The sequence below is a fragment of the Scyliorhinus torazame genome, chromosome 10 (genome assembly GCF_047496885.1).
Source record: "Scyliorhinus torazame isolate Kashiwa2021f chromosome 10, sScyTor2.1, whole genome shotgun sequence".
NCBI lineage: Eukaryota > Metazoa > Chordata > Chondrichthyes > Carcharhiniformes > Scyliorhinidae > Scyliorhinus > Scyliorhinus torazame.
This window is the reverse complement of record NC_092716.1, coordinates 168,544,129-168,688,307: the sequence shown is the minus strand read 5'-3', so window position 1 is coordinate 168,688,307 and position 144,179 is coordinate 168,544,129. Positions and strand designations below refer to the sequence as shown.

Genomic DNA, 144,179 nt, shown 5'->3' with positions numbered 1-144,179 from the left:
GAGGGTGCTTTGGGGCGATCTGTGTACAAATACTTGTTATCTTTTTGTGTGTGGACATTCTGACTCATACAGGGTGGTCGGTTCCTCTCCATTCTGAACGCCCTTTGTCTTGCCATATTCCTTCACTTAATAGTGCCATTAAACACTACTGCCTCAAAACGGTTCTTTATGGAGAGAAAATTACACTTAAGTGGGGCTGAATCAATGCGGACAGGAAGGGTTTCTGCAGCTTTGTTTTCTGTCTGTATGTCGGCGCTCACACTCAACCTGATATTTTGTGTTCCAGAATAAAGAGGTTGGTCTTCGCAGTTCACTGTGAAAGGGCAAACCTTCCTGTGACAATTTTGCATTTTGCTCTTGTGACTCACAACGTAAAGCAATTGGATAAATTTACAACATTTAAAATCTATCGTGGTCAATAAACTATTAAAATCGCTCCCTATTTGCGACCAGTTTTAACTTCACAGGGTTAGAACAAAGAAGGCAAGCCATTATTAAACACCAGGACCTAGAACAGCAGGTTATCTTTTAATGTTTACCCTTGTTGACTTTCTTATGCAGAATGGGGTATATAAATTAAAAAGGTGGGTGGTTAATATCACATTTACACTGCTTAATAAATGTTAGATGCGAGTATAATTAATATTACTGAAGGCATGTAAAAGCTAGCAAACTAGAAATGCGAAGATAATATTATGTACTGTGTACATGTTATGTATATACCTGATTCTCTGGTAAGATTTCTAAGTTTGGTAGTGAGCGGAATGTGCCGCGAGCTTCCCGACGCTCGGCCCACCGTGCTCGGCAACGCTATTCAAGGTTAATTGATCCACTGAAGATCGCTATTCAAGGTTAATTGATCCACAGGCTTATCGCCCCGAATGAAGGATCGTGAACTGATTCGTCAGTACGGCACCTGCCAACCCCCCGCTAACAACATCAAGCAGCACTTAAACAGCACTTGCTCAACCATCCCCAGCCAGCTAGCAAATGGCACCCAGGAGACTGACCCCATGATTTGGGGGTGCAGATCTGGGGAGGCTCCTGGATGCAGTGGAGGCCAGGAGAGATGTCCTGGTCTCCCAAGGGTGCAGGAGAGTCAGCCATAGGGCAGCCAGTGCTGCCTGGGACCAGCTGGCGGCGATTGTGAGCTCCAGGAATGTGACCAGGAGGACTGGCCTCCAGTGCAGGAAAAAGGTCAATGTCCTACTCCCGGCAGCATGGGTGAGTAAACACCAATGCACACCGCCCCACCGACCACTCCCCTTCACCCCCCACCCCCACCCCCTCCCACCCCGAGACCTCTCTGCCCTAATGGGAGCATCTACCCGCAACTCTCCATGCAACCCCCAAACTTCCCTCCCCCCCCCCAACTCCCTCCAACCACTGTGGACCATGCGTGTGGCTAATGATGCCCTCTCTGTGTCTCCTCAGGAAAAGCTCCCCACAATCGCTGGGAGCGGGCCCAGACTGGCGGTCGGGTGCCGGACATCAGAATCCTCACCACCTTCAAGGAGCGGGCCCTGGAGGTGACTGGTGAGGAACCACAGTTCTCCACCCAGAGGACCTGTTAAATGTGAGTAGTGATTGCCTTACTGACTGACCCATTCCTCCCTCTGACTACATGTCAATTCTCTGGCAGATCCTCCAGCCGATGCCGCTGGCCCATCCTGGGTGGCCCCCTCTCCAGCCTCCCATGAGACCACTTTGGAGGAGAGCTCCGAGGATGCCACTATAATAGTCATGTCATAGCTGTCATCACCACCCTCCACCAGCTCAAATACACGTACCTTGGTAGGAAATGCAATTGGTCAGGCTTCTGGGGCACAATCTGGTGAACACCACACTGCAGCTGAGGCAGGAACCCCCAGGTGAAACAGCAGTCGGAGATGTGCTGAATCTCAGGACCCAGCTGAGTCCCAGCCTGATGCTGGGAGAGCTGATCCCTGTGGAAGAGGTCATCCTGTGGGAGATGATAGGGTGCAGCTGGGACATTCAGAGGGAGATGTCAGCATCACTCCAGCAGATCCATAGCCGCTTGGATGAGTCCCAGAGGCTACGGGCACTGAAGCTGTCGCCGGCAATGCGTGGCACCGAGGCCAACGCTGCTATGGTGGCGACTGCAGTGGAGAGCCTGGTGCAAAAAGTTGGGACCATTAGTAAAAGTGCCCCAGGCACCGCACAGTCGGTGATGCCATGGCTGACGGATTCGGCAGAATGTCCAACTCGCTGGGGGATGTGACCCAGTACCAGGCTGACCTTGATAAAGTTCTGCGGGACTTCTCTTTGAAGTTTTAGTGTGAGTCATCCTGAAGTCTGTATAAAAGACAGACAGAAAGCACACTCAGTAAGCGGTGCGCAGGTCAAAGAGACACAGCCTGAGTGTGTAAGACACACCCAGAGTGGGAATTTGAAACTTGGTAATTTGGTGCAGTGAGGTAACCAGGAAAGGTAAGTAGTTAATCTAATTCTGCTGTTTTTCAGTTAAAAGTGCAGTGTAGATTAGTGTCTGATTGGCTGAAGCTGCCCCCACCCTAATTGCTGAGAGGCAGTTATCCGGCAGTCACCTGAGGCCTGTTTAAGGGCACAAAGGTACACATTGTATTCTTCTCTTTGAAGTTTAAGTAGTGTGAGTCATCCTGAAGTCTGTATAAAAAACAGACAGAAAGCACACTCAGTAAGCGTTGCGCAGGTCAAAGAGACACAGCCTGAGTGAGTGAGACACATCCAGAGTGGAAATTTTAAACTTGGTAATTTGGTGCAGAGTGGGAGAAGGTACTTTTTCCCTACTGTTTTGTTCTCTCTCTTTCTTCGGGCCTAGTTTCGGGAGCCGTTCGGAGGAGGAGGAGCAGTCTCTGTGAGTATAAAAACCTAACGGTAACTTCCTGTTTTCCACTTTTTTTTTCCAAAAGTGACGTCAAAGGGAAGCTGTGATCTGATTGGTTGATAGCAAATCTGCCCCAAATTTTAAAAAAACACAGCTAAACTCGTAAACTTAAATTAAACTAATTAATTAATTAGAGATGGCTGGTCAGGTGATGTGCTTGAGCTGCTTGATGTGGGAGCTGGCAGATTCCATTGCGAGCTGCAGCGACCACATCTGCAGTAAGTATTGGCTGCTCGAAGAGCTCCGGCTCAGAGTTGATGAGCTGGAGTCTGAGCTTCAAGCACTGAGGCACATCCAGGAGGGGGAGACTTACCTGGACACTGTGTTTCAGGAGGCAGTCACACCTGTCAGAGTAAGTAGTTTAAATCCTGCCAGTGGCCAGGGACAGCAGACTGTGACTGCAAGTCAGGCAGGTAAAGGGAACCAGCAGTCAGGAACTCAGGAGCCTCAGCCCTTGACCCTGTCCAACAGGTACGAGGCACTTGCTCCCTGTGTGGATGGCGAACAGGGCTGCAGGAAGGATGAGTCAGCTGACCAAGGCACCATGGTTCAGCAGGCCATTCAAGGGGAGGGAGTAAATAGGCAAGTTGTAGTTGTAGGGGATTCTATTATCAGGGGGATATATAGTATCCTTTGTGAGCAGGGTAAAGAGTCCCGCATGGTATGTTGCCTGCCCGGTGCTAGGGTGCGGGACATCTCTGACCGGCTTGAAAGGATACTGGAGAGGGAGGGGGAGGATCCAGTTGTTGTGTTCCATGTCGGTACCAACAACATAGGCAAGTCTAGGAAAGAGGACCTGTTTAGAGATTATAAAGAGCTAGGATTCAAATTAAAAAACAGATCCTCAAGGGTCATAATCTCCGGATTACTGCCCGAGCCATGTGCAAATTGGCATAGGGAGGCAAGGATAAGGGAAGTTAACACGTGGCTGAAAGAGTGGTGTGGTAAAGAGGGGTTCCTTTTCATGGGACACTGGCATCAGTTTTGGGACAGGGGGGACCTATACTGTTGGGATGGTCGCCACCTGAACCGAGCTGGGACCAGTGTTCTGGCAAAAAGAGTAAATAGGGTGGTCAATAGGACTTTAAACTAGAGATTGGAGTGGAAGGGAAAGCCAGGGAACCAAGAGGTGAAGTAATCAGTGGGAAGCGTAGCTGCTTAGGAATACAAAAATGCACGAAAAGACAGAACTAAGGAGAGGTTACGATAGTCCCCATCCCACAAAATATGACACAGTGTATGGAAAAGCTCAGTAAACCAAGGTCCACCACACTAAGAAAACAAAAAGGGACGGTCAACAGAGAATTAAAGGTGCTATATTTAAATGCGCGCAGTGTACGGAACAAGGTAGATGAGCTTGTGGCCCAGATTGTGACTGCAGGTATGATGTGGTAGGCATCACAGAGACATGGTTGCAGGGGGTTCAGGACTGGCATTTAAACATCCAGGGATTCACAACCTATCGAAAAGACAGAGAGGTGGGCAGATGGGGCGGGGTTGCCTTGTTAATTAGGAATGAAATTAAATCAATAGCACTAAACGACATAGGGTCAGATGATGTGGAGTCTGTGTGGGTAGAGTTGAGGAACCACAGAGACAAAAAAAACATAATGGGAGTTATGTACAGGCCTCCTAACAGTGGTCAGGACCAGGGGCGCAAAAAGCACCACAAAATAGAAAGGGCATGTCAGAAAGGCAAGGTCACAGTGATCATGGGGGACTTCAATATGCATGTGGACTGGGTAAATAATGTTGCCAGTGGACCCAAAGAAAGGGAATTCATTGAATGTTTACAGGAGGGCTTTTTGGAACAGCTTGTGATGGAGCCCACGAGGGAACAGGCCATTCTGGACTTAGTGTTATGTAATGAGCCAGACTTGATAAAAGATCTTAAAGTAAGGGAACACTTAGGAGGCAGTGATCATAATATGGTAGAATTCAATCTCCAATTTGAAAGAAAGAAGGTAGAATCAGATGCAAAGGTGTTACAGTTAAATAAAGGTAACTACAGGGGCATGAGGGAGGAACTGACGAAAATCGACTGGGAGCAGAGCCTAGTGGGAAAGACAGTAGAACAGCAATGGCAGGAGTTTCTGGGAGTAATTGAGGACACAGTACAGAGGTTTATCCCGAAGAAAAGAAAGGTTATCAGAGGGGGGATTAGGCAGCCATGGCTGACAAAGGAAGTCAGGGAATGCATCAAAGCAAAAGAGAAAGCCTATAATGTGGCAAAGAGTAGTGGGAAGTCAGAAGATTGGGAAGGCTACAAAAACAAACAGAGGATAACAAAGAGAGAAATAAGGAAAGAGAGGATCAACTATGAAGGTAGGCTAGCCAGTAACATTAGGAATGATAGTAAAAGTTTCTTTAAATACATTAAAAACAAACGGGAGGCAAAAGTTGACATTGGGCCTCTCCAAAATGACGCTGGTAATTTTGTGATGGGAGACAAGGAAATAGCTGAGGAACTAAATAAGTACTTTGCATCAGTCTTCACAGTAGAAGACATGAGTAATATCCCAACAATTCAGGAGAGTCAGGGGGCAGAGTTGAATATGGCAGCCATCACAAAGGAGAAAGTGCTAGAGAAACTAAGAGGTCTAAAAATTGATAAATCTCCGGGCCCAGATGGGCTACATCCTAGAGTTCGAAAGGAGATAGCTGAAGAAATAGTGGAGGCGTTAGTTATGACCTTTCAAAAGTCACTGGAGTCAGGGAAAGTCCCAGAGGATTGGAAAATCGCTGTTGTAACCCCCCTGTTCAAGAAGGGAACAAGAAAAACGATGGAAAATTATAGGCCAATTAGCCTAACCTCGGTTGTTGGCAAGGATGAGATTTCTAATTTCTTGGAAGTGCAGGGTCGGATTAGGACAAGTCAGCATGGATTTAGTAAGGGGAGGTTGTGCCTGACAAACCTGTTAGAGTTCTTTGAAGAGATAACAAATAGGTTAGACCAAGGAAAGCCAATGGATGTTATCTATCTTGACTTCCAAAAGGCCTTTGATAAGGTGCCTCACGGGAGACTGCTGAGTAAAATAAGGGCCCATGGTATTCGAGGTAAGGTACTAACATGGATTGACGATTGGCTGTCAGGCAGAAGGCAGAGAGTTGGGATAAAAGGTTCTTTTTCGGAATGGCAACCGGTGACGAGTGGTGACACGCAGGGTTCAGTGTTGGGGCCACAGCTGTTCTCTTTATATATTAACGATCTAGATGACGGGACTGGGGGCATTCTGGCTAAGTTTGCCGATGATACAAAGATAGGTGGAGGGGCAGGTAGTATTGAGGAGGTGGGGAGGCTGCAGAAAGATTTCAACAGTTTAGGAGAGTGGTCCAAGAAATGGCTGATGAAATTCAATGTGGACAAGTGCGAGGTCTTGCACTTTGGTAAAAAGAATAGAGGCATGGACTATTTTCTAAACGGTGACAAAATTCATAATGCTGAAGTGCAAAGGGACTTGGAGGTCCTAGTCCAGGATTCTCTCAAGGTAAACTTGCAGGTTGAGTCCATAATTAAGAAAGCAAATGCAATGTTGTCATTTATCTCAAGAGGCTTGGAATATAAAAGCAGGGATGTACTTCTGAAGCTTTATAAAGCACTAGTTAGGCCCCATTTAGAATACTGTGAGCAATTCTGGGCCCCACACCTCAGGAAGGACATACTGGCACTGGAGCGGGTCCAGCGGAGATTCACACGGATGATCCCAGGAATGGTAGGCCTAAAATACGATGACCATCTAAGGATCCTGGGATTATATTCATTGGAGTTTAGGAGGTTGAGGGGAGATCTAATAGAAACTTACAAGATAATGAATGGCTTAGATAGGGTGGACGTAGGGAAGTTGTTTCCATTAGCAGGAGAGACTAAGACCCGGGGGCACAGCCTTAGAATAAAAGGGAGTCCCTTTAGAACAGAGATGAGGAGAAATTTCTTCAGCCAGAGAGTGGTGGGTCTGTGGAATTAATTGCCACAGAGGGCGGTGGAGGCCGGGACGTTGACTGTCTTTAAGACAGAAGTTGATAAATTCTTGATTTCTCGAGGAATTAAGGGCTATGGAGAGAGAGCGGGTAAATGGAGTTGAAATCAGCCATGATTGAATGGTGGAGTGGACTCGATGGGCCGAATGGCCTTACTTCCGCTCCTATGTCTTATGGTCTTATGATCTTTATGTCCCACTCTCAGATGGGCATGGCCGAGGTACAATGGAGCTTGTCCCAGTCACAGGTGGGCATTGCCGAGGCGCTGCAGAGTATGGCCTAGTCACTGAGGAGCATCGCCGAGAGCGTCGGCACAATGGTGCAGACCATGGGAAACCGCCAGGGGTGGCAAAGCCAGGTGAAGCAGGTGCAGCTGAGGCCCGAACTAGCTACCCCCCGACCCAAGGTGAACCCGAGGGCTCTGTCCATGGAGTGGTGACGGTGAACATAAGAACATAAGAACTAGAAGCAGGAGTAGGCCATCTGGCCCCTCGAGCCTGCTCCACCATTCAATGAGATCATGGCTGATCTTTTGTGGACTCAGCTCCACTTTCCGGCCCGAACACCATAACCCTTAATCCCTTTATTCTTCAAAAAACTATCTATCTTTATCTTAAAAACATTTAATGAAGGAGCCTCTACTGCTTCACTGGGCAAGGGATTCCATAGATTCACAACCCTTTGGGTGAAGAAGTTCCTCCCAATCTCAGTCCTAAATCTACTTCCACTTATTTTGAGGCTATGCCCCCTAGTTCTGCTTTCACCCGCCAGTGGAAACAATCTGCCCGCATCTATCCTATCTATTCCCTTGATAATTTTATATGTTGATAATTCTCACGGTCCTCACCTGTGAGGACATGCCTCATTTCCATCAGTCACTGGCATGTTATTTGTGTCTTCCACTATGAAGATCGACCCAAAAAACCTGTTCAGTTCCTCAGCCATTTCCTCATCTCCCATTATTAAATCTCCCTTCTCATCCTCTAAAGGACCAATATTTACCTCTTTTTTGTTTTATATATTTGTGGAAACTTTTACTATCTGTTTTTATATTCTGTGCAAATTTACTCTCATAATCTATCTTACTCTTCTTTATCGCTTTTTTAGTAGCTTTCTGTTGCCCCATAAAGATTTCCCAGTCCTCTAGTCTCCCACTAATCTTTGCTACTTTGTTTGCTTTTTCCTTCAATTTGATACTCTCCCTTATTTCCTCAGATATCCACGGTCGATGTTCCCTCTTTCTACCGTCCTTCCTTTTTGTTGGTGTAAACCTTTGCTGAGCACTGTGAAAAATCGCTTGGAAGGTTCTCCACTGTTCCTCAACTGTTTCACCATAAAGTCTTTGCTCCCAGTCTACCTTAGCTAGTTCTTCTCTCGTCCCATTGTAATCTCCTTTGTTTAAGCACAAAACACGAGTGCTTGATTTTACCTTCTCACCCTCCATTTGTATTTTAAATTCCACCATATTGTGATCGCTCCTTCCGAGAGGATCCCTAACTATGAGATCCTGAATCAATCCTGTCTCATTACACAGGACCAGATCTAGGACCGCTTGTTCCCTCGTAGGTTCCATTACATACTGTTCTAGGAAACTATCGCGGATACATTCTATAAACTCCTCCTCAAGGCTGCCTTGACCAACCTGGTTAAACCAATCGACATGTAAATTAAAATCCCCCATGATAACTGCTGTACCATTTCTACATGCATCAGTTATTTCTTTTTTTATTGCCTGCCCCACCATAATGTTACTATTTGGTGGCCTATAGACTACTCCTATCAGTGACTTTTTTGCCTTACTATTCCTGATTTCCACCCAAATGAATTCAACCTTATCCTCCATAGCACCGATGTCATCCCTTACTGTTGCCCGGATGTCATCCTTAAATAACAGAGCTACACCACCTCCCTTACCATCCATTTTGTCCTTCCGAATAGTTTCATACCCTTGGATATTTAACTCCCAGTCATGACCATCCTTTAACCATGTTTCAGTAATGGCCACTAAATCATAGTCATTCACGATGATTTGCGCCATCAACTCATTTACCTTATTCTGAATACTACGAGAATTCAGGTAAAGTACACTTATGTTGGCTTTTTTACCTCTGTTCTGAATCTTAACACCTCGATCAGTAACCTCTCCTAAGTTTTGTTTCCTCTTAACCTTTCTCCTAATTTTCCTTTTCATTGAACCCATATCTTCATGGAACAACCTGCCACGTTGCTGACCATTAATGTTTTCACTTCCCGTTTTATTCCTTTTAGTATTCCTGGTCATATTCACTGAGCTCCCCTCAGTCACTGTACCTTGTACTGTTGCCCTTTTTGATTTTTAATTATGGCTTCTCTGCCTTACACTTTCCCCCTTACTGCCGTTTGTTTTTGTCCCTGTTTTACTACCTTCCAACTTCCTGCATCGGTTCCAATCCCCCTGCCACATTAGTTTAAACTCTCCCCAAAAGCTCTAGCAAACACCCTCTCTAGGACATCGGTTCCAGTCCTGCCCAGGTGCAGACCATCCAGTTTGTACTGGTCCCAGAACCGGTTCCAATGCCCCAGGAATTTGAATCCCTCCCTGTTGCACCATCTCTCGAGCCACGCATTCATTCTATTTATCTTGACATTCCTACTCTGACTAGCTCGTGGCACTGGTAGCAATCCTGAGATTACTACCTTTGAGGTCCTACTTTTTAGTTTAACTCCTAACTCCCTGAATTCAGCTTGGAGGACCTTGTCCCATTTTTTACCTATATCGTTGGTGCCTCTGTACACCACGACATCTGGCTGTTCACCCCCCCCCCCCGGTCTTGCAGCCGCTCCGAGACATCCTTGACTCTTGCACCAGGGAGGCAACATACCATCCTGGAGTCTCGATTGCGTCCGCAGAACCGCCTGTCTATTCCCCTTACAATTGAGTCCCCTATCACTACAGCCCTGCCATTCTTCTTTCTGCCCAGCTGCGCAGCAGAGCCAGCCACGGTGCCATGAACCTGGCTGCTGCTGCCTTCCCCTGGTGAACCATCTCCATCAACAGTATCCAAAGCGGTATATCTGTTTTGCAGGGAGGTGACCACAGAGGACACCTGCACTGCCTTCCTACTCTTGCTCTGTCTTTTGGTCACCCATTTTCTATCTCCCTCAGTACCTTTCACCTGCGGTGTGACCAACTCGCTAAACATGCTATCCACGACGTCCTCAGCATCGTGGATGCTCCAAAGTGAGTCCATCCGCAGCTCCAGAGCCGTCAAGCGGTCTAACAGGAGCTGCAACTGGACACACTTCTTGCACGTGAAGGTGCCAGGGACAGTGGACGTGTCCCTGCGCACACGAGGAGCATGACACGGGTCTGAGATCTCCTGCCATGTCTTAAACCTTCGGTTAACTTCAACAATTACAATTTCCCCAAAAAATTTTTTTAAAATAAACAACGAAGAAAAAATATATATATATATACCAATGAAAAGAAAAAGAAAACAGAAACACTAATTACCAGTCACTTACCAGGGATAAAAAGCACTTCCTCCCCACCCAGCTTTGAATTCCCACCTAGATTCAAATTCCCAAACTCACTCTTGGTTCTGTCTCACTCTGGCTGTGTCTTCTCTGGCTCACTGGGCGAACTCTCACTGGAGAACAGAGAAAACGGGGAAGACGGGAGGGCCGCAGAAGCGGAATGAAACGACAACGGCAGCGAACTCCGTCCAGGAGAATCAAGGGACGACAACACCACGAACAGTTGCCTACTTATGTGTGTAAATAATTTTGCCAAGTGTACAGAGCTGCTGCTGTTGAGCCGTCCGATGGCTTCTCAGGGAAAATTAAAACGTCAGCAGCAGCAGCGACCCATAGGGGAGTGGGGGGGAGTGCTCCATTGGGAGGGTGTGGGAAGACTGAGGCGCGTGGGGTCACGTCTAGTCAATTGCTATTGTATATTCTCTTTTTGTACTATGTTAATGTTCACTCTATTTTGCTGTGTTAGGATTATTACTATTTATTATGAAAAACTTTGCAAAACTTTAACAAAAAAATATTTTAATATTTAAAAAAAATAATAGATGTAGTGGTGGAGCTCAGAAGGCAAACCACATCGAGGGTCAGATTCACTTAGGGCACATGAGGGCACCGGGGGAGGGAGGACGGGGTGGGGGGGCAGGGTATGCAAGGGGCAAGGGGGAGCACCGGAGAGTGGAGAATTGTAAAACACAATAAACACCCTTGTGCACAGCCAGTTTGATGCCTCTGTCACTTGCCGACCTACAAACCCTTGGCCCATCTCTCCAGGAATCCCCCCCTACCCCCCCAACCCCCGCTCCCTCCTACGCAAACACGGGGAGAATGTGCAAACTCCACGCGGACAGTGACCCAGAGCCAGGATCGAACCTGGGACCTCGGCGCCGTAAGGCAGCAGTGCTAACCATGCACCACCGTGCTGCCCTCGTGAAGTGCTCACTTAACCACGATTGTCAGTTCCATATTAACAATAGCCTTCTGCCGCATGTCCAAAGGCCTTGGCAGTCGATGGGGGTTATGGATGGTCGGTGGGGCAGATGAGCAGGGACAAGGGTTGCCCCCGTAATGGGTACACACGATCCAGGGGTTGGCATGGTGGTGCCGCGATCGGTTGCCCTCCAGCACCTCCCCCCTCCATCCCATGGTGGCCCACCCCAGCAGAGGGTCCCCCAACCCCTGCCAGGCACAGGGGTGGCGCCCTTTGGCTCTCTGTCTGTCAGCAGAGATGGCTTGTCACCTTCTCGGCTCCCCACGGAAACCCTTCCGCCAGGCTCACCTTTTTCAAAAGGAGTACTAATCGGCACCAGCGTGATCACTTGCTGGGGAGGCCGATGAAGGATGGGAGGCCATTGGATATGAGGTTGCTCCCGTCAATTGTATGGAAATAGGGCCTAAGTGGTGATAATTGGTTTCTCACCACACTCAGGCGAGATCTCGATTTTGCCTATGGGAGCAGGCCGGTTGCACCGCAAACGTTTGGTGCCTGGCGCGGATCTCATTTTTGACTTCTCCCACTGTTCACCGACCGCGTTTCGCTTGAGCAGGAGTGAAACAAGGCCGGAAAATCGGACACAATATCTGGGCTTGGATCACCGCGGGTTTTCCAGGGCGCAGTTTCGCTGCCCAAAATAGCTAAAGGCGCGGTATAACACAGGAAGTGCTGGAAAACCCTCAGCAAGTCCAGCAGCGTCTGTGTGGAGAGGAACAAGACTCCAGCATGACTCTGCCCGGGGACTGGTGTGGCGTGTGGAATCTGAAGCCATGATTTTGTTGAAGGTGTGGCCACAAGTTCAGCAGAACAGCCGATGGAAAATAAAATCCAGGGCAAACACTCCTAATCCTGAATATTAAAAATATTGAACAATCTTTTGATGGAGGGAAAGTGCACGACATGAGAACAGAAAGTTGGGAACAGTAATGAAGGCCAGGTCATCCTCGATCCAGTCTCGGGAACAATGTCCATGGTTGCTGGCTGTTGAATGTGTGGCTGTTGTGGAGTTGGCATTCATTTCTGCTAAGAGGTGAGCTGGAAAGCGAAACTTTATGAGAAGCACTTCAAATCCAATGATGTGTCGCAATGTAGCTAGCTCCTCCATACAACAGTGTGACAATCACCAGATTTTAAAAAATTTATTGGATGTAATCATCATTGGCGGGACCTACATTTATTGCCCATCCCTAATTGCCTTTGAACTGAGTGACGGCATGGTGGCACAGTGGTTAGCCCTGCTGCCTCACAGCGCCAGGGACCCGGGTTCGTTTCCAGCCTCGGGTGACTGTCTGTGTGGAGTCTGCACATTCTTCCTATGACTGCGTGCGTTTCCTCCGGCTGCTCGGGATTCCTCCCACAGTCCAAAAATGTGCAGATCAGATAGGTTAGTCATGCTAGCGCCCGGGACTCTGCCAGACGCGACCACGGAAACGTAACCAGCGCCCTGGTCCCCGCCAGCGCCCTGGACCCCGCCAGATGCAACCACCTACCTTCCACAAGGTCAGACTTCTCCCATCGGATCCTAGGACCATCCAGCCGCAGCCGCCAATCGAGGAAGCGAGGGAAGCGCGGCGGTCTGCAGGTTAGACTGAAGCAGCATACTCCTGGCAAACACCCAAGCGATCGAAAACAAGCTGGATGAACTTAACGCCAGACTTACCTCTCAGAGAGAAGTAAGAGACTGCTGTGTGCTCTGTTTCACAGAGACATGCCTCACCGGACAGTGCCGTACAACCTGAAGGCTTCTCAATTCACCGGGCGGACCGCACCGCGTCATCAGGCAAAGTGAAGGGTGGAGGGGTTTGCCTCCTCATCAACTCCTCCAGGTGCTTGGATGTGGTGACCCTGGCTACCTGCTGCTCCCCGGACCTGGAATACCTGACGGTGAAGTGCCGCCCATACTATCTTCCACGTGAGTTCACTTCAGCCATTATCACAGCGGTCTACATCCCACCCCAGGCAGAAGTGAGGAAGGTGCTGGACAAACTGTACACAGTTATAAACAACTATGAAACAGAACACCCGGAGGCCTTGTTCATCGTGGCCGGAGACTTCAACAAGGCCAACCTCAAAAATGTACTGCCAAAATTCCACCAGCACATCTCCTGTCCCACCAGGGGCGACAACACTCTTGACCACTGCTTTTCAAAAATCAAGGACGCTTACTGTTCCATCCCCCGACTGCACTTTGGGAAATCGGACCATAAGACAGTGCCCCTTCTACCGGCATACAAGCAGAAACTCAAGCGGGAGAATCCAGCTAAGAACGTTGTGCAGTGCTGGTCCGAGGAAACCAGAAGAGCTCTTACATGACTGCTTAGAGACAGTGGACTGGTCCATATTTAAGAACTCAGCGACCAACTTAAATGAGTATGCCACCACCGTCACAGCCTTCATCAGCAAATGTGTGGACGACTGCGTGCCAAAGAAAGCAGTACGTACGTTCCCCGACCGGAAACCATGGCTCAATCGCGAGATTGACTCCCTACTGAAGGACAGATCTGAGGCGTTCAAGTCAGACAACCCTGACCTATACAAGAAATCCAGGTACGACCTCCGCAGAGCCATCCGAGATACCGAGAGAGAATATCAAACCAAACGAGAGTCACAGACGGACTCTTGGCGATTGTGGCAAGGACTAAACAACACAATGGGCTACAAAGCGAAGCCGAGCAGTATTTCTGGTAGCAGCGCACCCCTCCCCGATGAACTCAATGCATTCTATGCTTGGTTTGAGCAGGTAACCAACAATCCGCTGTCGAGTGCCCCAGCAGCCCATAATTCACCCACACCCACCATCACAGCTTCCGAAGTCAGATCAACCTTCCTGAAAGTGAACACTCGGAAGGTGACGGGCATGGACGGGATCCCTGGTCGTGCACTCAGAGCCTGCGCGGACCAGCTGGCAGAGGTATTTGCGGACATCTTTAACCTGTCCCTACTCCACTCCGAGGTTTCCACCTGCTTCAAGAAGACCACCATTATACCGGTGCCAAAGAAGAACCAGGCAACTTGCCTCAATGACTACCATCCGGTGGCCCTGACTTCAGTCGCAATGAAGTGCTTCGAGAGGTTGATCATGAAGCGCATCACCTCCAGACCCCCAGAACACCTTGATCCACTGCAATTCGCATACCGTCGCAATCGGTCCACAGCAGACGCCATTTCCCTGGCCCTACACTCATCCCTAGAGCATCTCGACAACAAGGACTCCTACATCAGACTCCTATTTATTGACTACAGCTCTGCCTTCAACACCATAATCCCAGCCAAGCTCATATCAAAGCTCCAAAACCTAGGACTTGGCTCCCCACTCTGCAACTGGATCCTCGATTTTCTGACCAACAGACCACAATCAATAAGGATGAACAACAACACCTCCTCCACAATAGTCCTCAATACTGGGGCCCCGCAAGGCTGCGTACTTAGCCCCCTACTCTAGTCCCTGTACACACGCGACTGCGTGGCAAAACTTGGTTCCAACTCCATCTACAAGTTTGCTGACGATACGACCATAGTGGGCCGGATCTCGAATAATGACGAATCAGAATACAGGAGGGATATAGAGAACCTAGTGGAGTGGTGCAGTGACAACAATCTCTCCCTCAATGCCAGCAAAACTAAAGAGCTGGTCATTGACTTCAGGAAGCAAAGTACTGTACACACCCCTGTCAGCATCAATGGGGCCGAGGTGGAGATGGTTAGCAGTTTCAAATTCCTAGGGGTGCACATCTCCAAAAATCTGTCCTGGTCCACCCACATTGACGCTCCCACCAAGAAAGCACAACAGTGCCTAAACTTCCTCAGGAAACTAAGGAATTTCAGCATGTCCACATTAACCCTTACCAACCTTTACAGATGCACCATAGAAAGCATCCTATCTGGTTGCCTAGTATGGCAACTGCTCGGCCCAGGACCGCAAGAAACTTCAGAGAGTCGTGAACACCGCCCAGTCCATCACACGAACCTGCCTCCCATCCATTGACTCCATTTACACCTCCCGCTGCCTAGAGAAAGCGGGCTGCATAATCAAAGACCCCTCCCACCCGGCTTACTCACTCTTCCAACTTCGTCCATCGGGCAGGAGATACAGAAGTCTGGGAACACGCATGAACAGACTCAAAAACAGTTTCTTCCCCGCTGTTACCAGACTCCTAAGTGACCCTCTTATGGACTGACCTCATTAACACTACACCCTGTACGCTTCATCCGATGCTGGTGCGTATGTAGTTACATTGTATACCTTGAGTTGCCCTATTATGTATTTTCTTTTATTCCCTTTTGTTCTCATGTACTTAATGATCAGTTGAGCTGCTCGCAGAAAAATACTATTCATTGTACCTCGGTACACGTGACAATAAACAAATCTAATCCAATCCAATCCTAAATTGATTCTTTGTGCACAAAGATGTGCAGGTTAGGTAGATTGGCCATGATCAATGCAGAGGGTTACAGGGATGGGGTAGGGGAATGGGCCTAGGTAGAGTGCTCTTTCAGAGGTCGGTGCAGACTTGATGGGCCAAATGGCCTTCTTCTGCACTGTAAGGATTCTATGAGTAGTTTGCTGGGCCGTTTCCGAGTTCATTGTTGTGGATCTGGAGACACATGTCGGCCAGGCCAGGTAAGAATGGCAGAGTTCTTTCCCTGAAGAATATTTTTTTTTTAAAGTTTTTTTTTTGAATTTAGAGTACCCAATTCATTTTTCCCAATTAAGGGGCAATTTAGCGTGGCCAATCCACCTACCCTGCTCATCTTTGGGTTGTGGGGGCGAAACCCACGCAAACACGGGGAGAATGTGCAAGCTCCACACGGACAGTGACCCAGAGCCGGGATCCTAACCTGGGACCTCGGCACCGTGAGGCAGCAGTGCTATCCACTGCGCCACCGTGCTGCCCCATTCCCTGAAGAACATTAGCGATCCTGATGGGTACAACAATCGCCAATGGAAATGGTTTGTGGTAATCATTACATTTTGAATTCAAGATTTTTCATTGAATTCAAGTTCGCTATCTGCCATGGTGGGATTCTAATCCTGAGCATTACACTGGATTACTTGGCCAATGTTGGTGAGGGCTAAATATTGAAAAAAATGTCAGGGAAAATTGGATCCTTTACACACAGCTGAGATGTTGACAAGGCCTTGATTTAATCGCACCTCAAACAGAACAGCGTTCCCCCAGGTACTGCACTCAGCGTCATCCTAAGTTGTGTGCTTAGGGCTAGCTGACTTAAAGTGACACCAAGTAAGTGCATGATAAAATAGGACTGAGTCAGCATGGCTTTGTCAAGGGGAGGTCATGTCTGATAAATTTGTTAGAGTTCTTTGTGGAGGTAACAAGGAAGTTAGACAAAGGAGAACCAATGGACGTGATTTATTTAGATTTCCAGAAGGCCTTTGACAAGGTGCCGCACAGGAGGCTGTTAAATAAGTTAAGAGCTCATGGTGTTCAGGGTAAGATCCTGGCATGGATAGAGGATTGGCTGACTGACAGAAGGCAGAGAGTGGGGATAAAGGGGTCCTTTTCAGGATGGTAGCTGATGACTAGTGGTGTGCCTCAGGGGTCGGTGCTGGGACCACAACTTTTCACAATATACATTAATGATTTGGAAGAAGGAACTGAAGGCATTGTTGCTAAGTTTTCAGATGATACAAAGATCTGTAGAGGGACAGGTAGTATTGAGGAAGCAGGCGGGATGCAGAAGGACTTGGACAAACTAGGAGAGTGGGCAAAGAAGTGGCAGATGGAATACGATGTGGAAAAGTGTGAGGTTATGCACTTTGAAAGGATAAATGGAGACATAGACTTTTTTCTAAATGGGAAGATGCTTAGGAAATCAGAAGCACAAAGGGACTTTGGAGTCCTTGTACACGATTCCCGTAAGGTTAACGTGCAGGTTCAGTCGGCAGTTAGGAAGGCAAATGCAATCATAGATTATCATTGAATTTACAGTGCAGAAGGAGGCCATTCGGCCCATCGAGTCTGCACCGGCTCTTGGAAAGAGCACCCTACCCAAGGTCAACACCTACATCCTATCCCCATAACTCAGTAACCCCACCCAACACTAAGGGCAATTTTGGATACTAAGGGCAATTTATCATGGCCAATCCACCTAACCTGCACATCTTTGGACTGTGGGAGGAAACCGGAGCACCCGGAGGAAACCCACGCAGACACGGGGAGGATGTGCAGACTCCGCACAGACAGTGACCCAAGCCGGAATCGAACCTGGGACCCTGGAGCTGTGAAGCAATTGTGCTATCCACAATGCTACCGTGCTGCCCTTGATAGCACTCATGTCAAGAGGGCTAGAATACAAGACCAGGGATGTATTTCTGAAGCTATATAAGGCTCTGGTCAGACCCCATTTGAAGTATTGTGAGCAGTTTTGGACCCCGTATCTAAGGGAGGATGTGCTGGCCTTGGAAAGGGTCCAGAGGAGATTCACAAGAATAATCCCTGGAATGAAGAGCTTGTTGTATGAGGAACGGTTGAGGAATCTAGGTCTGTACTCTTTGGAGTTTAGAAGGATGAGGAGGGGTCTTATTGAAAGTTACAGGATACTGGGAGGCCTGGATAGAGTGGACGTGGAGAGGATGTTTCCACTTGTAGGAAAAACGAGAAGCAGAGGACACAATCTCAGACTAAAGGGACGATCCTTTTAAACAGCGAAGAGGAGCAATTTCTTCAGCCAGAGGGTGGTAAATCTTTGGAACTATTTGCTGCAGAAGGCTGTGGAGGCTAAATCACTGAGTGTCTTTAAGACAGAGATAGATAGGTTTTTGATCAATAAGGAGACCAGGGTTATGGGGAGATGGCAGGAGAATGGGGATGAGAAAAATATCAGCCATGATTGAATAGTAGAGCAGACTTGATGGGCCGAGTGGCCTAATTCTGCTCCTGTGTCTTATGGTCTTATGGTCTTAAACTACATTAATGGTCTTCACCAAGAAATATCAGGAAAACAGTACCTTGGGAGATTAGTTAAATCAGATAAAGCATGACTTTGGTGTTATATAATGATCTGAATGAACATGTTACTTTACTTCCTCCCCAGGCATGATGCTGTCTATTCTTTTAGGGTCTCTTGCAAGTTTGATCCGTAGCTGAATGTGACATATTGAAGGTTTCTGGTCAGAAGAACCCAAACATAACCACCGTTTAATGTGAGTGTGCATTATGCTGGAGGATGGGTAGCAATAGCTAATTGAAAGCATGGTCTATCATCGGAGGTATAATTACCTGTTATTAAAACATGGCTATTTGTGATGGAGATTTTGGGGATGGGGAGGAAGGGAAATATCCAGCAACAGAGAAAACACCGCTTTACTGCAAAATGTGACATACTATAATTAGCAATGCTGAAATCAAGCAATTACAACTAAAAGAATCAAAATTCTACATCAGAGGACAAATTAGGCCCTTTTTGCTGAAACCTTGTTTTAAGAGCGCAGCACTTTAGTTTGTGTGTGTGTGATCCGCCCTAACACCTAACTAAAGGGAAAACATTTACATAGTACATTTAATGGATAATCTGTACATTTTGCAATACCATGGAATAATCACACCAATACCATGCAATTTTCCAAGTTAAATGCCTATACCCAGATGAAGAGTGAAAGGTCTGCAACAGTAATAATTCACAATGAGCGAACCAGTTCAACAAATAATGATTTATTTATTACACTATTGGTACAGTAGTAAAAAATGTTTTTGCCATTCTTGGGATGTGACCATTGCTGGCTGGACCAAGATGTATTGCCCATCCCCAATTGCCCTTGAGAAGCTGCTGGTGAGCTGCCTTCTTGAACCGCTGCTGTCCATGTAGTGTAGGTACATCCACAGAGCTGTTAGGGTGGAAGTTCCAAGAGTCTGACTCCGTGACAGTGAAGGAACAATGATGTAGTTCCAAGTCAGGATGCTAAGTGGCTTAGAGGGGAACTTCCAGTCAATGACGTTCCCATGTTTCTGCTCCCCTTATCTTGCTAGATGGTCGTAGTCATTGGTTTGGAAAGTGCTGTAAGAGGAGGCTTGTTGAATTTCTTCAGTGCATCTGGTAGATGGTACACATGGCTGCCGCTGTGTGTCAGTGGTGGAGGGAGTGGATATTTGCTTCATCAGACTATCAAAAGCAGGCAATCCCTCATAATAGTAACCGTGGTTCCGTACTATATTTGTTTCACAAATTACTTTAAGTGTTTCAACTGTTCACATTGACATAGGTGTGTTTAGTAAACTACAAGTTGTGCGTTTGGCAATAAGTGCCCTGATAGCTCACCATTTTCAATCAGTTGTTTTGCTTTCTAAACTATACCTACTTTGGTGAAGCTGAACCAGTTGAACCAGCAAAAAATAAAAGAGCTTGAATTTATATAGCATAATGAAAAAGTTATATAGCATGATGCCTGGACCTAAATTATTTCAAAAACCAATGAATTATTTTTGAAATGCAATCGCTGCTGTAAGGTATGAAACATGGCAGCCAAACAGAAAAGAAATAAATGACCAGATTTTGTTTTTGCACGAGGAATAAGTGTTGGTTAGTACAAGGATAACTCCCTAATCTTCTTTGAATGGCATCCAGAGATCTTCTATTCAACATGAAAGGGCAAGTAGGACATCAGTTTAATGTTTCATTTGAAAGGTGGCACCTCCAACAGTGTGGTCCTCCTTCAATACTGCACTGGGCTATCAGATTGGACTATTTACTTCTCAGCTCTGGATAGAGAATGAAACCCAGAACCTTTTAACTCTGAGAGCAATATCACACCAGAGAACTGACATCTTAAACTGGTTTTAATGAAAAAGTAATTGGTCTTATTAAAAATAAACCAGGCTCATTTATTTCTGTATTACAAGATATACTTTAACTTCCTTTGGAACATACTTACATATTGCTGGTGTAGCCCAATAATATTTCAAAATTCCACTTCTTTCACATAGCAGGTACATTTAATCTGTTAACATTTGTGACATTAATAATCTAGCTATGCTGTCACTCTATCTGATGCATTTCTTTAAATCAAATTGAAACTTATGTACTGCATTCATTCTGACTTTTTATTTGATGAGGGAGGAATGTCATCTTCCCCTATATTAAGTTGCTTGATACTTTGCCATGAAAACAATGTCCTTTTAAAACTAATTATTCATTACACTTGTCACAGTGAGTTAAGGGTGGTACTGAAAAGCTCAAGGCTGTAAGTATTAGCATTAAAGCATTTAATTTTGAAATTTACATTCCTGCAATGCCAATTAACCTCTTTATTTTGTTCACTGCATCCCAACCCCACAGACTTTCACTCCGCCCCCTGCCTACAACTCCCTTCGAGATACATACCTGCTGCACTACTGCAGTGCGGTGGGGGCCCATGGGATGGAGGATGATCACAATCCGCTTTGCGATGAGCTCTGGTGCTCCATATCATTTGACAATGTCTGACTCCTTATAGGAATCTATAATTTATGGGATCTTAACCTGTCGAACTACACCAAGTTTGGGGGAAGCTTAGTTGATTAATCAAGTCCTGGCGCAATACGGCAAGTTGTAAGATTTGTAATATTTGTAGACTGTGTTAAGTTGTTCGATTCCTTGTATTATTCGACTGTGTATAGTTGAAGGAATTTATATCATCTCTGCTATTCGGTTATCAGTAGCACTTTGCGAATACTGGAACTCAGCAGAAATTTGCAGTATAAACTCCTCAGGTGCCAAAAAGAATTGTTTTATTTGTAGTCGCTTGATTACAATTTGAAAGTCATTTAAAAGGCAATTCGTAGACAATTTGAAGCTTTCAGAGAATTACAGACATTATCTTTCTTTGCTTAGGCAGACAGCTCAAAAGTAACTTTTAAAAGGTCAAAGTCTGGCAATGAAACATGAAAAGAGAGAGAAAGCTAATCTTCAGCTAAACTCAAACTCAAAGTCAAAAGTGGACTAACATCACTGACACAGACTGTTAGGCTGACAGAACCCCCAAAGACATCTCCAAAATGGAGACTATAAAGGACAAAACTGACTAAACTAACAGAAAGACAACACAAAGACATCTCCTCAACACACCCCCAAAGACAATACTCCACAGACAACACACTAAAATGGCGGGCGGAAACTTTTCAGTTATACACTTTCATATCTGTCTTAAGTCATCTAATCACACCCCAATATAATCCTAATTGGTTTGGGTTAGACTCAAACACATTTGATTTGATGGCAAGCCGTCCATCTTCAATGTGCAACATCAGCTTTTCTGACCCAGCTGTTATCTGCATTGCGAACAATGGTGCCTTCATGTTGCTGTGTATTCAGCCCTTGGCCTTGACAATTAGCACAAGCAGTGTCAAATTGTTTTACAACTGTGCTGTTTTAATGTCACACTGTCTTTGAAAATATGCATTTGCCAGAACAACGGACCTCAGTAAAAGTGAATTATGCTGTATAAATGGGTATTTAAAACTGGGGCTCAACATTTATGCTTAAACAGCTATCTTTTACCTATACTAGTTGTATTTGAAATACTTGGCTTCTACGCTCCTGCCCATGGTAGCACTTTCCACCATCCACCTGCATGCGAGCTGGCCATTCCATCGCACGGTCCAATCGGATCCCTGGGGTGGCGGTGGAGGGAACAGTCAGTGGAGGGGGCGGTGCTGGGGCATGGGGAGCCTGAGCCACCCACAGGGCCCGCCTGTTCCCCCCCATCAGTGTCTGCCAATCACCCCTCCCCCACCCCTATAACTAAATTGTGCCCTGCAACCGTGCCAACAAACTGGTGTCTAGGTGGATCCCCATACGGTACAGCAGGAGGGGAGATGGCCTGCTGCGATTCCGTCCCTGCAACCTAGGTCCCCGTTGACACCATCGTCTGGGGCGACTGGGCCTGGATGGACCTGGCTACTGCTCAGGTGTCCCGGGTGGCATGGTGCCGCCCAGTTCTGCCCACTGGCCACCAGTTGCACCAGGCACAAGAGCGGGGGAGTCCGAGATCTACGGTGTTCTGGCACCTCCCCTGCAGAATTAACTGGCACGGGCCCCATCATCTCCTCCTCCCTCGGGGCACCCAATGGCCTCTGGGCTACTGTCACTGGGTCACGCTCAGGTGCGCCACTGCGATTTCCAGCTGGCTCTGGGACATGGTCACCTGTGAGAGGGCAGCCCTGTCCTGGGCCTTGGCCAGCACCCGCCCAGAATACCCCAGCCTTGGCCTTCTTCTGGGGGGGTGGCGAGGTGCGGGGGGGGGGGGGGGGGGAGGCGGTGGGAAACCGAAAATGACAGTGTTCGACAGTGAAGCGCATGAAACCAATGGGGTGGGCAGTTGGTGGCCTCAGTAGCCAGGCCATTCGGCCATGGCAGCTGGCATATGGTGCAGCGTGGGGGTTTGCCCGCCCCCCGGGTGGGGGGGGGGGGGGGAGTTGTCCGGTTGTGGGTGTGTGGGACAGGGTGGGTGCCAGTCCTGGCCGTCCTGAGGTTGTGCAGTTTTTTCTGGCACAGCTGGCACATCTTGTAGCCACCTGGGTTCGCCAAGTCCCGATTTGAAATGGAGAACAGCAAAGGCTGAAGGGAAATTCAGCCAACACAGGCAGAAACTAGCAGGTGCAAGTTACTGTGTATTAAACTCTGCAAAAGCCCAGACAGCATCGATACCAGCGACCATCGGCATAATAATGTAGCAGCCATCAACATACTAATGAGCGATCCCCGGGAACAATCACAATATTTGGGATAAACAAAGCCAAGCCAGACTCCTCGGCGCCAGCAGGAGCCAACACAAAAGAGGTTAACGGACTCCTCAAGACCGCCCATCGATCAAGGAAGTGCTCCAGTATTGGAGAAATCGAACCAAGCGATTGGAACAAAGTCCAATCACTTGGAACCAGATACAGGGGGCGCCCCGAAAGGCGGGAAGCCCCTGGGGACTATAAAGTTAAGCCCCCAAGTTCAAATCGTTCTTCTTGACCGGGTCACCCAGCAACGTGAACCAACCCTTGACAGTAACCGGTGCAGCTGCCGCCGTAATCCAGTAAGTCTTAAGTCAACGCTCGCTACGAGATAGGCGCTCCTAGCTACATGTCCGTACCAACTTCGAATCCCACAGACTCAGAACCCGAACGAAAGGCCATTTGTTCCCCTGACCTGGTGGGCCAGTCCGAAGCTAAGTATAGGCCTGTTAGTTGTAGAAGTAGCTTGGAAGTAGAATTTGTGCATGAGTAGCGATTACTGTGTATAATAAATGTGCTTTGATTTGAATCTTACTAATCAGTGTATAGAGTTATTGATCATTACTTGAACTTGAACCTCATGGCGGTATCATAAAGATACCTGGCGACTCGAGAGCAAAGGTTATAAAACAGAGCCAATTGAACCAACCAAAAGTTAGCAGCAATCTGGACGGTGTTGTCCATGGCGCTCACGGCCTCTGCCACCTGTGCTCAGGCACGTGGACGGTGGTGGCTGTGAGTCTTCTTCCCAAGTCGGGTGACAGGATCACCCTCCTCTCCTCCCATGGCATCCAAGAGGGTCTCAAGCTATGCGTCCGTGAACCTTGGTGCCGCTCTCCTTACTGCCATCTTCTTGGCTGGGATGAGTGGGGAGTTATTAGAAGGGACGCAGTGGTGTTTGTGAACGTGTATGCATCGGATTGGGACAATGTCGCTTTTAAGAGGAGGTTGCTGGCAGCAATCCTGGACTTGGCCACACGCCAGTTGATTATGGGACGAGATTTTAATTATGTCCTGGAGCCAGAAGTAGAAAGATCAAGCCCCAGGACAATGGGTAAGATATGAATGGCGAAAGAGCTGGGTCGGTTTATGGAAAAGAGGGGTATGGTGAACCCATGGCGCTTCAAGAACCCAGGGGGAAGTGAGTATTCCATTTGTTCACATGTGTATAGCATGTATTCAAGAATTGAATACATTTTTTAGTGAGCTGGGAGATTTTGGTTGGGGTTGAGGAGGCAGAATACGGAGAGATAGTAATCACGGACCATGCGCCCCACTGACTGGAGATTCGGCTTAGATCGGGACGATCTGGGGCGATTGTGCGACCAATGTCATGGGTTCACGGAACTTTGAACTGCACAGCGGGAAAGGGTAGGGGTGCCCGCTATCGTCGCTGCTGTTTGCGCTGGCTATAGAGCCTCTGGCAATGGTTCTGAGGGGGTCGGCAGAGTGGCGAGGAATTATGAGAGATGAAGGAGCATCGGGTGTCGCCATACGTGGACGACCTACGATTGCATATTTTGGATCGGCTGGCGAGCATGGAGAGGATTATGGGCCTGTTGGGGAAGTTTGGGGCGTTCCCGGGACATAAGTTAAATGTAGGGAAAAGCAAAGTATTCCTAGTGAACAAGTTGGGACGGCGAGCCAATCTCTGGGGAAGCCATTTCAGGTGGCCTGAGACAGGTTTAGATACCTGGGGATTCAAACAGCGAAGGAATGGGCGATGCTACACAAATGGAAATTGACAAAACTAGTGAAGGAGGTTAGGGAAGATGGAATCATTCGGCCTATCGAGTCTGCACCGGCTCTTGCAATGAGCACACTACCTAAGCCCACACATCCACCTATCCCTGCAACCCAGTAACCTTTTGGGACACTAAGGGCAATTGATCACGGCCAATCCACCCAATCTGCACATCTTTGGACTGTGGGAGGAAACCGGACACCTGGAGGAAATTCACGCAGATACGGGGAGAATGTGCAAACTCCGCACAGACAGTGACCCAAGCCGGGAATTGAACCTGGGACCCTGGAGCTGTGAAGTAACTGTGCTAACCACTGTGCTACTGTGCCGCGCATGTGCTAACCACTGTGCTACTGTGCCACCCATCTGAATAGGTGGGACACGCTGCACTTGACTTTGGCAGGGATGGTCCAAGTGGTGAAGATGAACATTTGCCGAGGTTCTTGTTCATATTCCAGGCACACCCGATCTTTGCACCGAAGGCTTTCTTTCGAAAACGGGAAATGATTATTTCAGACTTCATATGGGCTGCGAAGGTGTCAAGGGTTAAGAGGACCCTGTTACAGAGACAGAGGCAGAAGGGAGGGTTGGCATTCCCGAAACTGCTACATTATTACTGGGTGGCCAATGTAGAGAAGGTGAGGCGGTAATGGGAAGGAGAAGGGTTAGAATGGGTTAGGATGAGGGCAGCACATGGCGCAATGGTTAGCTGAGGCGCTGAGGATCCGATTCGAATCCCGGCCCTGGTCACTGTCCGTGTAGAGTTTGCAAATTGTCCAAGTGTCTGTGTGGGTTTCACCCTCACAGCCCAAATATGCGCAGGTTAGGTAGATTGGCCACGCTAAATTACCCCTTAATTGGGTAAAAAAATAATTGGGTACTCTAAATTTATTTTAAAAAAGAATGGATTTGGATGGAGGAAGAATCCTGCAAGGGGTCCAGCTTGAGGGCTATGGTGATGCCAGTATTGCCAATGGCGCCAAGGAGACACTCGGACAGCCCTGTGGTGCAGTCCACAGTAAAGGTCTGGAACCAGCTGAGGAGGCACTTTTGGACAGAGGGAATGTCAGTGTTAACGCCGTTGTGCGAGAACCACAGTTTTGAGCCGGGGGAGTGTTAGATGGTATGCCTAGGAAGTGGGGAGAAGTGGGGCTGGTTAAGGTGACGGATCTGAATCTGGAAGAAGGCTTTGCCAGTATAGAGGAACTGAAGGAGAGGGTAGAGCTCCTGAGACAAAGTGAGTTTAGGTACCTGCAGGGAAGGAACTTTGCGTGGAAGATTTGGAATGAGTTCCCCAACAACCTGTTGGATCGACTGCTTCTTCCAGATGTGGAAGGGTAGGGCAGGATCAGAGACATATAAAGGTGGCTGGGAGAGCAGAGAGGCGAGCAGGTGGTGAAGATTACAGAGAAGTGGGAGGGGGAGCTGAGAGGGGAGATCAACTGGGGGGATATAGAGTAAGGCGCTATGAAGGGTAAATCGGACCTTCTCGTGCGCAAGGATGAGCCTGCTACAGTTCAAGGTGGTACACAGGGGACATATGACTCGGGCAAGAATGGGAGGGTTCTTCCAGGGAGTGACAGACAAGTGTGAGCAGTGTGGGTGAGGACCAAAGAACAAAGAACAAAGAAAAGTACAGAACAGGAACAGGCCCTTCGGCCCTCCAAGCCTGCTCTGACCTGCTGCCCATCTAAAGTAAAATCTTCCACACTTCCGGGGTCCGGATCCCTCTATTCCCATCCTATTCATGTATTTGTCAAGATGCCCCTTAAACATCACTATCGTCCCTGCTTCCACCACCTCCTCCGGCAGCAAGTTCCAGGCACCCACTACCCTCTGTGTAAAAAACTTGCCTCGTACATCTCCTCTAAACCTTGCCCCTCGCACCTTAAACCTATGCCCCTAGTAATATGACCCCTCTACCCTGGGAAAAGTCTCTGACTATCCACTCTGTCTATGCCCCTCATAATTTTGTAGACCTCTATTAGGTTGCCCCTCAACCTCCTTCATTCCAGTGAGAACAAACCAAGTTTATTCAACCGCTCCTCATAGCTAATGCCCTCCATACCAGGCAACATCCTAGTAAATCTCTTCTGCACCCTCTCTAAAGCCTCCACATCCTTCTGGTAGTGTGGCGACCAGAATTGAACACTATACTCCAAGTGTGGCCTAACTAAGGTTCTATACAGCTGCAACATGACTTGCCAATTTTTATACTCAATGCCCCAGCCAATGAAGGCAAGCATGCTGTCTGCCTTCTTGACTACCTTCTCCGCCTGTGTTGCCCCTTTCAGTGACTTGTGGACCTGTATACCTAGATCTCTCTGGCTGTCAAAACTCTTGAGTGTTCTACCATTCACTGTATATTCCCTACCAGCAAATCGTGTTCATATGTTCTGGAATTGCGAAATGTTGGAGAGATTCTGGGCAGGAATGTTCCCAACGTTAACAAAGATAGTAGGGGAGGAGGTTGAGCCGGACCAATTGGTGGTGATATTTAGAATATCGGGCAAGCCGGAGCTGATGGAGGGGCGGAGGGCTGATGTTGTGGCCTCCGCCTCTCTGATTTTCCGGTGAAGAATTGTGCTGGAATAGCGGTTCGCAACGCCACCGGGGGTGGTAGCCTGGCTGGGGGACTTATATGACTTTCTTCAGTTGGAAAAGATGAAGTACGAATTAAAGGGTTCACGGAGGGCTTTGAGGCAAGGTGGGGCATGTTCACGGCTGTGTTTCAGAAGCTGTTCATCACAGAGGGGCAGGGGAGTGAGGGGGAGGGAGAAGAGGGGTGGGCATATTTGTGTCTGCTTCTCAGGTGTTGTATTCCAGTTTAAATAGGGAGTGTGTTGTGGACAATGGCACTTTAGGAGGCTCAGAAGTCTTTGGAGGTGGAGAAGGTCACTTGCAGTACCTTGCAAACAGACTAAAAAAAAGGCTTTTAGATTTGGCAAAAACATTGCAGTTAACATTGCCTGACAAAATACGAAAAGAAAAGGTAATTGTGGCAGTAGAAATGCATTTAAAATTGCCTGAGACACAGTCAGAATCATTGGAAATGGCAAGAATTCAATTACAGATCACGGAGCTTGAGCATGAAAATGAATTAAAGCAGCTTGAATACGAAATGAGGGACAAAGAAGGAGAAAGGGAGGTACAGATCAGGGAAAAAGAAAAGGAGAGAGAAGAAATGGAAAAAGAAAGAGTAGCCCTAGCAGAAAAAACAAAGAGAAAGGGAGGTACAGATCAGAGAAAAAGAAAAAGAGAGTGACTTTGAACTTCATAAAATGACCATGAAACATGAAAGTCAGTAGAATTGGCGGATGTAAAGAGAAACATACAACTTGAGGATAGTGATGAAGATAATGAGAAATAGTGTCATAGTCGAAGGCTTGGTGGGGATTTATTTAAATATGTCCAAGCATTGCCAAGGTTTGATGAGAAGCATGCAGAAGCTCATTAATTTCATTTGAGAAGGTAGCTGAAGAAATGAAATGGCTGCAGGACCTGTGGGTACTACGAATTCAAACAAAGTTGGTAGGAAGAGCTCGTGAAGTGTTTGCATCACTATCAGAAGAGGTATCTGGGACATATGAGAAGGTGAAAAAATCCATCTTAGGTGCACATGAACTAGTGCCTGAAGCCTCCAGACAAAGGTTTAGAAATTTAAGGAGAGAACTTGGCCAGACATACATGGGCCGGGATTCTCCCCTACCCGGCGGGGCGGGGGGTCCCGGCGGGATGGAGTGGCGTGAACCACTCTGGCGTCGGGCCGGAATCCGCACCTTTAGGGGCCAAGCCCTCACCTTGAGGGGCTAGGCCCGCGCCGGAGTGGTTGGCGCGTCGCCAGCCGGCGGGAAAGGCCTTTGGCGCCATGCCAGTCGGGACCGAAGGGACTCCGCCGGTCGGCGGAGGTCCGCGCATGCGCGGGAGCATCAGCGGCTGCTGACATCATCCCTGTACAAGCGCGGGGGGGGGGGGTCACTTCTGCATTGCCATCGCGGAGGCCATGGCCAAGGCGGAAGGAAAAGAGTGCCCCCACGGCACAGGCCCGCCCACGGATCGGTGGGCCCCGATCGTGGGCCAGGCCACCGTGGGGGCACCCCCCGGGGTCAGATCACCCCACGCCCCCCCCCAGGACCCCGGAGCCCGCCCGCACCGCTAGTCCCGCCAGTAAGGTAGGTGGTTTGATTCATGCCGGCGTGACTGGCATGACAGCAGCGGGACTTCGGCCCATCGTGGGCCGGAGAATCGCCGGGGGGGGGGGGGCCTGCCGACCGGCGTGGCGCGATTCCCGCCCCCACCGAATGTTCGGTGCCAGAGAATTCGGGGGCCGGCGGGGGTGGGATTCACGCCCCCCCCCCCCTCAGCGATTCTCCGACCCGGCAGGGCGTCGGATAATCCCGCCCATGGAGTTTGAAAGGATCAGACAGAGTAATTTTGATAGGTGGATAAGGGGCTTTGAAAATAGACCAAACGTATGAAGCTCTTAAAGAAATAATAATTTTGGAGGAGTTTAAAAATTCAATTCCTGATGCAGTGAGAACTCGTGTGGAAGAGCAGAGAGTTAAAACTGCGAGATTAGCAGCAGAAATGGCAGATGATTATGAATTAGTTCATAAATCAAAGCTTGGTTTCCGACATCAGTTTCAGCCTGTGAGGGTTAGAAACTGGGGAAAAGAGAAATACTCAAGTGGTAAAGGTAAAGGGGATCTGATGGGAGATAATAAGGAGACTGTACCTCAGATTAAAAAAGAAATCCAGGAGGGTGGAAGAGAAATTAAAAGTTTCAGATGTTTTTACTGTAATCAACTAGGCCACGTAAAGTCACAGGATTGGGGGTTGAAGAAAAGCACTGGGAAGGCTAATGTGGTAAAACAGGATAAACCAGTGGGGTTTGTTAAATTGGAAAAGGAAAGTCCAAGTGAAGCGAAGGAGGTGCAAAGGATTGGTCAGCCTGATTAAGAGGTGATTGATAAGAAGGTGCCAGATCTCTTAAGAATTTACTTGTGTGGGTAAAGTTTACTCATGTGTAGGTAAAGAAGTCAGAATTTTAAGATATACGGGAGCTTATCAATCTTTGATGGTAAGAGATGAGGAGTTATGTAGTTTGGGAGGAATATTGTCAGAAAAGGTGATAATATGTGGAATTCAGCGTGACAAGAGCAGTGTTCCATTATATAAGGTAAGGTTGGAAAGTCCAGTGAAGTGTGGTGAAGTGGTAGTAGGAGTAATAGAGAAACTATCTTGTCCAGGAATACAGTTTATTTTGGGTAATGATATAGCTGGTTCGCAGGTGGGAGTGATGCCTACTGTGGTTGATAAGCCAGTGGAAAATCAAACAACTGAATTGTTGAAGGACGAATATCCTGGGATTTTTCTGGATTGTGTCATAACAAGGTCGCAAAGTCATAAGTTAAGACAAGAGGAGAAATCAAAGAGTGAAGATGAAGTTGAAGTCCAATTATCAGAAATTAATTTTGATCAGATGGTTGGAAAAGAACAAGGACAGGTGGAGGATGAGACGGATATTTTTAGTCAGGAAAATTGGGGGAGTTACAACAGAGAGATGTAGAAATAAAATGGATGTCTCAGAAAGCACACTCGGAAGAGGAATGTGAGTGTATACCAGAATGTTATTACTTTTTTTTGTAATTTTCTTTTGGCATTTTCAAAATTATATACATTGCTGTTCATTTTCATTTATTGTACAGTCACAAATGTTCGTTCTTAGGTTTCTCTATTTACAGTCTGTTGCTGTCTGGATGGCTCGGCCTACAATCCTCCCTATCCCCCCCCCCCCCCCCCCCGCTCCAGTTCCTCTCTCCTTGACCCCCTCTCCCTTCCCCCCTTTTTCACTGCTGTTCCCCATTTTTTCTTGCTGGATTTTGCAACCTCACCTCGCTCCTCCCCCCGCAAGCCCCGGTCCTCCCTCGCTTTCCCCTTTCTATCTTGTCCTGGCTATTTCCCCCTGGGTATTTATTTATTTATGTGTTGGCCACAAGCAGGTCTTGGAACAGTCGGGTGAATGGCTCCCATGTTTTGTAGAAGCCCTCCTCCTCACAGAATTTTATTTTCTCCATTTGGCGAAATTCTGATAGGTCGGACAGCCAGTCCGCAGCTTTAGGTGCTGCTGATCACCAGCCGAGCAGGATTCTACGGCGAATGATCAGGGAGACAAAGGCAAGGGCATCTGCCTTCCTCCCCATGAAGAGACCTGACTGGTCTGATACCCCAAAGACCGTCACTTTCGGGCATGGCTCCACCCTCATCCCCACCACTTTGGACATTGCCTCGAAGAAGGCAGTCCAGTACCCAGCAAATCTGGGGCAAGACCAGAACATGTGGGCATGGTTGGCCGGGCCTCCTTGGCACCGTTCGCATCTATCCTCCACCTCCGGGAAGAACCTGTTCATTCGGGTTCTGGTCAAGTGGGCTCTTTATACTACTTTTAGCTGTGTTAGGTTGAGCCTCGCACATGTGGAGGTAGAGTTGACCCTGTGCAGTGCTTCGCTCCAGAGTCCCACCCTATTTCGAACCCCAAGTCTTCCTCCCATTTCTTCCTTGTCGTATCTAGATTGGTGTCGGCCCTCTAAAGCAGTTGTTCGTACATGCCACTACAGGTCCCTCTGCCTAGGATGTCTGTGTCCAGTAGCTCTTCTAATAGTGTCTGTCGTGGTGGTATCGGGTATGTCCTTGTCTCCTTCCGTAGGAAGTTTTTAAGCTGCAGGTATCTGAGTTTGTTGCCTTTAGCTAGTTGGAATCTCTGCGTCAGTTCTTCCAGTGTTGTGACCCTACCGTCAGTGTATAGGTCCCTGACTGTCAATGTCACCCCCGTCCTGTCTCCACCTTTTGAAGATGGTGTCGGTGAGTGCTGGTGTGAATCTGTGCTTATTACAGGTGGGGGTTTTGTTGGACATTTTGTTCAGTCCAAATTGCTGTAGTTGGTTCCACGTCTGGAGGATGGCTACCACCACTGGGCTGCTGGAGTGTTTCTTGGGTGGGGTGGGAGTGTCGCCGTGGCGAGGGCCCGGAGGGAGGTCCCCTTGCAGGAGGCCTCTAGCTCCTTTATCCATCCCATCATTCTTACCGCAGTCGCTGCCCAGTGATAGAATTGTAGGTTTGCGAGGGCTAGCCCTCCCCTGGATTTTGTTTTCTGTAGGACCTTCTTTGTGATTCTAGCATTCTTTCCCCTCCATGCAAACACCATCATTAATTTGTCCAGTGCGTTGAAAAAAGCCTTGAGGATATAGATCGGGATGGATCTTAGTAGGAAGAGTTATCTGGGCAGTACGTTCATTTTGATCGTCTGTACTCTCCCTGCCAGGGAGAGTGGGAGTGTCTTCCACCTCTGCAGGCCCTTTTTGACTTCCTCTATCAGACTGGTCAGGTTCCATTTGTGGATCCCCATCCAGTCATGAGCGATTTGGATCCCCATGTAGCGGAATTTATGTCGAGCTTGTTTAAATGGCAGTCCCACCAGTGCTGCCCCTCCGCCTTGCGAGTTCACTGGGAAGGTCTCACTTTTGCTCATGTTGAGTTTGTAGCCCGAGAAGGCACCAAACTCTTTCAGGAGCGCGATGATTCCTTCCATGCTGCTTTGTAGGTCCGAGATGTAGAGGAGCAGATCACCCGCGTAGAGCGAGACTCTGTGCTCTCTGCCTCCTCTTTGGACCCCCCTTCAGTTCTTTGCTGTCCTGAGAGCGATCGCTGATGGTTCAATTGCGAGAGCGAACAGCAGCGGCGACAGTGGCATCCCTGCCTGGTTCCACTGTGCAGCTGGAAGTACTGGGAGCTGGTGTTGTTTGTCCGTATGCTCGCCATGGGAGCATTGTACAGGAGCTTCACCCATGAGGTGAATACTTTTCCGAGCCTGAAACGCTCCAGCACCTCTATGAGGTACTTTCACTCGACTCTGTTGAAGGCCTTTTCTGCATCCAGGGAGACGATCATCTCAGGTGCTCTGTCCCCGGATGGGGTCATGATGATCATGTTCAGCAGGTGCCTGATGTTCAATGTTAGCTGTCTGCCTTTGACAAAGCCCGTTTAATCCTCTGCGACCATCTCTGGTACGCAGCCTTCTAGCCTTTTGGTTCGGGTCTTGGCCAACATTTTGGCATCTACGTTCAGTAATGAGATGGGTTTGAATGAACCATATTCAGTCGGGTCTTTGTCTTTCTTCGGGATTAGCGAGATTGAGGCTTGTGCTAGCGTAGGTGGGAGTGTGTCCCTTGCCAGCGAGTCTGTGAACATCTCCTGCAGGTGCGGGGCCAGTGCTGTCGCAAATGTTTTGTAGAAGTCCGCTGGGAACCCGCCTGGTCCCGGTGGCTTCCCCGCCTGCATGGAGTTTATACTCTCCATGATCTCTCCCAGTTCTAGTGGTGCTCCCAGGCCCTGTTTTCTGTCCTCCCCCATGACTGGCATGCCCAGTCCATCGAGGAACTGTTTCATCCCCGAATCCTCTGGTGGGGGCTCTGAGGTGCACAGTCCCCGGAAAAAGTATTTGAAGGTCTTGTTAACCTTGTCTGGGTCTGCTTCTTGCGTGCCTCTGTTGTCCCTAATTTGCGCAATCTCTCTGGTACCTGCCTGCTTTCTCAGCTGGTGCGCCAACAGGCGGCTGGCTTTGTTCCCGTGTTCGTATAGGGTCCCCCGTGCCTAGCGGAGTTGGTGCACTGCTTTCCTTGCGGAGAACAGGTCAAAATTCATTTGTAGCTTTTTCCTCTCCGCCAAGAGCTCTACACTCGGGGCCTCAGAGTATTTACGGTCTACCTCCAGTATGGGGTCGACCAGCTGCTGCCGAACCACTCTCTCCTCTCTATCCCTTTGCGCTTTAAAGGCAATAATTTCCCCTCTGATCACGGCCTTTAGCGTCTCCTAGAAGGTGGAGGGTGAGACCTCCCCATTTTGGTTGTTTGTCGTGTACTCCGCTATGGCATGTGATACCCTCTCACCGAAAGCCTTGTCGGGCAGTAGGGCAGTGTCCTACCTCTATGTGGGATGTTGGGTACTGTCTGTCTCCAACCTAACATCCATGTAATGTGAAGTGTGGTCGGAGATTACAATTCATGAGTACTCCGCCTTGACCAGCCCTGGGAGCACTGATTTCCAGACCACAAAGAAGTCAACCCTCGAGTATACACTGTGGACTGGTGAAAAGAAGGAGAACTCCTTCTCCCCTGGGTGGGTGAACCTCCATGGGTCCACCGCCCCCATCTGCCGCAGGAAGCGACCGAGTCCCTTCGACATGTTCGCGGTCTTCCCCGTTATGGGGTTCGACCTGTCTGTCCTTGGGTCCTGTACACAGTTAAAGCCCCCCACCCCCACCCCCCACATGATCAGTCGGTGTGTGCCTATGACAGGGATTTCCACCATGGTCTTTTTAATGAATTTTGTGTCGTCCCAGTTGGGAGCGTACATGTTGACGAGTACTACCGGCGCCCCGTCCAGGGCCTCGCTGACCATGACGTACAGTCCCCCTGGGTCCGTTACCGTCTTCGTCGCCTAAACATCGTCCTCTTATTTAACAGAATCGCTACCCCCTGGCCCTCGTCCCACAGCAGGAATGGTAAGTCTATCCTACGCAGCCCTTCCTTACCCACTGTTGGTCCTGCTCTCTCAGGCGTGTCTCTTGGAGGAAGACTATGTTGGTTTTCATGTTTCTTAGGTGGGTGAAGACTCTGGATCTTTTCACTGGGCCGTTAAGTCCCCTAACATGTGATGTGATATGGGGAAGCAGAGCAAGGGGAGCGAGGGTGAGCTAAGCAGATAGGAGGGCGAGACAAGGGGTGGAAGGAGGAAGGTAAAGCAGGGCCAGAGCTGGGCAAGTACGGGGAGGGGAGCCTCCATACTAGCGAGGAGGGCCAACACGGGAGGGCAGAAAGAAAGGAGGGCCGCGGTCCGCCTCTCAGGGGAGAGGGAGCGCCTGGCACAAAGAGAGGGGGGACGGGGCAGAAGGGGGGGAAGAACACGGGGGGGGGGGCACAGAAGGACAGGGACTGGGGGGGGGGGGTCGTGGGAGGAGCGCAGAACAAAAAAGAAGCAAAGAGAAGTTTAAGGCAAGAAACAGAACGGACACAGTCCTCGGCAGGCATGGGGCAGGACGAGGAACCAAGATGGCGCCACAAACAGCCACTCGGGAGGGCATCAGGGCGAAGGGATACCCGAGAGTGCAGGGGCGCATCCACATGGGGTAGACATAGCTGGCGGCCATGTTGGGTGCCCTCTGGACAAAAGGAAACCCCGGAGCACTGGGGCCCAACCTCATGGTGAGAGCAGCGACTACGGCCATTTTGCACAACCCCCTAACGAGGGGAAACCCTGGAGCGCAGGGGCGCGTCCATCAGGTAAGTATGGGTGACCCTGCAGGACCGGGGGGGGGGTCAGAAACTCCCCACCAGGATTGTTACCTGGAACGTAAGGGGACTCAACGGCCCCGTGAAAAGATTCAGAGTCTTCGCCCACCTAAGAAGCCTAAAGCAGACATAATCTACTTACAGGAGACGCACCTGAGGATGAAGGACCGACTGCTGGTAAGAAAGGGCTGGGTGGGACAGATGTACCATTCATGTTACGGGACGAGGGCTAGGGGGGTAGAAATACTAATTAACAAGAGGACGAGATTTACAGAAACCAAGACCGTTACAAACCCAGAGGAATGGTACGTCATGGTCAACGGTGTCCTCGAAGGGGCATCGGTCGTACTGGTAAATGTGTACGCTCCCAACTGGGATGACACAGAATTCATAAAGATGACCATGGCGGAAATCCCCGCCATTGACACACACCGATTGATTATGGCGGGCGATTTTAACTGCGTGCTGGACCCACTGACCGACCGATCAAACACCAGACAGGGAAAAATATTGACATGCCTAGGGAACTAGGAGCCTTTATGGAGCAGGTGGGTGCAGTGGACCCATGGAGGTTCCTGCAACCAGGAGAAAAGGAATTCTCATACTTTTCACAAGTGCACAAGGTGTACACCTGTATTGACTTCTTTGCAGTGGGGAAATCGGTGCTTTCAGGGATCAAGGGAGCAGAATATTCCGCGATTGTTATCTCCGACTACGCTACACACTACATGGATGTGAGGTTGGAGACAGAACGTGCCCAGCACCCCACGTGAAGGCTGGTCACGGACCTCCTGGCCGACAAGGCCTTTTGCCAGAGAATATTGTGGGCCATAGGCGACCATGTTGATAACAACCAAAATGGGGTGGTTTCACCCTCCATGTTTTGGGAGGCACTGAAGGCCGTGATTAGAGGAGAGATCATAGCCTACATGGCAAGCAGAGGTAGGGAAGAGAGGGTGGCCAGGCAACAACTGGTGGACTCCATTCTGGAAGTCGACATAAAATACTACGAGGCCCTGACTGTAGAGCTTCTGGCGGAGAGGAAAAAGCTGCAAATGAACTTTAACCTGCTATCCACTAGGAAAGCAGTGTACCAACTCTGCCAACACGGGGGACCTTCTACGAACAGGGAGACAAGGTTGGCTGCCTATTGGCTCACCAGCTGAGAAAGCAGGCAGCCACAAGGGAAATAGCGCAGGTAAAGGATAGCAGAGGCAGACTGGTAACAGAACCAAAGGAGGTCAATCGGGCATTTGAGACCTTCTACCGGGGACTGTACACCTTCGAGCCCCCCAACGGGGACCCGGGGATGAAACTGTTCCTAGATAGACTGGAACTACCAGTTGTGGGGGAAGACAGAGAGGGGAACCTGAAAGCCCCAATAGATCTGGGAGAAATCATGGAGAGCATCAGCTCCATGCAGGCGGGGAAGGCACCAGGACCCGACGGGTTCCCAGCGGATTTCTACAAAGAATTTGCGCCAGTCCTGGCCCCACACTTAAGGGACATGTTTGCGGACTCACAGGCAAATGGCACTCTGACCCCCACGTCAGGCCACAATTTCACCGATACCCAAAAAAGATAAAGACCCGATGGAATGCGGATCATACAGACCCATTTCACTGCTGAATGTGGACGCGAAAATACTCGCAAAGGTCCTGGCCAAAAGGCTGGAGGATTGTGTACTGGAGATGGCTGTCAAGGACCAAACAGGCTTTGTCACGGTTAAGCAGCTCACAGCGAGCATCAGGCGGCTGCTGAAAAAAATAATGACCCCTGTGGTAGTATGTATTAGGGGTCATGTGGGACTGGAAGCCCTAATGTCATTGGCTGACAGATCCCAGGTCCTGGTTGGCCGTTGACCTCTAGCTCCGCCCTGAAGGCGGAGTATAAGAAGCAGGGGTCCTCCCCCGCAGGCCAGTCTACTACTGAACTGCGGGGGAACAGACACGCTTAATAAAGCCTCATCGACTTCACTCTATTCGTCTCTCGGAGTCTTTGTGCGCTACAATTTATTAAGCGTGTCTAAAAGACTATGGAGCTCAGGATCATCCCGGAATGCCTGAGGATCAGCCCCCACGCAGTGAACGCAGCAGCAGCCTTCAAGCACTGGCAGACTTGTTTCGAGGCCTACCTCAGAACGGCTACCGGCCGGGTCACAGAAGACCAAAAACTACAGGTCCTGCACTTGAGGTTAAGCACGGAGATTTTCTCCCTCATCGAAGACGCGGAGGATTTCCAGACGGCGTTCACAGCACTAAAAAGTCTCTATGTCCGCCCAGTAAACCAGATCTACGCTCGCTATCAGCTCGCGACGAGACGGCAAAGTCCCGGAGAATCGATTGATGAATTCTACGCCGCGCTGCTGATTTTGGGATGAGCCTGCAGCTGCCCATCGGTGAACGCAAATGAACACACGGACATGTTAATGCGCGATGCTTTTGTGGCAGGTATGAACTCCTCCCAAATCCGCCAAAGACTTCGAGAAAAAGAGTCGCTAGGACTCTCAGAGGCACGGGCCCTAGCGGCCTCCCTGGACGTGGCCGCACGAAACGCCCGCGCCTACGGTCCCGACCGCGCGGCAGCCCATTGGGCTCCGTACGCGCCCGCCGCGACAAACCCCCTCCCCCCCCCCCGGACACCCCACAGGCTTGCGCGGTCCAAACGCCGAGTCGCACCGGGGGAGCCCGCTGCTATTTCTGCGGCCAGGCGAAACACCCCCGGCAGCGCTGCCCGGCCCGCGCAGCGACCTGTAAGAGCTGCGGGAAAAAGGGCCATTTCGCGGCTGTGTGCCGGTCCCGCGAGGTCGCCGCTGTCCCGGGAGAACAGGGAGCTCTGCACGCCGCTTACGCTCCCCAACCCCCCCAGCGCCCCGTGTACGACCCGCAGGCGCAGCCACTCTGGGTCCCGACCACCGCTGTCCCGGCAGAACAGGGAGCCCTGCACGCCGCTTACGCTCCCCAACCCCCCCCCCCCCGCCGTGCACGTATGACCCGCCGGCACTACCAATGTGGGTCCCGACCACCGCTGTCCACAAAGAAGAGGGAGCCCCGCGCGTTCCTGACGCTCCCCAACCCCAGCGCCCCATGTGCGATCCGCAGACGCCGCCATTTTGGGTCCAGGCCACCACGAGGGGAGGAGGGGCGCCGCCATCTTGGACCGCCCCAGACCTGTACGACGCTTGGGGGCGGCCATTTTGTCCACCCCCGCCGCCATCTTGTGACCCCCCCAGCCATGTGCGATGCACGGGGGCGGCCATCTTGTTCACCCCCGACGCCATCTTGTGACCCCCCCAGCCATGTGCGATGCACGGGGGCGGCCATCTCGTTCACCTCCGACGCCATCTTGGACGGCAACAACGGACCCCAGTGTCGACGGCTCCACGAGGTTCGAAGAAGACGATCAACTACTACAACCACGTCTCGCTTCAATGACGCTGGACCAAGCTCGGCCCCGGACACTCCAGACGACGACGACAACGGTGCTGATAAACGGGCACGAGACACCATGCCTAGTCGACTCCGGGAGCACGGAGAGCTTTATCCACCCCGACACGGTAAGACGCTGTTCTTTGACCACCCATCCCAGCGCACAAAAGATTTCCCTAGCTGCAGGATCCCACTCCGTACAGATCAAGGGATTCTGCATAGTTACCCTAACGGTGCAAGGGAGGGAGTTCAAAAACTATAGGCTCTACGTCCTTCCCCAACTCTACGCCCCCACATTACTGGGATTAGATTTCCAGTGCAATCTACAGAGCCTAACCTTCAAATTCGGCGGCCCAATACCCCCACTCACTATATGCGGCCTCGCAACCCTCAAGGTGCAACCCCCGTCCTTGTTTGCAAACCTCACCCCGGATTGCAAACCCGTCGCCACTAGGAGCAGACGGTACAGCGCCCAGGACCGGACCTTCATTCGGTCCGAAGTCCAGCGGCTACTAAAGGAGAGCATAATCCAGGCCAGCAATAGTCCCTGGAGAGCACAGGTGGTAGTAGTAAAGACAGGGGAGAAGCAAAGGATGGTCATAGACTATAGCCAGACCATCAACAGGTACACACAACTAGACGCGTACCCTCTCCCCCGCATATCCGACATGGTCAATCGGATTGCCCAATATAAGGTCTTCTCCACCGTGGACCTCAAGTCCGCCTACCATCAGCTCCCCATCCGCCCAAGTGACCGCAAGTACACAGCCTTCGAGGCAGACGGGCGATTATACCATTTCCTAAGGGTCCCATTTGGCGTCACAAACGGGGTCTCGGTCTTCCAACGAGAGATGGACCGAATGGTTGATCAGCACAGGTTGCGGGCCACGTTCCCGTATCTCGACAACGTAACCATCTGCGGCCACGATCAGCAGGACCACGACGCCAACCTCCAAAAATTCCTCCAGACCGCTAAAGCCTTGAACCTCACGTACAACGAGGACAAGTGCGTTTTTAGCACCAACCGGCTAGCCACCCTGGGCTACGTAGTGCGCAATGGGATAATAGGCCCCGACCCCGAACGTATGCGCGCCCTCATGGAATTTCCCCTCCCGCACTGCTCAAAAGCCCTAAAACGCTGCCTGGGGTTCTTTTCATACTACGCCCAGTGGGTCCCCCAGTACGCAGACAAGGCCCGCCCCCTAATACAGACCACGACCTTCCCTCTGTCGACAGAGGCTTGCCAGGCCTTCAGCCGCATCAAAGCGGATATCGCAAAGGCCACGATGCGCGCCATCGACGTATCCCTCCCCTTCCAGGTCGAGAGCAACGCCTCCGACGTAGCTCTAGCGGCCACCCTTAACCAAGCGGGCAGACCCGTGGCCTTTTTCTCCCGAACCCTCCACGCTTCAGAAATCCGCCACTCCTCAGTGGAAAAGGAAGCCCAAGCCATAGTGGAAGCTGTGCGACATTGGAGGCATTACCTGGCCGGCAGGAGATTCACTCTCCTCACGGACCAACGGTCGGTAGCCTTCATGTTCGATAATGCACAGCGGGGCAAAATCAAAAACGACAAGATCTTCAGGTGGAGGATCGAGCTCTCCACCTTCAACTATGAGATCTTGTATCGTCCCGGAAAGCTGAACGAGCCGTCCGATGCCCTATCCCGCGGCACATGTGCCAACGCACAAATTAACCACCTCCAAACCCTCCACGAGGACCTCTGCCACCCCGGGGTCACTCGGTTTTACCATTTTATCAAGTCCCGCACCTCCTATACTCTTTAGAGGAGGTCCGTACAGTCACAAGGAACTGCCACATCTGCGCAGAGTGCAAACCGCATTTTTTCAGGCCGGAGGGTGCGCACCTGATTAAGGCTTCCCGCCCCTTTGAACGCCTTAGTCTGGATTTCAAAGGGCCCCTCCCTTCCACCGACCGCAACACATACTTCCTTAATGTGGTGGACGAGTACTCTCGCTTCCCATTCGCCATCCCCTGCCCTGACATGACCGCGGCCACAGTCATTAAAGCCCTGAACACCATATTCACACTGTTCGGTTGCCCCGCATACGTCCACAGCGACAGGGGGTCCTCCTTCATGAGTGACGAGCTGCGCCAGTTCCTGCTCAGCAAGGGCATAGCCTCGAGCAGGACGACCAGCTACAACCCCCGGGGGAACGGGCAAGTAGAGAGGGAGAACGGCACGGTCTGGAAGACCGTCCTACTGGCCCTACGGTCCAGGGACCTCCCAGTTTCACGGTGGCAGGAGATCCTCCCGGACGCCCTCCACTCCATTCGGTCACTACTGTGTACGAGCACTAATCAAACGCCTCATGAGCGTCTCCTTGCCTTCCCCAGGAAGTCCTCCTCTGGAACGTCGCTGCCGACCTGGCTGGCAGCCCCAGGACCCATCTTGCTCCGAAAGCATGTGCGGACGCACAAGTCGGACCCGTTGGTCGAAAGGGTTCATCTCCTCCACGCGAACCCGCAGTACGCCTACGTGGAGTACCCCGACGGCCGACAGGACACGGTCTCCCTGCGAGATCTGGCGCCCGCCGGCAACACACACACCCCCCCCCCGACACCATTCACCCAACCCCCCCCTTCCTGCCACCGCCGCACCCCGCGACCGCCCCCTTCCCAGGAGGATCGGTTCCCCTCCTCCCAGGCCCGACCAGGAATGAAGCCCAAGCTGAAACCGTAAGGCTCCCGGAGACGACAACACCGGAACAAGCACCACCACCACCGGGGCCGAGGCGATCGACACGGACGGCCAGACCGCCCGACCGACTCGTGGCGTCGATCTAAAACAATATATGGACTTTTCACGAGAACATTTTGCTTTTTTTCTCCCGACACTTTCTGTAAATAGTTCGAAACAGGACAAAATTGTACATACTGTATTGCCATATGAATGTTTTCCTCCCAGGACCAGCCTTGTAAACCCTTACCACCATGCGAAGCATCACCCCGCCGGGTTCATTTTTAACAAGGGGTGAATGTGGTAGTATGTATTAGGGGTCATGTGGGACTTGAAGCCCTAATGTCATTGGCTGACAGATCCCGGATCCTTGTTGGCCGTTGACCTCTAGCTCCGCCCTGAAGGCGGAGTATAAGAAGCAGGAGTCCTCCCCCGCAGGCCAGTCTACTACTGAACTGCGGGGGAACAGACACACTTAATAAAGCCTCATCGACTTCACTCTATTCGTCTCTCGGAGTCTTTGTGCGCTACAACACCCCCCCCCCCCCGGGGACGGATTGCCAGAAGTGATCGTCTCCCTGGACACAGAAAAGGTCTTCAACAGAGTCGAATGGAAATACCTCCTCGAGGTACTGGAACGGTTTGGGCTAGGAGCGGGGTTCATCACCTGGGTGAGGCTCCAGTACAACGCTCCCAAAGCGAGTGTCCGAACTAACACTACCAGCTCTAATACTTCCATCTATAGACAGGAACAAGACAGGGCTGCCCCTGTCCACACTCTTGTTTGCGCTCGCGATCGAACCCCTGGTGATAGCCCTGTGGGATGCGAAAAGCTGGAAGGGAATCCGGAGCGGAGACAGAGAGCACGGAGTTTAACTCTATGCAGACGACCTGCTTCTCTTTGTCTCGAAGGGACTGAAGGCAACACTGCAAATACTGAAAGAGTTTGGAATCTTTTCGGGTTTCAAACTTAGCCAGGGCAAAAGTGAGGCATTCCCAGTGAAACAAAATGGGGGAGGGGCAGGGCTGGAGGGGCTCCCATTTTAAACAGCACAGAATAGATTCAGTTACCTGGGGATCCAGATAGCTAGTGACTGGACACAGATCCACAAGTGGAACCTGACCAGCCTGGTGGAGGAAGTAAGAAGAGACCTTCAAAGGCGGGGCTCACTCCCACTCTCCCTGGTGGGGAGAGTGCAGATGATCAAGATGAACGTACTGCCAAGGTTCCTCTTCCTGTTCAGAGCCATACCGATCTTCATCCCCAAGGCCTTTTTCCAAAATGTAGACAGTCTAATCATGGGGAGGGGGGGCGGGGGGTGGGGGGGGGGGGGGGGCGGTAAGAACCCGAGAATTCCCAAATTGACACTGCAAAGAAGGAAATTCAAAGAGAGCTTGGCGTTACCACATCTACAATACTACCACTGGGCAGCAACGGCAGAAAGTGTGAGGGGATGGGTACAAGAACCCGGCACTCCCAACCCCCTCAACAAGATACACAACGACCCAGTGACAGCGGCCACCTGAGAACGTGGCCCCAGCTGAGACAACACTTCGGGCTAACTAAAATGTCCCGCATGGCCCCCATCTGCGGCAATCACAGATTCCCCCCAGCCATGTTGGATACCACCTTCAAAAGATGGAGGCGGGACGGGGGCACACCGTGGTCGGGGACTTTTACGTAGGGCACAGACTGGCGACACTGGACGAACTGACGACGAGGTGGAAACTAGCAAAAGGACAGGAAATGAGCTACATCCAAATAAAACACTTCCTCCGCAAAGAGACAGTAGGGTACCCCGGGGCCCCAGAAAACACACTACTAGAGAACCTGAAAGGCACAAGCAGCAAAAAGGGGGAGCTATGTGGGAAAATAGACGGACACTTGCTGGGCAGATCCCGAACACCATTGGATGAGATCAGACAAAAATGGGAGGACGAACTGGGGACAGAGATAGGGTGGGGACTCTGGAGCAAAGCACTGAGCAGGGCTAATTCCACCTCCTCCTGCGTAAGGCTCAGCCTAATGCAGCTCAAAGTGGTGCACAGTGCGCACATGACCAGAACCCAAATGAGTAGGTTCTTCCCAGAGGTAGAGGATAAATGTGAACTATGCCAGAGGGGCCCGGCCAACCACACCCACATGTTCTCTGCTTGTCCCAAACTTGCTGGGTTCTGGACAGCCTTCGTCGAGGCAATGTCCAAGGTTGTGAGGGCGAGGCTGAAGCCATGCCCGATAGTGGCAATCTTCGGGGTATCGGAGCAGCCAGAGCTACACATGGGGAAGGGGGCTGACGCCCTTGCTTTCACTTCCCTAATCGCACGCCGGAGAATCTTGCTCGGCTGGCGATCGACATCACCACCCAAAGCTGCAGATTGGCTGGCAGATCTCTCGGAATGTCTCCACCTGGAGAAGATTAAGTACGCCATCCGAGGGTCGGAGAAAGGCTTCCTGGATACTTGGGGGCAGTTTGTTGGCCTGTTCCAAAACCCGTTTGAGGCCAGCAACGAGGAGTAAGCTATGAATAAAAATAAAAACAAGGTAGATGAAGAACCAAAGGTCTGCACAACCCAGGCAGGCCGGAGGGGGAGGGGGGGGGGGGAGGGGGGGGGGTGAGGCTGGGAGAGGTGGAAGGAAGGTGGGGAAACCACACGAGAAGGGGAAGGGTGGTGAAGCCAAAAGACGGGGGGGAGGGGCGGAGAAAGGGGGGGGGGACACGACGGGGAAAGGGGAGGGAATTATAGACCGATCCAGATGGCAACAAAATGTACACCGAGTTAGTTAAATGAAGGACAAAATAAACCTCTCTGTACAATAAAGTAAATTAGCACGGGCAAGAAAAATGTAATGTATACACACAACAACTGTTTGTAAATAAGAGAAAAGCCAATAAAAAGGTTTTTAAAAAAAAAGAAAATGAGACTTTGAGCTTGGTGCTGGCTTTGCAACATTTTAACATTTATGTTACCAGCAATTCGCCTGAAACAATTATATATACTGATCATAATCCAGTGGCGTTTTTGGAGCGATTCAGGAATAAACTACCAGACTGTTTCGATGGAGTTTATTGTTCCAGCCATTTCATTTGAAAATTATACATGTAGCAGGATGAGAAAATGTGATAGCCGATGCTTTGTCACAAATGTGATGAAGAGAAGCAGGTTTCATGGTGGAAGTCGAAGAACTAAAATGGACTGTATTATTATCAATGTTTGCCTGTTTTGTTTATGTTTTAAAAATGTATATTTATTGTCAGTTGTTCTTAATGGAAAAGTGAAAAGGTGAAAAATGAAACCATCTTTGAAGTTGATGGTTTATTTTTTTTCTTGGGGGGAGGTGTCATGGGAGTGTCCCTTTAAGAAATGTTTCTGTCTTATCACATGGCTTCAGTGATGTAATTGTGTGGGTGGAGCTGGGCTGCGGCTTTGGGTTTCTACTTTTGTTTTTGAGTTGGGCGCTGTCTGTGGCTCTGGGAGTTGATTTTACTTTCGCTTTGAGTTTGAACTGGTTTTGCTCTGCACAGTTTTTAAAGAAGTGTCTCTCTATATTTATTTTTAAAAGCTGTTTCCAGACTACGTGATAACTTGAAAAGATAACTGCTTTCCGGAAGGAATTCAAACCTGCTGGTTGAAAAAGGAAACAGGGTATCAATACCAACTCTTAAATACAGTGCTGAATGCTGGGCCGCACCTGTAAAAAGGGGTTTCTGGTTTCTACTTGGATCTTGTTACTAAGTTGGAACAGTTAAAGGGGGACATTTATTGAGGGTTATAGATAGATTACTGTAGCTGGGTGGGGTATTTATGTTTGTAGTTGATAAAAATGCTTACTGTGTGTGTTAAAAGAAATGTTAACTAAATTCATAGAATAAAGCTTGTTTTTGATTAAAAGTGCTTAAGGCCTCTGTTGAATAACACCTGAAAGACAGGCCCTTGTGCTCCTCATAACCAAAATCAATAAACAGTTGTAGGTCAGGTGAACTCCATGATTTAATTGCCGTTTTCTAAACCCTGGCCCATGACACCCATCAAAAGGGAAAGGTAAGGCACGGTAGCATAGTGGATAGCACAATTGCTTCACAGCTCCAGGATCCCGGGTTCAATTCCGGCTTGGGTCACTGTCTGTGCGGAGTCTGCACGTCCTCCCCGTGCGTGCGTGGGTTTCCTCCGGGTGCTCCGGTTTCCTCCCACAGTCCAAAGATGTGCAGGTTAGGTGGATTGGCCATGATAAATTGCCCTTAATGTCCAAAATTGCCCTTAGTGTTGGGTGGGGTTGCTGGGTTATAGGGATCGGGTGTGGAGGTGTTGACCTTGGGTAGGGTGCTCTTCTCCAAGAGCCGGTGCAGACTCGATGGGCCGAATGGCCTCCTTCTGCACTGTAAATTCTATGTAAGGCAAACAAATTGAGAGTTCCCTGGATGACAAAAGAGATAAAGATTGGGACAAAGAATGTGTGCTTATGACCAATGTCAGGCAAGAAATACAATTGAGAACCAGGTTGAATGGGAGGAAGCAAATAAGAAACGCAAAGAGTGAGTATGAAAAGGGATTGACAGCCATCATAAAAGGGAATCCCAATATCTTCCAAACGCATATAAATAATAAAAGGATGGTAAAAGGAGAAGTGGGGTCGATTCGAGAGCAAAGTGGAGATTTACACTTGGAGGCAGGATTAATCGCTGAGGTAGTAGATGAATATTTTACATCTGTCTTTATCAGGGAAGAAGATGCTACCCATACCATAATGTAAGACAAGGTAATTCAGATACTAGAAGTGCTCAAAATTGATAAGAAGGATATATTGAATAGATGGTCTGTATTTAAAGTGGATAAGGAACCAGGACTGGATAAGGAACCAGGACCGGATAAGATGCATCCAAGAATACTGAGAGAGTAAGAGTGGAAATTGTGGAGGCATGCACCATAATTTTTCAGTTTTGTTGGACTCCAGGTTGGTGCGAGAGGACTGGAGATTTGAAAACATTACTCCCTTGCTAAAAAAAACGTGTTATGGACAGGAAAGAAAGTCAAACTGGATATCTTTCCTCTCACCAACTGCCTTTACACAGGAGATGCTTTCTAATTATTTTTGAAGTAGGATGTGGTGTGTTTCCCAAACCCTCAGTTTGTGTGATCCAATTTACCAGTAACTTGCAGCAAACCTCTATTAGAGTAATTCAGAAAGTTACTTTATTTACATTCAAACATGGGGGAGGAGTATTCGCAACATTCAACTCCACATACACACACACACACAGCAAGGGAGATAGAAGAAAGGAAAGTTTTACAGCTATGGATAGTAATGACAAAAATGAATATTAGTTCATGTGATTATCAGAATCCACTGGGTGTTTCTTCATGTAGGAGTTTGATCTCAGCTGGTGGAAGATCGAAATTATAGAGTTTCTTTACAGTTGGCACTGATACTGTAAGATGAAGTTGGTACATAAAGACTGGATCAGTTCCGTGTGTAATTGTAAGAAATCTTGCAGCAGAGACAGGCTTTTAGGAGAAAACAAGTATTCAGCCGAGAGTTCTGCTTCTTGGTGTTCACCGGTTGGATGTTAAACAGCAGATTGTCTGTGAGGTCAAAATAGATGATCAAACTTTCCAAAAGGCCAGCGGCTTGGGTCATGTGACATGACACATTAATGGGTTAATTGCAGCGTAACAATCGGTTTCTGTGCTTCTGGCCAGAATCCATTTTTTACCGTTAGGAGAGAGAGAGAGACAAAGGGTGAGATTCTCCGTTTCCCGACTCCGATTTAGTATTTGGTGATCGGGCGGAGAATCCATTTTTACGCAGGATACGCAAGCTCCGCCCTCTAAAACAGCGTCATCGCGGCATGTGCCGCATGCCATTGCGACGGCCTCAGGACATCACCTAATGGTCCTCCCCGATACTCCACCTCCAATAGACCAAGTTCACGATGGCATGGGTGACGTGTGGATGTGTGTCCCACACGGAACCTGACATGGCGGCTGCGGACTGTGTCTAGCGCCATCACAGTCGGGTGGAAGCCATGCCTGCTGGCCGGGGAGCCTTCGAGGAGGGCTAGGGGGACTGGTGGGGGGTGGCCAGGGACTGTCCAGGGGGCACTATCTGGCAGGTCGGGTCAGCACACGGCTGGCGCCATGTTGTACGGCACGACCGCTGCAGGTCGTCGCCGTGCGCATGCGCGGCCATGGACCCAGCAATTCTTTGGCCATTTATTTTGTGGAGGCTGGATTTTTTACGTGACACGTAAAGTCGGAGGGGCGCCACCAATTTTTCGCATGTAAAATGCCATGGATCCACCGGACATAGCCTCAAAATCGGAGAATCCAGCCCATTAATTTTACTTGAGCTCGAGTGTGTTATTAAACTTCCAGTTATTAAACACACTCTAGTGTGTGGGCGGGTGGGTCAGTCACCAGAACGACCTCTTTACAATCTAAATTGTTAGTTAATCCTTGCCGCTCCTTCATACGATATGACATTCAAAAAGGTTTCATTTTGAAAGCTCAATCGAGGAAATCTGGTGGTTTAAAGGCTAAGCTTTTCACTGAGCTCTGCTCCTTGGTTTCTTTCTCCCCCTGTTGACAGACATCTGTTTTTCAACATTTCTCATTTCTGATGTACCACAAACAGAAAAGGGGTTTCTGCAGTGAGAACTCATCCAAACACCTTGCTCAAATTAGAGGAGCATTTCCCAGAGTGTGTTAGTGTTGGGACTTCACAGACAACTGCAAAGTTTGATTGTTAATTCAGAGTTTCTGATCAGTAGAAATGTTAATTTAGGAGGTGCTTCAGAGTACCTTGGTGGTTAATGGTTCCAAGTCCATGTTTAACAATTTACTCTCTATTCTGTAAGGTTCCACAGTCCAAATTGTGTCCAAATTGTGTTTTCTTTTATGTTTGGTTTGGGATGAAGGTAATTTTGTCAACCAATTATGTCAGAACGTCCTTAAACTGGTGAGTGACAGCTCAGACTGAAGTGGGCAGTAAACCGATGCAGCAAATGGTGGGTGTCATTGGCTCCCCCCAGCCTAGCATAAAATACAGCGATTCCTCCTATGCCTTGTCCAGGAGCGAAATTGGTGGAGGCAATGAAATTTGAGGCTCCAGCTTTCCTGGGTGCCTCGCATTTGAAGCTCCGGCTTTCTTTCGAGAACAGACTGATCTCTGGCCAGCTCTGGCCAGCTCTGCCCAGCTCTACAACCATCCCAGCCATCTGCAGGCAACGCCTCAAGTGAAATGAAAGAGAAAATGCTGGAAAATCTCAGCAGGTCTGGCAGCATCTGTAGGGAGAGAAAAGAGCTAACGTTTCGAGTCTGATGACTCTTTGTCAAAGCCCAAAGCCTCAAGTGAAACGATGGGGCAAATGATCCCCATTCAAAGACACTGACTTGGCGTGGGAATAGCGTCTCCTGTGGGACAAACGCTGGGAATTAGGGCAGATTGCTTTCCGTTGGGGAAGAGATAGTTCCGGAGGGATTTGGACGCTGAATGGTTTTGATAAACATGATGTGGCGATGCCGGTGTTGGACTAGGGTGAGCACAGTAAGAGGTCTTACAACACTAGGTTAAAGTCCAACAGGACTTCACCTGAGGAAGGAGCAGTGTTCAGAAAGCAAGTGATTTGAAAGAAAGCTGTTGGACTTTCACCTGGTGCTGTAAGACTTCTTACAGTTTTGATAAACATGATGTGGAGATGCCGGCGTTGGACTGGGGTGAGCACAGTCTTACAACACCAGGTTAAAGTCCAACAGGTTTGTTTCAAACTCCGAAAGCTAGTGATTCGAAACAAACCTGTTGGACTTTAACCTGGTGTTGATAAAGGCAGGGGAGAAACTGGAACTGGACCACATGGATTTAAGCTGACTGGTACAAGAACTTGAGGAAACACAAAGAGTGTTCTCATTCTTTGGGCCGCACTGCCTGAAAGGGCGGTGGAGAAAGATCCAACCATAAAGCTCTGAGGAGAATTGGATTCCTTTTTGAAGGGAACATCATCCGGAGCTCTCGTGAAAAGAGCAAAGGGAATGGGGTTCATTGGAGAGCTCTGCTGAAAATCACAAGGCGAATGGTCTGCCTCTGTGCTCTGCGCCTCTAGAATTCTAATAACGTGCGGGAAGGAATATTGGTTGGAAGGGGAGGGTTAGATAAAGTGTGGAGTCAGGAAGTTCCTGGGCAGCAGGAAGATTCGATGTGAAGACCCCCGATTGGCCCATGGCTGTAGATTCTACCTCGTTAACAAGGAGAAACCTCAGCTAGAAACTCTTCCGATTGGCTTATCTTTCGAAAGGGTTGGGCTGGTTGGCATTCAAGAAACCCAATAGCTGGGCGCGGCTGGGTGTCAGAGAAGTCAATGAGGGAGCTTGACGCCAGGACGTAACTGCTTTATAAACAGGAGCGGAGGGGAGGCGGCTGTGCACAAGTTGGAGAAGTTCAATGATGCCCACGTCCAGTTCCTCGTCAGCCAAAGAGTTCCGCCGGACAGTTTCCGAACTGGATTCGAAACAAGCCGAGGCGGTGATGGTGAGATTCCTATTCCTCCTCTTCTTCCCACTTCCTTACTCTCAGTTATTGATACTGATCACATTTATTCTCATCCTGAGACCAGTCTGTGTGCATTGTTTATATTGCAGAGTGCATGTGTGTGTGGGGCGCACTGCATTGACAGATGAAAGATTTTAGCTACAATGTTTAACTATTAAAAATAAATATATTCTCGGGAATTCGCTAAAATATATCGCCGTTTTCCATTTTAAAATAAATCAAATCCTGTAGTTCTTCGTATTAAATTCGAATTGGTGTATCGCCAGCAAATCTTACCTTGATTCGCCAGTACCCGATTCTCCCAATTCCTTCCCTTAAAAGTTGACATGTTATTTTCACTGAATAGCCATCACCAACCCTGAAAATAAACCCGCGTCCGCAGGGGTCAGGGACAAAAGAGTGGACGGAATGAGCTGGAGAAATGTGTGTGATCCGGATAGCGAGCTGTCTGAATCAGCAGCAGCACAGAATCACACTGGGTGTGGGGACACCTCAAGGACAGAATCTGCTCACATTGCTTTGAACCTCCTGATTAGAAACATAGAAAGGCGCAGCCTGTGCTATTCTCCACAAAACCCATATGGAAATAAATTACTAAACGAGCTGACAGATTAATTCTGTTTGTCTCTCCACAGGTGCACTCTGAGAGTTTCCTGTATTTTCCCACTTTATTATAGGTTGGGGTTTAATCAGGCTGACTCCATAACTGAACTCACTCTGAAGTTTAAACTTTTAGAATCGAACTGTGTGTGTTTTTTTTAATGGAGTTGATTTCAAGTTACAAACATTTGGAGTTATTTTGGTTCGGGCAGTTACTGAGCCAACTGAATGAGAAACATTTTCTCTTTGGGATGATGTTTTGCTTCTTCACACCGTTTTGGGGAAATAGACGGGTGCTTTCTCTTTGGGTAATGGAGCAGCGTCTTTGTTTCCGGTGACACAACCTCTCCCACCGTCACCGTCACCCCCAGAGACACCGAGCACATTTCTCAAGACATTTATTTCTTTGATGAACTTGGGCTGCCCGCTAGCAGCAGGTCCAGTTCAGGTCAGACCAAAAAAAAACGAATCCCAAATAGGAAATGGATAGCCTTAAATTTAGCATCGAAGTTTCTGTGGAGCTGACAGGTAAAAATCAGGTTTGCCAACTCAATGACAGGGTTGCCCAATGCATCCCGCCCCACCCTTCTCTCAGTTTATATGCTGCTAAACAACCGCATCAACCCTTTACCTGTTGCTCAGTTCCAGTGCAATGTGCTGGGTACTACCGAATGAATGTGGTCTTCATCAAAACACAAGAGGATGGGAAAAACTCCTTAATCCTATTCCTACACTCAGTGTTCCGGGAACAGACTGTAAACGCCGGTGTAAAATCGTATTCCATTTCGTATAAAATCATTCCGTCATTTTATTTCAGTCACAAGCAAAAATGAAACCAAACCCTGTCCGCCTCTCCTCTGCCTATACATCGCTATCCGTCACCCAGTTTCTCTTGAACCCACACCTTTCATTCGTTGCACAGGGCTGGCATTAGGACGTAGAGCACGATTCTCAATCTGAAACAAAAGGGCAATTGTTGGAAAGACTCCGCGGGTCGGGCAGCAGGCGCGGAGGGAAACACAGTTCAATTCCACATCGGTCTGTCTATCTGATCCATCCCTGTCTGTTCATTCAACTGCTGCTCTCTCACTTGGCTCACATAATCGTTCCTTTCTGTCTTTCACTGATACCCAGATTGATTTTGTTTTGACGTCTGTCTGTGCCATCAGTGTTTTCCCCACTTACCACTTTCTTACTCTGAAATCTCTCTCTGATCCCCTCTCTAATTCACTGATTGCTATTCCTTGACTTTGTCTCTTTTTCCCTTGTCTCTCTCTTCCTTTCTCCCTGATTTCATAAATTATTTCTTTCTCTCTCTCGCTGGGACTAATCCTTTCTTCTCTCTGTAATTTCCCTCCCGCACCCACTTTTATTTCTCTCCAGTTCATTCTCACTCTTGGTTCTTGTCCCTGGCTTTCTTTCTGATTCCTCTGATCCCCCCTCATTCTTCTTTTAACCGGTCCTCTCACTCCTGCCTCTCGCTCTCTCAACCTGATCCTCCCTCCGTACCCCCCTCTTGTCGAATTGATTTGATTGTCTTTAAACTGACCCCACTATCCTGGGACGTCGGCTGGCTTCAATCTTACCCTGTTTCTATCTTTCTTTCCCGTTTGTCAGTCCCCCCGTGTCTTCGGGCGCAGGCAGTCGCTGATTGAAGATGCTCGGAAGGAGCGGGAAGCGGCAGCCGCCGCCGCCGAGTCGGCAGATGCCGGGGAGCAGCTGGTCTTTGAGGAGAAGGACGGCAGGGCCATAGTTAACCTGTTCTTCACCCTCCACTGTGCCAAGAACTCTTCACTGTCCCGCACCCTCAAAGTGTTTGAGGTAACTAACACCGCCCCAGTGTGGGCAGTGAGTGACCCAGAAAAATACCGTTGTATAAAATGTGTAAATTACTCAAGGAGCGATTGCAGTATTTTCAACTCTGACACTGGCTGAGAGGTGAGGTGGGGAAGTGAAAGATAGGCATGACTTTGGTTTTAGCTCTTAGATCTGTCCTGGCGGCAGCGCCACTATCAGCTCCTTCAGTGGCAGACTCACTCACATCTTCCAGTCCCGCCCGGTTATTGGTCAGCCTGAGGTCAATAGTTAAAGACACTGCCCTGGGTAGTGATTTCCGGCAAAGCTGGACTTGGAAAGAGCGGGAAAAGCTTTGAAATGATGAGCGAATTGTGACTGAGGGAGTTTTTGGGACCTGTACTGTGGCTCTTGCAGTAATTGAGTCGACTCGCTAGAGGGTTTGGGGAGGGTTCAAACTAATATGGCAGGGGGGTGGGGACCTATGTAAGGATTCAGAGCAGGGGGAATCAAGAACAAGTGAAAAAGACAGCAAGGAGAATAAGAAACGTGATAGGCAGAGAAATCAAGGGCCAGATTCAGATCACGACACTTAAAAAAAAACTAAGGACGGGCCTTAATGTTTTGTACATGAATGCTTGGAGCATCCAAAATAAAATAGATTAATTGTTGTGTAGATAGATGTCAAGGGGTATGATATAGGTGAGATTACGGAGACAAGGCACCAAGGTGACCAAGAACCCCATGATCTTAGACCACGATCGGAACATGTACACATGGTTGGCTGGACTCCCTCCGCAGTACTCACACTTGTCCTCCACTCCCGCAAAAAAATGACTCATCGTGGACCTTATCAGATGAGCCCTAATAATAATAATAACCTTTTATTGCCACAAGTATGAAGTTACTGTGAAAAGCCCCTAGTCGCCACATTCCGGTGCCTGTTCAGGTAAGCTGGACGGGAATTGAACCTGCGCTGCTGGCCTCGTTCTGCATCACAAACCAGCTATCTAGCCCACTGAGCTGTATTAAGCCAAGCCTCACACATAAGGACATGGGGTTCACCCTCTGCAGACCTCACTCCACACCATCCTCCAAGACCAGCCCCAACTCCTCCTCCCACTTGGCCTTAACCCCCTCAACGATACTGCGTCTTTGGACACATTCCTTCAATAGACACCTGAGATATTCCCCGACCATGTGAGCAAAAGACTCCTCTCCATCAACAAATTTGGCGGCGCCACAGGGAATGTCAGAAAGATTTGTTTTGCAAAATTACGAACCTGCAGGTATCTGAATGTGTCAGACAGCGAGAGCCTAAATTTCTCCGCCATATCGTCCAGACTCGCAAACCGACCCTCCAAGAACAGATCCCCCATTCCTTCCAACCACTTCCCTTCCCACCCCCCCGAACGTGGCATTGAACCTCACAGATTGAAACATATGATTTACGCAGGTCGGAGCTCGCTTCAATACCACCCTCAATTTAAAATGCTGCCGAAATTGTCTCCATATCTTCAAATTGGAGACACCCACTGGATGTGCCGAATATTTCACTTGTGAGAACAGGAGTGAGGCTGTTGCTAATGCCCTGAACCCAGACCTCCTCCATGATCCGTACCCACATCAATCCAACACCTTCTCCGCATTCGCCGCCCAATAGTAATATATCAGGCTTGGCAACGCCAAGTCCCCTGACTGTCGGTCCCTCTGATGGACTGTTGTTCGTCACCTTGACACTTTGTCCACCCAAATATAGGGCAAAATCAATTTCTCGACTCCCCCAAAAAAGGACTTCTTGTAAACATTGGAACAGGAACAGAAATCGTGGCAAAGATATTTGATTGGTTGGTAGTTAGTCTTCCACACTTGCTTCACTCACATCCCACTCCTGCTGTTTTTCACTCAATTTACCAGATCTTCCAGTCTCTGGATGGTTGAAAACCAGCCATACCCCTCAAGTTGCACCGCCAGACCTTTGAAAGCCCCAATACAAATGACTCAGTGGGAAATTTGAATTTTCAAAGGTGCAACCCCTCTGTTCCCCGGATGGTCGTAAAAAATCTCCAAATTGGAGTTAGGGTGTGAGGCTCTGGACTGTTCTGTTTACTTACCTGGATAGTTACCCTGGAAATGTTGGATACAAAAATCCTAGCCTAATTCCTGGAAAACTACAGAACTGACACACACACCCCTCGCCCAGCACACACGAACCACCCCGACGACCCCTCTGAGCCCCAGCTACCAGCCTAACCTCCCCCTGACTTCCTAGCTGCTCCCAATCCATCGACAGAGCCCTTTGATCTGCCTACCCCTTCTGATCCACCCAACTCTACTACCCCCGACCCACCTACTTACTGACCCCTACCCTATCCAGCGCACCACCTTGGCAACTCACCTACTGCCACCCTACCCCTTTACCCACTTATCACATCCACCATACCCCTCACCCATGCTCTCTCTTATCCCTTGCCTTACCCACCCTACCCTTTTACCCACTTACCACCTTGTCACATTGCCTTACCCACCCTACCCGCTTGCCCCATGTCACCTTGCCTTACCCATCCTATCCCCTTATGCACCTTATCCCTTGTCACCTTGCCTTACCCACCCTACCCTCTTACCCACTGATGTCATCCAAGTTACCCACTTACCTCACCCACTCTACCCCCTTATCCCTTACTTTGTCCACCCTACCCCCTTACCTTACCCAACCTATCCCGTAACCCTCTTCCTTACCTTACCCAGCTTACCCCCTTACCCACTCCACCCCATTACCCACTTACATCACCCACCCTTCCCACTTATCATATCCACACTACCTCTTTGCCTCACCAACACTACCCCTTAATTCCTTACCTTACTCTAACCCATATTACCTTAACCAACTCATCCTATGCTTTATCACCTTACCTTATCCACCCAACCCTCTTACCTTACCCACTCTACCCCATTACCCACTTACCTCATCCATCCTTCTCCAATACCTTATCCCCCCAACCGCTTATCTCAGCACTGCTACCCTTTAACCCCTTACCTTACTCCCCTATCATATATTACATTACAATACCCACCCTGCCCCATCACCCACTTATCTCACCCTTTATCTTATCCACCCTAACCCTTGACCCCTTACCTCACCCACCATACCTCCTTAGCTTACCTACCCTACACTCTTACCTCATCCCTTACCCTCTTCGCGTACCCACCTTACCCCCTTGTGCACTTATTATCTCTGTGTAGCTAAAGGGCCTTGGAACATTTAAACTCTATATGTACTGGAATATGACAGCTCATGCCATAAAAAAGAAGGTGTGACTTCTTTGTGGATTCTCTCTGAGGTTTACTGCACTGAATCAGCTCTACAGGATCCTTCATCGGAGGTTGGACAGAAAAATTGGAGGGCGATAAGTGGGAATTTTCTTTTTGTCTGGTAAAAGTTGGATATAAGACCTAGCCCAACATATGAGAACCCTTATGTTTTATGGAAACAAACTGACAAAGAGTTCAGCCACGGGATTACATTAAGAGATGGTCCTGAGGTAAGCAAACAACAGATAATAGCCCGGAACGTCCTCAGAATGACAATCTCCATTGGATTGCCACTCTCACCAGACCACCTACGATGGGATTCTGAAGCCTCAGTTTTGTCCAACCTTCTTCACTCAGGCTGTGTGAAACAGGAGCAGCGAAGCGTACCACTGGCAGCACAATAGTAGGTAGCACTACTATGATTGAAACGTAACTGGTTCAGGCAATCGGGGAAGACTGGGGAGCGGGTGAGGGAGAGGGGGATGGGAAGTCGGACCGGGAGTGGTGGGGTGAGTCCCCCGGGGTCGTGTGTGTGTGGGGGTTTCCTGTGTGAGGCTGGGTTTTTAAGAATAATTACTCTGGAGTTAGTAGTGACTTTTTTCATCCAACTCTTTCAGCATAACTAAGAGGCTAAAATCAACAGAAGCTTCCGAAGTTAACGATTTAAATCGCTTCTGTCGGATGGTTCTCAGCCCAGTGCAATCATCCAGAGGAAGCTAACATTTCTGGGCACTTGCTGGGTAAACCCTCAACTAATAATCTTTATTGTCACAAGTAGGCTTACACTAACACTGCAATGAAGTTACTGTGAAAACCCCCTAGTCGCCACATTCCAGCACCTGTTCGGATACACTGAGGGAGAATTCAGAATGCCCAAATTACCTAACAGCACGTCTTTTGGGACTTGTGGGAGGAAACCGGAGCACCCGGAGGAAACCCACGCAGACACAGGGAAAACATGCAGACTCCACACAGACAATGACCCAAGCCGGGTGGCCGGCAACCGTGCCACTCCTGGGAATTCCGAGAGGGACTCCCCACCGCATCAACAGGGTACCCCTAAATGTGATACTGAGGAAGCAGGAAGTTATGGGCCAATGATTTACAGTCTAATGTTGGCCTGATGCTTCCCATATTAAGGTGTTAAGTGTAGCATTTAGTTGCAGCTTAATACAGATCACAATGTGACCCTGGAGTGCAGCAGTATTAGGGAGGACTTCACACCTGAACTTGGCATACAGTGCAGTCTAACTCCAGCACAGTGTCAAGCTCGATTTATAAAGTGATCAAGTGTGAAAAATTTTGGTCATAGTTATTTCACAGAACCTATATCGATTCCTATCTATGGTTTCAGGAAATTCCAACTTTACCTGCTGGGAGTTTAATGTGGAGTTCTCTCGTGACAATTGCAATGGGTTTCTTAGCTGGAGGCAGCTGCTGTATAAAATGGTTCTAAATTGTTCTAAATTGTTCTTTTCAGCCTCAGCTTTAAAATTGCAATGTGTATAAGAGATATCTAATTCATCCCTGCACTTCTAAGATGGGTGGCCTATCCTTAGTTATGTTCATTGCATTGCTATATGTAGCAAATAGTTGCTTATGTGTTATAATCAATGCTGGGGATGGGAGTAGGGGAGGGGTGTTAGAAATTGGATGATGTCCCGTTGTCTGGAAATAATGGAGCTCAATTTTCAGACCAAAGTGCAGCATTGCATCTGGGCTGACAACACATCCAGATACATTTCTCCCCTGCATCTTCTTATGAGTTTGGCACAAATTTTGGCTCAAATGTTTTCCATGCATTTTTGGGGCACAGAACATTGGTCTGAAAATTATGTCCCATTACATCGACACAATGTGAGCAGCATAATTCCTACCCCAGCTGCCTTGAAATTAATGATAACATTGAAGCAAATACTTGCTAGTTTATGCATTGTGAAATATCAATTCAGTTTTTACCATATTTCTGCTCCAAGGAATGATTTTATAATCACATATATATCTGCTCAGTTGTTTGTCCATTACTTAGTGGACTAGTGTCATGGATTTTTCTACTGGTCAGATTCCCAAGAGGTATAATTGAGAACCCAACAATCCATTCAATTTACATGTTACAGTGGTCATCTTTCATTATTACACCTGGGCTACAGAATGAATAGTGTGTCAGACTGTGAATAAGCAGTTTGTGTGAGATGCTGGTCTGCAAACGGCACCACGATCCTGATCAATATTAAATATGGTGGAAAATGCAGGCAATGAGACCTACCACCACCTCATTGTTTGATCTGTCCAACTCACTGTCATGATATGCAGACATGCAGATAATGATATACAGACAGGCATGGACAGGCAGCTAATGAACACAGAGAACAGGGCATGATCAATGAGCAGCCAGGACACTCAGGGGTGGTATCTCACTATAAAAGGCATGAGGCACTCACACTCCACCTCTTTCCACTGATGAACATCTACAGAGTGAGTCAGGGTGTATGTACAGTATCACACCTCCAGCACATGGCTAAGAGCTAGTCTGGTTCAGTCAGACAGAGTAACCACACTTACGTTAGCAGAGAGTCGAACTCATAGAGAACTATGCTAACTGTGCTACTGGTTCAATAAATCAGATTGAACTAACTTCAAGGTCTGGAGTATATTTTGGTTAAAGCTGCATCCAGTTACAGCCTGTGTTATCCCAGAGTCCATAACACGACACTCACCACTCTCTTAATGCCACAAGGATCACCACTCATCCCTTTTTCCTTACCTGCTGTGTGTAACTGGTAATAGGTGGTGCATGGTAGAAAACCTCAAGAGATCTTCCTCTGTGTTGTTACCACTTGCATGTACTCCAAGAGTAGTTCTGCACTAAATTTGTGAAAAGAGTAGCTCGTGCAGCGGTTTCATCTCCCTACATTTTGGTATCAACGGATATTTACAGAAGGTCTTGGTCTCATCCAGCAACGACAATGGGACAACAATCAATATTTGTGAGGAGGCAATATCCTTATTTTTGACATATTCATGACATATTCTATTTTCTGACAACTTACAGTCTGTTAGCATTCCGGCCTCGGGTGACTGTGTGGAGTTTGCAAATTCCCTCCGCGTCTTCGTGGGTTCCCTCCGGGTGCTCCGGTTTCCTCCCACACTCCAACGATGTGCAGGTTAGGTGAATTGGCCGGGCTAAATTGCCCCCAAGTGTCCAAAAGGTTACAGGGAAAGGGCGGGGGATTGGGCTTAAGTAGGGTGCTCTTTCACAGGGTCAGTGCATATTCGGTTGGCCGAATGGCCTCCTTCTGCACAGTAGGGATTCTATGCTTCGATAAGGATTCTATGATCTTTCGGTGACTGGGTGATGTGAGCAATTAGATCCTTATTAACCTAAATTCTTACCAGCATGCTAGGATTTACCTTGACCTCAGTCTTAAGCACATCAATTAGTTGTGTGAAAACTATGGGTGTATTACTCTACAGTACAGCAGAGAAGAGCATCAGTACATGATTTTCCCAGTCTGTGCTGAGATAGTTGATTTCAGTTGGGACAGTTTTTGAAAGGTTATGGTTGGCCTCAGAGACTGTGGGACTGAAGAGTGAAATGCCATTCCTTGTTCCAGCTCCTGCTCCTTATGCAGCAACTGCTGCTGGAATGTGCAGGAATATAAGTTGAGGCTGCACTGAGGTGTCCCTGCCAACAGAATAACTTGTTATCACTCACTTTTTTAGGGTGAAACATGAGTAGTGTCTACTTGAATGATGTACAGAAGTGTACCAAGTAATAATGGAATTGTACCACAGTAACAGTCATTTGGAGAATATTTAACTTTGGGCAATAGTCTAAAACGAGTAGTACGAGATCCAAACAATTACTCAACTAGCAAATCACATAAAAGCTCCACAGTCTTTCTACATCCAGTCATGAATGGTGATGGATAATTAAATGATTAACTGGATTCAAAAATATCCCCATCTTCAATGATGGGGAAGCCCAGCACATCAGTGCAAAAGGCAAGGCTGAAGCATTTGCAAACATCTTCAGACAGGTAGTTGCTGCATCTCGGCCTCCTCCTTATGCTCCCAACATCACAGTTGTCAGTCTTCAGACAATTCAATTCACTTGATAACATGTGAAGAAACAGCTGAAGGATTGGAAAAAGCAAATGCTAAGGGCCGTGAGAACATCCCGGCTGTAATACTAAAGACTCGTGCTCCAGAACTGGCTGTGCTCCTAGCCAAGCTGTTCCAGTACAGCTCCAACGCTGGCATCTAACCAACAATGTGGAAAGTTGCCCAAGTGTGTCCTGTCCACAAAACTAGGACAAATTCAACCCGGCCCATAACCAGCCCCTCAGTCTACTCTCAATCATCAGCAAAATGATTGAAGGTTTTGTTGAAAATGCAGTCAAGTTTTGTTCATTACTCACCTGCTCATTGACACTCAGTTTGGGTTCCATCAGGGCCACCCAGCTCCTTACCTCATTACAGCCTTAGTCCAAACATGGACAAAAGAGCTGAATTCCAGATGTGAGGTGAGAGTGACTGCCTTTGGCATCAAGGCAATATTTGACTGAGTGTGGCATCAGGAACCCCGGCAACATTGAACTCAATGAGAATCAGAGGGGCAATTGTCCATTGGTTGGAGTCATACCTGGCACAAAAGAAGATGGATGTGGTGTTTGGAAGCCAATCATCTCACCCTAAGACATCATTGTTCCCATCCCAACTTCATAAGCTGCTTCATCAGGGGCTGTTTAGCACAGGGCTAAATCGCTGGCTTTGAAAGCAGACCAAGGCAGGCCAGCAGCACGGTTCAATTCCCGTAACAGCCTCCCCGAACAGGCGCCGGAATGTGGCGACTAGGGGCTTTTCACAGTAACTTCATTGAAGCCTACTTGTAACAATAAGCGATTTTCATTTCATTTCATTGTCATCACTGATCCTCTCTCCATCGTAAAGTGAGAAATCGGGATGGTCATTGATACTTGCACCGTATTCAGTACCATTCGCAACTTCACAGATACTGAAGCAGTCTATGCCTTTACGCAACAGAACCTCGCTAACATTAAAACTTGGGCTGGAAAGTGGCAAGTAACATTTGCTCAACAAAAGAGCCAGGCAATGATCATCTCCAATAAGATAGAATCTTAGATCGTCTCTTGACATTCAATGGCATTACCATTGCTGATGCCCCTAGCATCAAGAACTTGAGGGCTAGCATTGACCAAAAGTCTAAGTGGGCCACCCATATGAATATTGAGGCTATACGAACAGGTCAGAAACTGGGAATTCTACAGGTTGTAACCCACCTCCTGACTTCTCAAAGCCTGTCCACTATCTATAACATGTCTACACATGTCAGGAGTGCCTTTGAATACTCTCCTGTTGTTTGGATGAGTGCAGCTCCAAAATACTCCAGAATCTCCATCTCTTTTTAGATTCATTTTTATGGGATATGGGCTTCACTGACTAAGCCAGCATTTGTTGCCCATCCCTAATTGTCCTGAGAAGGTGCTGGTGAACTTCCTTCTTGAACTGCTGCAGTCCATGCGATAATAATAATCTTTATTAGTGTCACAAATAGGTTTACATTAACACTGCAATGAAGTTACAGTGAAAATTCCCTCGTCATCACACTCCGGCACCTGTTCGGGTATACTGAAGGAGAATTCAGAATGTCCAATTCACCTAACAAGCACGTCTTTTGGGACCTATGGGAGGAAGCTGAAGAACCCGGACGAAACCCATGGGGAGAACATACATTCTCTGCACAGACAGTTACCTAAACCGGGAATCGAACCTAGGTCCCTGACGTTCTGAAGCAACAGTGCTAACCACTGTGCGCCCATGTGATGTTGGTACACCCACTGTGCTATTAGGCAAGGAGTGTCTGAATTTTGACCCAGTGACAGCGCAGGAACATCGATGTATTTGCAAGTCAGGCTGGTGAGTGATTTGGCGGGGAACTTTCAAGAGATGGTGTTCCCACGTATCTGTTGCCCTTGTCTTTCTAGATGGTCGTGGTCATGGGTTTAGAAGGTGCTGCCTAAGCCACCAACTGGACCACCTTCCCATCCATTATCTTAAACATTCAAGCTACCCTTGCACTGTGGCAGCAGTGAGATGCACTGCAGCAATTCGCAAAAGCTTCTTCGATGGCACTTACAGAGCAAAAGCAGCAATCACAACGTACCCTTCAACTTACACACCATCCTAACTGGGAACTATGTCATCATTCCTTCACTGTCACTCGGACAAAATTCTGGAACTTTCTCCCACAAGCACTGTGTTTGTACCTACACCACATGGACTGCAGCTGTTCAGTAAAGTAGCTCAGCACTACCTGCTCAAGGGCAATTAAGGATAGGAAATTAATATTGGCCAAGCCAGTGTCACCCACATCCCTTAAACAAACAAAAGTAGACATGAAATATGAATTGGAAGAGATGTAATAGAAGAGGATGAATTGATGTTGTCTATTTTCCACTATCTCTCTTTATGTATTGTCCTCATTGTCTGAGGGTTGCTAATCATTATTGAAGCCATAATATCACAATGGCACAAGGCAAAGAGGCAATTCCAATGAACTGTCACAGCTGGGATGGGGGTTTAGTCTATACTGTTGTCATTATTCTGCACAATGCTCTCACCATCTAAGCCAACTGATACTTTTTATAGTATTATTTCTGCAAAATTGCTTCCGAACACCTTGCCTGGTGCTTTGAATTGCTTTCCTAATTTTTTAAAATGTTTTTATTGGCATCTTCCAATTTTTACAGTACAACAGTTCAACACATAATGCACCTGGTATTTACACAGTATGATGTTTCTTACTCACAAATTTGACACACATCCCTTTTGTTGGCCCCCTCCTTCCCTGCTCCCCCCCACTCCCCCCGTTGATAGTCGGGCTCTTTCCTGGCACCAGCTCTCGCCCTATGTGTCGTGTTGCTGTACTTCACTCCTGTCTTATGCAGTTCCTGTTGTTGTCTTTGTGGGTTCACTGGGGGGTGGGGTTGGGCTCCCTGCCCCTTCCCCTCCTCCCTTTTTCCCCCATGTCTTTCTCTGCTACTCCCATGGGTTCTCTCCTTGCGTTCCCTCCCCTCCTGCCTTCCTGCTCCTCTCCGCTTTGTGTGCTCCTGTCTGCCCTACTTGGTCCCCCCCCCCTTCCCCTTGCTTCCTAATCCCTATTTACCTCAAACAGGTCTTGGAACAAGCTGATGAATAGCCCCCACGCTTTGTGGAAGCCCTCATCCGACCCCCGGATGATGAACATGTTCTTCTCCAGATGGAAAAATTCCGATAGGTCTGCCAGCCAGTCTGCAGCTGTGGGTTGTGCTGCTGATCGCCAGCCGAGCAGGATTCTCTGGCGGGAGATTAAGGAAGCAAAAGCTAGGGCGTTGGCCCTCTTCCCCATGTGCAGTTGTGGCTGGTCTGAAACCCCAAAGACTGCCACTCTCGGGCATGACTCCACCCTCATAGAACATAGAACATACAATGCAGAACGAGGCCATATGGCCCATCGAATCTGCACCGATCCATTTAAGCCCTCACTTCCACCCTATCCCTGTAACTCACTAACTTTTTTTTGGTCACTAACGGCAATTTATCATGGCCAATCCACCAAACCTGCACGTCTTTGGACTGTGGGAGGAAACCGGAGCACCCAGAGGAAACCCACGCAGACACGGGGAGAACGTGCAGAATCCGCACAGCAGTGATCCAGCGGAAATTCGAACCTGGGACCCTGTCGCTGTGAAGCCACAGTGCTAGCCACTTGTGCTACCGTGCTGCCCACACAACCGTAGACATCGCCTCAAAGAAGGCTGTCGAGAACCCGACAATTCTGGGACAGACCCAAAACATGTGGGCGCGGTAGGCCGCGCCTCCCTGGCACCATGCATATTTACCTACCACCTCCAGGAAAAACCTGTTCATTTGGGTTCTAGTTCGGTAAGCTCTATGCACCACTTAAAACGGCATGAGACTCAGCCTTACGCAGGAGGAGGTGCACTTGCCCTACTTAGTGCTTCGGTCCAGACTACCCAATTCAATTCCGTCCCGGGTTCGTCCTCCCAATTCTGCCTAGCTCGGTCCAATTGTATCCTTGCCCTTTCCAGAAATCGTCTAATGATGTCCCCACAGTTCCCCCTCTTCTTGCTGTCTGTGTTTATTAGCTGCTCCACTGGTGTGTCTCTTCGGGCCCTCGGGCACCTCGTCATCTCCTTGTGGAAAAAAGTGTTTGATTTGAAGGTGCCGGAGCTCCTGTCCTGTCGGTAGATCCCAGTTCCTCCGTTAGTTCATCTAGGTCGCGAGACTGCCCCCTCTGTAAAAATCCCTGACTGCTAGCGTTCCCGCCACCCCACCCCCACCCCCTCCTGTCTCCATTTTCTTCAGGGGTGTCCAGCGTGGCTGGCAGGAATTTGTGGTTACCGCAGATGGGAGCCGTTGAGGACATCACAGTTAAACCAAAATGCTGCCTCATTAGGTTCCATGTCCTCAATGTGGTTACCACCACTGCGCAGCATGTGTATTTTGCCAGGGTGGGGGGGGAGTGGGAACGTTGCCGCAGTGAGGGTGGAGTGTCGTTCTCTTGTACGAGGACTCCTCCAACCTCACCCATTCCATGTTTAGTTCCTGTATCCATCCTCTCAGCTGTGCCTGCCCAGTGGTAGTATTGCAGGTTCGGGAGGGCCAGGCTGCCCTTGTTTTTCCACCTTTGCAGTGTCGCTTAGGGATCCTTGGGTTCTTACCCATCACACAAATGCCATGATCATTTTTTGCTATCCCTTGGAAAAAGATCTTGATGATGAAGATCGGTATGGATCTGAACAAGAAGAGGAACCACGGCAGCATGTTCATCTTGATCGTCTGCACCTTCCCCACCAGGGAAAGCGGGTATGCATCCCATCTCTGTAGGTCATTTTTGACTTCCTCCGCCAGACTGGTCAGATTCCACTTGTCGATCCGTGTCCAGTCATGGGCTATCTGGATCCCCAGATAGCGAAATTTGCTTTGGACTAGTTTGAACTGTAGATCCCCCAGCTCTGTCCCTCCCCGGCTTGGGTTCATCGGGAATGCTTCACTCTTTCCCAGGTTGAGTTTGTAACCTGAGAAGACCCCAAACTCTTCCAGGAGTTTCATAATTACTTTCAGGCCATTCTGTGGATCTGAGACGTAGAGGAGCAGGTCATCTGCATAAAGTGAGACTCTGTGCTCTGTGCCTCCTCTTCAGATACTCTTCCGGCCTTTTGCGTCTCGCAGAGCGATTGCCAGGGTTCCGATTGCCAGGGCGAACAAGAGCGGGGACAGTGGGTATCATTGCCGAGTGCCTCTGTGCAGCTGGAAGTATTCAGAGCTGGCGGTGTTGTCCAGGACCTCAGTAGAAGGCCTTAAATGCTTGTTTGACCTTTATTGGTTTGGCTACCAGTCCGCCTCTGCCATTCTTCACCTGTACTATTTCCCTCGTGGCTGCCTGCTTCCTCAACTGGTGAAGCAACAGGCAGTTAGCCTTCTCTCCATGTTCGTAGAAGGTCCCCTGTGTCTGGCGGAGTTGGTGCACTGCTTTCCTGGTGGATAGCAGGTTAAAGTCCATTTGTAGCTTTTTCCTGTCTGCCAGAAGCTCTACAGTTGGGGTCTTGGAGTACTTTCTGTCGTAGATGGGGTCGATCAGTTGCTGCCTAGCCTTCCTCTTTTCCCTGTCTCTACGAGCCTTGCAGGCTATAATCTCTCCCCTAATCACTACCTTCAGCGCTTCCCAGAACGTGGAAGCTGAGACTTCCCCGAACGTGGAAGCTGAGACTTCCCCATTCTGGTTGTTAGTGATGTAGTCGCCTATGGCCTGTGATATTTTAAAGCAGAAGACTTTGTCGGCCAAGAGGTCCCAGTCCAATCTCCATGCAGGGCATTGGGCACAGCCCGTCTCCAACCTCACACCCATGTAACGTGGAGCACGGTCAGAGATGACTATCGCGGAGTATTCCGCCCTTTCTATTTCTGGAAGCACCGATTACCCCACTGCAAAGAAGGGTATACTTTGTATACTTTGTGCACTGGCGAAAAGAACAAAATTCCTTCTCACCAGGGTGTAGGAACCGCCAAGGATCCACTGCCCCATCTGCTCTGTGAAAGATCCCAGTTCCATTAACCATGCCTGTCTTCTGTCCCGTTTTAGGGTTTGACAGGACAGTCAATGGGTCCTGTACACAGCTGAAGTCCCCCCTCCATGTCGGCTGAAGTCGGTGTGTGTCGATGTTGGGATTTTCGCCATGGTCTTTTTTTATGAAGTCCATCTCATTGCAGTTGCGAGCGTACACATTTCCTAGAAATACCGGTGCCCCGTCAAGGACACTGCTGACCATGACATACTGTCCCTGTTGGTTTGTAACCAGCCTTGTCACCAAAAATACTCCCCTCTTGCTGATCAGAATTGCTTCTTCCTGAGCCTTCATTCCGTAGCAGGAGTGGTACGTCTGTCCCACCCAGCCCTTCCTTACCAGCAGTCGGTCCTTCTCCCTCAGGTGTGTCTCTTGGAGGAAGACTACGTCGGCTTTCAAACTTCTCAAGTGGGCAAAGACTCTGGATCTTTTCACTGGGCCGTTAAGTCCCCTGACATTCCAGGTGATAATCCTGGTGGGGTGCTTTTGTCCCCCCACTTCCTGCAGGATCAATCATACTTACCTGGCGGTCGTGCCCCTGCACTCCGTAATTTCCCTTTGTTAGGGCCGAGGTCACCATTCGCACCATGAGGTCAGGCCCCTGTGCTCTAGGGTTTCCCTTTGCCCAGGGGGCACCCAACATGGCCACCAACTGTGTGTACGCCACTGGGGTGCGCCCCTGTGGGTGCGCCATGCACTTGGGATTCCCCTTTGTTTAGGGACCCTCCAAAGTGGCTGCTTGCAGCACCATCTTGTTCGCTCAACCTGTACCTTACCTGCTGAAGCCAATCTACAAACCAACCATTTCTTCACTTTGTGTTCTCTTTGTGTTCCTTCTCCATGCCCGCTAACTGACCGCTTCCACTGCCTATGCCTCACCCTCACCTGCATTCTGGTCAAAGCAAGGCAGCACAGTCCAGAGCAAACATGTCATGTATCCATCAAGTCTCTTTCTCACTCTCCTTCCTGCTCTGTTCCGCCTTCATCGCTGCCTCGCCTGCCCCTTGTCCAGACCGTTTGACCGAACAAACTCGTCCGCCTCCACCAGGGTATTGAAATAGTATTCCTTATTCTGGAATGTGACCCAGAGCCTGGCTGGGAACAGCATTCCGAAACTTACCCTATTCTTGAACAGGGCTGATTTCACCTGATTAAATTCGGCCCTGCATTTTGCCAAGTCCGCCCCAATGTCCTGCTATACCTGAATTTTGTGTCTTTCCCAGGTATTCGCTTGGTCTGTCTCGCCCACCTCAGGATCCTCTCCTGATCCTGGTATCGATGTTGTTTTGCAATGATCATCCTTGGTTATCCCCCCGCCTTGGGTTTTGGTCGGAACGGCATGTATGCTCTGTCTATCTCCGGGGGGTTGGGGAAGCTGCCTCTCCAGTCTAGATTGCCCAACATTTGGGCGATGTAGCCCGTCGGGAACCCTGCCCTCGATTCCCTCTGGCAGGCCCACAGTTCGAATGTTCTGGCGTCAGGACCTATTCTCTTGGTCCTCGACTTTCACCTTTAAGTTTTCCTGGGCCGCCACCAACCTTTTAATTTCTGCTTCCAGGGCGCCGATCCTGTCGCTCTGTTCTGTCAATATTTTCTCCAACTCCTGAATCGTTTTTTCTTGCGCTTCCACCTTCTTCCCCAATCCATCGATTACTTATTACATGGAGACCGTCGCCTCTGTAACCGCTATCCTGACCGGTATCTGGATTTTGACCTTTATTGCCTCTCTCACTGCGGTCAGTTTCTTCATAAGAAATGCCTTCCATCCGTCTCCAGGTGGTGGGGGGGGGGGGGGGGGGGGCCTAATGTTCAGGCGATAGGCCGCCCTCTCTCTTGGGTGGCCGTGGTCTCCTCATCTCGGGGTCCGCCGGCTCGTCTGTTGCTCATGTCCTTTTCCACCACTTCTGCCGTCCCTTCGACCCCTCGAGCTCCTGTTCGCGGCATGCTGGTTCTATTCCTTTCCTTTCTCGATTAAGTTTGAGTTGCTTTCGAACTTTCGGGCAAAAGTAGCCTAAAAGTGCCGATTTGGTTCTGGTCTGGAGGAGAGCCACCTGATGTGCATCTACTCAGCACATCAGCATTACCAAAAAAATGCTTTCCGAATCATAGTCAAAATGACGCTGCCACGGGAAAGATAAATAAGTGTTGGATTTTTTCAAGGTGATTAAAGGAAGGGGATGGTTTATCCTGATCAACCACCGTAACATTGTCAAAAAAGCCCAGATAAATAAACAACACTTTCTGCCACAATTACAATGGCCAATTGGGAAAACTGCAAGAGGAATTTCCCAGGCAAAGTTTCTGTGGAAGGGTTTGATTTGCAACAGTGCCCCACTTTGAGATTGAGAGCCCTGAAGTGAAAGGTCATGCTCCATAACACAGCCAAGGCTGTAAAACGTGGAAATGAATTAAGACTGCCTTTTAAAGTCTACAAGTGATTTTAAAGGGAAGGGCAGACAGAGGCTCCTATAGTTTAGTAGTCCCGGGGTGGGATTGATTGGAGTAGGAATCACTACAGTGTGTCTTCATTTAGATATCATGAGGATGCAGGGAGGAGGAAGGGTGTACATTTCTAAAAAAAGAAAAGTTGGAGAAGGTCAGACCTGTGAGTCGAGGCACTGACGGTGACACACCGTTTCAGATTGGAGTAATTAAGTTAAGAAAGGATCCGAGATCTGCAGCCCCACATGAGTGATATGTGAGATTGCAGCATTCATTTCGAGGACCCTTCTGGCAAAACAAATAAATTGTTAAAAGAGATTCAGGAATAATAGTATTTGTATGCTAAAGTGCAGCCCCTGGGGCGAGAGCCAGAAACCAGACTTACATTATTGTGGTCACACAGAAGGGTAATTTAATATTCAACGTCAGGTTTTTTTTCCCATTTAAATTGATTGAACAAGCGACTTTAACAAGGGTGGGAGACTGAATGCCAAACATACAGAAATTGAATTGAGATATTGCATCACATTTTGTCGATTATATCAATCATGTGAATTTGCAACTTATTTTTCCTGTTGTTGGAGATGAATTGAGGGGATTCAAAGGATTGAAGTCCTTTGTACATTCTTCTCTGATTCACTGCCCGCGCTCAGTTGGTTGTTCTTAGTGAAGGTGACAATAGTGGGTACCGCAATCAGCCTCTGGGTTAGGGAGGAGAAAATTCAGCCATAGTTTATGATCCTGCTTGCTCTGCAGTAATCCCTGTTTTAAAACCAACTGCAGGTGAGGACAGGTATTTGGCCATGATGTCCTCGCATGCATAAATAATCCATTGGCACACGGGTCAGGGGTGTGTAGTCGCCTTTGATTCAGGTGCATTTCTGAAGGGATTCCACTCAGCTTGAAAATGTGACTGTGGTGATGTGCATCAATGTAAATGCATGTAGGCTAGCTAGACACTAGATGGAGCACCAGAGACATCACGCATACACACTCAACCAATAGATCAGTTAGATAGGACATGACCAATGGACATTCACGATACACACAGAGGTGACACCACCACAGGAGGGAATTACACCAACCCATATATAAAGGACACCACACACATGATCTGCCTCTTTCCAGTGGAGACAGTCAGTGAGTACAGACACAGGGTTGATTCAATATTACACCCACCACGTGGATTACAGCAACTGGTTAGTCAGTCTGGGTAGCTATAGTAGGATTAGCAGTAGTGTTGAACTCTAGTAATAGAAGTGTATATAGTTTAATAAATGTGTTGAAGTTATCTCCACATCTGAGCCTTCCTTTGTCAAGTGCATCACAAGGAAGCCGCTTATGTTACACCTACAACATAACAAATCAGTGACTTTGACCCCAACTGACTCCAGCTGAAGTTTAGGCCTCAGAGGCTGCCATAGTATTGAAATGTGTTTTCAGGAATGCAGCAGGGGGTTTTAAATGGGTCAACAACGTGATCGCTGTCTTTGTTTGGGCGGGCAAGACCCCACGGGTAAGGAAGGTAATGCTTGAGCGGAGTCGGGGAGAGGGCGGGCTAGCGCTGCCAAATTTTAGTAACTATTATTGGGCGGTGAATATAGCCATGATCAGGAAGTGGGTGGTGGGAGAGGGGTCGGCATGGCAGCATATGGAGGCAGCTTCATGCAAGGGCATCAGTTTGGGGGCGTTGGTAACTGCGCCTCTGCCGTTCCCGCCGGCACGATACTCCACCAGCTCCGTGGTGGTGGCGGCCCTGAGAGTCTGGGGGCAATGGAGGAGACATGTGGCAGCAGAGGGAGCATCGGTCTGGTCCCCAATCTGTAATAATCACCGGTTTGCCCCGGGAAGTATGGATGGGGGGTTCCAGATATGGCGGAGAGCAGGGATTGAGAGGATGGGGGATATGTTTATAGAGGGGAGATTTCTGAGTATGAGGACGCTGGAGGAGAAGTTTGGGTTGGCGAGGGGAAACAAATTCAGGTATCTGCAGGTGCGGGACTTCCTTCGTAAACAGGTGTCAACCTTCCCGCACCTGCCGCTAAGGGGGATTCAGGACAGGGTAGTTTCCAGAGGGTGGGTTGGAGAAGGAAGCGTCTTGGACATTTACAAGGAACTTATGGTGTCAGAGGAGATGCAGACTGAGAAGCTGACGTGCAATTGGGAGGAGAAGCTGGGAGGGGAGATAGAGGATGGTCTATGGGCAGACGTGTTGAGTAGAGTCAACGCGACCACAACATGTGCCAGGCTCAACCTGATACAATTTAAGGTCATTCACCGGGTTCACATGACAGTGGCCCGGATGAGCAGATTCTTTGGAGTGGAAGACAGGTGTGCAAAATGTGCGGGAGGACCAGCGAACCATGTTCACATGTTCTGGGCATGTCCGAAGCTTAGGGGATTTTGGCAGGGGTTTGCAGATGTCATGTCAACAAGTGTGGTGCTGAGTCCAGAGGTGGCGATTTTCGGGGTGTCGGAAGACCCGGGAATCCAGGAGGAGAAAGAGGCAGACGTTCTGGCCTTTGCTCTCCTGGTAGCCCGGAGATGGATACTATTAGCTTGGAGGGACTCAAAGCCCCCAAAGTCAGAGACCTGGCTATCGGACATGGCTAGCTTTCTCTGTTTGGAGAAAATCAAGTTCGCCTTGAGAGGGTCACTGTTAGGTTCACCCGGAGGTGGCAACCGTTCGTCGACTTCTTCGCAGAAAATTAATCATCAGCAGAAGGGCGGGGGTGGGGTGGGGATGGGGGTTAGTTTAGCTTAGATTAGGGGTTAATAAAGGTGGGACCTGTAAGGGAGGGAGACGACTTTTGCACTATGTTTATAGTTTCATGTACATTGTTTATTGTGTTGTTATAATACCAAAAAATACCTCAATAAAATGTTTATTAGAAAATAAGGAATGCAGCAGGGGGTTACTGAAAATCGGCAGGAAATACTTGGAATATTGATCCTTGCAGGGCTGTGGGCAGAGTGGGCAGGCGGTGTGGGCAAGGGAAGGAAGATGAGGGGGTCTTTCAGAGTAGTCGTTGTTTCAAATCATTAATTTTCAGAACAATTTGCTGTTTAATTTTCAATCTGTACAAGGCAGCACACTGAGAACTCTTTCAGAGGCTTTGATTCCCCCCAAAATGTTTGTCAAACCCCCTGCCGAACACAGATTGCTGGATCTGAAAGATAATGGCTGGAATTCTCTGGCCACTGTGATTCACTTTTCCCGCCGGCAGTGCACCTCTGCCCGTAGGTTCCCCGGCGGTGTTGGGTGGCTTCAATGGGAAATCCCATTGACAAGGGGCGGAAAGACAGAATCCTGCCACCAGTGAATGGCGCACCGCTGAGGAACACACAGCTGGGGAACTGAAGAATCCAGCTCAATACCAACGTATGAGTGGGCACTTTCTGTGCAACCTTCCTGGTCAGCAGAAAATTAGGGGTGTTGCTTGGACGGGTAAGATGGGGGCTATGCACAGAAGCACAGTACATACTGTCCACAGTACTGCCCACCCTTGCCCCAGGTCCACCCGCACTAATCAGCAGAAGGGTACTGGAAAATCTAGACGTCATTGTGTAGCCCTATATAAAGAGAATGGCTAAAGTACCACAATATTGTTCATGCCCACTGGACCCGACGCTCAGCAGGTTTTAGGAATAGGTGTCAAGGAAAAATAGTAGAGGGAATGTTATAAATTTCAAACCATTCAAAATCAACAAGGGAATCTTCTGCCCTGTATATATGTTCATAAAATAGAGTATCTGTTCAAAAAAGTGAAGGAGCTGTCAAACCATCTTTACATCTGCAATAAAAATGAGGTACTGGGAATACTGGAAAAAATAGGAAGTGGATTAGTCACCATCTGGCCAGCACACTCTACAGTAGTGTAATTTTAGCATATTGGTACAAATACTTCAGAATAAAATACAACATCTGAGACCGCTCAGAGTGATTTGAAGACTACATTTCAGTCAAAGCTTTCAACAGCACATTGTTATATTACTTGAAGTAATAATTGTTTATGCCGAGATATCTTAACTTTGATGATGATGAATACTCAAAGTTGTCCAGTGATAACAAATAATTTATTGAGTAACTGATCAATTAACTTGTGAGTTTGATTCTTCAATACTTTTACTGGTAGTTAAATTAAACAAGATAGAATTAGATTAACTATGAATATTATACTTGCACTCTGAGCTAACTATACACTTCAGTTCTCGCCAAAACACAGCCGAAGAGAGCTGGAAAACTGATTGAGCTTGTATTTATACCCCCTGTTACTGTTGCCCTCTAGTGATCTTCTGACTGTACTGACTACACATTAATCCTTCATGAATATACATATACAGAGATCACTACATCCCCATTTTTTTGTGTTCCATATTTTCTATATTCTGTAAAGAAAATTGTACGTAAAGAAGCGATGCAGTATGTAATGCATTATACAGAGCCAATGAATCAATCAGTTAAATGTTCACAAATTTAAACCAACTGCAGGATTGGGTTTACTTGATTTTCTCGGTTGACATGGAGTAGTTGAGGTTTTAATGTCCTTCTGATCAATGTTAGTGGGTTCATTGATTTTCAAGTGCTGTTGTGCAAGTGATTCGTGTAAATTCAACGTGGGAAATACAGGTTTAGGAAGTTGTATCTTTAATAGGTCTCGTCGATTTCGTCAAAATAGTACACCCTCTGCTGACTTGACAATATATGAACGTAGTGCTGCTTGCCTTATTACTGTGGCAGTATAAGATCATCCTCCTTCTGGATGTCGTAGTCGAACAATACCATCCTTCAATAGTGGTTTTAGTGGAATCGCATGTAGATCATAATACTTTTGTTTGTTGCGTTGTTGTTTGATCTTGCTCAGTACACACGATTGATCTGATTGCTGATTTGAAGTGTGGGTAATGTTATTCTCACATCATGGTTGAAAAGCATTTGAGCTGGTGATAGCCCTGAGCTTAATGGTGAGGCTCTATAGGAAAGCAAAGCCAAGGGAATGTCGGATTGCAAATCATTCGTCTTGCTTATGAGTTGCTTGATAATGTGCACACCTTTCTCAACTTTGCTGTTTGACTGAGGAAAGAATGGACTTGAGGTGACATGGTTAAAATTGTACTGTTTGGAGAATTCTGTCCACTCCCAGCTCGCGAAGCAAGGACCGTTATCGGACATAACCGTTTGTGGAATCCCAAGACTCAAAAATGTCTCCTTACAAGCCTTAATTACTGACGAGGAAGTGAGATCCGGAAGTTTCATCACTTCAGGAAAATTGTAGTAGTAGTCTATGATGAGAGCCTAGTCCCGACCTGTAGCATGGAACAAATAGGTGCCTACTTTTGTCCATGGTGACGTAGTTAACTCATGCTGCTGGAATGTCTCCTTACATTGTGCCGGTTGATATTTTTGACACATGGCACACGTCACTATCATTTTGGTTATCTCTTTATTTATCCCAGGCCAATAACCAGCCTGCCATGCTCTTCTCTTGCATTTCTCAATTCCGAGATGCCCCTTGTGAATCTTGCAAGCATCTCTGACCTGAGAGTTAGCGGAATGACGATCTGGTCATATCTGAGTAACAGTCCATCCACAACAGTCAGTTCAGTCTGTATGTTCTGGAACTGTGGATACCATCCCTTTGGCCAACCATGCTGGAGATGATGTATTACTCGGAGCAAGGTCGCATCTTTTTGTATCTCTAGACGAATTTGCTGCAACTTCTCATCAGATGCCGGAAGATTCTCCTTGCACAACTGCAGTTGAGCTTCAATATCATCAATGGACTCAGGAGGTGAGCTTTCAGTATTGATGGATCTAGACAATGTGTCAGCAATGATGAGGTCCTTTCCTGGTGTGTAGACTAGTGTGAAAACATGCCTGCTCAACTTCATCATCATGCGTTGTAGGTGAGGAGTCATATCATTTAGGTTTTATTTCAATTATGTTGACTAGTGGTCTTTGATCCATTTCTGCGATAAATGGAGGAAGCCCGTACACATAGTCGTGAAATTTCGTGATGCCTATGAGCAGCCCAAGACACTCATTTTCAATTTATGTATACCTGCACTCCGTGGCGATCATCGCTCTGGATGCGTATGCTACTGGAACCCAGTCTGCTGGTTGTCTTGTTGAATAAGCACCGCATCGATTCCATCTTGACTGGCATCGGTGGAGATATTTATAGGTCTGGTTGGGTCAAAAAAAGTCAGAATTAAAGCTGTCATCAGTTGATGCTTGAGATCCACCCATTCTTCTTGGTGGCATGGAGTCCATTCAAACTCTGTAGTCATCCTGATTAAATTTCGTAGAACTGACGTCCTCGCTGACATGTTCAATACGAACTAACCTAAGAAGTTAATGAATCCTAGAAATCAAAGCAAAACTTTTTTATTTTTCGGCTGCTGCATGTTCTGGATCGCAGAAATGTTATCATTATCTGGCCTGACACCTTGAGCTGATATCGTATCATCCAAGAAATTTAAAGATAAACGTGCAAATGTACACTTTGATTGGTTGAGTTTCAATCCATATTGGTGGATCCTGTGAAACACTTTTCTTAATCTAGCAATATGATCTTCTTCCGTAGTCGACCATATGATAATGCTATCTACATATCCTCTGACATCTTAAATATCCTCCGTCATCTGCTCCTTGATTCAGTGAAATATTTTGGAGGCTGAGATAATCCCGGAAGGCATGCGGTTAAAACAGAAACATCCAAATGGAGTGTTGAACGTACAAAGCAATTTACTTGAATCATCTAGCTGCATCTGCCAGAAACCTTGTGAAGCATCGAGTTTGGTAAAAATGTGAGTGTTTGCCATCTCACAAGTTATCTCCTCTCGCTTAGGGATAGGATAGTGTTCCCTATGGATATTCTTGTTCAAATTCTTGGGATCTATACAGATTCTGAGATCACCTGATGGTTGACGCAAACCAACGAGCTGACCCAGTCAGTCGGTTGCGTGACTCTTGAGATGATTCCTTGAGACTGTAATCGTTACAATTCTTCTTTCAGCCTTTCACACAAAGGAGCTGGTACCCTCCTTGGCGGATGAATGATGGGTTTTGCATCCTTTTTGAGCAAAATGTTGTATTGGTATGGTAATGTATCCATACCTCAAAATACATCAGTGTATTCACTAAGCAGTTGCTGGATGTCATTGTCCAGTCGTGATGTGTCTGGTATTCATGAAAATTCTTTGGACAAACCGCAAGTCCTTGCAGGCTTGGGTACTTAACAGTGAAGATTTCTGGTCGTCCATGATCTGAAACGTAGCACTTTATTGACCTTCTTATTGACTACTTTCAAATGGCACGATTCTCTTGAAGCAATCTGGTTGCCATTGTAGTATTTCAACTAAAATGCTGCAGATATCATCTCGTGTTCCCCTGGAATTGACGCAAGATCTTTGCTTGTCATTATGTTTGCTGAAGCCCCAGTGTCAAGTTTGAATACGATTGGGAAGTTATTGACTTGCACTGTCGAGGTCCATTCACTGTTAGTGTCAATGTTATTTATTTGTTGAGGAGCCTCGATTGTTGCTTGAAGTTCCTCTATTGTGTCTATGATTCCTACGAAGAAAGTATTCTCCAAGAAAAAATATTCCTCTTTGTCTGAAAAATCTGCTGAAGCAGTGTAAACTTTTCAACGATAGTTTATTGGGCAAATACAATGTACATTATTATCTAGTTGGTAATTGGTGTCTGAAAGTTTTCTAAAAACCTTATAAGAATACATCTAAGTACTTTGTAAGATTTTGCTGGTCGATATTGTGGTGTCTAAACACATCACACGTACTGCTTCAGAGCTCAGAAAACCCTTTGATATTTGCAGCACTGGATAATCTCAGCCAGGAGAGCACCTAATACAGAGCAATTGGCCCCAGCAGCCTGAGGGGACGGCGAAAATTCCAACTCTTGATCCTTATTTTATAATTCCCAGTGGGCTGGATGGCAGGTGAAGACAGGATGGGATCAGTAACGATGCTCCTTGGGGTTAAATTATTTTCACCAAAAAAAACAACTCAATGATAAACCACCAGTAGGTGACAAGCACACCACAGTTTTTTAAAATTCACTCATGGGATGTGTTGGCTCGGCCAGTGTTTATTGGCCATCCCTCATTGCCCATGAGAATGTGTTGGTGAGTTGCCTTCTTGAACTGCTGAATCCATGTGGTGCAGGTGCCCCAGCAGTGTCATTAGGGAGGGTGTTCCAGGATTTTGACCCAGCGACAGTGAAGGTATGGCGATATATATCCGATCTTATGACACCCCAAAGCAACCCTCGGACCTCCCCAAAGCCCATCTCATTTATAATGGGGTCTTCAAGCCCCCCCCTTGCACCCCACCTCAATCGGGCAAGGCACCCCCGGGCCTGATCCCAGTGTGGGCAGAATCCAGCATGGCACCTTGACAGTGCTAGACTGGCACCCTGACAGTGCCCCAGCCAGCTTGACAGTGCCAATTGGGCACCCTAGCATTGCCAGGCTGGCACACAGGTGGCACTGCCAGGGTATCAGTGCCAAGGTGTCCATGTGGTACCAACAGTGCCAGAGTGCCACCCTGCCCAGAGGCTGACCACCCTGGGGCCTCCAATCACTGGGATACCTCCTTCAAGGTACGGCTCCACTTGGTCCCCATTTGTGGGGACCAGTATTGAACAGCGCTGGCTGGGGTCTCCACGGCAGGTCCGGTAGATGCCGGGTGCCCATTAGATCCGGCGCGAGCACAGCTAAATGGATTCTTTAACTCACGTAGCCTTGCAAGGCTGGGTCCCGCCCATTGGGGATGAGACCCAGATCACGACGTCTCGCAAGATCTGCTTAGATCTCATGAGATGTAACGGATTTCGGGATTTTCGGGGGTGGCTTCTCCCGGGATCTGCTGGCCACATCGCCCCTGGTTCCAGCAGGACTCAGCTGGTAGATCACGCCCAAAAATTGTAAAGAAATAAAACATGAATGACCCAAACTGACTTGGAAGTTACAGTCACGTTTCAGGATTAAGGCACTGATTGTAAAATTATCAAACTTTGGTGGCGTGCTTTCTGATGTCCTCCAGAGTCTCACTGAGAGTATTGACTTGTGTTTATTAAACATTATCTGTCCGTGTATAAAATTCATCACAATGCGATGTTAAATCTGAGGACTTTTTAAAAACACTTAAAGAACCATCTTTAGTGTCCATCCATTCATCCATCAAAACATTTTACCAAGCTCATGTTTCGCCTGTCAGATTATTACTGCCAATCTGCACTTGTTGTAATGTCACAATCAATGGATTGGAGCAAATTGCCGCTGTCAGCTGTGGCTGAGGAGTAGCACTCATATCTTTGAGTCATGTGGTCATGGAATTAATTCCCACTTAAGCAAAAGATCTACACTTGAGGTTCGGTTAACTCAGTTGGCTGGATGGCGGAGCGATGCTAACAGCTTGGGTTCAATTCCCGTACCTGAGGCTAGCTGAGGCTATTCATGAAGGCCCCGCCTTCTCAACCTCGCCTGAGGTGTGGTGACCCTCAAGGTTAAACCACTACCAGTCAACTCTCAACGGAGAGAGCAGCCTATGGTCCCCTTGGTCTGTTGCAACATTTACATTAACTTTTGGATGAGATGTTCAGGGAATTAATTTGTCTTTCAGGCAGATGTAAAAGATCTCATGACTCTATTCAAAGAGGAGATGAGTTCTCACAGTGCCTTCAATTAATGTCACCAAAAAGCAGATTATCGAGACATAATCTCGTTGCTGTTTCTGGTACCTCTTGTGTGCTTCAAAGTATTTTGTTGTACCCACACAACCCCAGCCACACACAATATTCTGAGGAAGGAATGTCTACCTATATGTAGCCTAACAACCTTACCTATGTTCCTCACATGTTGTTGAATGTAAATTATTGCATTGTAATTTTAAAACCTGTGTCTCGACTCCATCTGCAAGGTAATTGATCGCTGAATAATTTTTTTTAGTGTTTACTTAACAGCAATATGCTTTGTAGTCAAAACATTATGCAAAACTATACTAATAGAAGAATAATACATTGTGCATTAGGTTGGCTATTCACAGGATGTGGGTGTCAATTACAAGGCCAATCTTTATTGCCCATTGCTAACTGCACTTGAGTAGTTTACTAGGCTATTTTAATGTCTGGCATATTGCTGCATGTCTGGAGTCACTTATAAACTAGACTAGGTAAAGAAGACAGGTTTTCTTCTCTAAATGACATTAGTGAACCAGATGGGCCTTTACAAAAGCCTTTAGTTCATGCTGACCACAAGATTGAAACCTCTTAAACAGCACTCCTATATTTATAAAATAGAAGGTTATTTGATCAAGAGAAATATCATAGGAGAGTCATTAATTTGAAAAAAAAGAGATAATCCACAGCGATACAAATTGAAAATCCATCAGAATAGTTTTTAAAAACTATATATGAGAAAAGGTTTGCATACTTTCACAAGAATGTTTCTTGACAAGTCTGTTACTGTTCAGATCACTTTTGACTTTGCAATCGATGAGACCAGTTATGGAGTGCCCTGTGAAGTTTTGTTCACTCCACCCCCAGAAAAGATCAGGACCCATCAGTATGGTTCAGAGAAGAATGACCAGGATAATACATGAAGAAATGCTTATGGGCCAGTGGAAAAGACTGAAAGATATTCTACAGGTCGTCAATTGAATGAACGGTTTCAGGATGGAGTTAAACAAATTTCTTTATCTAGGACAGTAAACCTTTACCAGAGGACAGGAGGTTAAAAATAACCTTTGCTATTGGATGTGTGGACCAAGTTCCTAGAGAGTGTTGCTGAATAAGGTTAATCTGGAGCAGCTGGACTGGCATATGCAGAGTATGGGGTCAATGGTCATAAAGATATCACCACTGTTTACCTTCCGAGTCATTTTGGAAGGAACTCGTGTTATCTAAGATGGGAGAGTAGTGAACAATCTTACACAGGAGCTGGATAGATTGGGTTCAATACGTAAAGTGACTTTTTCTTCTTCTAGATTTCTAATGTAACTATGGGATACTGTTCTGTTTGTTTAAATATGATTTTTTTTCCCTTTCAAATTTACATAGACTTTTGAAGCTCAGATACACCACATTGAAACGAGACCATCTAGAAAACTTAAAGATAAAGAAGTGTTGGAATTTTTCATCCGTTGCGAAACAAACAGTTCCGATATCAGCACCTTGGTCAGTTCCTTGAAAAGAGTTGCTGAAGATGTAAAAACAACAAAAGAAGAGAAATGTAAGAATGACAACCTTTTCCTTTACCTGACCATTGTGTGTCTTTTCCAAAGTTGCACAAGTCCACACCTCTTGCCCTTCAGTGAAAGCACTGATCATTGCCTGTCATGCTCCATATACTGAGCCCATGTTTTTTTTTGGTTTTCATTCAATTTTCCGATACCCTTCACAATTTTCTCCTTTGTTCTGAAATTGCCCATTCTTTGTTAAAGAAATTGGGCTGGATTCTCCGATCCTGCAGCTATGTTCGCAGGATTTGTCTGGTCTTACGACCAGAAAGTTGGCGCCGCCCCCGCACTGATCCTCCGTCCGGTGGGGGGCTAGCAGCTGCGCAGCATAAAGCCCCCGGCTTTACCTGCAGATATGGCCGCAGAATGGGAGGGTCCATGGCCGCGCATGCACACGCCAGTGGCCTGCGGCAGCCGCACCGTACAACATGGCGCCGGCCATGCGTGGACCCGGCCTGCCAAAAACTGCCCCCCTGTAACCAGCCTCGCCACAGCCGGACCACCACCCATAAGTCTCCCCAGACCCAGACCCTGCCTAAGCCCCCGCCCCTGCCAGCAGAACGGCTCCTCCCCCGACTGTGACGGCACTGGACTCAGTCCACAGCCACAATGCAAGGTCCCCGAATGGTGTGAGCACATGCGAGTGACGTCGTCGGGGACTCGGCCCATCGGGGCGGAGCATCAGGGGAGGGCCTCAGGGGACGTCCTGAGGCCGTCCATATGGTGTGTGGCGTACTCCCCGAGTACGCCATTATTGAGGGGGCGGAACATCGCAAAAACGGCGACGCCCCGATTCCGGCGTAAACGGGGATTCTCCGGCCGATCGCCGAACGGAATTTTGGTGTCGTGTCGGCGATCAGAGAATCCCAGCCATTGTTTCTTGCTGGAATACAGTTCCATGGTTACTGTCTGCCCCAGGACTCATGCCCAACTGCCCATTGTGAGTCATTACAGTTTGTATCGTGGCCGAGCCCAATCAGATCCAGCAGAATGTTACAGGGAGAAGGGGTGAGTATGGCAACCCTTCAATCACCAGCAGAACCCTGGATTATTTTTTTACCCTTCATAGCTGAAAGTGACTGTGTACCTTGATTTCTGTCTCAGTTCAGAACAGCAAACTTAGCAGAGGCGAGGGATTAATCTGGGCCTTTATGAACTGCACGACTCAGCACCAACAGTGACAACAACGTGCATTTTCTACCTTTAATGTTGTAAAATGTCTCACGTCATCTCACAGGAGAGTTATCCATCCAAATTTCACATTGACGTATATGAAGAAATATTAGGACAGGTGACCTGGTCACAGAAGTAGGATTTAAATGAGTGTCACTAAGGAGAAATGAGGGGTAGAGATGTTTAGAAAGGGAATTCCAGAGCTTAAGCTAAAAGCATGACAAGCAATGGTGGTGCAATTAAAATCGGGAAAGCACGTGGGGTCAGAATAGAAGGAACTCACATATTTTGGAGGGATGCACAGCCAGAGTAAATTCCAGTGACGGGGAGAGCAAGGGATTTGGAAACAAGGAGGAGAATTTTAAAATGAAGGTAATGCTGGTCAACAGGCAAATCTGGTCAGCGAGGACGGAGATGATGGTTGAACAGGACGAGGTGCTAGTTAAAATACGAACTTCAGCATTTTGAAGAAGGTCAAGTTTACAGAGGGTAGATAATGGCAGGCCAGCCTGGAGTGCATTGGAAGAGTCAAGTCTGGAGATAACAAAGGCATGACTAAGGGTTTCAGTAATGGATGAGCTGAAGCAAAGGCAGAGATGGGTGATTTCACGGAGGTGCATGTAGGTGGCTTTGGTGATGGATATGTGACCGGAAGGTCATTTCAGTATCAAAGAGGATGCCAAGTCCTACCACATCAGATGCTTTATTTCTTTCTCAAGCCATTGGTCAAACTCCCACATCTGTTGGAAAAAAAATTCAACTGCACCCATGGAACTGCATCCTAGCTGGAATCACCACCTTCGGGAGAGGAGGGACAACATGGGAAAATCAGAAAGAAATTTGGAGCACTTGAAGAAACAACCTCAGACACTGCACTTATAGAATATGGGTGTTTAAATTAGATAGTAGGTCATTATGACAGTCAGTGAGATGCAGGCAGGAATTGATCTGATGGCTTGATCATAAACTAGGTTGCTGAGAATTACAATGTTAAATTATGTCTTCAAAGGCATTGTAATGATCCAATGTTTCACTGTGATTCTCAAGAATATTATAGGTTGCTTCACTCGCATGCTCCACATGAATTGTAGTACAGTGTTCTGGTCAGTGAGCTGGTCAATAGCCCACAAGAAATGATGAGGTAAATTCCAGGTTAATCTGTTTTTGCTGTTAGTTGAAGGAAGAATGTTATCCAGGTGATCTGAAGTGAGCCTCATTCTTCTTCAAACAACATGAGATCTTTAATTCCTCACTTGAATCATACATATTGGGACTGTATCCATTGACAATGCTGCACTCCCTCAGTACTGCACTGAAATGTCAGCATAGTTTATGTATATAAATCCTGGACTGATGCTTGATCACATTTGACTGAGAGGATGCTACTAACTGAGCTAATCTGACACTGGCAGGCCTTTCTTATCCTTTATGTCATATAATAGTTTATTTCATTTGTTTAATTTTTTTTTAGATTTTAAGGAGCATTATACATAGATTCTGTATGTGCTTAATGTATATATTCTTTCAATTATACTATTTGGAATACATGCTCTACACTATACTAAATAATATACCAACTCTAGTCAATATGCATTATCCATTAAGCTCCAAACCTCCACATTTCTAAGTATTTATGTAACATACTGGAAAACTGAGAGGCTGAAAAACAACTAGGCAGCAATCCTTCCCATCTATCCTCAAGCACCAAAGCAGAGTTTATGCTTAGAATGGATTCTGCAACTGCATCAAGCAAAGGATCAAACATTATATAATTGCTGTGCCTCTGATATTGCTGATAATTCCATTCATTCAATGATTCATTATCCTCTGCATTCCTTATGGGACATTAATTGCGACAAGCAGTTTTGCTGCAGGTATACACTGGTGACAAGCTACATTACCCCTCCCTTGCTTAGTGTTTCTATTTACCATGCTGGGATTTCATTTAAAAATACTGCAGAGCTGTTCTCTCTATTACTAGCGCTACATAAAGTGATTACTTTTAATAATGCTCAGGTTCCTACAATACAGGACTTCTTGATGCACTGCGATGTTGCAGATATTTATCCAATTTTTTCCCTTTTGTCTCTATTTTTGCCTCTAGTTCATTGGTTTCCAAAAAAGGTATCGGATTTGGAAAGATGCCATCAATTAATTACAAATTTTGACCCAGATCTGGATTTTGATCACCCGGTAAGTTGTGAAAGTTTATTTGAAGGGATCGTTGCTGGAGCGATGATAGGATGGTCAACCATGTACTTTCAATGCAAAGGGGTAGATAAATAGAGTGACTGAAGGTTTGTGTGGAGCACAAACACCAGTATAGACATGTTGGGCCAAATGGCCTGCTTTTGTGCTGTAAACTTTACGCAAAATGTTTTTCTTCTATGATCTCTGCCACAATTAAAAACAAATGAACAGTTATAGCATATTATAAAAAGCGATAGCTGTCTTCCTTAGTGGTCACCTCACCTTGCTCCTTGCTGTCACGTGGTACACTTTTGCCTTGTTGTTTCCAGATAGGATTCTATGCATTTTGTGTAAAACTTCTCAGCAGAATGCAGTTCAGTTCTGCTCAAACGTGAATACCAAATTCTTTCAGATGCTCACTCCTTTGCATTATGACATCTCTGCAGCAGACACTTCTGAGGATCTCTGTATAAAAGGGTAGATTCTACATTGCTGCCAATGAAGTGACAGCACCATAGTGTGCTGTTTCCACCGTTGGAAAGTCATGTAAGTAGTTACATCACATTCTTAAAGTGGAAAAGCCTGAACGAGAGCAAGTGTTCAAGTATTGGTTCTTTGGCTCTCATTTCAGGCCTCGAGGTATGGTCTGCCAGAAGCATTTATGGCCCAGAAGTAGCCAGTGACGCACACCACGCTGCATCCCTCTGTCTAGCACAGTGGGCTAAACAGCTGGCTTGTAATGGAGAACACGGCCAGCAACGCAGGTTCAATTCCCGTACCGGCCTCCCCGAACAGGCGCCGGAATGTGGCGACTAGGGGCATTTCACAGTAACTTCATTGAAGCCTACTTGTGACAATAAGCGATTATTTTTATTAATGTCAGTACCAGCACAATCGACTAAAGTGTGACCTCGAGGAGAGACTCCCCAAAGCCAATAAAAAGGCAAGTGCTGTTGGGTGATTCTTGACGCTGCAACCGCTTAGAAGCACCCTGTCAAACTCGCCCAAAAGTGTACTTGAACATTTGTCTGCTGAATCGCATCCAGTGCTTCAGATCAATGACCTTTGATCATAACTGAGGCAGCGAGTGACAGCACTTCCTGCCTGATCCTTATTGCCTATTAAATGCGAATGAGCTGGGCGGCATGGTGGCCCAATGGTTATCACTGCTGCCTGATGGCGGCGAGGACCCGGGTTCGATCCCGGCCGTGGGTCACTGTCTGTGTGGAGTTTGCACATTCTCCCTGTGTCTGCGTGGGTCTCACCTCCACAACCCAAAGATGTACAGGTTTGGTGGATTGACCACTATAAATTGCCCCTTAATTGAAGAAGAAAATTACATTTTTTTTAAATGCGGGAGAGCTGAATGTATAAAAATACATTTTGTGTTAGCCAGTCTAAAGATTCTGCTCTGAGTCCGTCTTCCAGTTCAGTGATCCAGCCCTCACTTGTACATTCCAGACTGAGAAAGCAATTCCTTTCTGTTCCTCATGGAGTGCCAATTTATCTTTATATACCTGCCTTCTGACTCTCGGTATTTCGGAATACTGAATTATACCCGAGAGATATCCACACCATAAAGGCAAAAATTGTAATAACATATAACAATAATGCCATATCACAAAAAGTAAATCTTTATGATAAAATCGCATTGTGAAAGTTGGCTCTCCTGCGACGTTGCACACTTGCAGCAACAATGTTCAGCCAATTCTCTACATCGCCAACAGAGGGCAACAAAGTACACACTGTGAAATCAGGAAATACACCAATTGAGTGAAGGGATGCTGTTTCAGATAGCGATAGCTGAGTAATCAAATCGCAGGGAGGTGATGCAGATTCAGCATCTTTGTGGTACAACTGAGGCCATTGCGCCTGTTTATTAATTGGCAAAAAACATGACAATTTAAATGGGGATGATGGCCCTTTGTCACTGTCCAGCTCCTTCATTTGTCATTGTGTGGACACCGAAATGAAAATCATAAAATATTATAACAATAGAGCAGCGCAGTGGTTAGCACAGCTGCCTCACAGCGCTGGGGTCCCGGGTTCGATCCCGACTCTGGGTCATTGTCCGTGTGGAGTTTGCACATTCTCCCCGTGTTTGCGCGGGTTTCACCCCCACAACCCAAAAAGATGTGCAGGCTAGGTGGATTGGCCACGCTAAATTGCCCCTTAATTGGAAAAAATCAATTGGATACTCTAAATTTTTAATAAATAAATAAAATATTACAACAAAACAATGATTGAACGAATGTACCTGACCTTCCGCCATTTCCCCTTCCCAATTTTCAAGTTTCCTGAACTATTTTCATTTAAAGCCAAAAACAGACACATCAAAGTGGGTGGATTAACTTAGCACTTATAGGGTCTGTATGCAGGAGCCACAGCTGAATATGAAGCCTTTTTGTAAAATGCATCATAATGCAGAACAACTACAAACAATTGCAGAATCAGATTCCTTTAAGCATGACATATTACCACATGACTTGCCTTATTAATGCACAAAAATATTCTGTGGTGCTATTTCTTTGTGTGTTTGACTGGATGCTTGAGTGATGTTTTGAATGGATCAAGGGTGGATTTGGAAGATTTCTTAATCTGCTCTGCCTTTCAAGGTTCCAGTTTAGTGCAAGACTGATGTCTGCAATCTCAATGTGGCCTTTCCATTTGCATTGACGTGCCAGTAATTCCCAACATTTCTCTCCAGCAAGAAAAGTAAGAGCAAACTTTGAGGGCAGTGGTCTCCCAGCACCCATCCATGGGATTTTAATACTCCCAGTTCCAATCCAGTTAGCCATGGTTTCAAAATATTCCCTTGGTCTCCAGTACTCCCAATCAAGACAAAACACCAACAAATTCCAAAATCCAAAAAATGGTGGTGTAGTGATCTCTGTGTGTGCATGTACATAAGGTGTTAATGTGTAATCAGTACCACCAGATGATCACTAGAGGGCCGGACCAGCCCTCTAGTGATCATCTGGTGCTACTGATTACACATTAACCCCTTATGTACATGCACACACAGAGATCACTGCAGGTGAAGTAGGAAATAGAAAACAGTACCGGAGAAAAAGAATGAAAGGAAGCAAGAAAAGGAAAATTAGGAAGAAAAGAAGGGAAAGGTAGAAGAAGGGGGAAATGGAGGGGGTGGGGGTAAGAGGAGTGAATTGCTATTTAACTGTACTCAGAGGACAATGTTGCAAATGATACTATTTTAACTGTGTTTATATTTAGTGAGAGGCAATGTTTGAATTTTTGGTTTATAAATTAACATCTCAAACTCAGAGTTTGTTGAAAAACATGATTTGACAGAGAGATGGGGTAAGAATCTATCTGCTCCTTAAATCCTTTATATTGGGTAGAGGGGTTTTGGCAAGTAGACTGTAATTGATCATCTCCTCATTCGTTAATCAACTTGGTCAGGATATCACAGAATGCATCCCAGAAAATGGTACACCCTTGAGATTCAGGGAATGCAGCAGGTGCGTGTGTGTGCAGATTTTCAAACAGCATTTGATTTGGTATTGCCAAAGAGACGAATAGAGTGGAATTTAGAATTAAAAGGAAATTTCGCAAGATGGACAGGAGGGTAAAAGGAGAGGAGAGATGAGATGAATGGTGTGCCACAGGCATCAATTGCGTGGGTCATTCTGATTTACCCTGCACATAACTGAACTGACCTTGGGAACTGAGAGAGCAACATTGAAACTTGTTGATGACACCAATTTTGGAGTACATCACAAACTGTCTTGAGGGCTGTGAAAAATTGCAAGAGTTAGGTAGACTGCCAGATGCAACTCAATATAGAAAAATGTTGCCATACACTTTAAAATAGATAAAGAAAACACACCGAAAAGGGTAACATGAAAAGGTTCAATGAGGAGAAATATTTGGTGTGCACGTATAAAAGCCATTCGAGGTGACCTTTGGTTTTGCACCTGGATGCATAGAAAGCAAAAAGAAAATGTTTAACTTTTGAAAGGTCACAGTTAGCCTGCACTTAAGCTTGTGTGCAGTTGTCAATCTCATTGTAGGAAGATGTCAAAGCAATAAGATGAAGGGATGAGGGTCTGGATTCTGCATCGTTGAGATCCTCCGTTTCAGCCACTTAGCCTGTGAATTTCCCGATGGCATGGGGGTGCCCACAATGGGAAACCCCATTGGCCGGCTGCCAGGACGGAGAATCCTGCTGCCGGTGGAGGCGCGTCACTCCAGAAAACAAGTGCGACGGGGCAGAGAATCCCGGCCCAGGTATTACAGTTCGGAAAAAGTTAAGTTATTCTGGGCCAGTATTTGGAAGATTAATGAGTAACTTGACTTTCTACTGATTGGCACGACAGTAACAAAAAATCAGACCTGGGTTAATGGGAAATATAGTGGACGGGATTCTCCCAGCCCGGGGCTGGGCCGGAGAATCCCCGCGACCGGGCCACGCTGCCCCGACGCCGGCACGTGATTCTCCGCAGAGCGGAGAAATGGCGCCATTAGCACCGGCGTGGTTGACGCGGCGCTGGTCGCGGGCCGCTCTACGCGGCCGGCCCGCCGATTCTCCGGCCCGGAAGGGACGTGTGGGCCGTGAAAAAAAAAACGAGTCCCGCCGGCACCGTCCACACCTGCTCGCAGCCGGCGGGAGCTCTGCGTGAGGGGGGGAGGGGCCTCCGATGCGGCCTGGCCCGCAATCGGGGCCCACCGATTGGTGGGCCGGCCTCTCTGGCTGGGGACCTCCTTTCCTACGCGGCGACCCCTGTAGTCCTGCGCCATGTTGCGTTGGGGCCGGCGCGTTGAAGGAGGCCACCGCGCATGCGCGCGTTGGTGCCAGCACCACTGCCCTGGCAGCGGCCCATTTCGCCGTCGTAAAACGTGACGGCGTTTACAACAGCGTGGACACTCTGCCGCGGGATGGGAGAATGAAAGAGTTGGAGAACAAACTTTCTAGTCAGCTCTAAGGAAGTGTTACTCTCTACAATGCAAACCATTGCCAATTCTTCTTTTCCAAAAGATAGCAATCTGATGGTTGTTTGAATAAAAAGGAAGTGAGCAAGAGAGTGGAATTAAAATTTATGACTCATGGAGAAAAACACATCGATCAAATTGCCAGTTTTCATGCAGTAACATTTTATCATTCTGTTTAATGATTTTCTCCTTCAGTGAGGTAGTGTGTTTATGCAACCTAATTATTATACCTGCAGGTTTAACAGTATGTATCTTCAAATTATTGTGGATACTTAAAAGTCAAGTGCTTGTCATATTTGTCTGAAATTACCATGATTTAAAATACATAGAAAATAGTAGCAGGAGGAGGCCATTCCACCTCTCAGGCCTGTTCTGCCATTTATTATGATCATGGCTGATCAACAAGTTCAATATCCTAATCCCGCCTTCCTCCCATATCTCTTGATTCCTTTAGCCCAAGAGCTATATCTAATTCCTTCTTGGAATTGCACAACATTTTGGCCTCAAATGTTGTGGCAGTAAATTCCAGAGATTTACCACTCTCTGGGTGATGAAATCTCTCCTCACCTCAGTCCAAAAAGGTTTTCCCCTTATCCCCAAGCTATGACACCTAGTTCTGGATGTCCCCACCATTGAGAACATTCTTTCTGAATCTACCCGGTCTAATCATGTTAGAGTTTTACAAGTTTCTATGAGATCCCCCCTCACTCTTTTAAACTCCACTGAAGATAATCCAAACCAACTTAGTCTCTCCTCATTTGACAGTCCGGCATTCCCAGGAATCAGCCTGGTAAACCTTTGCTGCACTCCCTCCATGGTAAGAACATCCTTCCTCAGATAAGGCCACCAAAACTGCACACAATACTTCAGGTGTGGCCTCACAAATGTCCTATATAATTGTAGTAAAACATCCCAATTCCTGCATTCAAACCTTCTCGCAATGAAGGCCTTCTTTACTGCCTGCTATTGGTGCGCACTTACTTTCAGCGATTGATGCACAAGGGCACCAAGGTCTCGCTGTGTATTCACCTCTTTCAATTTGCACCCATTCAAAAAATGATGTGCCTTCCTATTTTTGCTACCGAAGTGGATAACCTCACATTGATTATACTGCATCTGCCATGCATATGCCCATTCATTTAACTTGTCCATATCCTGTTGAAGCACCTCTGCATGCTCCTCACAGTTCACCCTTCCACCCAACTTTGTATCATCTGCAAATTTGGAAATACTACATTCAGTTCCCTCATCCAAATCATTAATATATAATGTGAACAGTTGGAGTCCTAGCACAGATCCCTGCAGTACTCCATTAGTCACTGCCTGCCATTCAGAAAAAGGCCCATTTATTCCAACTTTTTGCGTCCTGTCTGCTAAGCAGCTTTCTATCCATCTCAAGGCACTACCCATATTCCATTCGCTTTAACTTTACATAGTAATCTGCTATGTGCGACCTTACTGAAAGCTTTCTGAAAGTCTAAATAAACCACATCCACGGGTTCTCCTTGGTCAACTCTTTAGTTACATCTTCAAAGAATTCCCGTAGATTTGTCAAGCATGATTTCCCTTTCGTAAATCCATGCTGACTTTGTCTGATTATAGCACTGCTTTCCAAATGCTGTGCTATGAAATCCTTGCTAATGGACTTTAGCAACTTCCCTAAAACTGACATTAAGCTCACTGGTCAACAGTTCCCTTTTTTCTCTCTACCTCCCTTTTTGAATAGCGGAGTTAGATTAGCTACCCTCCAATCTGTAAGAACCATTCCAGAGTCCAAAGAATTTTGGAAAATGACATCTACTATTTCAAGGACTACTTCCTTAAGTATTTTGGGATTATCAGCCCCTGGAAATATTTCAGCCTTCAATCCCATTAATTTCCCTAAAACGCAATTTCTCTATCAAAATGAATTTCCTTCAGCTCCTCACTAAAACCTGTGTTTCTCAGAACTTCCGGTACATTATTCATGTCTTCCTTTGTGAAGACAGAAGCAAAGTATAAATGTATTTCCTTTGCCACTTCTTTGTTCCCCGTTATGAATTCTCCCATTGCTGATGCAAGAAGCCTACATTCATTTTTATCAATCTTTTTCTCTTTACATATCTATAGAAATTTTTACAGTCAGCTTTTATGTTCCCCGCTAGCTTACTTTCGTATTGTATTTTCCCCTTCTTAATCAATCCCTTGGTCTGCCGTTGTTGAATTTTAAATTGTTCCCAATCCTCTGGTCTATTGCTTTTTCTTACTAACTTGTATGATTGTCCTTTGAATCCAATACTATCTCTGATTTCCCTTGTAAGCCATGGTTTGGCCACAGTTCCCCTTCTACTCTTGCGCCAAAAAGGAATAAACAACTTTTGGAGTTCACCCATTCATTCCTTGAATGTCTGCCATTGCTTGTCCACTGTCCTTCCTTTCAGTAATGTTTCCCAGTCCATCGTAGCCAACTTATGCCTCATACCAACAAAGTTACCTTTATTAAGATTCATGGCCCTAGTCTTAGAATCAACTACCTCACTCTCCAACATGAAAAAGAATTCTATCTTATTATGGTCATCCATCCCCAAGGGTTCTCATTGCACAACACCCAGTTCAAGATGGCCTGTTCCCTTGTTGGTTCCTCAACGTATTGGTCCAGAAAACCATTCCATACACACTCCAGAAATTCCTCCCCTATTGTATTGTAATTAATTTGATTCACCCAATCTATATGCAGATTAAAATCACCCATAATCAACAAGTATCCTTTAATACATGCATCTCTGCTTTCCTGTCTAATGCTATTCCCAACATTACCACTGCAGTTTTGTGGTCTGTAAACCACCCCTATGAATGTTTTCTGAACGCAACCCATACAGTTTCCACATTGTCTGTACTAACATCTTTCCTCAATATTGTATTCATATTTTCTTTAATCAACAATGCAACTCCACCACCTTTTACTTTCTGTCTGTCCTTCCTAAAAATTGAATAGCCTTCAATATTTAGTTCCCATCCTTGGTCACCTTGGAGCCATGTCTCCACAATCCCAACTATATCATACCTCTTTACATCTATCTGCGCAAGAAATTCATCCATTTTATTTTGAATGCTCCAAGCATTCAGGTACAAAACCTTAAGGCTTGTCCTTTTAATGTTCCTTGACCGGTCCCTACTATTCTTTACAGTGTCATTATCTGATACAGGTCCTTTGTTTCTCTGCCCATCACTTTTCTTATTCTCCTTGCTGTGTTTTTCTCTTGTTCTTGATTTCCCCTGCCCTGAATCCTTGCATAGGTTCCCATGCCCTGCCATGTAGTTTAAACCCTCCCCAACTGCTCTAGCAGTCCGGGTCGTGCCCAGGTGTAACCTGTCCAGTTTGTACAGGTCCCATCTCTAGTAGAACCGGTCCCAATGCCCCAGGAATCTGAAATCCTACCCCTCACACCAACTCTTCAGCTGTATATTCATCTAATATATCCTGCTATTTCTACTCTGACTAGCATGTGGCACTACTAGTAATCCTGAGATCATCACCTTTGCGGTCCGACTTCTCAATTTTATTCCTAACTCCCTATATTCTGCTTTTAGGACCTCATTCCTTTTTTTAACCTATGTCGTTTGCACCAATGTGAACCACGACGGCTAGCTGTTCACCATGCCCCTCTAGAGTGTCCTGTAATTGTTTCAATACATCCTTGACCCAAGCACCAGGGAAGCAATATACCATCTTGGAGTCTTGTTTGTGTCCACAGAAACACCTATCTATTCCCCTTACAACTGAATTCCCATGAACAATTGCATTCCCACACCTTTCACTCCTCCCTTTTGCAACCAAGAACCAACCTTGGTGCAACAAATTTGGTTGTTGTTGTTTTTCCCCTGAGGTCATTCTCTTCAACAGTATCCAAAGCGGTATATCTATTTTAAAATGGGTAAGACCTGCATTAAAATGTTTTTTTAAATAAATTTAGAGTGCCCAATTCATTCTTTCCAATTAAGGGGCAATTTTAGCGTGGCCAATCCACCTACCCCGCACATCTTTGGGTTGTGGGAGCGAAACACACGCAAACACGGCGAGAATGTGCAAACTCCACACGGACAATGACCCAGAGCCGGGGTCGAACCTGTGTCTGTGTTGGGCACTTCACCTCATTTACGTCACCCATAATGTCACCCAATCGCAAAGCAAACTGATCCATCTAGTTTGCCTTTCACCATCCATAGAATTCCTACAGTGCAGAGGGTCCCGTTAGTAACATTATATAATTATAATGGAGTTATTGTCAATTAAGTGCAATCAACCTCTATCAACAGGTCCAGACACGACTCGCAGTATACTGATATTTTATTCAATTTGGGGAGAGGATTTGCGTAAATTCTGCCGTCTTGCTAGATTGTGGATAACAATTTGATTCATGTAATTTTTATTTTTTCTGACTTGCAACAGGGATACTCAGATGTTAAATACAGGGAACGACGGAAGCAGATCACAGAAACTGCAAGAAATTATAAACAGTAAGTTCTTTGTGCACTCTCAGGGCTGGATCTAATGGAACATTGACGCCTCAGCCCTTCCGGCAAAAAGGATCCCACCCCCCATTCCAGCAGTTTGGTTCTCAGGAATCTAGGGCGGGATTCTCCAATAATGGGGCTATGTCCCCACTCCAGCATCAATACTTTCTGAAGAAAACAGAGTGATACTCCTATCTGAAGAGGGCTAGCAGGGCCGTGGAGTACTCCTCACAGCTCTGGCTGCCGATACAGGACACTGCACTTCCAGTCGGGAGTCTGCGCATGCGCACGGTGGTGGCGGCCCCTTGCGACATGGCGGAATCACACCGCGGACCGGCCCTGAAAATATAGGCCCCCCGAGATCGTGTGGGCCCGCAGATCGATGGCCCCTGATCGCTAGCTTGGCCATTCCTGAGGCCCCGCCTGGCGAAGGCTCACCCCCCCCCCCCATCAGGGCGGCCCCGGGCTGACTCCGCAGCTGCCATTGGCCGTTCCGGACAGGCAAAACATGGTTAGAACCATGCTGTCGGGAACTCAGCCAGTTTTCGTTGGAAAATCGCAGGGGGGCCTCTGTCAATGGCCCCCTACCCGAGCCGCGTAGACCGCGCGCGTGCGATTTGCCTCCGGGGACCGGAGAATTGCGGGAGCAGCGTCACGCCGGATATCGGTGCCAACACCCATTCTCTGCCTCCGTGCCTCTCGGAGAATCCCGCCCCTAATGTTTGGAGGGGCAGCAATTGATTAAATGTGGGACTTCCACCCCCATCTCAGCAGGAAGTCCCACCTGAGAGATGCCAGCCATTTCATTGGCTGGCAACTCTCTGGTCCCAAAAGCACCATTGGGAGCAGTGGTCAATGCTGGGACTACAACAGTGCCCAACGTTGAGGAGCCAGAACCAAAGTGGAAGGTAGGAAGGGACACTGAATGGTAAACGGGGGCTCGCCTGTCAATGAATAGGAATTGTCAAATCAAAAACAATTCTGAATACAAAATGGAAATAGTTCAGCTAAAAGACCCCAATGAGGGTCCAAGGTGTGGGGCACCCCAGTGTAGTCAGGTTGGGGGAAAGGGGAACCTGGATGTGGAGGGGGCGTGGTGTGGGGGAGAGAATGACCTGTGGTGACCCGTTAAGTAGGCGCCCCCATCTTTTGCCTTCCACGAGCCTGGCCAGTAAAAGCTGTCAAGTTGGACGTTTGGCATCAACCTTCTCCACTGCAGCTACAATTGTGGCAGGGTAGGCAGGTAGGCAGTGGGCACAGCGCTCATGGCATTTTACAGGCCCTCTACTACCTGTAACCCATCACTGGCAAGCTGAAAAATCCAGTCCCAAGTGTGTGTGATCCCACTCCCTATATCGTTAGAAAAATATACAATCTCATTGACTTGCTTTGCTTACTGTAGTGATGTAAAACCATCAGTATTAATTGTTGCTTGTCTCCACAGCGGTGAGCCAATTCCCAGAGTAGAATACACCCCTGAGGAAATTGCAACTTGGTTAGTCAACTTTTTTATTCTTTTTACTGGAAAATTCTTCCTGTCAATGAATAGGAATCGTCAAATCAAAAAGAAATCTGAATACAAAATGGAAATAGTCATAAGAAACATTTACATCAATAAAAGATCATTGAGCGTAACTGAAATTAACACTCCAGTATCCCATCTCTTCTCTTCTACAATTCAGCCTGTTTTGAATGTCAATGATGTTTCCTCTCTAATCCCCTTCCTGCAGATTGTTCCACATCAACATCTTGGGTTAAATTACCTAGAGGAGGGATTTCACTCTCTTTGTATCTGATTTTGTCTTTGTATGAGACCTGGAAGGACTCAATAGTAATAAAACAGTTCTGTCATGATCCATGTTGCAACTTCTCTTTGGTAAATTGTTGTCAGGGTGAGGAATGTTTGCACTGAAGAATGATGCGGCCTCTCACTTCAAGCAGGCATGTCAGATTCAAACACTTCCAGTTTAGCTGGCGTTCAGCCAGGGGCCGAGTGAAGACCCTGCTACTTCAACTCAAAGGGTAGTCTTTCAAGCTCAAAGCCATCTCCTATTGGAGCTTTTTCACTTGTCACTCAGGCTATCTTTGGATCCTTCTTACTTGAGATTCCCAACTTTGTGTTAAATCAGGATCTGGTTTGGGGTTAAGGAAACGCGACATCTGTTCGCAAGCCAGCGGATCAAAGATCCTAATTCTCTGCCTGATACCCCTCATGTATATAACCATGGTGCACAGTAGCACACAGTGGTTAGCACTGTTGCTTCACAGTGCCAGGGTCCCAGGTTCGATTCCCGGCTTGGGTCACTGTCTTTGCGGAGTCTGCACGTTCTCCCTGTGCCTGTGTGGGTTTCCTCCGGGTGCTCCAGTTTCCTCCACAAGTCCTGAAAGAAGTGCTGTTAGGTAACTTGGACATTCTGAATTCTCCCTCTGTGTACCCGAACAGGCGCCGGAATGTGGCGACTAGGGAATTTTCACAGAAATCTCATTGCAGTGTTAATGTAAGCCTTCTTGTGACAATAAATATTATGATTATTATTAGTCTGTACATTCTCAATTGCCTCTGAGTTAGAAGGTTGAGATTTCAAGAATTGCTCCGGTGACTTTAATACAAAATCCATGTTGAATTTTGTACGAAAGCAGAGGTGTCGTCTTTCAGATCAGACGTTAAATCGATACCCTGTCTATCCTCACAGTGAACTTAAAGCTCTCATCTGAAGAAGCATTTGGGATTTCACCAGTGCCCTGACCAATATTTAGCCAACAAACAATATCACAAAAACTTAATATCTGTTCATTTATCTCATTGAATTTTTTGTGGGACCTTGCTGTGTCTGTTTCTCTACATTATGGGTGCACTTCAACATTTGTTGGCCACAGATTAAAAACTACAGCAGGACAGCTCTGCCAGTGAGCCACTGGTCAAATACACTCCTGATTAAGAAAGTTCCAGGCTAGCTGTAGGCCTGTATTATGTCAATTAATCTTAGCCTGTGCAGTGGTGGAAGTGCCACATTGACCTCAGTGTAAATCAAGGTCGAGGTCTTTATGTTCTAATTACCATAAAATAAGTCATGTACAGTTTAAAGTCCAACAGGTTTGTTTTGAATCACTAGCTTTCGGAGTGCAGCTCCTTCCTCAGGTGAATGGAGCTGCGCTCCGAAAGCTAGTGATTCGAAACAAACATATTGGACTTTAACCTGGTGTTGTAAGACTTCTTACTGTGTCCACCCCAGTCCAATGCCGGCATCACCACATCATTGTACAGTTTATGGCAGTGCCTAGTGTATAGCTACTGACTTCCACAGGCCCAGTGACACTGGAGACCCACATTTGTCAGCTATGATTGGCAATCTTTGAATATTGAGTGGTTTTGTTTACATGAGAAGCAATGGAAAAAAACGCAACATGGAATCACAGAACTCTGGTGTCACATAATCCCCGTGTCAGTTATATTGTTCTTTTTAACATTATCTTGATTATAAAAGTAGCTTGACAAGGAGGAAGAGATAAGCACCAAACAGTAACTTGTTAGACCAGCAGCATAACTAAAGGCCTTGGAAAGGTGATGTTTGTTGAATTAACTGCATTCTTCATTAATCTTTTTGACGTATTATTCAGGAGAGAGGTGTATGTGAACCTGAAGACTCTGTACCCAACACATGCTTGCGTTGAACACCTGGAGGCCTTCAGACTGCTGGAGAAACAATGCCAATACAACAAGGACAACATCCCTCAACTTGAGGATGTCTCCTGCTTCCTGCAAGGTTTGCACTTGGTTAAAGATTAATATCTGATCAAAGAGATTTAACATTTGATTGAAAAGACAGCTTATATTTATATGTCACCTTGAACAAAACGATTCTCAGGCAGTTTGTGGGAGCATTATCAAACAACAAATTGACACTGCAGAGAAGGCAATATCATGGTCAAAGAAGTATATTTTAAGCTGATTCTTCGAGAATGTGGGGAGGTAAAGAGGTTTGGAGAGATAATTGAGGAAGTAAGAGTGTAGAGAGTTGAAGACAACGGGTGCCAATAGTGGACCGAAGAAATTTGGGATGATGGTTGATAAGTGCTTCAACTCACTGTTTGAATTTGTAGGCATTGTGCAGTCTTGTACGTAATAAAACATATCAATTTGTCTTCAGTCTTTTAAAGAGCGAAGCCTTCCGTTGTTTCCTTCTCCTCCTTTCCACCTCATTGAAGGAATCTCCCCAAGCTTGTAAAATTAAAGTTGCCACAGTCCCAGATGACTGGTGGTGATTTAGCCTGAGGATCACCACAAGCAAGGGGCAAACCTGGGAAGGTGGTGCCTTCATAAATAACCTCAGGAATTAAACCCGTGCTGTTGGCCTCACTCTGAATCACGAAGCTGCTGTCCAGTCAACTGAGCTAAACCACTTCCACAATCTCCATGGAGAAAGAAAGCTTTGGTTCCTCTACTGGAGTCCTCACTCTCTAGGATATCCCTATCTCTTGGCCACTTGCCTCTCACTGTCTCCTTATTTGTTCTGGTAGCTTGGAAACAGTGAATGAATAAATTTTAATAAAATTCAAAAGTTCCTTCACCAGTAACCTCTGCTGCTTACATGCAGCCATGGTCCCGCTTGCCGCCCCTTTCATTCGTCCTTGTCCCAGCCTCTCATATCTGGTGGAAATCAAGCCAAATGCGCCTACTGAAAAATGGACTGGGTAATATAAGATTACAGTCAATAACAGGCTCAATAACGGATTGATTGCTTTTTTTCCAAATGGCAAGCCGGCTTCCGGTTTCTGTGCCCTCTTGCCTTCCGTAATATCAGAGACTGGCAGGCTGACATAAGATTGCCAATCTGACATTGCACAGTATTTTATGTAAACACAGGATGTGGGGTGGGGTTGGGTCCAATTAGGGGTTATAACCCCAGCCCAGATATTTCACTGGTTATAAGAAACAAAGTTATCAGAGTGGAGTTCTACTTGGTGCATACTGCGGGAGCCACAAAAGAGTTTTGTGTGTACACATATGGACATAGGTCCGACATCTGCCCCCAGCCTGTATGGTATTGGAAGCCGCGAGCTAGAATTTAGAAGAGGATTGTCAGTTTTCTCATAAATTAACGGAGAAAAAGACCCCAAAAAATGTTTTAAAAGTTGCCAGAAGTCATGCTTTCACATCAGTGTGTGCCAGAAACCTCCTGCCAGTATAACAACACTTCTAATGATCTCAGCCAAGGTGATGTTAAAGCTGCGACCACCAACCCTGGCCTTTGGAAGGCAAAGATCTGCCAGTTTTTTACACTCCTGATTGTTAAGGATAGAACATATGAACATAGGAAAGAAGTGCGAGAGTCAACCAATCGGGCCCTTGAACCTGCTTTCCAATGCGTACCTTCATGGCTGACCTTCCACCTCAACTCCACTTTTCTGCCCATGCTCCCTATCCCTTGATCCCCTGAGAGATCAAAAATCTATCAATCTCAGTCTTGAATATAACCCAACAATGAAGAATCCACAATTCTCTGAAGTAAAGAATTCCAAAGGTTCACAGACCTCTGGTGAAGACATGTCTCCTCAAATCAGTTCTAAATGATTGACCCCTTATTCCAGAGCTATACCCATTTCTTCTAGATTCCCCAGACAGGGGAAACAATCTTTCAGTCTCTACCCTATCAAACCCCTTCAGAATCATTTATCTTTCAATGAAATCACCTCTCATTTTTCTATACTCTGGAGAGTATCAGCCCAAATTTACTCAGCCTATCATCCCAGGAATAAATCCAGTGAACACTTTGGGCAAAAGGGTTCAGTTCCATGCTGCTCAGGAATTGTGCCTGAGGCATCAGGAGAGAGGACAACATTTTGTTTGTGCCCAAGAAGATGAGTGCATGAAACCTTCCTTGGATAGGCCCAGTATTCATCTTATGTTGTTCCCTTGACTTCATTGTCAGCTCATCAGAGAAAAGGATTCGATCATCAGGAGGCTACAGCGCTGGCAGTGGTTCTCTAAGAGGGGGCAGGGAGTAGGCAGGCGGGTGGAGGAGGTGTGAAATTGGGAGGGAACGATCAAGAGGGGAAAGAATGTTGCACTGATGGTGATTGAGGTCAGGGTCGGTGTGGTGGAGGGCAAACCATGGCCATCAGCAGCCTGTATAGTTTGAATGTGAGAAGTTCTCCTCCTAGCTCCTTATCAAGGCAGGAATTTCTAAAAAGCAAGCTTACTTTTCCAGTGGAGGCCCATTGTGGCCTCTTTAACGAAAGCTTGTTGAGCTGCATGCCATAGTTAGCTGGCTCAGTTAATCAAACCAGTATTGCAGACTGGGCCTCAAACAGACAGAGGCCTCCAGTTTTGGATGCAAATTTAATAACATTTGTTTCAGCTGAGGGCCCATGTCTTCTATTTTTTGCCCATATAATGAGCGTGTGCTTCTTCCCCGCCATATTGGCTCATGCAATGATTTAGTGCCAGAAAAACAGGTACATGCCATTGAAGTTCTCGACCTCTATATCCCCTGTTTCAATTTTATCTGCTCATAAACTCATAAAATCAAAAGTTTAATGTTTCTGGGACAAAAGAGAAAACCGCTGCTAATTTTATTATGCATTGTGATTTAGTGTAACAGATGTTCCATGTTTGTCTGTGCCAGAACACTCAGGGTTTCAGCTGTGGCCTGTTGCCGGGTTACTTTCGGCCCGGGACTTCCTGGCGAGCCTCGCTTTTCGAGTTTTCCAGTGTACACAGTATGTAAGACATGCCTCTTCGCCAATGCACACTCCTGAACCGTAAGTAGATGGATAAAATAAACACAGGTAGCAAGTTTTGGAAATGAATTACTGAAAATTTGTAATGCAATGGGAAAGTGCTGGAAATACACAGCAGATCTGTCAACACCTGATGATTTAGCCAGAAGCCCTGTTCATTCTCTTTATAGATGCTGACAGCATTTTTACATTCTTATTTCTAGTTATGAATATCCATGCAATTGCTGGGTAAAGTGGACTGAGCTGTGATTGTTTCTTAATGTGTAATGAACAACACTTAAAAATGATAGATTTAAAACATAAAGTTGACATTTCTGCAAAATGTTTATTTTGGCAACTTTACATCAAAATTGCTGAGTTTTACATGAACACATGTGTAAAGTAAACATAGCAGACAGGGAGCTCCAAATGGCTTCAGTACCCTTAGGCTACAGGGAGTGGGAAAATTAGCCCACCCCTCATGTCTATCCTTCACAAAAAGGTGAACAGCTTTGTTTTGAATGAGGGGAGGATGCCAACGGGGCTTGGCTGGGCTATTTTCTGTGACTGTCTTTGAGCAGTAACACATTATATTGGACTGACATCAATGGGACTGAACATTGGGAGAGGTGCTTGGTGGAGGACGAGCCACTATTGTAGTTGTCTAAAGTCAAAATTATACCCTTACTGTCTAAGCTGACTTTTCATGAGCTGCCATTGGATTGAAGCATCAGAAGACAATGTGGAACCCACATTCTGTCCAGCATCATCAAAAGAGATGGGGGTAAAAGTGAAAGAGAAAGTCTTCCCAACAAGAAGTCACGGAGACAGACCCTTCGGCCTAATAACTGCCTGTAGCGGGTTTGTGAAGCAGAGCAAGGCCAGCAGCATGGGTTCAATTCCCGTACTGGCTGAGGTTATTCATTAAGGCCCGCCCCGCCTTCTCAACCTTGCCCCTTGCCTGAGGTATAGTGATCCTCAGGTTAAATCATCACCAGTGAGCTCTCCCCCTCAAACGGGAAAGCAGCCTATGGTCATCTGGGACTATGGCAACTTTACCTTTACTTGCTGGGGAGATGTTTAAATTCTTCCGCTAGAAATTTGGAGAGGTTTGGAATATACAAGCAAAGGGAGGTTGTTTATTTTCATGGCAAATTTAAATTTGTAACTGTAGTAAGCACACTTTTATGGGTCAAGCTCCCCTGCAGACCTTTAACCCCTCAAACAGCAGCCCTCTTCATGGTCAATATTTTCCTCTCGTTTCCAGTTGGTCACAATGACCAGCAGGGGCTGCTTAGCATAGGGCTAAATCGCTGGCTTTGAAAGCAGACTAAGGCAAGCCAGCAGCATGGTTCAATTCCCGTAACAGCCTCCCCGAATAAGCGCTGGAATGTGGCGACTAGGGGCTTTTCACAGTAACTTAATTGAAGCCTACTTGTGACAATAAGCGATTTTCATTTCATGAACATTTGTGTCCAAGAAATGTTCTCATCAAAATAACTCATGATGTTTGACTAGCAGGCAATACGATTGGCGTTAAGTGACACATATTAGTAATTAATCTATTAGGATTAATAGTAATTTGTGGGATGACTCATTATCAACCAAGACAAGGAACATTAGCAGCTCATCACCTTTAAAACAGGCAACATCCAAATGTGACTGCACAGGACCTGACAAACTCAGGCAACAACTGAATATCTGGCATTTTAAGGATATCAGGGTAATTGGGCCTGGTATACTGCTTAAGAACATAAAAGTATAAGAAATAGAGCAGGAGTATGTCATTTGGCTCTTCAAGCTTATTTCATCACTCAATAAGGTCATGGCTGATCTTTGACCTCAACTCCATCTTCCTGCACAATTCTCCCCAATAATCCTTAATTCAATTAGTCTCCAAATATTTATCAATCTTTGTCATGAATGGATTCAACAACTGAGCATCAAAGCTCAAAATCCTTGCAAAGTTTTGAGTCTCTCCGTTATGGTGTCTTGGCTGTAGTCTCACACAGGTTTTATTCTTGTAACTATGGACACGATTCTCTGGGCTCTGTCATGATATTCAAACACACACATCATGATAGACACACCAACAGACAAATCAGCACACACAACACGACAACCAATCATAGACAAGGACAGAGACAGTATAAGAAAAGAAACACGACACCTGGTGGCCGGTAGATCTGGAGACCAGGACAAGGACAGGACCTGATTAACATCACACACAGGGAGTCACCACGTGCAGAGTATCAAGACAGAACTGTAAATAACAAGTTGAAATAAAACAGCGCTGTACCAAATACAACCGTGTTGGTTCATCTGTACATCAGAACACCCAACACTACAGGCTCGTTGCATTCTCGCTCAAGCGAAACAAGGCCGGGGAATAGAAGGAGAGGCCAAAATTGAGATCCGCGCCAGGTGCCAAACAGTTTGCAATGCAACCGGCCCGCTCCCGTAGGCAAAATCAGGATCTCGCCGCAGCATGCGAGAAACCAATTATCACCCATTTCAATACACTTAATGCGAGCCACCCCATCTACAACGGCCTCCCATCATTCATCGGCCTCCCCAGCAAGTGGTCACGCTGGTGCCGATTCGTACTCCTTTTTAAAAACCTGAACCTAGTGGAAGGGCTTCTGTGGGGAGCTGAGGAGGTGAGTAATCATCTTTGCTCACATGCAAAGAGCCCGGAGGTGCTGGACCTGCCATCCCAGTGCTTGGTAGGGTTGAGGGACCCTCAGCTGGGGATGGGGGCCCACTGCAGGAGTGGGCTGCCATGGGAGGGTGGGGGGAGGCACGAAGGGGGCAACAGGTAACCGCTCGCAGCACCAACACGCCGACCCCTGGATCGTGTGTGGCCGGTCCGGGGGCAACCCTTGTCCCTGCCCGACTGCCCCAACGACCACCCCGCCAACTGGCAAGGCCTCTGGCTGTGCGGCTGAAGGCTATTGCTAATAGGGATTTGGCAATCATGGTTAAGTGAGTACTTCTCAAAACCCAAGTGGATTCCCATGGGTGGGCGGCCCATGTAGTATGTGGGAGTCATTTCCTAGCTCTACCACTACATCTCGGTGTCTCCCTAGGATGCACATCAGAGGTGGAGGCAGCCAGCTGCTTACCTCGTCCTGTGGCCTTTGATGCCCCTGGCGGGCATCCTCTGCGGGCTCTGAGGCCGTAGGGCTCCGGCGCACTTGTCGGCGACACATGCACAGCCATGACGCTGTGTGCTGACCCCGGGATGCGGCCTCATCAGAGGGGTGGAACTCGGGGGAGCTGGTGGCCACTGTCGCCACTCCATGGAATGGGCCCGAGTTGGCACTCAGCGCTCCCTCCTTCCGCTCGGTGCCCATTGTTACATTACTCTTTGGTAATATATCGTTATCTTTGCTTTATATATCCAAATGGTCTGATGGTGTGATTCTTAAGAAACCACCAATCTTCAACTTAAAGCAAAACAGATACATTGAAGAACGAATTGATTAATATTGATTTTGCATACTCGACAGAACCATAACTAATAATCAAGTAATCTATATTAAAGTATTAACTAATTTAAATTGCACGTGCTAACAATGCTGTGATCTATCTCTCTAACAGTCTGCTGTTCAGTCACTCCTGGTTCGAAGAGACCCAAGATGCTTTGAGTTCTCATATACATAGTGGAATCTAGTGTTGCCCTCTAGTGGTTGTGTTACACTAAGATGTAATCATTAACCCTTCACATGTCTCTACATATATATATCACTACATCCATAGGGCCCTGGGGTTCAAGCCCCGGCTGCCCCTGCATCATCTGGGTCTGCCGGCCCTGGCGGTTCCCCGATATCTGCACCAATATGTCAGCACCCTCAGCGATGCTCCTCAGTGACTGGGCCATCCTCTGCAGTGACTCGGTAATGCCCACCTGCGACTGGAACAAGCTCCGCAGCGCACCGGCCATGCCCATCTGAGAGCGGCATATGTCCCGCAGAACCTCATCAAGGTCAGCCTGGTGCTGGGTGACATCCCCCAGCGAGGCGGTCATTCTGCCGAGACCCTCGGCCAAGGCCGCCACAGACTGCGCAATGCCTTGGAAATCTTTACTAATATTACCGACATCGTGCACCAGACTTTTCACTGCGGTCGCCATCCCAGCAGTGGTGGCCTCAGTGCCACGCATTGCCGGCGTCAACTCCTCCACCTGCAGCTTCTGGGCTCCTCCAAGCGCCGATGGATCTGCTGGAGTGACGCTGACACCCCACTATGAATGTCCTGGCTGCTCCCTGTCGTCCCCATCAGCTCCGGGTAACTCTGTTCCACAGGCTCAGCATCAGGCTGGGACCCAGCTGGGTCCTGAGATCCAACAGCCCTCTGACTGCTGTCTCGCCTGGTGGTTCTGGGTGACTCTTTGTCAAAATAGTAAAATCTTGGTGGGAATCTCCGTCGGCTGACGCCGGAATCAGGACAAGCGATTGGGAGGACAATCAGTTGCGATGCCAAAATCATGGCAGGCGTCGATGTCACGCCAAAGTGCAATTCTCCATCGTCTCGACAGCGGCATCAACACATTCCAGAAAGCATGTGCAGTAAACACCGTTAGCATATCATTTGCGGGCCTGACCCAGTATTCTCCAGGGCCGCTGCGATTCTCCGCCTCCACTGGGGCGAATTCCTGGCGGCAAGGTTCACTTGTGCTTTTAAAAATCGTGAAACTGGCGCCGTGGCTTTTTGAGGGAGAGAGAGGGGGTTGGACACAGAGAGGTGCGACTGTGGGCTGCCGGATCTGACACTGGCCGGGCTGGCTGGGGCGGGGAGGAGGTGGACCTGCCCGGGCTTGGAGAAAGGGGAGTATTGGGGGAGGCGGGGAAGTGACGGGGGAACGGGCCGTATGGCCAGGGTGACCCTCCATGGGACTGGGGCGGTGTCCAGACAGCCATCTTGCTGCGCACCCCATTGACCACCCAACTTGGCCTTGGTTCTGCAGAGTGACACCGACTGTATGGGTGCCTGCACCCCACCCTCTGCCATACCCAACCCCCACCCGGCTGCCACCCACCGGCGGAGCATCAGGTGTCCAACCCAAGAGCAACGCCCACAGTAGGAGGTGCCGGATGGGGGCCATGAATCATATCGCTGGCAAGGCCATTCCAGCCGACTATACGCCTGGCAACAGAGACAGGTGCCAGGGCCAGAGGACCCCACGGTACTGGGCACCGACGGGCCAAGATGCGGGGTTGGCCGGTGAGGGGGACATGTGGGGGCAGCGCCCGCAGTACCACCCGGGGGCACCATGTAGCCTATTGGACATGGTTGGGCACAGTGGTACGCACCATGCTAAAATGCCGGCCTTTCAGCCCCTGCAGACAATGGATATTGGATTTCAACCAGCAATGATGGCCGTCCTCCCAGACGCCGCAGCTCTGGGGGATGCCCTGCGGCTGTATGAGCGGGGCCTACTCGAGGAGGAGGAGGAAGCTGCAGCAGCAGAGCATGCAGCAACGGAATGTGCAGCAGTGGAGTGTGTAGCAGCGGAACAGGAAACAGCCACTGAGGATGGAGAGCCAGCCGCCCAACAGGCCAAGGAGGAGGAGGTGCAAAGGAGGAGCCTGAGGCCTCGCCTGTCCGGCAGCGCCTGTCATTCGAGGGTTTGCCGAACAATGGCCTGTCGTCGAAGACTCCGGCTGAGCAGGAACATAGTGCGACATATCTTCCAGATCATGGCGCACCTGGCACCACGGTGGAATGGGGGAGGGCACCCGCTCCCGGAGGCCGTCAAGGTGTTGGTTCCCTGAACCTTTACGGCATGAGGACCTTTCTGGAATCTCACAGAGGTCAGTGCACATGTGCATTTGCGCTGACACGGAGGCCCTATATGCCCAGTCGGGCACAATACATCCATTTCAATGTGGACCAAGCCTACCAGGATGCCCAGGCAGCGGGGTTCGCCACCATCGGCGAGAAAACCCAGGTCCAGGGGGCGATCGCCAGGATGCTTGTTGCCTTACGAGCACCTTCATCAACTGAAAGGAGTTCCACTCGATGAACATGCAGCTGGTCTGTGACCGTCAGCTGTGCATCGTGCACGTCTGTGCCCGATACACGGGCAGTGGGCCTCCATCCTGGAACACTCATCAATTCCCGGCCTCTTAGAGATGCCCTCCTGGCTGCGGGTTGGCTCCTGGGTGACAGGGGTTATACGTTGCGGACGTGGTTGATGACGCCTTACCGAAGGCCACAGACCGCCGCGGAGACTCAGTACAACGAGGCCCATGTAGCGATCAGGGGCGTGATCGAGCAGTGCTTCGGCATCATAGATTACGTAGATTACATGGAACACACAGTGCAGAAGGAGGCCATTTGGTCCATCGAGTCTGCACCGACCCACTTAAGCCCTCACTTGCTCCCTATCCCCGTAACCCAATAACCCCATCTAACCTTTTTGGACACCTAAGGGCAATTTAGCATGGCCAATCCACCTAATCGGCACATCCTGAAGATAAGGTTCAGGTGCCTAACTGCTTTGGAGGGGCCCTCTAGTATAGCGCTGGGAGGTCGCCCGCATCGTGGCAGCCTGCTGTGTCCTCCACAACATTGCACAGCAGAGGGGTGACGTGTTGGAGGAGGAAGAGGAATGCCAGGCCTTGTCTGATGAGGAGGATGTGGGGAGGGCGAGGGTGGGCGCCCAGGCAGGCACAGAGGGTTGCACGATGTGTAACATGTACGAGACGCTTTGATCGCTTCCACGTTCACCGATTGGGGGGGTGGGGGGAGACTGGCCAGCAGAACGGACACCGAATCTCACCCCCGCACCCCCGACACCCCAGTCACCCCACTGCCTGCAACCCCCTCCATGATACATCCCTGCTGCACTACGGGGGTGTGGCAGTAACAGCGGGTCTAGTCCATTGGATGGAAGATGATGACAACCCACTCTGTGATGAGCTCTGGTGCTCCGCATCATTGGACAACGTCTGACTCCTGCCCACGTCGCACTTCCCACCATCCACCTGGGTGATCCCTACATGTGAGCTAGTCATTCCATCACACGGTGCCATCGAATCCCTGGGGTGGCGGTGGTTGGGGCGGTCAGGGGGGGAAGTTGGGAGTCCAGCCCACCCACAACATCCACCCACTTCCCCTCACCTGCCCCTGCCCCCTCTCCCTGTCCAGTCCAGACCAACCCACCCCTCACACCCATCTGACCGAACACCGAGGCAGGTTGTAGCAGTGTGAACAGGTGTTTAATGTGAGCAAAGAAAACGTATAGTGCCCTAGACCCTATCACTATACTGTTCCCTGCACCTGTTCCAACTTAACTGGTGTCTAACTCTCTGGCCTTACGGACCCGAATACTACGTCTCGCTGGATTCCCAGATGGAATATCAGGAGTGGAGGCGGTCTGCTGCGATTCTCACCCTGCAATCTGGGTCCCCTTTGGCGATCATCTTCTGGGACGACCGGGCCTGGCTGCTGCTCGGGTTCCCCGTGGTCGGCTCATGAAGAAAGTAAGGTGTGGGATAGAGGGAAATTTAGCCAATTGGATCAGTAACTGGCTATCACATAGAATACAGAGGGTGGTGGTGGATGGAAAATTTTCAGACTGGAGACCAGTTACCAGCGGTGTACCACAGGGATCAGTGCTAGGTTCTCTGCTATTTGTGATTTTTAATCAATGACTTGGAGGAGAGGGCTGAAGGGTGGGTCAGTAAATTTGCTGATGGCGCCAAGATTAGTGGGTGAGGAGGAAGGCTGTTGTAGGCTGCAAAGAGACATTGATAGGATGCAGAGCTGGGCTGAAAAATGGCAGATGGAGTTTAACCCTGAGAAGTGCGAGGTGATTCATTTTGGTAGAAAAAATTTGAATGCGGATTACAGGGTCAACGGCAGGGTTCTGAGGAACGTGGAGGAACAGAGAGATCTTGGGGTTCATGTCCACAGATCTCTGAAGGTTGCCACTCAAGTGGATAGAGCCGTGAAGAAGGCCTATAGTGTGTTAGCGTTTATTAACAGGGGGCTTGAGGTTAAGAGCCACGGGGTTATGCTGCAACTGTACATGACCCTGGTGAGACCACATTTGGAGTATTGTGTGCAGTTTTGGTCATCTTACTATAGGAATGATGTGGAAGCATTGGAAAGGGTGCAAAGGAGATTTACCGGGATGCTGCCTGGTTTGCAGGATAGATCATATGAGAAAAGGTTGAGGGAGCTAGAGCTTTTCTCTTTGGAACAGAGGAGGATGAGAGGTGACTTAATAGAGGTTTATAAGATGATGAGGGGGATAGATAGAATTGACGTTCAGAGACTATTTCCTCGGGTGGATGTAGCTGTTACAAGGGGGAATAACTGTAAGTTTCAGGGTGGGAGATATAGGAGGGATGTCCGAGGTAGGTTCTTTACTCGGAGAGTGGTTATGGTGTGGAATGGACTGCCTGCTGTGATAGTGGAGTCGGACACTTTAGGAACTTTCAAGCGGTTATTGGATAGGCACATGGAGCACACCAGAATAACAGGGAGTGGAATAGCTTGATCTTGGTTTCGGACAATGCTCGGCACAACATCGAGGACCGAAGGGCCTGTTCTGTGCTGTATTGTTCTATGTCGATGTCCTCGTCGCTGGTCGACGAGTTGACCTCAGGCTGTGGCACTCGCTGGGGGAGGGGGACCCCAGATGGACCCACCCCATCAACAGCAGATCCTGCAAGACACAAGACAAGACGCATGATTAGACCACGGGCTGGGGGAATGGGTGTAGTGGGGGTGGGGAAGATGTGAGGGTGAGAATGGTGTGGAGGTGGGGGTGGTGTGTGGATGGGGGTGAAGGTGGAGTGAGGGTGGTGTGGGTGTGAGGGTGGGAGTGGGGTGGTGTTGGGGAGGCGTACTGGGATGGCAGATGGCAGCAGCTGTCAGTCTCCTTCCAGGGCCAGGGTACAGGTTGGCCCGCCTCTCCTCCACTACTTCCAGGAGGGTCTCCAGCTCACCACCCGTGAAGTGTGGGGCCAAGCGTCTTGCTGCCATCTTCTTAATCATAATAATCGCTTATTGTCACAAGAAAGCTTCAATGAAGTTACTGTGAAAAGCCCCTAGTTGTCACATTCCAGCGCCTGTTCGGGGAGGCCGGTACTGGAATTGAACCCACGCTGCTGCCTTGTTCTGCATTACAAGCCAAATGTTTAGCCCACTGTGCTAAACCAGCCCCTTGGCTGGGATGGTGTGTGTGGGGAGTGAAATGTGTATATACTGGAAGATATGTCGCACTATGTCCCTGCTCCCATACCACCACCTTCCTTTTCACCCTACTGGCTGGAGTCATTACCCCAAATTGCAGAACTAGGTTATTGGCATTACCAGGGCTGGTGCATCATGTCTGCAAGGGTATCTGTGCAATGCCAGCCAGCAATGACAACCTTCAGTTGAAATGCCACCAAGCAGAGGGGAAGGTAGTGACGCATGAACAAAACTTTATCCCTTCTGCTTCGAGTGGAATGAGTAGGTCCTATGCAGAAGATTATCTCTGGGATTTATAGCACACTTCCCTATAAAGCCTGAGAGTTCCTAACGCCTTTGGTTGGATGCATTCCAGCTGAGATTTCTTGGGTAGCAAGAAACTCTCTCAGACACCCCTCCAGACTTCCTGAAGGAAGGCAACGGATCCACCCCAAGGACCCTACTGATAAAGAGCTGGTGCAAAGAGGGCAGAATCCTGGGTTCGACTCCAAACACCTGGCTGCTCCAGGTGGAAATCAGACATTGTGCCTGTTTTGCTTTCTAGCCTCACGTGAAGAATGTGCACTTGGACAAGGGAGTGAAGGACTTGTGATGACAGCAGTATCACTGTCTGAGTAAATTGTCTGTCCCATAAGTTCAGAGCCTGCAAGAGGAAGAGAAATATCAAAACAGCATCATGAAAAGTTGTTCTTGTCGAACTTATTGATTAAGATGGAGGAATAATTACAAAATCGGGTGACATTGATCTTCTTACTCTTCATATATAGGGATTGCTGCCATGAGCTGCTGGGGCATGTCCCCATGCTGGCTGACAAGACATTTGCTCAATTTTCTCAGGTAGTTCCATCTTCCTTTGTTGTGAATATTTATCATGCACATGAACAAACAATGGAGCTCTCCTTAGATCAGAGAAGGGAAGTTTAGCAGAGGTGCTCCAAATAAGGAAGGATTTTGATAGGTTAAAAATGAAGAAACAGTTGCCACAGACAGAGGGTCTGAAACTAGGGAACAAAGATTTAAAGTAATTTGCCAAGATAAGGAGAATATGTTTTTACACAGTGAATTATTATGATCTGAAATGCACTGTCTGTAAGGAAAGTGGAAACAGATAATGTACAACAGGGAATTGGATAATTATTTGAAGGGAAAATATTTACAGGGCTATGGGGAATGAGCAGGGGATTGGGACTAATTGTCTGGTGATCTGTGTGACTTTGATCATGGGCGACATTCTCCGACCCCCCGCCGGGTCGGAGAATCGCCGGGGGCTGGCGTGAATCTCGCCCCCGCCGGTTGCCGAAGTCTCCGGCACCGGATATTCGGCGGGGGCGGGAATCGCGCTGCGCAGGTTGGCGGGCCCCCCCGCTCGATTCTCCGGCCCGGATGGGCCGAAGTCCCGCCGATAAATTGTCTGTCCTGCCGGCATAAATTAAATCACCTACCTTACCGGCGGGACAAGGCGGCGTGGGCGGGCTCCGGGGTCCTGGGGGGGGGGGGGCGCGGGGCGATCTGACCCCGGGGGGTGCCCCCACGGTGGCCTGGCCCGTGATCGGGGCCCACCGATCCGCGGGCGGGCCTGTGCCGTGGGGGCACTCTTTCCCTTCCGCCTCCGCCACGGTCTCCACCATGGCGGAGGTGGAAGAGACTCCCTCCACTGCGCATGCGTGGGAAACTGTCAGCGGCCGCTGACGCTCCCGCGCATGCGCCGCCTGGAGATGTCATTTCCGCGCCAGCTGGTGGGGCAACAAAGGCCGTTTCTGCCAGCTGGCGGGGCGGAAATTCCTCCGGCGTCGGCCTAGCCCCTCAATGTTGGGGCTCGGCCCCCAAAGATGCGGAGCATTCCGCACCTTTGGGGCGGCGCGATGCCCGTCTGATTGGCGCCGTTTTGGGCGCCAGTCGGCGGACATCGCGCCGTTTCCGGAGAATTTTGCCCCATATCTTGAATTATGGAGCAGCTGTATTAGTCATAACTTTTCCATTACCACAGGATATCTACCCTGCAAATTAAATGGGGTAAATGCCATTACACTGATAGCCCAGCACATTGCTGAATTTCTTACAGGTAGAAGCTGTTCACTGATATAAGGAAGCAAGTCAGATTTTAACCTATGTTATGACAAATGCATTCTATTCACTTCACATTGAAATATAATTTCAATTGTAGAGCTGGTATAACATTCAGAACTTACACAGAAACCCTTCTTTACAACTGGTCATTTACAATTAACCAGCCCAACTGTTAAACACTCAACATCACCGTATGGTGGAATGGGCAGTCAATTTCTATACTGGAGCTATTTGACCTCCAACCATCTCTTCAAAGCCTTTCCTTGTCCCCTTGATCGTTATCTTTGAACACTATGAGGAGCCTAAGGAATTCCTCATCGCATAGAGACTGTTAATCATCTGATGCCCTTGCTTCTCCCTTCCCCATAACCCGAAAGAGACAGGGATGATGAAGCTACAGTTCGAGGAATGGACACAGGTTGAGTATCCATTGCAGAATGGACATTAAAACCAGAATGAATTTACAACATAGAGCTTGAAGCCAGACTGAAGTCAAGGATGAGAGGGTACTTATATTGAGGAGAACCTTGAAATGCAGGGACTATTGGAGCAGAGAAAGCTGATGTGAGATTCAATGAAGGATTTTTAAATCATGAAGAGTTTTAATAGGTCAAAAAAGGAAATGTTTTCCTCCCATTCGGGAGTCAATGATGAATTTATTAGTTTAAAAGTGAGAGTAAAAACAGAGAAGGTTACGAAAGAATGGGATGCTTCAGAAATGTTGAGCAAACAAGGGACTCTGAATTATATAAGGGAAAATTAGATAAATATAGAATGCAGAGGAAGATACAGGATTATAGGAAGATTGAAAGGCAATGGAGTTTGGGGTTTGCTAGAGAATTTGCAGGAATTTGACCCAGCAATGATGAAAGATTGGTAAATAGTGTCCAAGTCAGGATGGTGACTTCCAAGGGAACTTGTTCGCATGCACCTGCTGCCTTCGCCCTTCTAAGTGGTGGAAATCACAGGTTTTGCACTAGGAAACAGGTGACCAGGTTGTTCTTCAGCCTAAATGTGGGAAAAATTTGACTCCTGTATAATAAAGTAGGAAAATATCAGTGAATGATCAGTGTCTCTATTGCTGGTTCAGTAACTTTTCCCGTCATTAAAAAAAGCTTCTAATCCTTTCTGACACCTCAGAATATTGGTCTCGCCTCCCTTGGAGCAACTGAAGAGGAAATTGAAAAGCTTTCCACGGTGAGCTTCAGCATATTCACAACTGCATGCAATTCACATTGATTGTTAACTTGTTTTCTCAAATAAGCAACATAAAGCGGACACCATCAAAATTACCTCATTACATTACGATGTAAAGTTAAAGCACATGGCACTGTGGGTAATGTCTTGAGAGCGATAGAAAGCTGCTTGGCAGACAGGGAGCAGACAGTTGGAATAAATGGGTCTTTTTCCAATTGGCAGGCAGTGACTAGTGGGATACCGCAGAGATCTGTGCTAGGACCCCAACTGTTCACGTTATATATTAATGATTTGGATGAGGGAACTAAACATAACAGGTGGGATTCTCCCGAATCCGCGCAATGGCCCGATGCCGGCGTAAAAAACGTCGCGAACCACTCCAGCGTTGGGCCGACCAGATGTTGCGGAATTCTCCACACTTTCAGGGGCTAGGCCAGCGGCGGAGGGGTTGGCGCTGCGCCAGCCGGCACCGAAGGGACTGCGCGAGTTAGCGCATGTGCAGAACCGCCAGCGTGGTTCACCGCATGCGCAGACTGGCCGGCGTATTCTAGCGCATGCGCACGGGGGTGTCTTCTCCAGGCCGGCCATGGCGGAGCCCGACAGAGGCCGGCGCGGAAGGAAGGAGTGCCCCCACGGCACAGGGCCGCCTGTAGATTGGTGGGCCCGATCGCGGGCCAGGCCACCATGGGGGCCCCCTTTGGGGTCGGATCCCCCCGCGCCCCCACCCCCCGAGGACCGCACCAGCGAACCTACCTGCCAGGTCCCGCCATGTGGGACCATGTCCAATCCACGCTGACGGGACTGGCCAGCAACCGACGGCCGCTTGGCCCATCGGGACCTGTAGAATTGCCGGGGGGCCGCTGCCAATGTCCCCTGATCGGCGCACCGTGATCCCCACCCCCACCCGATAACCTGCGCCGGAGAATATGGCAGCCAGCATTGGAGCGGCAGGGCGGGATTCACGCCGCCCCCCCCGGGGATTCTCCAACCTGGCGGGGGGTCGGAGAGTCCCGTCCAATATTTCTAAATATGCAGATGATACAAAGTTGGGTGGGAGGGTGAACTGTAAGGAGGATGCAGAGATGCTTCAGCAGGATTTCGACAGGCTGAGTGAGTGGGAATATGAATGGTATATGCAGTATAATGTGGATAAATGTGAGATTATCTACTTTGGTAGTAAAAATAGAACGGCACATTATTATTTGGTGTAAATTGAGAGAGTGGATACTCAGCAAGACCTTGGTGTCCTCGTGCATCAGTTGCTGAAAGTAAGCACGCAGGTACAGGACGCAGTAAAGAAGGCAAATGGTATGTTGGTCTTCATAGCAAGAGGCTTTGTGTATAGGAATAGGGATGTTTTATTACAATTGTATAGGGCATTGATGAGGCAACACCTGGAGTATTGTGTGCAGTTTTGGTGTCGTTATCTGAGGAAGGATGTTCTTGCTATGGAGGGAGTACAGCGAAGGTTTACCAGGCTTATTCCTGGGATGGCGGGACTGTCATATGAGGAGAGACTAAATCGGTTAGGATTATATTCATTAGAGTTTAGAAGAGTGAGGGGTGAGCTCATAGAAACTTATAAAATTCTAACAGGATTAGGCCAGTTAGATTCAGAAAGAATGTTCTCAATGGAGGGGGAGTCCAGAACTAGGGGTCATAGTTTGAGGATAAGGGGTAAATCTTTAAGGACTGAGGTGAAGAGAAATGTCTTCACCCAGAGAGTGGTGACCCTGCGTAATACACTCCCACAGGAAGTAGTTGAGGCCAAATCATTGTGTAATTTCAAGAAGGAATTAGATATAGCTCTTGGGGCTAAAGGGATCAAGGGATATGGGGGATGGTGGGATCAGGGTATTGAACCTGATGATCAGCCATGATCATAATGAATGGCAGAGTAGGCTTGAAGGGCCGAATGGCCACCTCCTGCTTTTATTTTCCATGTATGTTTCCATGTACACCCTCACACTGCACTGAAAAAAGCTGGGCAATTGTTCTTTCTAACTTGTCTGTTGCAGTTATATTGGTTCACTGTGGAATTTGGACTGTGCAAGCAAAATGGTGAAATCAGAGCGTATGGAGCTGGCCTGCTGTCAGCCTACGGTGAGCTAATTGTGAGTGATGTGTCCATTTTTATAAATGTCAAAAATAATTTTTCCAGCATGATGTTTAATTTTTGTAAACTTAACTTCAAAGAGGTTTTTAAGAGTGACCTTTTTGTTTTCTGGCTCTCTTGCAATGTTTCCTCTGACTCAAATGGATTTATCCTGAATTCCCATAGCTTTGAATTTGACTTTCACAAGTGAATGAAGAGGTACCTACCTCTTCATTCACCTGAGGAAGGAGCAGTGCTCCGAAAGCTAGTGATTAGAAACAAACCTGTTGGACTTTAACCTGGTGTTGTAAGACATCTTACTACGCTCACCCCAGTCCAACGCCAGCATCGTCACATCATCAAAATAATTGATTATCTCTTTTTGGAGAGAGCATTTTGTTCATGTCTTCCCTTTTAATATGGTAGTCACTCAGAATAGTTATTATTCTGTGTTGATCCTCAGTTTCACACTTATTTGCAAACGTTCGGGCTTTTATCCGATTGCCCTCTTCATAGGGCACTCCTCCTCCCCTGTTTTGCCCCACCATGTGCATCAAGTAAAGAAAGGTTTGGCTTGTTCTGATCTGCCAATATTCAAATAATTTGCTAATATGGGCTCAAACATAATTGTGTGACTTCGGCAAGATACTCATGAATCTTTAAGCCAACTAACCATGCAAAGTCAGTACCCAGAGCATAATTTAAAATGCAGCAGTTTGGGTGATTTAGAGAGGAGGAACAAGGTATTGTTTTTTGTACAACAAGCAATATTCTATATGGCTTTGGAATTTTTTTGAAAATAAAATTCTGCATGTCTCTTAATGCATGGAAGTAGATATCAAGCTTGCATTACACTTTAACCAAGAGCTACGGTTGGCTGATTTTCACCTGACACAAATGTTTTGTGCACAGCATGCTTTGTCTGGTGAACCCGAGGTACGTGAGTTTGACCCCAACGCTACTGCGATACAGCCCTATCAGGATCAGACATACCAACCGGTGTATTTTGTATCTGAAAGTTTTAGTGATGCTAAAGACAAAATGAGGTGAGTGACTTTATCAAACTACAACAGTGCAATGCCTGTCCAGTGAGTTAAACCTAAACATGTGCACTCATCACCCAGATGATTTACCAAATATACCTCTTCTACTCACTAACCTCAGTTGTGGATCAGATTGTGTTACTGGGTCAGTAATTCAGGAGCATAGATTAATAATACAGAGAAAATAAATTCAATTCTCACTATGATAATTTTAAAAATTCTGCAAATGAGAAACTGCTTCTGGTCAAAGTGGCCAAGGAACTGTTGGATTTGCTTAAAAACCAAACCATTTTACTGATGTACTTTGAGGACGGAAAGCTGTCACCTTTCCTTCATCTGGCCTCCATGTGAGTTTAATAAGATACTAAATATCTGTGTTTCCACTCATGAATCTGTAACCAAACTAAACATGAGGAGTCAGTATCCAGAGCACCAACATAGTTGAGTCATAACTGGTCTCTGAAGCGGCTGAACATGCTAGTCAATTGTATCACACAATGCAAATAGGAGCAAGAGTAGTCCATTCGGCCCATCAAGCCTGTTCCGATATTCAATGTGATCATGGCTGATCCTCTGTTCCGACACCAGATCTCCTGCCCTCTCCCCTTACCCCTTGATGCCTTCAGTGTCTAGAACTCTATCTATTTCAAGCTGTTCAAAGATTCATGAATAAGACTCATCACCATCTCTTCAGAGTAATTAAGAATTGGTATTAAATTCCAGTGATACTGACCTCCTAAAATAAATAACATATTATTCCAAGCCAACTAGCAATCATCATTTGTTATTAGATGTGCTCTCCAATCTCTCCTGGAGCCATTTTATATCTGTGTCAGTCCTAGCACTGTTTTATATCTATACCAGTGATAAAGAGGTTATGTGACAACTGTAAGTGGAATTACCATCCATTTTTCTCTCCCCTGGGATTACACAAGGAGATGTCTGGGGTCAATTGGCCTAAACACACTCGAGTTAGACAGGCTCCTGTTCCTCATCCCTATCCAGTGATTTCTGATTTTTTTTAAATGTGAGTATAGAGGGAATGGGTGGGGACAAAGCTGGGCTCAGCCATGATTTTCTGAGCATGGGTAATGGCTTCAGGAGAGGAGCATTAAAAGGAGACAATTAGAGGGAAAATTAGGCGTAAAAGTCCGTTCTTTATGCTTTGCACCCTAGGCTGATGAATGAAATCAGGAAACAGTCAGCAGAGGAAATTACCACAGTTTTTCAATCCTCCCTCAATAGGAAATGAAAATGAAAATCGCTTATTGTCACAAGTAGGCTTCAAATGAGGTTACTGTGAAAAGCCCCTCGTCGCCACATTCCGGCGCCTGTTTGGAGAGGCTGGTACGGGAATTGAACCATGCTGCTGGCCTGCCTTGGTCTGCTTTCAAAGCCAGCGATTTAACCCTCTGCTAAACCAGCCCCTATGTGCAACATTTGCCAGGTGAATTGATGAACACCAAAATTAAAAGAAAGAAACAACTTTCTTTTGATATAAAATAGCACTTGTTGAAAAGTCTCAGGACATTATCAAATACTTTATAACCAATAAAGTACTCTCAAAGTACTCACTTTAGTAACATACCATTATAGAATTCAGTAATTTTCTGCAAAGGGAAGGTGACGAAACAAAGGAGAATGACACTTTCTGTTGAATTAGTTACTTCCTCAATAATATTAAATTTGTCAAAACCAACTTGCTTCTTAATTTTAGCTTAAAATTTTCACAGTTCAAACTTTGTGAATGTTATGCTCATTGATAGATCATTTTGGAAAGCAAAAGGTTGTGTTATTAAAAGATTCTCAATACACTGAATCCAGCATTTCATCATTTGAATCAAATAGTTGTTTGATGATCATCATTTCTGACAGAACGTTTGGTTTTTGTACTTGCAGAAAGTATGCAGCGAGTATTAAGAGGCCATTTTCAGTGAAATATGATCCATTTTCCAAGACCATTGAAGTTTTGGATAATCCTCAGAAAATCAAAAAGCTGTTGGACAATCTGAAGGATGAGTTGAAGATGCTGATTGATGCACTGGATGTGTTATCCTAACCTCTGGCTCTGCGCATGTCACATAATACAGATGTATTCTGTCTATATTACTGCTGCATTGTAAGCTTCATCATTCGTTAGTCAGACTTGCTTTCATTTTGATGTAGCATTGTGTCTGCAGGCACTATTGTAAAGTTCAAGCAGTTAGAGGGTCTGCTTCATTGCTTCTGCGAATCAGATTTCATTTCTTTTGCCTCCTGAATAGTGGAATGTTAGAAAATGGTCTTTGCCACAACACAAAGTGAGCTCATAGTGTGTTGGCAGCCTGTTCAACATGAGTAAAGAAAATGGGGAGCGGTGTTAAATTGTCTATCAATTTCTTATCGGCCTGTTTTGCAACAGGTTCCAAATCATATAAGTAGACAGGCCTGTTTGAATGAATGGGATCTACCCGTTGTGCTGTCTCACCAATCCCCTTCCCCACAATGTTCTTGTGTTGTTTTGAAAGGGTGCCCCTGCTCATACACTCCACCCCTCAAAAGAGCATGATCGTCCCAAAAGGGAACAAAGTCTCCGAGTGAGCGCGTTTAGTCGTTTGTTTCCCTGCACTCGCAGATGTGGCGAGGTCCCGAAAAGAATCCCCCACCTCCCCCCCAGCCCGAACGCAACATGGGATGATTCCCCCGGTACCCCCCAATGCCCACACCGGGCAACCCCGACCCAATCGCATGGGCACAAAGAAATGCCAGCTTGGCACCTTGGTAGTGCCCAGGTGGCACCCAGGTAGCACTGCCAGGGTGCCAGTCTGACACCAGCAGTGCCAGGGCACCACCCTGCCCAAAGGGTATGCAGCTGGGGGCATCCCTTGGGGACCCCCGCAAATGCGGTTCCATCTGGTCCCTGTTTGTGGGACCAGTACCAAACAATGTTCACCCGACGTCCCCGAGGAGAAGGGATTGAATCCCAAAGCCTCAGGTACCTCGGGAACCTGGCCATTAGAGTAAGGCTTACTGTCTCGCTCCAAAATGCAGATTTGCTAAAAAGCGATCCCGCCCATTGTGGGCGGGATTCCCCTTGCAACATCTTGCGAGATTGAGTTGAATCGCGCAGGGCGTTGCGAGCCAGGTAGACCCTGGGAGCGGGGTCTCCCGGCTTTCACTGCGCCGCGGCGCAATGTGACTGGGGATCGCAGATATATTTTCTCCCAAAATGATTACTTTTAAATTATCCACTTTAAATTGTGTCTGCCCATTTCTGTCCACATCCTTCCAAAGTTTTATGCTATCTACACATTATTTTCTATTTTGACAAGTTTCTATTAACCAAAGACTTCAGAATTATATTCCCTTTTGTCTAAGTCCATGTGATATTAATGTGTAACAGAAAAAGCAATGATCTTAATATTGAATCCTGGGAGCCTGACTGCACATTTATCTCCAGTCAGAAAATTGTCCTTTCACCATCACTTAACAGACAGGAGATTGGAGGCTAATTATGTACCCATTGCCTCTGTCCCTTTAGTACCATGTGCTTCTATTTTGTGAAGGTGTCTGTTATCTGGTACTTGGACAAATGCCTTTTGATAGTTCATATGTACAAAACCTACCGCACTACATTCATCAACTGTCTGTTACTTTAAAGAATTCAATTAGGTTACTTAGGTATGATTTACGTTTAACAAATCTGTGCTGCCTGTCCCTTATTAACATATACTTCTCTATATGAGAATTAATTTTGCCCTGTAAATGACTTTGGTGTCTCTGTTAATGATATCGCAACTTTCTGCTTGAATCGCTCTTCGTAATGGACAAGCTTGATGCCTTGGGAAATCGAACTGCTTGTGTTCGCCAATTGTTCCCCAGCCAATCCTCATTTAATGTGTGCATTCTCACCAACAAGCTGATGGTGTTGTGTTGATTTTTGTTGTTCCCTCCGCGTAATATGTGGCAATGGTCAAGTTCTTCAGCATTTGGAATAGAATGTTGTCTTTGCTCTCTTCATGGAATAAACAGTGTATTGGTTGGGAAGAAAAACCTCTGTAATTTTGTATTGAACTGCCTCTCCAAAGACTTGAAGTGACCATGTGAGAAAACATTTACAAACCAACATCCAAAACCACAGAGATTTGTCATTAAAATAAACAGAAAAATATTGAAAGGCTACACAAGCAAGTTAGAATCCAAAAGAGGAAGATAGGTTGACTCTTTCTACATCATAGCACAGTCAGTGTACTGAAGCTTTTTACAGCACGAATGTCTGCAAGTTAAAAACATGAAAGGAATGGAGAACAGAGAGAGGATAAAAAGGAGCAAGTTGTTAGCAGCTAGTTAGTTAATAATTAGCTAACACTCCTGGATTCACTGGGAATTGCGAAGTTAAGCTCCCAAGATTTATTGTGAGCAAATCAAGAGACAATGGGGATAAAGGACGTGATCTACGCTCGAGCGTGGTGTGGCCGATGAATCCCGGCAGTGTTAACGTCTCAAGGGATCCACCCAAGTCCTGCGAGGCGTCCGTGTCAGAAACATGCCCGCAAGGGGCGTGACCAAACGGCTCACGTTGAAGTCGGTTTATAAACAACTTAGGCCTCGTGGGATCCATCGGCTTCCCCAGCGAGGCCCCAGCTGGGAGCAATGCAGCACTGGAACAGCACCCCGAGGGTCTCCCGGCTATCGGTCAGGGCCAGTGGAAGGTGGCCCTTTGGCCCTTCCCTTAGCACACGGGCAAGCCAGGTACTGCCAAGGTGCCTGGATAGCATTGCCAAGCTGACAGGAGCACTGCCAGGGTGGCAGTGCAAGCGTGCACTGCCAAGGGCCAGGGGCGACATGGGCGATGCTCATGAAAGAAGAGTGGAGGAGGGTTTTGAAGAGTGGGTGTGTGCAGGGGAGGTATGTAAGGGCCTCTGGGAGGGTGGGGGGTGATGGGTGGGGCTCCTGGAAGGGGAGGGGCCTGTGAGTGGACATGGGGGTCAGGGGGACCCCATAGCGGGGTATCCTCACTTGGGGGGGTATGGGGTAGTGTCCATGTGTGTAGGGTGTCACATTGCCCATGGGTGGGGGGTGTGGGGGACCCCCAAACCTAATTCGAGATCGGGACAACCTTTCAAAATGACGGCCCGAATGTTGCGTTCAGCTCCCCAGTGTGATCTTGCGGCAGGTGGGGCGGAAGTATCCGGCCCTAAGTGTGGGCTAAACTGGTGAGAAACTCCCCAGGGCCCAAAAAAGTGACCATTGATTAGTGGCAGAGCCGGCGGGAAACTCCCGCCACATATGAACTTCGAGATTTTGGGGGAGCATCGCACCCATAGTTTGTGGTTTAGGCTATTACATGTCACATCAGTGGTTTGCACATATGGGACTTCTGACACGAAAACCTCATGTTCTGCTGTCAACTCTTCCATTAACTCCCATGCACCCAGAACATATGAAAAGCTGTGGTTATAGAGCTGCCGAGGGGTAGTGAGTTCAGGTATCTGCAGGTTAGGGACTTTGCACGAAAGCTCTGGAAAGGGTTCCCTAGATTGCCGGGATACACCCTGCTGGAGCGACTGCTGCTTCCGGATGTGGAAGGGGAGGGAAGAATTGGGGATATATATAAGTGGCTGGGGGTGCGGGGAGGCGAGCGGGTGGTGAAGATCAAGGAGAAATGGGAAGCGGAGTTGGGAATGGAGATCAATTGGGGAGTATGGAGTGAGGCACTGTGAAGGGTAAAGGGGACCTCCTCTTGTGCAAGGATGAGCCTGATACAGTTTAAGGTGGTGCACAGGGTGCATATGACTCGGGCGAGAATGAGTGGGTTCTTTCAGCGGGTAGCAGATGAGTGTGAGAGGTGTGGGTGGGGGCCAGTGAATCATGCACACATGTTTTGGGTTTGTGAAAAATTGGGACGATTCTGGGCGGGAGTGTTCGCGGTCTTAGCCAGGCTAGTGGAGGAGGGAGTGGACCCGGACCCTTTGGTGACGATATTTGGGGTTTCAGAGAAGCCGGAGCTCATGGAGTGGAGGAAGGCCGATGTCGGCCTTCGCCTCTCTGATTGCACAGCAGCGAATTTTGCTGGAGTGACAGTCCGCATCGCCACCGGGGGTAGCAGCATGGTTGGGTGACCTGTATGACTTCCTGCGGTTAGAGAAGATAAAATATGAGTTAAGGGGCTCAGCAGGGGAGTTTGAGAAAAGGTGGGGGATGTTTGTGACCGTGGGCGTCATTCTCCGCCGGCGGGAGTCTCCGTTTTGCCGGCGCCCGGGGGTTTACCGACAGCGTGGGGCTGCCCCACAATGGGAAACCCCATTGACAGGCCGGTGTTACGGAGACTCCCGCCGGCCGGTCGGGGCAGAAATGTGGCGGGGCGGGTAGGAGAATTTCGCCCAGTGTTTGAGGAGCTGTTCGGCGCGGGGGGGGTGGGGGGATGAAAAAGGAGAAAAATCTGTACAAACTGTATAGTTGATTGTTGGGAAGAATCTCGGGGTGTTTATTTGCTGTAACCTACTTTGATAGAAGTTTGAATAAAATGAATTTTTTAAAAAATGAAAAGCTGTGGTTAGGGGTTATCACCAGGGAAACAACATTGATGCCACCATTGTTTTTACAGTTCATGGGATGTGGACATCGCCAACAAGGTCAGCAATCATTCTCCATTACTAATCAGCCTTGAGACAACTAAGTGGCTTGCTGGGCCCCTGCAGAGAGCAGTTAAGAGTCAACCATATTACTGTGGATCGGAAGTTACATATAGATTTCTTGCCCTAAAAGACATTAGTGACCAAGATCATTTTTTTTTTAGTTTGATAGTTTCATGTTCACTATAGTAGCTTGTTATTCTAAATTTATGTAAATAGTGCAATTTAAACCTCCTTGCTTCCATGGCGGGATGTGAACTCATGTCTCTGTGTCACCAGTTCAGTAACATAACCACCATGTTACTGTACCTGGTCCTGAGTATGGTCACCAAGTTTGGACCACCAAAAACTAGGCAGGCGAGGAAACAGAGTCACAAGATGTGTTAAGCTTGAAATGGAAACATAGGCCTGGACTTTTGTTCCCAAGTTTGGAGGGCAGAGATGTAACACTTGCTGGCATTGCAAATCCAGCCTAGGAAAAAGATGCCCACAATCTGTAACCTCATGGCCCGGCATATCCCCCACTCTACCATTACCATCAAGCCAGGGGATCAACCCTGGTTCAATGGAAAGTGAAAGAGGGCATGCCAGGAGCAATACCAGGCATACCTAAAAATGGTGAAGCTACAACATAGGACTACTTGTGTGCCAAACAGCATAAGCAGCAAGAAATAGACAGAGCTAAGCGATTCCACAACCAGCAATCAGATCTATTTTCTGCAGTCTTGTCACATCCAGTTATGAATGATGGTGGACAATTAAACAATTTGCTGGTGGCGGAGGCTCCACAAATATCCCCTTCCTCAATAATGATGGAGGCCAGCGCATTAGTGCAAAAGAGGGTGGCACAGTAGCACAGTGGTTAGCACTGCTGCTTCACAGCTCCAAGGGCCTGGGTTCAATTCCGGCCTTGGGTGACTGTCTGTTTGGAGTTTGCACTTTCTCCTTGCGTCTGCTAGGCTTTCCTCCGGGTGCTCTGGTTTCCTCCCACAGTCCAAAGATGTGCAGGTCAGGTGGATTGGCCATGCTAAATTGTCCCTTAGTATCCAAAACAAATGTTAGATGGGGTTACAGGGGTAGGGTGGAGGTATGGGCTTCAGTAGGGTGCTCTTTCCTAGGGCCGGTGCAGATCCAATGGTGCGAATGGTCTCCTTCTGCACTTTAGAAAAAATAAATTTAGAGTACCCAAATCATTTTTTTTCCAATTAAGGGGCAATTTAGTGTGGCCAATCCACCTAGCCTCCACATCTTTGGGTTGTGGGGGCAAAACCCACGCAAACACAGGGAGAACGTGTCCACAGACAGTGACCCAGAGCCCGGATCGAACCTGGGACCTCAGCGCCATGAGGCAGCAGGGCTAACCCTCTGTGCTACCGTGCCGCCTTCTCTGTTGATTCTATGAAAAGATAAAGTTGAAGCATTCACAATTAAATTCAGCCAGAGGTGCCGAGTGGATGATCCACCTCAGTCTCCTCCAGATGTCCCCACCATCACAAATGTCAGTCTTCAGCCAATACGATTCACTCCATGTGATATCAAAAAATGGCTGAAGGCTGCAACGGTTATAGGCCCTGGCAATATTCCGGCAATAGTACTGAACACTTGTGCTCCACAGCTTGCCACACCCCAAGCCAAGTTGTTCCAGTATAACTACAACACTGGCATCTACACGGCCTTGTGGAAAGTTGCCCAGCTATATCCTGGCACAAAAAGCAGGACAAATCCCACCTGGCTAATTAACATCCCATCAGTCTACTCTTGATCATCAGCAAAGCGATGGAAGGGGACTGTCAAGCAACATTTGCCAAGCAATAACCTGCTCACTGACACCCTGTTTGTGTTCCGCCAAGGTCACTCAGCTCCTGACCACATTACAGCCTTGGTTCAATAATGGACAAAAGAGATGAATTCGACAGGTGAGGTGAAAGTGACTGTCTTGACACCAGGGCAGCATTTGACTGAGTATGGCATCAAAGAGCCCGGGCTAAACTGGAGTCAATGGGAATCAGAGGGGAAACTCTCCACTGGCTGGAATCATACCCAGCACAAAGGAAAGTTGTTGTGGATGTTGGCGATCAATCATCTCAGATCCAGGACATCACTGCAGGAGTTACTCAGGGTAGTGTCCTAGGCCCAACCATCACCAGCTATTTCATCAATGACCTTTACTCCTTGTAAGGTCAGAAGTGGAGATGTTTGCTGATGATTACCTCGGCCGGGATTCTCCCCTACCCGGCGGGGCGGGGGGTCCCGGCGGGATGGAGTGGCGGGAACCACTCCGGCGTCGGGCCACCCCAAAGATGCGGATTTCTCCGCACCTTTAGGGCCAACCCCTCACCTTGAGGGGCTAGGCCCACGCCGGAATGGTTGGCGCGTCGCTGGCCGGCGGGAAAGGCCTTTGGCGGCACGCCAGCCGGGGCCGAAAGGACTTTGTCAGTGGCTGCTGACGTCATCCCCGCGCCTGCGGTGGGGGGGGGGTCACCTCCACGTCGGCCATGGTGAAGGCTGTGGCTGAGGCGGAGGGTAAAGCGTGCCCCCACGGCACAGGCCCACCCACGGATCAGTGGGCCTTGATCGTGGGTCAGGCCACCGTGGGGGCACCCCCAAGGGCCAGATCGTCCCGTGCCCCCCCCAGGACCCCGGAGCCCGCCCGCGCCGCCTGGTCCCGCCGGTAAAAGAGGTGGTTTGATTCTCGCCGGCGGGACAGGCATCCTAGCAGCGGGACTTCGGCCCATCGCGGGCCGGAGAATCGCCGGGGGGGGGGGGGTTGCTCGCCGACCGGCGCGGTGCGATTCCCGCCCTCGCCGAATATCCGGTGCCGGAGATTTCGGCAACCGGCGGGGGCGGGATTCACGCCAGCCCTCGGCGATTCTCCGACCCGGCGGGGGGGTCAAAGAATCCCGCCCATTATGTTCAGCACTATTCACAACTCCTCAGATACCGAAGCAGTCCATGACCAAATACAGCAAGACCAAGATAATATCTAGGCTTAGGCTGACAAGTGGTAACTAATGTTCATGCCACACAAGTGCCAGGCAATGACTATCTCCAACATAAAAAATGTAACCATCACCCCTTGACATTCAATGGTATCATCATCACTGAATCCCCCACGATCAACATCCTGGGGCGACCATTGACCAGAAACTGAACTGGACCAGCCACATAAATAATGTAACTGTAAGAATGGTTCAGAGGCTAGGGGTCTTGCAGTGAATAACTCAACTCCTGACTCCCCAAAGCATGCCCACCATCTCAAAGGAACAAGTCAGGACTATGATGGAATACTCTCCAACTGCCTAGTACAGCTCCAACAACACTCAAGAAGCAAGACACCATCTTGCTTGATTGGCATCCCACCCACCACCTTCAACACAGATAGGCGCTTCTCTGGATGGGAAAGAGACTCCAGGATGGTATGTTGCCTCCCTAGTGCCAGAGTCAAGGATGTCTCTGAACGAACACAACCTGAAGGGGGAGGGTAAATAGCCAGAGGTCGCAGTACACTTAGGCACTAATGACATAAGCAGGAAGAGTGATGAGGTCCTGCAGAAGGAGGTCAGGGAGTGAGGCAATAAGGTCTAAAGCAGGACCTCTCGGGTTGTAATCTCAGGATGACTCCCTGTGCCATGTGCCAGTGAGGCTAGAAATAGGAGGATAGTGCAGCTAAATACTTGGCTAAATTGGTGTGCAGGAGGGAGGGCTTCAGATTTCTGGACCACTGGGATCTCTTCCGGGGCAGATCGTTATATTTTAGAGGACCAATACGCCCAGGGAGCTTAATACATCCCCTTCAATGTGAACCGAGCCCACCAGGGTTGTTGCCATCGCCCGGTCCAGGGAGTGGTTGACTGGATTCATGTCCCCCTACGAGCATTTGCAGATGACAGGCATCTCCATACAAACCGAAAGGGCTTCCACTCGATCAAAGTGCAGCTTATGTGTGACTATCAGCTGCGCATCATTCACTTCTGTGCTGGATACCCAGACAGTGTGCCCGACGCCTTCACCATGGCGCACTCGACGATTCCTGAAATGTTCTGGATGTCTATCTGGCTGAGGGGTTGGCTCCTGGCTGACAGAGATTATTCGCTGCGATCGTGGCTGATGACACTGATCCAGAGGCCACAGACTGATGCGCAGACAATCTTGAGTGGCATGGTAGCACAGTAGTTAGCACTGTTGCTTCACAGCACCAGGGTCCCAGGTTCAAATCCCGGCTTGCGTCACTGTCTGTGCGGAGTCTGCATGTTCTCGCCATGTCTGCTTCAGTTTCCTCAGGTGCTCCCGTTTCCTCCCACAAGTCCAGAAAGACGTGCTTGTTAGGTGAATTGGACATTCCGAATTCTCCCTCTGTGTACCCGAACAGGCTCCAGAATGTGGCAACTAGGGGATTTTCACAGTAACTTCATTGCAGTGTTAATGTAAGTCTATTTGTGACACTAATAAAGATTATTTATTATTACAACGATGCCCATACAGCCACCGGAAGCGTGATCAACCAGTGCTTCGGCCTCCTGAAGATGCAGTTTAGATGCCTGGACCGCTCTGGAGGGGCCCCCCAGTATAAATCTGAGAGGGTCGCCGGATCGTGGCAGCCTGCTGTGTCCCCCACCACACCGTGCAGTCGAGGGGCGATGTGCTGGAGGATGAGACAGAATGCCAGTCCTCATCCAATGAGGAGGATGCGGGGGAGGGCAATATGGGCAGGACATGGGGCCCAGGCAGGCACGGGAGGCCACACGATGCCAATGCACACGGGACACTCTGATCGCCTCCAGGTTCACCAACTGGGGAGAGGGGCGGGACTGGCCAGGGGCACGGACTCCGCATCCCACCCCCACATCCCCTCACTGCCCCCCCTCAGGCCATCTACCCCGTCTGTAACCCCCTACGTGATACAGACCAGCTCCACTACGGGATGTGGGCTCTGAATTGGCAGTAACAGCAGTCTGGTCCATGGGATGGAGGATGATGCCAACCTTTTCTGTGGTAAGCTCTGGTGCTCCGCATCGTATGCCAACGTCTGACTCTTGCCCATGGTAGCATTTTCCACTGTCCACCTGGGTGATCCCTGTATGCGAGCTGGCCACTCCATCACACACCAAATCCCTGGGTGACGGTGGTGGGACAGTCGGGGGGTGCGGGGGCTGGGGAGCCCGAGGCACTCACAATATCCGCCCATTCCCTCCCCCCCTCCTCTGGCCAGCCAGACCAGCCCATCGCTCACACCCATCAGGCAGAGCACTGGTAACACTGTGTAACAGGTGTTTAATATGGACAAAAATCACTAAACTGTGCCCTGCCAACTTAACTGGTGTCTAACTTTCTGGCCATATGGGCCCTAACGCTATGTCTAGGTGGTTCCCAGGCAGTACAGCAGGAGTGGAGTTGACCTGCTGTGATTCCCGCCCTGTGACCTGATCCCCATTGGCAGCTGTCTTCTGGGGTGACCGGGCTGGAGGGGCCCGGCTGCTGCACGGGTGTTCAGGTGGTATGGTGCCGTCCTTTGAAGGAGGGGGAAGGAAGTCCGAGGTGCTGCGGTGTTCCGCCACGTCCCCTGCGGGAGTCACCGGCACAGGCCCCATCACCTCCTACTCCCTAATGGTGCCCGATGGTCCCAGGGCTACTCCAAGGGACGGGGGTGTGAGCGGAGCTATGCTCTGAGACTCCTCCGCTACCTGGCGCTGCAATTCCTTGAGGCCTGCTCTGGTCTCGACCAGGGTCTGCACGCTCGTGGCCATAGAGCACAGGGAGTGGACCATCGTCATCTGGGACTGCGCCATATCATTCATTGACTGTGCCGCTACCTTCTGGGTCTGTATCACATCAGCCAGTGACTGCGCCATCTCCCTCAGGGACTGTGCCACCTCCCTCTGTGTTTGTGCCATGTCGGCCAGTACCTGGGCAATGCCGCCGATGTTCCCAGCTATGGCTTGCAGTGACTGGGCCATGCTCAGTGGCGCCGCTGTGATGTCCAGGGGAATCTGGCACAAGGTTGCCTGTGAGATGGCAACCCTGACCTGGGTCTCGGCCAGTGCCTGCACAGAATCTCCCAAGCCTTGGATATGCTGATCTATAGCCAAAACCATCATCCCAAATGCCTCCACCGCAGACCATGCTGTGTTGGCCTGGTTGACACGCATTGTTGTCACCACCTCCTGCTGCTGCACAGAGTTGCACTCCTCCAATTGCACCTGCAGATGCTGGATGCATGCCGACAACCCCTCATATAGTCCCTGGCTCTGCGACTGCTTCTTCACTATGGATGGAACAATCCATTCCAGAAGCCCGAAACCCATCTGGACGGCAGCTAGTTCCTCGTCTTGATCTGCCCTCTGACCATCCGTCCACTTGGGTGTTCCTGCCTCTATCTGCTGTACCAGATGAGCTTTGTGGTGTGCACCAGAGAGTGTCCCAGGATCCTCAATCGAGCTAAGCATCTTGTTGAAAACTCACCACTATTCTTAGAAGTCCCCCTATACCAAAAAGGGCCGACATTCTAAATGGTGAACAGGGATTTTCACTCCCTGACTCCGATGCAGGCTGCAGTGGGTGCTATTCAGGTCAAACTATGTTTTCAAGTTTCCCCCCAGTATAACCCACACCTTCACCGAAGATTTCATCTGCTTACCACTTAGTAGCATCGATCCTGGGTCCCGCATTGCTAAGTAAGTAAAGTAGACTTTGGAATAACCACTATTTCAGGTTAAATTAAGTTATTTTATTATTATATTTTTTTCTTTTAAAAGCTGCAATTACTGTCTTTACAGAAAGGTACAAAGATCTTGCTTCTGGATCCTTCTGGTTGGTTGAAGGGACCTTCAGGCCCACCTTGACAATCAATCTTCTTTAAAGTCTGGTCTTCTTTAGATGTATTCGCTGGTTAGCTCGGTTGCTGTGTCCTATCTTTCCCATGTACCAAGCTGTGAGAGCTGGCTCTGCTGGCTATCTCTGAGCTGACTCTGAGCTGACTCTGCCTACTCTTTAAATTCTAGTCTTCCTTAGGTGTATTAGCTATTTTAGCTCGGCTGCTTTGCCCTGTCCCTTTCCCATGGCCGAGCTGACTGTAATCTGACTCTGAGCTGCTTGTTCCTTCTCTGCTTCTCCGCCTCTCTCCCTCTGAGTTTTGGTTCTGGTAATTCCTGCTCTGGTCTCGAGATTTATATTCTCTTTCTAACAGTTACGTTTTTATGACTTTATTGTAAAGTAACTCTTATTTCACTTTGATTGTAAAAACTATCTTTGATCTAAACTTTCTAATCCAACTAAGTATTCATTTTGACATAACCTCACCTCATAGATCTGATTACATTGTTTCCTTTGTGATGTTCAAAATGCTTTGACTTCAAGAGGTGTTACTTTTAATTCTTGCCATTTCTATAGTTTTATTTTCCAATTGTGTCCTCAGCTCATAATTTTGACTTTAATTTTAGCTTTAAATTATGTTTCTCGTAGACTGATAGTCTCCAGTTTTCTTTAATTTACCTGGTATTAGCAAAATTTCACACCTAGAATTGTCACCAAATTCAACTGAAGCTCATCCATTCTTTTCCAGATCCTTACTAAGATAGTTACTTTCAATGAAGGTGTGAGCCATTGTTTTTGGCTTCATTCAAAATCCTGTTTGTCTTGTTTGCTAAGCCTGCTTGACCAAGGATATCTGCATTTTACAATCCTGCTCTTTGCAGCTGCTGTTAACCCTTTGTGGGATCTTTCCCTGTATCCTCTCATGTTTCTCTCAGACCAGATAGTGCCAGACTTCCATGTTTCAAATGACACATCTTTCCATATTATCAATTACAGTCTCTGGGATGATGGAGGGTGCTGGAGACAGCTGTGATGGGATCTTCTGAGTCTCAGGTAGAGGGCTGCCATCGGAGCCGCTCTCATCGCTGCTTGGCTCACTGGGGGGGGGGGGGTGCTTTGGCTGTGGCACTAGCTGGGGGCAGTGGGCGCCAGATAGACCCGCCCCATCTCCAGCAGCTCTTGCAAGACACAAGACTAGATGCATGATTGAACCATGGGAAAGAGGATGGTGGGGGTGAGCGTGTGGGTAGGGGTGGTGGGCATGGTGTGGGAGTGAGGGTGGTGTGGGGGTGTTGTAGGGGTGAGAGTTGTGTGTGGATGAGGCTGGTGTGGGGGTGAGGGTGATGTGGGGATGTTGTGGGGGTGAGGGTTGTATGGGGTGAAACTGTGTGGGGGTGGTGTGGGGGTGCGGGTAATTTTGGTGGGGTGGATACATGTGTCACGCGGAACCGCAACTAAGCGGTGTCTCACTTCCTCGCCTGCGGCCGAACTCCACCCTCGGTGGCCTCCTGTTCCTCGGGGCCACTGACCACATCCAGAGCCCTTTGCCCTGCCACAGCGAGGAGCCACAGGTCCAGCGGTCCCAATTTCTGTCTTTTCCCACACCCGGCGGTTGTGCGCCGCCTTCTCCTGGGGGCAGGAGAAGAGACAGAAAATGACAGTGTTTGACAGTCCGACGAGCCCAGGGGATGGGTGGCTATTGGCCTCAGTGGCCAGGGCACCCATCCATGATGGCCAGAAAGGTGCCGGCATGTGGTACAAGGTGAGAATTTGCCCGCCGTCCGGGTGGAGGGGAGGTAGTGTCACGGGTGTGTGGGAGGGGGGTTGTTTCCAGGGGCACAGTGCTGCCTACTCACACTGGCCGCTCTGAGCTCATGTACTATTTTACTGGCTGGTCCGGACAACGTGACTACTGAGCTGACCGCCTCTGCCTCCTGGGCCCAGGCACGGCGAACGGAGGCGGCTGGTAGCTGCTTTCCCGGGTTGGGGTGCAGGGTCATCCTCCTCTCCTCCAACCGGTCCAGGAGGGTCTCCAACTCGGCATCCGTGAATCTTGTGGCTGCTCTCCTCACTGCCATCTTGTTGACTGGGGTGGTGAGTGTGGGAGTGAAGTATGTATAAGCGGCTGTACCTTATCAGCCTCCTGAGTATCAATGGCAAAACCGGCAAATCTGCACCATTTCTCATTGGAATTGATTGTGTTCCACGTGGCACAGGTGCTAGCCCCTTAACAGTAGCAGAATCGGTCCAGGTGTGGTACCAGTTTTGCTGTCATGGAACTCCACAAATTCTGCGTTGGCGTCCACACTTCGTCTCAGAAACGGAGAATCCTGTCCATTAACTCTCTTTCTGCAAGACTTCCAGTGGCGGCATGTAGAGGGGAAGTCATATGTTGGGTGGCTCCTGCTTGAGGTATATTTTTAGGAGGTTTAAAGTCCGGTCCCGGGGGTAGTTTTTGGAGGATTGAAGGAAGGGAGATAAAAAGTCGCTGAAAGATGTCAAAAGGACTGCAAGGTTGTGAAGAAGGGAGGAAACGAGGGTTCTCCGTCGAGTGAATGACCAGCAAAGGTGCTGGCAAGATGGCGGATGCTGGACCGCATGGTGGGGCCGCACTGCTTACGACGGAAACGATGACTGAGGTGATGGCTGTGGAGCTGGAGAAGCAGTTTGCGAGGCACATGGAGGTGTTGGGGAAGGAGATGCGGTCGGACTGAAATCGTTGTTGGAGGAGGCAATTGCCCAGTGAGGGTAGCTGTGGCAAAGACATCGACCGAGGTGAGAGAGATGGGCGAGAAGATGAAGGATGTGGAAAAGGCCATGTTGCAGCACTGCGACCAGCTCACCTCGATTGGGGAATGAGCTGCGGAGGGTGGTGGAGGCTAACAAAGGGCTTCGAGCAAAGCGCAAAGATTTGGAGAACTGCTCGAGGCAGCACAATTTGAAGATTGCGGACTTGCCCAAAGGGGTAGAGGGCCCAAGGCCAACAGAGTACTTCACCAAGGTGTTGGCGGAGTTGAGAGGGAGGATGGGGAGCTCTCTGGACTGAGCTCATTGGTCGTTAAGGCCAAAGCCAAAATTAAATGAGCCACCAAGAGCAGTAATATTCTGCTTCCATGATTACCACACGAAGGAGAGGGTGTTAAACTGGGCAAAGCAGAAGCGGGAGGTGCAGTGAGCTGCTGCTGGAGTTCAGATATACCACGACTTGACGGTGGAGTTGGCAAAGGAACGAGCGGCGAGTAAAGGCAGCACTGCACAACAGTGGGGTGCGATTTGTTATGGTGTATCCGGCGAAGCTGAGGATGACATACAACAACAAAGATTTTTATTTTGAGATGGTGGAGGCTGCTGAGGTGTTCGTGAAGGCAGAAGGCTTGGGACAGAAGTGAGGAGTGGAACTGGAGAAGGGTCGTGGACTGTGATTGGGGAGCTGGAGAATGTATAAGATGCACGATCAATGACCACTAAAACGAGGTTGTAGTACAATTGAAGGCTTTAATAAGCTAGATGTTTCCCCCAGCAGCTCAGGTACAGAATGAGGGCTGCTGGGATGGCACGGGTTCTTATACCCCGCCTATCAGGGCGGAGCTATTATGCACTCTAGCCAATGGCAAGCATATAGGTTCTACCAATGGTACTTCAGCCTCTCAGGTACCGTAATACCTATAATACCACATTCACCCCCTGTTAAAAAAAGTCCGGCGGGGAAGGTGGCCAGCAACTACAAAACATAACAACATGGTATAATTAGTTATGGAGGTACCGTAATACCTCCGCACAGTGTTTAGTAAATATTTACAAGTCTGGTAGCTATGTACATTCGGTGTTTTATATTTACAGATTACAGTTAAAATGAAGCAATCAGTCGATTGGGGGACCTGATCGTCCTCTGTGATCGTCGGAGCCTCGGTGGTGACTCCGGTGGAGGCTCGGGCGTCTGTGACTCCGGGAGCGTGGCTTCGATCTCCATGGCAGCCTCGTCACACCTAGATGCCGCTGGTGGGGAAAACGGCTGACCTGGGAAGGGAGCGCCTGCGGGGGGTGTCGGTGGGTGAGGGGGCCGAGGCAGGGGCGGCGGAAGGACCGATCCTCCTGTAAGGTGCTGCGATGCAGGGGAGGGTGGGACTGGTGGCTCGAATGCACGTGAAGTTCCAGCGGGCGCCAGGTGTTGTAGGGAGACCTTGTGTTGTCGGCCGTCGGGGTACACCACGTAGGCGTACTGGGGGTTAGCATGGAGCAGATGGACCCTGTCGACCAACGGGTCCGACTTGTGCGCCCTCACGTGTTTTCGGAGCAGGATGGGCCCCGGTGCTGCCAGCCAGTTCGGGAGCGAGGTCCCAGAGGAGGACTTCCTGGGGAAGACAAGGAGACGTTCGTGAGGTGTCTGATTGGTGGTCGTACAAAGTAGTGACCGGATGGAATGGAGGGCATCCGGGAGGACTTCTTGCCAGCGGCAGATTGGGAGGTTCCTGGACCGTAGGGCCAGTAGGACGGTCTTCCAGACCGTTCCGTTCTCTTCCAGACTGTCCGTTTCCCCGGGGGTTGTAACTGGTCGTCCTGCTCGAGGCGATGCCCTTGCTGAGCAGGAATTGATGCAGTTCGTCGCTCATTTTGTGCAGCACGGTAGCCTTGTGGATAGCACAATTGCTTCACAGCTCCAGGGTCCCAGGTTCGATTCCAGCTTGGGTCACTGTCTGTGCGGAGTCTGCACATCCTCCCCGTGTGTGCGTGGGTTTCCTCCGGGCGCTCCGGTTTCCTCCCACAGTCCAAAGATGTGCAGGTTAGGTGGATTGGCCATGATAAATTGCCTTTAGTGTCCAAAATTGCCCTTAGTGTTGGGTGAGGTTACTGGGTTATGGGGATAGGGTGGCGGTGTTGACCTTGGGTAGGGTGTTCTTTCCAAGAGCCGGTGCAGACTCGATGGGCCGAATGGCCTCCTTCTGCACTGTAAATTCTATGAAAAAGGAGGACCCCCTATCGCTGTGTATGTAAGCGGGGAACCCGAACAGTGAAAAGATGCTATGGAGGGCCTTGATGACGGTGGAGGCGGTCATGTCTGGGCAGGGGATGGCGAATGGGAACCGAGAGTACTCGTCAATCACGTTCAGAAAGTACGTGTTGCGGTCGGTGGAGGGGAGGGGGCCTTTGAAGTCCATGCTGAGGCGTTCAAAGGGACGGGAAGCCTTTATCAGGTGCGCTCTCTCTGGCCGGTAGAAGTGCGGCTTACACTCCGCGCAAGATTTGGCAGTCCCTGGTGTCGGTCCTGACCTCCTCGATGGAGTAGGGCAGGTTGCGGGTCTTGATGAAATAGAAAAAGCGAGTGACCCCAGGGTGGCAGAGGTCCTCGTGGAGGGCTCTGAGGCGGTCTACTTGTGCGGTAGCACATGTGCCGCGGGACAGGGCGTCAGGAGGCTCATTTAACTTCCCGGGACGATACAAGGTCTCGTAGTTTTAGGTGGAGCGTTCGATCCTACACCTCAAGACCTTGTCGTTTTTTATCTTGCCCCACTGTGCATTATCGAACATGAAAGCCACCGACCGTTGGTCCGTGAGGAGAGTGAATCTCCTGCAGGCCAGGTAATGCCTCCAATGTCGCACAGCTTCTACTATAGCCTGGGCCTCCTTTTCGACTGAGGAGTGGCGGATTTCGGAAGCATGGAGGGTACGGGAGAAGTAGGCCACGGGTCTGCCTGCTTGGTTGAGGGTTGCCGCCACAGCTATGTCAGACGCGTCGCTCTCGACCTGGAAGGGGAGGGACTCGTCAATGTCGTACATCGTGGCCTTTGCAATGTCTGCTTTGATGCGGCTGAAGGCCTGGCAGGCCTTTATCGACAGGGGAAAAACTGTAGTTTGGATCAGGGGACGGGCCTTGTCTGCGTAGTTGGGGATCCACTGGGCGTAGTAGCTAATAAACCCTCGGCAGCGCTTCAGGGCCTTAGAGCAGTGAGGGAGGGGGAACTCCATAAGTGTTCAGGGTCGGGGCCTATAACTCCATTTCGCACTACGTAGCCGAGAATGGCTAGAGAATAGCCGGTGCTAAAAACGCATTTATCCTTATTGTACGTTAGGTTAAGGATCTTTGCGGTCTGGAGGCATTTTCTGAGGTTGGTGTCATGGTCCTGCTGGTCGTGGCCGCAAATGGTGACAGAATTGAGATACGGGAATGTTGCCCGTAAACCGTACCGGTCAACCATTTGGTCCATCTCGTGTTGGAAGACCGAGGCCCCGTTAGTGACACCATAGGGAACCCTTAAGAAGTGATAGAGCCGCCCGTCTGCCTCGAAGGCAGTGTATTTGAGGTCACTAGTGCGGATGGGGAGCTGGTGGTAGGCGGACTTGAGATCCACCGTGGAGAATACCTTATAATGCGCGATCCTGTTTACCAGGTCGGATATGCGGGGGAGGGGGTACGCGTCCAGCTGCGTAAACCTGTTGATGGTCTGACTGTAGTCGATGACCATCCTATGCTTCTCCCCGGTCGTTACCACCACTACTTGAGCTCTCCAGGGGCTGTTACTGGCTTCAATGACCCCTTTTGTCAGTAACGTTTGGACCTCTGACCTAATAAAGATCCGGTCCTGGGCACTGTAGCGTCTGCTCCTGGTGGCAACGGGTTTGCAATCCGGGGTGAGGTTCGCAAACAGGGAAGGCGGGTCGACCTTAAGGGTCGCAAGGCCGCAGACAGTAAGGGGGGGTATAGGGCCGGCGAATTGGAAGGTCAGACTTTGAAGGTTACACTGGAAGTCTAACCCCAGGAGTGTAGCTGCGCAGAGGTGGGAAAGGACGTAGAGACGGAAATTTTTGAACTCCCTTCCCTGGTCTGTGAGATTTGCTAAACAAAACCCCTTTATCTCCACTGAGTGGTAACCGGAGGCCAGGGAGATTTTTTAATTAACAGGGTGGATGAGGAGGGAACAGCGCCTTACCGTGTCAGGGTGTATGAAGCTCTCCGTGCTCCCAGAGTCAATTAGGCAGGACGCCTCGTGGCCGTTGATGAAAACAGTCGTCGTAGCGGTTGAGAGTGTTCGAGGTCGAGATTGATCCAGAGTCAACGAGGCCAGTCGCAGTAGTTGAGAATTCTGTTCAGGCAGTGTGTGGTTGGCCAAGCTGGGGTGCGGCGGGCCCATCCAAGATTGCGTCTCCCAGTGGTCGCACAAGGCCGGGGATGCACAAAATGGCGGCGCCCGTCCCTCAAGCTTGGCGTCCGTGGAACAAGATGGTGGCGCCTGGGGTCCGCACGTGGCCCTGGGATATGGGGGTGGCGGCGACCACTGGCCACACGGGACCCGTGGAGGAGTTTGTGCTGGCGATCCGGAGTCGCTGCTGGAGACCGCGGTCGCCGCTCGGGCCTGACAAACCCCCACGAAATGGCCCTTTTTGCCGCATTCCCTGCAGGTGGATGCGCGGGCCGTGCAGCACAGGTGGGGGTATTTGGCCTGCCCGCAAAAGTAGCAGCGGGGCCTTTCGGGGTTGGCAGGCCGCCTTGCAGCACAGGCCTGCTGGGGAACGGGGGAAGTCTCTGGGTCGGCCGCTGCGGGGTTCCACGCTGCCGCGGAGGCTGCCGTGCGGTCGGGAACGTAGGCGCGGGCATTCCTGGAGGCCACGTCCAGGAAGCCTGCAAGGGCCCGTGCATCCCTCAGACCCAGGGTGTCTTTCTCTAACAGGCGCTGGCGGATTTGAGATGAAAGCATACCTGCCACGAAAGCGTCCCGGACTAAGAGTTCCGTGTGCTCGCTCGCCGAAACCTGCAGGCAGCTGCAGTTTCTGCCCAGCACCAGGAGTGCACGGTAGAATTCCTCCAACGATTCCCCAGGAATTTGTCGTCTTGTTGCAAGCAGGTGCCGGGTGTAGACCTGGTTTACCGGGCGAATATAGTGTCCTTTTAGCAGCTCGATTGCTGCATCGAAGTCTTCCGCTTCCTCGATGAATGTGTAGACCTCCGGGCTCACCCTTGAGTGCAGGACGTGCAGTTTCTGCTGTCCCGTGGGTGCGTTTTCTGCCGTCTCGAGGTACCCTTTAAAACACGCCAGCCAATGGTTAAAGATCGTCGCTGAGTTTGCCACGTGGGGGCTAAGTTGCAGACACCCCGGCTTGATTCAAAGCTCCATCCTTTCTTCTTAAAATCTAGCTTATTAAATTGATGCACGATCAATGATCACTAAAACGAGGATGTAGGACAACTGAAGGCTTTTAAGAAGCTCGATGTTTCCCCCAGCAGCTCAAGTACAGAATGGGGGCTGCTGGGACGGCACGGATTCTTATACCCCGCCTATCAGGGCGGAGCTATTATACACTCTATCCAATGGCAAGCATGTAGGTTCTACCAATTGTACTTCAGCCTCTCAGGTACCGTAATACCTATAATATCACAGTATAAATGTTATAACTTTCTGTTTGTTGACCTGTATTGTAACTTAGTTGTCTTTACATGTTATAGAGTTTAAGCTTTTGTTTGGTTTGATTGGCATTCTTTGTTGCGGCGGTTAGATGTTATTTTCTTGAGTTGTAAGGGTTGGACTGTTTTTTTCTGGGACTGGGTGGGAGGGGAGGGGACGGAATGCCTTTGGGGGGGTGGCCCTGCACTAGCTAATTAAAGTCAGCAAGTGAACGGAGGTGATATAGGGGGAGGGGCTGCAGACATTGGAGCCTGGTAAGCAGGTTTTGATGGGCCTAACAGGTGTGAAATGGTTGGGTAGCACGGTGGCGCAGTGGGTTAGCCCTGCTGCCTCACGCTGCCGAGGTCCCAGGTTCGATCCCGGCTCTGGGTCACTATCTGTGTGGAGTTTGTACATTCTCCCCGTGTTTGCGTGGGTTTCACCCCCACAACCCACAGATGTGCAAGGTATGTGGATCGAACATGCTAAATTGCACCTTAATTGAAAAAAAATGAATTGGGTACACTAAATTTATATTAAAAGAAGAGGTGTGAAATGGGAAATCAGTATTGGATGAGTTTTTTTTGAGAGGAAGTACAGGCGGGGATTCTGGGAGGGGGTTCGATGTTAACAATGGATTGGGGCGGGTCAGGCTGTTGGGGCAGGGTCCGGTGGTGTGAGAAAGGAGGGAGGAGTGAGAGACCCCCGGCTAGGATAGTCAATTTGAACGTGAGGAGGTTGGGAGGTCCAGTCAAGAGGTGAAGGGTGATTACGCATCTTAACAGCTTGAAGGCCTATGTATCAATGCTGCAGGAGCTAAGGTTGGACAGGTCACGGCCGCGCTCGCTGATCCTGTCAGGGGGCCGAAGGCGTTGGCTGGGCTAATGGTGGAAATGGGAGGGGTAGACCCTTGGAAGTTTCTGCACCCGAGGGAACGGGAGTACTCGTTCTCAGCAGTCCATAAGGTATACTCACGGATCACCTTTTTCATGGTGGGGAAGGCACTGCTGGCTGGTGTTAAGGGGACGGAGTACTCGGCAATTGCAATATCAGATCATGCTCCGCATTGGGGGATATGGTATTGGAGAAGGGGGTTGTACAGAGGCCGGAGTGGAAATTAGACGTGGAACTGTTGAAGGACCGACGGTTCTGTGATAAAATTGAGAAAGTAATTGAGGATTATGTAGGTTTTAACTGCACGGGGGAGGTATCGAAGGCAGTTGTCTGGGAGGCTCTAAAGGCAGTGGTGAGGGGTGAGGTGATCTCGTTTAAGGCTAGGGGTGGACAAAGAGGAGAGGTTGGAGCAGCAGAGGGTAATAGATGTGATGTTGGAGGTAGATAGGAGTTATGCAGAAGATGGGGATCCAGCGAAGTTGGAAATGAGGAAGGAACTACAGGCGAGATTTGACCGACTCTTTACCAGGAAGGCGGTGCGCCAACTGAGATGAGCAAGGGGTGCAGTTTACGAGCATGGAGAGAAGGCGGGCCATATGTTAGCGGGTCAGCTCCGGAGGGAGGCGGCGGCAAAGGAAATTGTTCAGGTGCGGGACAGGGCAGGAAAACTGGTGGTGGCTCCGGATCAGATGAATAAGGTGTTTGAGGAATTTTATGAAATGTTGTATAGGTCAGAGCCACCTGGGGAAGACCAGGAGATGCAGAAATTTCTAGATGGGCTGGAATACCCGAGGTTAGATGAGGGGGCAGGAGGGGATAGTAGGAGGTTAGATAGTGGAGCAGGAGATAAAAGATGCGATTGGGAGGATGCAGTCGTGGAAGGTGGCAGGGCCGGATGGGTTTCCAGTGGAATATTATTAAAAAATTGAAGGAGAAGCTTGATGTGTTGGGTGTTCTGGATCACATGCAGGTCACCAACACCTGAAGTAGTGCAACACTGTGGTAGTATGTATTGGGGGTCATGTGGGACTGGAAGCCCTAATGTCATTGGCTGACAGATCCCGGGTCCTGGTTGGCCGTTGACCTCTAGCTCCGCCCTGAAGGCGGAGTATAAGAAGCCGGAGTCCTCCCCCGCAGGCCAGTCTACTATTGAGCTGCGGGGGAACAGACACGCTTAATAAAGCCTCATCAACTTCACTCTATTGTCTCACGGAGTCTTTGTGCGCTACAATTTATTAAGCGTGCCTAAAAAGGACAATGGAGCTCAGGATCATTCCGGAATGCCTGAGGATCAGCCCCCACGCAGTGAACGCGGCAGCAGCCTTCAAGCATTGGCAGACTTGCTTCGAGGCCTACCTCAGAATGACCACCGGCCGGGTCACTAAAGACCAAAAACTACAGGTCCTGCACTCGAGGGTGAGCACGGAGATCTTCTCCCTCATCGAAGACTCGGAGGATTTCCAGACGGCGTTCGCAGCACTGAAAAGTCTCTATGTCCGCCCAGTTAACCAAATCTACGCTCGCTACCAGCTCGCGACGAGACGGCAAGGTCCCGGAGAATCGATGGACGAATTCTACGCCGCGCTGCTGATTTTGGGACGAGCCTGCAGCTGCCCTTCGGTGAACGCAAATGAACACACGGACATGCTAATGCGCAATGCTTTTGTGGCAGGTATGAATTCCTCCCAAATCCGCCAAAGACTTCTAGAAAGAGAGTCGCTAGGACTCTCAGAGGCCCGGGCCCTAGCAGCCTCCCTAGACGTGGCCGCGCGTAATACCCGCGCCTACGGCCCCGACCGCGCGGCAGCCCATTGGGCTCCGTACGTACCCGTCGCGACAAACCCCCCCCCCCCCCCCGGACACCCCACAGGCTTGCGCGGTCCAAACGCCGAGTCGCACCGGGGGCGCCCGCTGTTATTTCTGCGGCCAGGCGAAACACCCCCGACAGCGCTGCCCGGCCCGCGCAGCTATCTGCAAGAGCTGTGGGAAAAAGAGCCATTACGCGGTTGTGTGCCGGTCCCACGAGGTCGCCGCTGTCCCGGGAGAACAGGGAGCCCTGCAAGCCGTTTACGCGCCCCAACCCCCCCAGCACGCCATGTACGACCCGCAGGCGCAGCCGCTCTGGGTCCCGACCACCGCGGTCCCGGGAGAACAGGGAGCCCTGCACGGCGCTTACGCTCCCCAACCCCCCTCCACGCACCCCATGTATGACCCGCCGGCGCTACCGCTTTAGGTCCCGGCCACCACTCTCCACGGAGAAGAGGGAGTTTTGCGCGTCCCTAACGCCCCCCTAACCCCCACCCCGCGCCCCACGTCTGACCCGCCGGCGCCACCAACATGGGTCCCGACCACCGCTGTCCCCGGTGAGGGAGCTCCGCGCGGTCCTAGCGCTCCCCAGCCCCCCCAGCACCCCATGTGCGACCCGCAGATGCCGCCATTTTGGGTCCCGGCCACCACGAGGGGAGGAAGGGCGCCGCCATCTTGGATCGCCCCAGACCTGTACGACGCGTGGGGGCGGCCATTTTGTCCACCCCCGCCGCCATCTTGTGACCCCCCAGCCACGTGCGATGTATGGGGGCGGCCATTTTGTCCATCCCCGACACCATCTTGGACGGCAACAACGGACCCCACTCCACTACAACAACCACGTCTCGCTTCAATTACGCTCAATCAAGCTCGGCCCCGCACACTCCAGATGACGACGACAACGGTGCTAATTAACGGCCACGAGACGCCATGCCTAGTCGACTCCGGGAGCACGGAGAGCTTTATCCACCCCGACATGGTAAGACGCTGTTCCTTGACCACCTATCCCAGCGCACAAAAGATTTCCCTAGCTGCAGGATCCCACTCCGTACAGATCCAAGGATTCTGCATAGTTACCCTAACGGTGCAGGGGAGGGAGTTCAAAAACTACAAACTAAACGTCCTTCCCCAACTCTGTGCCCCCACCTTGCTGGGATTAGATTTCCAATGCAATCTACAGAGCTTTACGTTCAAATTCGGCGGCCCAATACCCCCACTCACTATCTGCGGCCTCGCAACCCTCAAGGTGCAACCCCCGTCCTTGTTTGCGAACCTCACCCCGGATTGCAAACCCGTCGCCACTAGGAGCAGACGGTACAGCGCCCAGGACCGGACCTTCATTCGGTCCGAAGTCCAGCGGCTACTAAAGGAGGGCATAATCCAGGCCAGCTATAGTCCCTGGAGAGCGCAGGTGGTAGTAGTGAAGACAGGGGAGAAACAAAGGATGGTCATAGACTATAGCCAGACCATCAACAGGTACACACAACTAGACGCGTACCCTCTCCCCCGCATATCCGATATGGTCAATCGGATTGCCCAATATAAAGTCTTCTCCACCGTGGACCTCAAGTCCGCCTACCATCAGCTCCCCATCCGCCCAAGTGACCGCAAGTACACAGCCTTCGAGGCAGACGGGCGATTATACCATTTCCTAAGGGTCCCTTTTGGTGTCACAAATGGGGTCTCGGTCTTCCAACGGGAGATGGACCGAATGGTTGATCAACATGGGTTGCGGGCCACGTTCCCGTATCTCGACAATGTAACCATCTGCGGCCACGACCAGCAGGACCACGACGCCAACCTCCAAAAATTCCTCCAGACCGCCAAAGCCTTGAACCTCACGTACAACGAGGACAAGTGTGTTTTTAGCACCAATCGGCTAGCCATTCTGGGCTACGTAGTGCGCAATGGGATAATAGGCCCCGACCCCGAACGTATGCACGCCCTCATGGAATTTCCCCTCCCGCACTGCCCAAAAGCCCTGAAACGCTGCCTGGGGTTCTTTTCGTACTACGCCCAGTGGGTCCCCCAGTACGCAGACAAGGCCCACCCCCTAATACAGACCACGACCTTCCCTCTGTCGACAGAGGCTTGCCAGGCCTTCAGCTGCATCAAAGCGGATATCGCAAAGGCCACGATGCGCGCCATCGACGAGTCCCTCCCCTTCCAGGTCAAGAGCAACGCCTCCGACGTAGCTCTAGCGGCCACCCTTAACCAAGCGGGCAGACCCGTGGCCTTTTTCTCCCGGACCCTCCACGCCTCAGAAATCCGCCACTCCTCAGTGGTAAAGGAAGCCCAAGCCATAGTGGAAGCTGTGCGACATTGGAGGCATTACCTGGCCGGCAGGAGATTCACTCTCCTCACGGACCGACGGTCGGTTGCCTTCATGTTCGATAATGCACAGCGGGGCAAAATCAAAAACGACAAGATTTTAAGGTGGAGGATCGAGCTCTCCACCTTCAACTATGAGATTTTGTATCGTCCCGGAAAGCTGAACGAGCCGTCCGATGCCCTATCCCGTGGCACATGTACCAACGCACAAATTAACCGCCTCCAAACCCTCCACGAGGACCTCTGCCACCCGGGGGTCACTCGGTTTTTCCACTTCATCAAGTCCCGCAATCTCCCATACTCTTTAGAGGAGGTCCGTACAGTCACAAGGGACTGCCACATCTGCGCGGAATGCAAACCGCATTTTTTCAGGCCGGATGGAGCGCACCTGATTAAGGCTTCCCGCCCCTTTGAACGCCTCAGTCTCGATTTCAAAGGGCCCCTCCCCTCCACCGACCGCAACGCGTATTTTCTTAATGTGGTGGACGAATACTCCCGCTTCCCTTTTGCCATTCGCTGCTCTGACATGACCGCGGCCACAGTCATTAAAGCCCTGAACAGCATCTTCACACTGTTCGGTTACCCCGCATATGTCCACAGCGACAGGGGGTCCTCTTTCATGAGTGACGAGCTGCGCCAGTTCCTGCTCAGTAAGGGCATAGCCTCAAGCAGGACGACCAGCTACAACCCCCGGGGGAACGGGCAAGTAGAGAGGGAGAACGGCACGGTCTGGAAGGCCGTCCTACTGGCCCTACGGTCCAGGGGCCTCCCAGTTTCACGGTGGCAGGAGGTCCTCCCGGACGCTCTCCACTCCATCCGGTCGTTATTATGTACGAGCACTAATCAAACACCTCATGAGCGTCTCCTTGTCTTCCCTAGGAGGTCCTCCTCTGGAACGTCGCTGCCGACCTGGCTGGCGGCCCCAGGACCCATCTTGCTCCGAAAGCATGTGCAGGCACATAAGGCGGACCCGTTGGTCGAAAGGGTTCACCTCCTCCACGCAAACCCGCAGTACGCTTACGTGGAGTACCCCGACGGCCGACAGGACACGGTCTCCCTGCGGGATCTGGCGCCCGCCGGCAACACACACACACCCCCGACACCATTCACCCAACCCCCCCCCCCTTCCTGCCACCGCCGCACCCCGCGACAGCCCCCTTCCCAGGAGGATCGGTTCCCCTCCCCTCAGGCCCGACCAAGAATAAAGCCCAAGCTGAAACCGTAAGGCTCCCGGAGACGACAACACCGATACAAGCACCACCACCACCACCGGGGCCGAGGCGATCGACACGGACGACCAGACCGCCCGACCGACTCGTGGCGTCGATCTAAATCAAAATATGGACTTTTCACAAGAACATTTTGCTTTTCTCCCTATACCCTCTGTAAATAGTTGAAACAGGACAAAATTGTACAATACTGTATTGCCATGTGAATGTTTTTTTTTCCTCCCAGGACCAACCCTGTAAACCCTTACCACCATACGAAGCATCACCCCGCCGGGTTCATTTTTGACAAGGGGTGAATGTGGTAGTATGTATTGGGGGTCATGTGGGACTGGAAGCCCTAATGTCATTGGCTGACAGATCCCGGGTCCTGGTTGGCCGTTGACCTCTAGCTCCGCCCTGAAGGCGGAGTATAAGAAGCCGGAGTTCTCCCCCGCAGGCCAGTCTACTATTGAGCTGCGGGGGAACAGACATGCTTAATAAAGCCTCATCGACTTCACTCTATTCGTCTCACGGAGTCTTTGTGCGCTACAATTTATTAAGCGTGCCTAAAAAGGACTATGGAGCTCAGGATCATTCCGGAATGCCTGAGGATCAGCCCCCACGCAGTGAACGCGGCAGCAGCCTTCAAGCACTGGCAGACTTGCTTCGAGGCCTACCTCAGAATGACCACCGGCCGGGTCACAGAAGACCAAAAACTACAGGTCCTGCACTCGAGGGTGAGCACGGAGATCTTCTCCCTCATCGAAGACTCGGAGGATTTCCAGACGGCGTTCGCAGCACTGAAAAGTCTCCATGTCCGCCCAGTTAACCAAATCTACGCTCGCTACCAGCTCGCGACGAGATGGCAAGGTCCCGGAGAATCGATGGACGAATTCTACGCCGCGCTGCTGATTTTGGGACGAGCCTGCAGCTGCCCTTCGGTGAACGCAAATGAACACATGGACATGTTAATGCGCGATGCTTTTGTGGCAGGTATGAATTCCTCCCAAATCCGCCAAAGGCTTCTAGAAAGAGAGTCGCTAGAACTCTCAGAGGCCCGGGCCCTAGCAGCCTCCCTAGACGTGGCCGCGCGTAATACCCGCGCCTATGGCCCCGACCGCGTGGCAGCCCATTGGGCTCCGTACGTACCCGTCGCGACAAACCCCCCCCCGGACACCCCACAGGCTTGCGCGGTCCAAACGGCGAGTCGCACCGGGGGCACCCGCTGTTATTTCTGCGGCCAGGCGAAACACCCCCGACAGCGCTGCCCGGCCCGCGCAGCTATCTGCAAGAGCTGCGGGAAAAAGGGCCATTACGCGGTTGTGTGCCGGTCCCGCGAGGTCGCCGCTGTCCCGGGAGAACAGGGAGCCCTGCAAGCCGTTTAGTAACAGCGGGGCCCCTCGGGGTTGGCAGGCCGCCTTGCAGTGCAGGCCTGCGGGGGAACGGGGGAAGTCTCTGGGTCGGCCGCTGCGGGGTTCCATGCTGCCCCGGGGGCTGCCGCGCGGTCGGGAACGTATGCACGGGCGTTCCTGGAGGCCATGTCCAGGGAGCCTGCAAGAGCCCGTGCCTCCCTAAGACCCAGGGTGTCCCTCTC

At 48.8% G+C, this 144,179-nt stretch overlaps 1 protein-coding gene across 2 annotated transcripts; it reads left to right on the top strand.

The window, feature by feature from the left end:
- Positions 1-49,714: 49,714 nt before the first annotated feature.
- th (tyrosine hydroxylase) lies at positions 49,715-118,579 on the top strand. 2 transcript variants are annotated; one of them, XM_072518925.1, is made up of 13 exons: positions 49,715-49,826; positions 52,065-52,268; positions 79,227-79,398; positions 82,683-82,771; positions 92,151-92,218; positions 93,660-93,710; positions 95,834-95,979; positions 98,842-98,977; positions 108,913-108,982; positions 111,353-111,409; positions 113,428-113,523; positions 114,417-114,550; positions 116,447-118,579. In XM_072518925.1, the coding sequence occupies exons 1-13, from the start codon at positions 49,740-49,742 to the stop codon at positions 116,604-116,606; spliced, it is 1,470 nt and encodes a 489-aa protein (XP_072375026.1). In that variant the 5' UTR covers positions 49,715-49,739; the 3' UTR covers positions 116,607-118,579. The 2 variants fall into 2 exon arrangements, with proteins under 2 accessions (XP_072375026.1, XP_072375027.1); XM_072518926.1 differs by lacking the exon at positions 52,065-52,268.
- Positions 118,580-144,179: the final 25,600 nt, after the last annotated feature.

Coding starts and splice junctions, on each gene's coding strand:
- th (XM_072518925.1), top strand. CDS start 49,740: ATGATGCCCACGTCCAGTTCCTCGTCAGCCAAAGAGTTCCGCCGGACA. Junction 49,827..52,064: donor AACAAGCCGAGGCGGTGATG/GTGAGATTCCTA, acceptor CCCGTTTGTCAG/TCCCCCCGTGTCTTCGGGCG. Junction 114,551..116,446: donor GATGCTAAAGACAAAATGAG/GTGAGTGACTTT, acceptor TTGTACTTGCAG/AAAGTATGCAGCGAGTATTA.